Genomic DNA, 144,179 nt, shown 5'->3' on the forward strand with positions numbered 1-144,179 from the left:
CTCAAACAAATTTACAAGAAAAAAACAAACAACCCCATCAAAAAGTGGGCGAAGGACATGAACAGACACTTCTCAAAAGAAGACATTTATGCAGCCAAAAAACACATGAAAAAATGCTCACCATCACTGGCCATCAGAGAAATGCAAATCAAAACCACAATGAGATACCATCTCACACCAGTTAGAATGGCAATCATTAAAAAGTCAGGAAACAACAGGTGCTGGAGAGGATGTGGAGAAATAGGAACACTTTTACACTGTTGGTGGGACTGTAAACTAGTTCAACCCTTGTGGAAGTCAGTGTGGCGATTCCTCAGGGATCTAGAACTAGAAATTCCATTTGACCCAGCCATCCCATTACTGGGTATATACCCAAAGGACTATAAATCATGCTGCTATAAAGACACATGCACACGTATGTTTATTGCCGCATTATTCACAATAGCAAAGACTTGGAACCAACCCAAATGTCCAACAATGATAGACTGGATTAAGAAAATGTGGCACATATACACCATGGAATACTATGCAGCCATAAAAAATGATGAGTTCACGTCCTTTGTAGGGACATGGATGAAACTGGAAATCATCATTCTCAGTAAACTATCGCAAGAACAAAAAACCAAACACCGCATATTCTCACTCATAGGTGGGAATTGAACAATGAGAACACATGGACACAGGAAGGGGAACATCACACTTCGGGGGCTGTTGTGGGGTGGGGGGAGGGGGGAGGGATAGCATTGGGAGATATACCTAATGCTAGATGACAAGTTGGTGGGTGCAGCGCACCAGCATGGCACATGTATACATATGTAACTTACCTGCACATTGCGCACATGTACCATAAAACCTAAAGTATAATAATGATAATAATAATAATAATAAAAGAAAAAATAATAATAATAAAAAATATATATATATTAAAAAAAAAAAAAAAAAAGAGGTACCTGGCATATAATAATCACTTAACAAAATGTAGTAGAGATTTGGACATATTTCATAGATTTACAGATAATCATCATGAGGGTGAAACCATGTCCTATTTTGTTCTCCACTGTCTATTCAACACATAATAGATGCTCAATAAATATGTGTTGATTGGCAAAAAAAAAAAAAAAAAAAAAAAAATGAGAAAAGTCTTTTTTTTAATGGATTACTGCTTTGCAAGACTGCATACCTGAATAATATGGGATAATATGTGTAATTTCATATAATCAACACATCTGAATAATGAGAATAATATATTATCTACTTCACTTGGTTGTAACAAGGAGTGATTAAATAAATTAATAAATATAAAGAAATAAGAGCAAAAAAAAAAAGAAATTATAAAAGAAAAGACTGCTAGATTTAGATACATAAATTAAAAAAACCCTCTGCACTGATCAAGATATTATAAATTGGGCCAAAAACAAAGTTGAAAAACATTTTGGTATTTATGTCAGAAAAATATTTTACATTGTAAATATAGACAGTGCTTTTCTATGTAAACAGGGAATACTCAAACTTACCACAGCCCTTTGCCCATTCACAGACTATGATCACAATAATAATAATAATATTCATCATCACCAAACAATGCTAATGATACTAGCTAATACTTACTGAGCATTTCCTTGGACTTTATGTTTGTTTACTCACTTAACTTTTCCAACAAAATTTTGAGGGACAGCAGTGGGCTGAATGTTTATGTTCCCCCAAAATACATATGTTGAAGTTCTAGTCCTTAAGGTGATGGCTTACTAGGCAGGGACTTTGAGAGGTGATTTGGTCATGAGGGCTCTGAGATTAGTGCCCTTATAAAAGAGACCTCAGAAAGGTCCCCCATCCCTTCTGCCATGTGAGGTTGCAATGAGAAGACAGCAGTGGTCAATGAGGAAGCAGGCTTTTATCAGACACTGAATCTGCCAGCACTTTGATCTTGGACTTCCCAGCCTCCAGACTGTGAGAAATAAATCTCTGATGTTTATAAGCCACCCAGTTTATGGTATTTTGTTATAGCATCCAGAGCTGATTAAAGGAGGTTCTCTCATTTGTCCCATCTTACAATTGAGGAGATTAAGACAAAGAGAGGTCAGTATGTAATTTGCTCAGGGTTATGCAGCTAGCACATGGCAGAGCCAGAATTCAAAGGCTTTCTTCCTTCAAGAGGCAAGAACAAGAGATTTTAAAAGGATGTAATACAATTGGCCAATGAATGTCTAAAATAGTCAAACTTAAAAATAAACTAAAAAAAAAGAATATTAGTTGTCTTTTTTTAATGCCAGGATTCAAAGCACAATACCACACAAATAACTTTTGACCCACAAGAAATACATACATTATTTCTACTTAACACACACCGAGTATTATCATAATGGTTAGGAGAAAATGAATCAGAGCATTTTAGAGAGCTTTAGGACTGTCCAGCGAACAGCCCAGACGCAAGGCCCACCTGACCTCGGGGGCCTTTAGCCATCTCGTCGCTGTCCTCGGGGCCGATGGTCAGCGCACGCAGGACAGGAGGAAACTTCTGGATCACTCCCCGAAGACCCAGGGCGCCCCTAGAGACAGGGCCCTGGAACCCGGGACGGAGTGGAGGGAAGCAGAAACATTGCGAAGCGGGGGTGGCGGCAGCAGCGACGTGGGATCCTTTGCCCTCCGCCCCCTGGGCTGCGGGACCCAGTGACTTCGAGGAGGAGCGCGAGCGCAGCCGCGCGGGGCGCACCCGGATCCGCCTGGCGCGGGAGCCGCCCCCTTCCCGCCGCAGGCGGCGAGGGGCTGCGAGTCAAGTGCAGGACTCCGGAAGACAAGACCAACCTCGCGCCGCGGCGCAGCAGGACGCGGGCTCTGAGAAGCGCGTGGCTCCGGCGACAAGACCCCAAGCACCCTCGGCCGGTGGCCCGGGCCCGACCACCCCAGCTGCGCGTCGTTACTGGCCACAAGTTTGCCCTGGGCCAGCCAAGTTGGCGACTTGGAAGCTTCTCCCGGGCTCTGGAGGAGGGTCCCTGCTTCTTCCTACAGCCGTTCCGTGCATGGCCGGGCTGGGGGCGTCGCTCCACGTCTGGGGTTGGCTGATGCTCGGCAGCTGCCTCCTGGCCAGAGCCCAGGTAAGAGCCAGTGCTCCGCGACACCTGTTTTCGCGGAGCCTCCGGCGGGGACTCAGGTTTAGCGACACGGAGGCCAGGTGCGCGCGAGAGCTCATTCATGTTCACACGTCCACACACGCCCCGGCACGCACCGAGGCGTACCCGGCAGGTGCTGGCAGGCAATTAGTGGAGCTTCAAAGATCTGCTTTAGTGGAGTGATGTCCTGGGGCCGGCACTGTTTAGATCAGCATCCTGGCATCCGCAAAGTAAGGGGATATTTCCGAACAGCGGAGTCGTGGATCAAGAGTGTGAGGCTGGGAAGGTGAAGGAACTTTTCTTACTCTTAAATTCCGTGGTCCCCATTTAATTAATCGAAATGACTTTTGTCTGCTGGTAATTTACCATCGCTTTTGAGAATTTAAACTTACAGGATCGATTGTGACCACTCTCTGAAAGAATGATTGGCTGTCTGTGATACAGAATCACATACATTCAAGTTAGGAGACAGAATAAAAATACCAAAATACAGTTCATTTGTTAATGTTAAGAAGCGGTGGCTGTCACTTTTGTACTGCTAATATCATTTAGAGATTTTCTGGGCGATCTTTCACAATGAAGCCTCTTTAATGTGCAAGGCACAGTTCATACGCACTTTTTTTTTTTTTGAGTCAAATCAAATGTAGGGTTTACAGTCAGCTTTTCAGATGAGCTAGAGAGATGCGTGTAGTGGTGGATGTTATGCAGTTCAAGAGCCCTGTGAATTTAAACCGAATCAAGGTATTTCTCTCCGGTTCGGTAGGGGGTGCACCTAGACCGTCAAATGAAGGCCCAATTAAAAAATTATTTCACCGTGAGAATTTAAAGCAGTGATTTATGTATTGATACTGTCTAAACTTAATACTATGTTCTCGGCTTTCAGATGACTAGTTTAAATTTCAATTATTCTAAAAGTGCAGTTTTAAAAACCTATCTGTTAAAGTCATAACCAGAGACATTAAAACTTAAAGGGGATTTCTAGGCTAGGTGCCACGCTAAAAGTGGGCTTTACTTAACATGACCAAGATGTTTCATGTAGATTTATTTTGTTAATAAATAAATTTTGTTAATAAACTAAACAATTTGCGTGTCATACATTAACTAATAATATTAGCAATGGATAGCTGAAAGTAAGGTACACTTAAACCTGAAAAAATTCATCAAGTTACCAGAAGGAATATGAATGCATGGAAAAAAATTTGGTGATGAATTTCCATGATCTTTATAGAACTCTGGTAATCTCTACTATACTTCTTACATTTTTATCTCATAAGATATTTGGATAATATGCTTAAAAATGGCATCTTCTTGTATACAAGAGGCAACTGAACTCTAACCATTTATTTTATTTAGTGTTCTAGATTACTTTTTATAAGGAAATGGAGAGGTATTATTTAGTACAATAAGAAAAAAAAAGGCTTGGTGTGGTGGCTTATGCCTGTAATCCCAGAACTTTGGGAGACGGGAGGATCTCTTGAGCCCAGGAGTTCGGGGCTGCTCTGAGCTATGATCATGCCACTGCACTCCAGCCTGGCAACAAAGTGAGACCCTGTCTTGAAGGAAGGAAAGAAAGAAAAGAAAAGAAAGAAAGAGAAGAAAGGAAAGAGAGAGAGAGAGAGAGAGAGAGAAATAAATAATAAATAAATCACCATGGGATTGTGGGCAGAATATTTTCTTTTGCTTTCAATAAAACAATCAGGACACCGAATACTTTTTCTGTAACTTTAAACCAGGGTTTCCCAACCTTGGCATTGTTGACATTTTGGGACATATATAATAATTCTTTGTTTTGGTGAGGGTGGGTGTGTTGTCCTGTATATTGCAGGGTATTTAGCGCCACCCCGTCTCTTCTATCCACTAGATGCCAGTAGCACCCCTCCCCCTAACTGAGACAACCAAAAATGTCTCTAGATGTGGCTATACATACTTTGGAAGGCAAAATCACTCCTGGTTGAAAATCATTGCTTTACACGGATTTCCATTTATATCTATAGATTATGAATTGCATAAAAGGACAGTTTGTAGTATTATATTACGTTTGCCAAATTTTTGACATTTTAAACAAAATCTGGAGGTTAAATTCAAGTGATTTACATTGACAAACTGACACATTTTATGACCTTCAGTTTCTTCATCTTCAAAAGAGTCATATTGGTCTAAGATTCTTTTAATTCTATAAGTCTTGGTTTATTACTTTAGGTTACAGTCATTCTCTACTCTGAAATTCCATGAGTTAACCTGGAGTATAATAGAGACTAAATACATTCTGGGTATTATTTACTTCAAATATCAATTGCTGATATTATTAGCTGAAGTATGAGAGACAAGGTATTTATGAAAAATGAGCCTGGCTTTATTAATTTTTTTAGCATACCCAGTTAATGATGAATATATTGCTAGCTAACACAGATATTTCAAAAAAATTATAACATATTGATAGAAAACCAAAGGGAACTCACCCAGGCAGAATGAGCTTGTGTAGAGTAAATATTTAGTATTCAGTAAACATTGGATCACACCATAAAATAGATGATATAGACCAGTGCTCATCAATTGTTTTAAGGGTCTCTGTGGTTTCTGGTTGGTAAAGATATACTTTTGTCTCAATGCACAGTTCAAAACCCATGCATTCATACATCATTACAGAGCCCAGCAATGCATTTTCTATAGTCAGATTATCACATGGTAATGAGGACCACTATATAAACATGTTCAGTATTTTCTTTACTGTGTTAGTGGATCCTCCTGGTAAAAGACTGTGGGATGGAATTGGGGTGCCAGAGGTTTATTAGGGGAGGAGGTAATGCTTGTGAAAGTTGAAAGGGAGAGGGAGAAGGATTGGACAGGGGTAACCTCAGACTGGCAAGCAAATCTGACAAAATTTTGTCCAACTCAAAGGAGAACCCTGGGGGAAAGATTGCCCATCAGAGGAGTCCCATGCTGTGAAAAAATGACCAGGTCTTAGAATTCCTACTGTTGACCTTCCAGTATGAAGATTCAGAGCCTACTAGAAAATCAGAAATCTCTTTCTGGGTATGGAAAAATGGTAATCAGTAATGCTACTTGCCAAGTACCAAATACTGTGCTAAGTACTTGATTCTTTCATTTAATTATTACAGTAACTTTATGAGATGGGCACTGTAATTGTTCTCATTTTTATAAATGAGAAAATGGGGCTATCAGATGTTAGATAATATACTCAACTTACACAAGCAGCCATGATTTATACTCTGGCTTTTACCTCTGGGGCCCACCCCTCCTACTGGTACCCTCATTGTGGAGATCAGCTGGGCACTGCTTAGTGATATTATGTATACACATGTCCTCTGTCCCAGCAATCTTCGCCCCGAGTCTCTATCCCAGGGAATTTCTCACCCAGGTCTATAATGATCCTTGCAGTAATTCTGTGGTGTTAGAGAATTAGGGACAATCTGGGTGTTTATAATGGGGTATTGTGCAGCAATAAAAAGCAATGGCTTAAATGTGCACAAATCAGCATGGACAAGATCGTAAAAACAGGATAACATGTGACACAGAAACAATAGGATATACGATATGATATCATTTACATACATTAAAATATATGCACAAAAAACAGTAATATATATTTTATGAACATATTCAGATAAAAGATTGTGTGTGTGTGTGTGTGTGTGTCTCACATAAATGCTTGTATATGGGAGGTAGAGAAGTAGGAGTGGGGTATAGAGATAAACTGGGATAAATCAATAAATCAAGTAGGCCTACACTCTGCATCTCAATGCATGTGTTAATTGCAAATTGTGGTGATAATAAACAGAACTGTCAAAACTATTACTGGTGGAGTTAAGAATGAGGACAGCTGGGCGCAATGGCTCATGCCTGTAATCCCAGCACTTTGGGAGGCTGAGGCGGGCAGATCACTTGAGGTCAGGAGTTTGAGACCAGCCTGGCCGACATGGTGAAACACCGTCTCTACTAAAAATACAAAAATTAGCTGGGCATGGTGGCACACGCCTGTAGTTCCAGCTACTTGGGAGGTTCAGGTGGGAGGATCACTTGAACCCTGGAGGCAGAGGTTGCAGTGAGCTGAGATCATGCCAAGTCCTAGAATATAGGCAGATTCTCCAAAGTGGAAACTAGGGACTGTCTTTGGCAGAATGAAATGGAAACTCAACAGTTGATTATCTCTATACTGTGTTTATTGCCACAAACACTATTGTAGTTAAAGATAAGAGAATTGGTTTGTTCTCATTCTTTTCTGTTGACAACCAGGACTATTTCCATTTGTCTTCTAGTTATAAGGAAGTCTTAAATCCCTGACGAATGGGCTTCTTGGTGGCTGCATTAATTGTGAGTAGTCTCTTCAGCCCTGGTAGATCAGAAGCAGTGAGATGGAAGGGTCCCAGGTATGGCTCTTTCTTGCCAATGCACAGAGAGTAGGTTTCATATTCCCAGAACTTCTTCAATTCTTTGTGACAAAATAAAATATTTTCAACAGGCATTCATGCATCTCACTTATTTTCCTGTCTTGAACTTCAATTGGTTTTGTCATCTACTGGAACCCATCTTGTCCTTTCTTTCCCCTCTGTTTTGTTTTTTTCTCTTCTCTGGGTTATTCATTAAATTTTTAAACAGCCATGTGACTTTAGGCAGTTAATTTCATCTCTTGGTTGTCTCCACTGGCTCCACTGTAAAATAGGACTTACTCATAGAATAAGCATTATAGTGACATCTGCTTATAGAATGTGAGTCTTGAATTTAAAAATATACAAACAAAAAGCTTAAAGGTGCCTGATAACAAAAGATGTCAGCTCTTTCCTCTTCTTTTATTAGCAGATCAGTTAAGTTATTTTTAATGGAATGATTACTAGATTAAGATTATTTCTAAGCATTAGTGAGAACTCCTGAAGGCTTTTAAATGGGGTGTGTATGTGTGTGAGAATTTTGCGAGGCTATTTTCTCTTCCTTTTATTTCTTATGGCTTCTCCTTCAGAACCCATATTTTTTCTGATAGCAATTGAACATTTTCTTCATAACACTGATAGCTGTTATAATATTACATTTATTAATATAAGTACTTGATCAATATCTAACTTCCTCATTGCTTTTGCTCAAAATTTGTTTCCTTCTTGCTGATGGATATTACCACTTTACTTTTCCCAGTTGTTATTGTCTCCCAGGATCGCACAGCTGTGCTGCATGACAGATGTGTTGCCTAGAGGGAGTGACACTAGTTAGAAATGAATAGAACATTGGCCACTGTTGCTATTATGTGTAGATCTATAATTTGGCCTTCAGCCTGATTTTCTGTAATCTCAGATTCTCGTTGCCAATTGCTGGCAGGAAACAGTCTTCTTGATGATTTGTCATGTCCAAAAACAGGTCAACACTATTTCTAGAGTGATAATCATTGGCTGATTTCATTTCCCCATGAAATGAACTCCATCACTGAGTAGAGCTGCCATAGAATAGCCTTGAAAGGCAGAGGTAGTCCTGTGTGAGGACACTGTACTGGGAGATAGGACACCTGGCTGTAGTCCATGTTTTACTATAAATTAGCTGGGTGGCCACAGATAAGTGGCAAAATTCTGGGTCTCATTTTATCATGTCAGGAGTATAAGGTTTAGAGTTCCAGCATACCAGAGATTCATATTTTTTCAGGTTATCAACAGAGCTAGCTTTAAAAAGAGTGTTTTTACTATATACATATAACAGGGATCAAAAGCAGAAACTACCCACATTTCTATTTAGTCTTTGTCTATGTGCCTATTCAATTAATACATACTTTCAATTATGTCATAAATGAAATTTTATATATATTTTCACTTGACATTATACGATCCACTTTTTTTCCATTTTCCTATGACTGTTTTCCTGTCTGATGTACTCATTCTCTTTCTCTCTCACTACTGTCCCATCTCCTCTCAATCCCACTCAGATAATACTGTGTATCTTCCACCTCTTTCTCCATAATTTATTTGCTCATATAAAATATAAACACAGATGTAGTTATTTCATCTTTATTTGTTTAAAAAGTGACCACACACACACAGAATGTTTATAAACAATGTAAAAGACTGGCAATTTGAACTCATTAAATTATATTACAAATGACAGAGGGTCAGCACTTGAATCTTGAGAAAGTGGTCCTCCTTTCATCTTGGAGTATTATTATCATGGTATGTGCTCCCCATGTGGTGCCACTCTAGCAATTTCAGACACAGCTACATAGAAGTCATGATTACAGAAACTCCAAGAGCCAACCTTACCAGAGACAGCATTTGACACTATCAAGTGTCACTGATGTACAGAAAGAAAAATTTGGCTTTAAGGAATGAAAGTGTAAAAATGATTCAGTGCTCAGGAACTATAAAGTGAGTTACTTCAAAATGGAATTTGAGCTCTGTTATGATTTCAATAGTGCAAGAACTACACTTAATTATTCCTGCATTAACCATTATTTTTATATTTTTGAACATTTTTAACATATGGAATGTAAAATATTGACTAAATGGGACATGTATTATTTTTACATTCTTGAAGTTTTCTATGTGTTGCTGAAAACCATTTATTTATCTGTATTACCTAATTAGCCACCTTGAATAATGTCACAACTAAAAGTGTAAGGGTTGAAGAAGGAAGAAAGAAACACAAAAAGTGGCTCAACACTCAAAGACAGGTTTATTTTGGAGAATAAACCTGAGATGGGTTTCTGGCCAGTTTTGGTCAGGAGCATGCTCTCTTACAGACTAAGAGTATTTAAGGGTTCAGGGTGGGAGAGCTTATCACAGGCTTGGACTGCTTCTGAACCTCTTTGTCTTGCTTATCTGGGAGGGAAGGCTTTTGTGTTTGTTCCCATACATCTTCCTGCAGCTGCAGGCATGTCCCCCAAGTCTGCTTTTAGCTTCCCTATCTTAGTGCACCTAATGGGAAAGGAATATGCTTACTATGGCCCACTGTTTTACTGGGGCTCATTGTATGAGTGTGAAGTTTGGTGGTTACTCAAGAGACTTTCCCCCTCCTTCTGTGCCCGAGCTGTCTTATCTTTGTTTTACTGTCTGCTCTTTCTGGTTGCTTGTTTAGAAGAGAAGTGATTTCCTTGAAATGCTTGAGGTTAGAAAGGGAGCTAGAACTTAAAATGGTGGTGTTTGTCCAAGATGACAGTGCTCCTGCTCTGTTAAAAGCAACTAAAAGTGGAGGTAACATTCACTCCATAGCCCATTTAATATATCTGGTGACAATAGTAGTTAATGATATTTTTGTATTCAGTCTTGTCCATGTATAGATATAATATATCCTACATGGTTACATTCCTTATAGTATTCCCCCAAGTTCAATAAAAGCAATAACCATTGTACTATTTCTTTTTCTGATTATCTTTTGAGTCCTTTGTCAGCTAATGAGGATAGTGAATTTTTTTTCAGTTTTTTTTTCTATTAGAATATCTATTAGAATAAGTAATTTTGGGTTGATATATCCTCAGTTCTCAAACTTTATTCCAAAATTTTTATCCACTATAACAAAAATGGACGAACTATGGTCTGTTATCCAAATTCATTCCATCATCTGTTTTTCTATGCCTCATAAGCTAAGAATGATTTTTACATTTTTAAGTCATTGAATAAAAATCAGAAGAAGGATGGAGGTTAACATTAAGAGTGAAGTCATGTTGATAGCTTGCACTCTTGATAGGTGAGTGGCACTTTAGCTCTGTGGTCTTCCTTTTCAAAACATATTGGCCCAGTTCCATGATGAGAAAACCATAAAAAAAAAACCCCAACTGTGGGACAAAATGTCTGACTAGTGTTCCTCAAAACTATTAAGATAATTAAAAATGAGGAAAGCCTGAGAAACTATCACAACCTAGAAGAACCTAAGGAGACACGACAACTAAACGTGATGTGGTGTCTTGATGAGACCCCAGAACAGACAAAGGACATTAGGTAAAAACTAAGAAAATCTGAATAAAGTATCGACTTAGTGAATAACAATAGATCAATATTGATTCATTAATTATGACAAATATACCTACTAATATAAGATTTTAATAAGGGGAAACAGTGTTTATGGGAACTGTACTATCATATAACTAAATTTTTTTCTGTAAATCTAAAACTACTCTAACATTTAAAACATTTAAAAGGAGATTTTATTGTATTTTAAAAGGATAATATCTTGTAGATGTGAAGATTAAATAAAATTAAAATTTCAGTGTTCATAAAATTTTATTTGAACACAGCCACATTCATTCACCTACTACCGCTTCACATGGCTGTTTGGTGTGTTCTGAATTGCAGTGACTCAGTCATAACTTGACACATTTCAAGTGCTACATGTATTGCTCTACATTTTCACTTCACTTTTTTCACTACCAGGGAGAACCCATCATGTCAAAATAAGAAGAGAAAAATGGATTAAATATTCTTCTTCTAAAGGCACAGTGTATGTGGATTTTTCTTGCTATCAAATAAAATGGAAAAGCATTGTGTTTATTATTCAGTGACACCACAGCTGTGCTAATAGAATACAATATATGTTGACATTCCCAGATTAAGCAATCATTACAATATTCCCAGCTGATAGCACAGCATTCAGTCAGAAGAAATTAGAAAACTTAAGATGAGATATCTCATCACATAACTTCTTTTAAAAAATGAGGCTGCAATAAAAGTAAAGTTCAAAGTAAGGTTCTCATTTGTTAGCTAAGCGAGGAAAGCCATTTACCAATGGTGAACTAATAAATGGGTTAAATCATGTTTGATTGTAGCAGGCATGAAATGTGTCTAGAGAAAATAACTAGTTTAAAACTACTTACCTTTTGAAAAGAATAGAGTTGAGGATGTTGTAGCAACATCAATAATCAATTAAAAAACAAAGCAAATGATTTTAAGGGGTTTTCCTTGGCCCTTGATGAGTAATATCGGTAACAAATGTTACCGATATTAATCAGTTGTTTATTTGAGGAGTCAAGGCTGAGTTTGGTTTACTGAAGCGTTTGCCTTGAAAAATAGTCTGTGTGGGAGAACATTTTCAAAGAATTTGAGAAAATGACTAATTTAGTTCAACCTGAAATGGAGTGTGCTAAGATGTGTTAAAAATGATGGTGTTAAACCTTTGTGTGGAAGACCAATCAAAAGCTCATGAAAATATAAAGCATTTAAAATCAGTGGTTATTTATTGTATTATTTATCTGCAAGCACTTTGTAGGAAATATTTGAATATATCATGTGTTATTGAACCAATAATGTCAATGGCCAACTTTGTTCACCCTTACGAATTTAATTATCATCAGTTCTTTAAATTTTTGTCAGAAATAGAAGCCGCATTCTTTGACTTGCCCTACTATGGCTTAGCCATGATAAAGCTTACTGTGATTTTTCTGAGCTCAGGGCTAAAATGTTGAAATTAGGTGAACTACTTTTTCAAGCTATCTGCCGTTCTGTATGTGATGGTTAATACTGAGGGTCAACTTGATTGGATTGAAGTATACAAAGTATTGATCCTGTGTGTGTCTGTGAGGGTATTTCCCAAGGAGATTAACATTTGAGTCAGTGGGCTGGGACAGGCAGACCCACCCTTAAGCTGCGTGGTCACAATCAGCTGCCAGCATGGCTAGAATATAAACAGGTAGAAAAATGTGAAAAGAGAGACTGGCCTAGCCTCCCAGCCTACATCTTTCTCCCATGCTGGTTGCTTCCTGCCCTTGAACACTGGACTCCAAGTTCTTCAGTTTTGGAACTCGGACTGGCTCTCCTTGCTCTTCAGCCTGCAGATGGCCTATTGTGGAACCTTGTGATTGGTGAGTTAATACTTAATAAACTCCCTTTTATATATATATATCTATTCCATTAGTTCTGTCCCTCTAGAGAACCCTGACTAATGCAATGTACCTCTCAATGAAGATTGGAAAAGAAAGAAGGGATGAAGAAAAAAAGAGTTTAGTTTTAGGTCTAACAGGAGTCTCTTGATCTTTGGTACTTTTTTTTTTTCTTTTTTAGAAGGGGTTTATAATTCAGTAGTGATGGATGAATCTCGTATTAGTTTCAGGAAATTTGTTAAAGCTGCCAAAATGTCCTTCCTAGATTTCATTATTTATCTCTTGAAATGCATTAAGGATCCATTTTACATACATTGTAAAATTAGTCTTTTTTGCTATAATCCTGGAAGCCGAGTAACTAGGCTTGTGTATAAAGAAAGAAGAGAGAGAAAATTTCTATGCCAAAATTTGTAACTGGGGTGTAGCTAGATGTTTTTTCTCTTGGAGGCAATCTAGTTCATTTGCAAGAAATGGTGTTGAAAAGACATGGATTTATTTATTTGAAAAATTCCAGGTCTGTTTGTTACAATAAAGCTGGTCATAAAAACACAAGTACTTGTTAAGAGAGAAGTACTGATACAAGTACTTGTTAAGAGAAAAGTACTGACACAAGTACTTGTTAAGAGAGAAGTACTGTTCAAAGGTGGGAATCTTTTTTTTTTTTTTTTTTTTTGAGATGGTGTCTCACCCTCTCGCCCAGGCTGGAGTACAATGGCACAATCTCAGTTCACTGCAACCTCCTCCTGGGTTAAAGCGATTCTCCTGCCTCAGCCTCCCGAGTAGCTGGGATTACAGGCACATGCCACCATGCCCGGCTACAAAGGTGGGAATCTATGGTCTAACAGGAGGAGAACGTCGTTAGAATAAGCTGGATAAAATAAGAAAATCTACATAGAAAATCCAGGAGTAACTGTGCAAGTCAACCATATCTTGAGGGGAGAAAGAAAGGCAAAATATCACAGAAGTAGATCAGTCTTGCTTATCATTGCAAAACATGAAAAATCAATTTTAACTATGTTAAAATACAAATACCTTATGAGCAATTTTGGCTTTATTCTGTTGATTCTGTTATTTGCAGATGTTAGTGGTGCTTTTATAAGAAAGCCATGAGAATTTACTAGAAACTATTAAAACTAAAAAGAGTTCAGTAATGTCACCAAGAATGACATTAAAAATAGGAAATAAAACAGCTTTGTTATGTGTAAAAAAGCTACCACTTAGCATAATAAAAATATCCTATTAGTAATAGTGATCAAAAATAAAATAACTAGAAATGAATAGAAGAATTATGCTGAACCTATATGACAAAAAAAGCTTTACTAAGGCTTAACAATATAAACATTAAATAAATGAAGAAATATACCATATACTTATCAAAGGACGATAAAGGGAATATCTCATATTTTCAGGAGCCTATATAAGTTGTGAGGGACTACCTAATGCATGATTTCTTTTGCACTCAATTTTTTTTTTAAGGAGGAAGAATTTTAGCAAATTTTATTAGTGAGTATAAATGAAAAAATCAAAAGCAAAATAATAGCAAACCAACTCCAACAATGTATGAGAATGATAATATACCACAAATATCATTCCAGCAAATACAGAAAAAAAATTGATAAACTTTAACACCCATCCATGAAAGAAATTCTTAATAATATAAGCATAAAAGGGAATATTTACTTTGAAAAAAGGTACTTAGAAAATATTATCATAAACATTATACTAAATGAGATAGTTAGAAATATTCCACTTAAAGGGAGAAATAAGATAAAAAATTTCATAGTTTTCTGATTTATCTTTGTTTGAGTTTTGTTTTACAAAAGTGTATCTGTATATTTTCCCTCTTTTTTTGCACAAAAGGTAGCATTCAATTTATACTCTGCATTTTGTTTTTCTTACTTCACAATACATCCTGGAAATCATGTTAGTTCATAGAGTTTTCTCACTCTTTTTTATAGCTTCATAATAGCCTATTTTATAGAATTACCAAATGTGTGGGCATTTAGTTTGTTTCTATCTAATATTTTACATGTATAAATAATACTACACTGTATAGTCTTTATGTATTTTCATATTGTTGAAGCTATAACTTAAATGTAAATCCCTAAAAGTGAAGTCAATCCTTTGGGTATATACCCAGTAATGGGATTGCTGAGTCAAATGGTATTTCTAGTTCTAGATCCCTGAGGAATCGCCATACTGACTTCCACAATGGTTGAACTAGTTTACAGTCCCACCAACAGTGTAAAAGTGTTCCTATTTCTCTATATCCTCTCCAGCACCTGTTGTTTCCTGACTTTTTAATGATCGCCATTCTAACTGGTGTGAGATGGTATCTCATTGTGGTTTTGATTTGCATTTCTCCGATGGCAAGTGATGCTGAGCATTTTTTCATGTGTTTTTTTGCTGCATAAATGTCTTCTTTTGAGAAGTGTCTGTTCACATCCTTCGCCCACTTTTTGATGGGGTTGTTTGTTTTTTTCTTGTAAATTTGTTTGAGTTCATTGTAGTTTCTGGGTATTAGCCCTTTGTCAGATGAGTAGGTTGCAAAAATTTTCTACCATTCTGTAGGTTGCCTGTTCACTCTGATGGTAGTTTCTTTTGCTGTGCAGAAGCTCTTTAGTTTAATTAGATCCCATTTGTCAATTTTGGCTTTTGTTGCCATTGCTTTTGGTGTTTTAGACATGAAGTCCTTGCCCATGCCTATGTCGTAAATGGTATTGCCTAGGTTTTCTTCTAGGGTTTTTATGGTTTTAGGTCTAACATTTAAGTGTTTAATCCATCTTGAATTAATTTTTGTATAAGGTGTAAGGAAGGGATCCAGTTTCAGCTTTCTACATATGGCTAGCCAGTTTTCCCAGCACCATTTATTAAACAGAGAATCCTTTCCCCGTTGCCTGTTTTTAAAATCATGCTGCTATAAAGATACATGCACATGTATGTTTATTGCAGCACTATTCACAATAGCAAGGACTTGGAACCAACCCAAATGTCCAACAATGATAGACTGGATTAAGAAAATGTGGCACATATACACCATGGAATACTATACAGCCATAAAAAAGGATGAGTTCATGTTCTTTGTAGGGACATGGATGAAGCTGGAAACCATCGTTCTCAGCAAACTATCGCAAGGACAAAAAACCAAACACCACTCCCTCTCCCTCTCCCTCTCCCTCTCCCTCTCCCTCTCCCTCTCCCTCTCCCCTTTCTTCGGTCTCCCTCTCCTTCTTTTTTCGGTCTCCCGCTGTTACCGAAGCTGGACTGTACTGCCATGATCCGGCTCGCTGCAACCTCCCTGCCTCGGGCTCCGGTGACTCTCCTGCCTCGGCCTGCCGAGTGCCTGGGATTGCAGGCGCACGCCGCCACGCCTGAATGGTTTTTGTATTTTTGGTGGAGACGGGGTTTCGCCGTGTTGACCGGGCTGGTCTCCAGCTCCTGGCCTCGAGTGATCTGCCCGCCTCGGCCTCCCGAGGTGCTGGGATTGCAGACGGAGTCTCGCTAACTCAATGCTCAATGGTGCTCAGGCTGGAGTGCAGTGGTGTGATCTCGGCTTGCTGCAACCTCCACCTACCAGCCTCCTGCCTTGGCCTCTTAAAGTGCTAAGATTACAGCCTCTGCCCCGCCGCCACCCCGTCTAGAAAGTGAGGAGCATCTCTGCCTGGCCGCCCATCGTCTGGGATGTGAGGAACCCCTCTGCCCGGCCGCCCTATCTGGGAAGTGAGGAGCGCCTCTGCCCGGCCGCCCATCGTCTGGGATGTGAGGAGCGCCTCTGCCCGGCTGCCACCCCGTCTGGGAGGAAGGGAGGAGCGCCTCTGCCCGGCTGCCCCGTCTGGGAGATGAGGAGCACCTCTGCCCGGCCGCCCCGTCTGGGAGGTGAGGAGCGCCTCTGCCTGGCCACCCCTTCTGGGAGGTGAGGAGCGCCTCTGCCCGGCCGCCACCCCGTCTGGGAGGAAGTGAGGAGCGCCTCTGCCCGGCCGCCCCGTCTGGGAGGTGAGGAGTGCCTCTGCCCGGCCGCCACCCCGTCTGGGAGGAAGTGAGGAGCGCCTCTGCCCGGCTGCCCCGTCTGGGAGATGAGGAGCACCTCTGCCCGGCCGCCCCGTCTGGGAGGTGAGGAGCGCCTCTGCCTGGCCGCCACCCCGTCTGGGAGGAAGTGAGGAGGGCCTCTGCCCGGTTGCCCCATCGGGGAGGTGAGGAGCGCCTCTGCCTGGCCGCCACCCTGTCTGGGAAGTGAGGAGCGCCTCTGCCCGGCTGCCACCCCATATGGGAAGTGAGGAGCGCCTCTGCCCAGCCGCCCCTTCTGGGAGGTGAGGAGCGCCTCTGCCCGGCCGCCCCGTCTGGGAGGTGAGGAGCGCCTCTGCCCGGCCGCCCCGTCTGGGAGGTGAGGAGCGCCTCTGCCTGGCCGCCACCCCGTCTGGGAGGAAGTGAGGAGCACCTCTGCCCAGCTGCCCCATCTGGGAAGTGAGGAGCGCCTCTGCCTGGCTGCCACTCCCTATGGGAAGTGAGGAGCGCCTCTGCCCGGCCGCCCACTCTGGGAAGTGAGGAGCGCCTCTGCCTGGCCGCCCACTCTGGGAGGTGAGGAGCGCCTCTGCCTGGCCACTCCGTCTGGGAAGGGAGGAGCGCCTCTGCCCGGCCACCCCGTCTGGGAGGTGAGGAGCGCCTCTGCCCGGCCGCCACCCCGTCTGGGAGGAAGTGAGGAGCACCTCTGCCCGGCCGCCCCGTCTGGGAAGTGAGGAGCGCCTCTGCCCGGCCGCCACCCCATCTGGGAGGAAGTGAGGAGCGCCTCTGCCCGGCTGCCCCATCTGGGAAGTGAGGAGCGCCTCTGCCCGGCTGCCACCCCGTATGGGAAGTGAGGAGCGCCTCTGTCCGGCCGCCCCGTCTGGGAGGTGAGGAGTGCCTCTGCCCGGCCGTCACCCCGTCTGGGGGGAAGTGAGGAGCACCTCTGCCCGGCCGCCCCGTCTGGGAGATGAGGAGCACCTCTGCCCGGCCGCCCCGTCTGGGAGGTGAGGAGCGCCTCTGCCCAGCCGCCACCCCGTCTGGGAGGAAGTGAGGAGCACCTCTGCCCGGCCGCCCCCTCTGGGAAGTGAGGAGCGCCTCTGCCTGGCTGCCACCCCGTCTGGGGGGAAGTGAGGAGCGCCTCTGCCTGGCTGCCCCATCTGGGAAGGGAGGAGCGCCTCTGCCCAGCCGCCACACCGTCTGGGAAGTGAGGAGCACCTCTGCCTGGCCACCCCGTCTAGGAGGTGAGGAGCGCCTCTGCCCGGCCGCCCAGTCTGGGAAGTGAGGAGCGCCTCTGCCCGGCCGCCCAGTCTGGGAAGTGAGGAGCGCCTCTGCCCGGCCGCCCAGTCTGGGAAGTGAGGAGCGCCTCTGCCTGGCCGCCACCCCGTCTGGGAGGAAGTGAGGAGCACCTCTGCCCAGCTGCCCCATCTGGGAAGTGAGGAGCACCTCTGCCCGGCTGCCACCCTGTATGGGAAGTGAGGAGCGCCTCTGTCCGGCCGCCCCATCTGGGAGGTGAGGAGTGCCTCTGCCCGGCCGTCACCCCGTCTGGGGGGAAGTGAGGAGCACCTCTGCCCGGCCGCCCCGTCTGGGAGATGAGGAGCACCTCTGCCCGGCCGCCCCGTCTGGGTGGTGAGGAGTGCCTCTGCCCAGCCACCACCCCGTCTGGGAGGAAGTGAGGAGCACCTCTGCCCGGCCGCCCCCTCTGGGAAGTGAGGAGCGCCTCTGCCTGGCCGCCACCCCGTCTGGGAGGAAGTGAGGAGCGCCTCTGCCTGGCTGCCCCATCTGGGAAGGGAGGAGCGCCTCTGCCCAGCCGCCACACCGTCTGGGAAGTGAGGAGCGCCTCTGCCTGGCCACCCCGTCTAGGAGGTGAGGAGCGCCTCTGCCCGGCCGCCCAGTCTGGGAAGTGAGGAGCGCCTCTGCCCGGCCGCCCAGTCTGGGAGGTGAGGAGCGCCTCTGCCCGGCCGCCCTGTCTGGGAGGTGAGGAGCGCCTCTGCCCGGCCGCCACCCCGTCTGGGAGGAAGTGAGGAGCGTCTCTGCCCGGCCGCCCCATCTGGGAAGTGAGGAGCGCCTCTGCCTGGCCGCCCGGTCTGGGAAGTGAGGAGCGCCTCTGCCCGGTCGCCCCCTCTGGGAAGTGAGGAGCGCCTCTGCCCGGCCGCCCCGTCTGTGAGGTGAGGAGCGCCTCTGCCTGGCTGCCACCCGGTCTGGGAGGAAGTGAGGAGCGCCTCTGCCCGGGCGGCCCGGTCTGGGAAGCGAGGAGCGCCTCTGCCTGGGCGGCCCCGTCTGGGAAGCGAGGAGCGCCTCTGCCCGGCCGCCCCGTCTGGGAGGAGAGGAGCGCCTCTGCCCGGGCGGCCCCGTCTGGGAAGTGAGGAGCGCCTCTGCCCGGGTGGCCCCGTCTGGGAAGCGAGGAGCGCCTCTGCCCGGCCGCCCTGTCTGGGAGGTGTACCCAACAGCTCCGAAGAGACAGCGACCATCGGGAGCGGGCCATGAGGACGATGGCGGTTTTGTTGAAAGGAAGAGGGGGGGAAGTGTGGGGAAAGGAAGGAGAGATCAGATTGTTGCTGTGTCTGTGTAGAAAGGGGTGGGCATAGGAGATTCCATTTTGTTCTGACTAGGAGAAATTCTTCTGCCTTGGGATGCTGTTGATCTATGGCCTTTCCCCCAGCCCCATGCTCTCTGAAACATATGCTGTGTCAACTCAGGGTTAAATGGATTAAGGGCGGTGCAAGATGTACTTTGTTAAACAGATGCTTGAAGGCAGCATGCTCTTTAAGAGTCATCACCACTCCCTAATCTCAAGTACCCAGGGGCACAAACACTGCAGAAGGCCGCAGGGTCCTCTGCCTAGGAAAACCAGAGACCTTTGTTCATGTGTTTATCTCCTGACCTTCTCTCCACTATTATCCTATGACCCTCCCATATCCCCCTCTCCGAGAAACACCCAAGAATCATCAATAAATACTTCATAAATTAAAAAAAAAAAAAAAAAAAAAAAAAAAAACCAAACACCACATGTTCTCATTCATAGGTGGGAATTGAACAATGAGAACACATGGACACAGGAAGGGGAACATCACACTCTGGGGACTGTTGTGGGGTTGGGGGAGGGGGGAGGTATAGCATTAGGAGATATATCTAATGTTAAATGACGAGTTAATGGGTGCAGCACAGCAACATGGCACATGTATACATATGTAACAAACCTGCACGTTGTGCACATGTACCCTAAAACTTAAAGTATAATAATAAAAAAAAAAAGAAAAAAAAAGTGAAGTCAAAAGATAAATGTACATTTAGGACTTTTTCAATTTTGCCTATTTCTTCTCCATAGCAGTTGAAACATTTTACATTCCCACGAGCATTGTATGAGGCTTTTTTTTTCCACACATATTTGCCAACAGAATGTTGCACTCAATTTTTTTTTTTTTGCTAATGAAGTAGTCTTAATATATTTGACCTTACTTTAGCTCAAAATACTATATTGCACTTAATTTATAATTAACTTAAAATTTAATTGGTGTTTTTCATGGTTATAATCATTAAACTAAACAATTCCTTAAAAACTTTAGCAGATGAATTTTTAAAAATCTGTATTTTGAGATTGCATTACATTGCAATACATTGCATAGATTCACATGCAATGTAAGAAGTAATACAGATACTAAATACCTTTCATGTAGTTTCTCTCAATGGTAACATCTTTCATTACTATAGTACAATATTACAATCAGGAAATTAACATTGATATAATCCCTCTGCCTTATGCAGATTTCATTGGTTTTATACATACTTGTGTGTGTGCACGTGTATTTAGTTTATGCAGTTTTATCACACGTAAAGTTGCATATGATCACCACCACAGTGAAGATATACAATAGTTCCAGCACAGGAATCCTTCATAGCCACAACCACTTACTTCTCCCTTCCCCGAAACACCTGGCAACTGCTAATTGGTTTTTTGTCTCTGTAATCATTATATGACTCTTAAAAATTTAACTGCGCTTTGTTTCTAAGTATAATTGGAGCTCTACAAATATCTATAATAAATTCACATGTAGTTAATTAAAATATAAGAGAAAAGGATGAGTAATAGCTTTGAAGGATGACAGCTCAATGTGATCGCATTCTTAATGTTTTCATTTAACTGTGTATGAGCCACACCACAGATAGATACAAGTTTTTCTTAAATCATTTTCAATTTGCTTCTTGCATGAACAGGGTCATGGGAATTTTTAGAATTTGTAGCCAAATATGCAAAATCAACTGATCTTCAGATTTAGTTTGAATTAGAGTTCATTATATGAAAGGATTAAAAACTTAAGAAGCCAAGACATTTTCATATTGGGTGTGTGTGGGTCTGTGTGTGTGTAGTGTCTGTGTGAGTATGCATGCTTCCTTGTGTGTGTTTGTGTATATATTTATGATGTATATCTTATCTGTTTTTCTTTTTTTATGTTGAATTAAAAAAGGACTAAACAAAAATAGTTTCATGGTTCATAATTTAAATGTAGATCATTCAATAATATTTTTCTCAAAACTATAATGTTTATTATAACAGATTCCTTTATTTTAAAGCAATATTACAGACAATACATTCTAAATAATTAAAAACATGTTTTCATTGTTAAACCTCCTTTATAACATAAAAGCTTCAGCTACTCTCAAGGGAATCACACTCGTGAGAGTGACATTGGCATTTAAGAAAAGGAAAATAAAATAATTATAAGTTCATATGAACTTTTTTGAGGCCTGTGGGAAAACGTGGAGTAGAGAGTTCATAAAATTGATTTGTTACTTGGCCCATTCACACTGGAGTATATGAGAAACCTTGAATTCCAAGCAAAATTCCTTCTTATAGACCAGCTCAGTTTTCTCTCAGACTACGGAAAATAGAATGGCTAGCTGTATTAGAGTTCTTCAGGGAGCAGAACCAGTGGGATATATATACAAAGAGATTTATTATGAGGAAGTGATTTACAAAATATGGAGGCTGAGAAGTACTAGGATTTACTATAAGTAAGCTGAAGATCCAGGAAATCTAGTGGTATAATTCAGTCCAAGTCTGAAGGTCGGAGAACCAGGGGAGCTGATGGCATAAATCTCACTTTGAGGGCTAGAGAAGATGAGATGAAATCTTGCCAGGAAGGGAAAAAAAGGGTGCAAATTCCTTCTTCCTCTGCCTTTTGTTCAATTGAAACCTTCAACAAATTAGGTGAGGCCCAGTTACACTGCGGGAGGGCAATCTGCTTTGCTGAGTCTACTGATTCAAACGTTAATCTTGGATGAAAACAGACACACAGACACACCGGAAACAAATGTAATCTGGGCACCCATGGCCCACCGAAGTTGCTACATGAAATTAACCACCACACTAGCCTAGAAGGGAATTCATTTTTAAAAAACATATCCTTGTGATCCTTTCTGAATTCAAGTAAAACTTAATATATAAATGTTATAATAACTTTCCAAGAGAATATTATATTCGTTAAGTAGACTTCAGGAAAGATATATTTTTGTAAAATTGTAAAATAATCATATCTAAAACATTTTTATATACCGTTTTTTATGATCACCTGTGGTAGATTCTCATTTACTAGAATGAGGTAATATTTTGTGTTTTTTTTAAGTGAGAGAAGAATGCTTCTTTTTTAAAAAAATGATTTTTTTGGTGGTAATTGTAAATTCACATGCAGTTGGAAGAACTAATGAGAGAAAACATGTGTATCCTTTACCCAGTTTCCCCCCTTATCACTTGTAAGATAACATCTTATAAAACTACAGTAAAATATCACAACCAAGATAAAAACATTGATAACAGTCAAGATACAGAACATTTTCTTCCCAGAAGGATCCCTTCTGATGTTCTTTATAGCCAAACCCCCTTCCTTTGCACTTCCCACTCCTCAACTCCTGGCAACCACTATCTCTTTTTCATGTCTACAGTTTAATTTGTGTATTCTCCCTTTTTTTTCTTGGTTGGCTTTCTAGAAGCTTGTCAATATTATTGGTAATTTAAAATCACCAGCTCTTTGTTTCACTGACAGTCTGCATTGTTTTTCTGTTTCAATTTCATTGATTTCTCCTCTTATCTTTATGATGTCCTTCTTTCTACTTGCTTTGGTTTTATTTTGCTCTTCTTTTTCTAAGTTCTCGAGGTGGGAGATTATATTATTGATGACAAATTTTTCTTCTTTTCTAATGGATGTATTTAGTGCTATGCATTTCTCTTAGCACTGCTTTAGGTCTGTCCCACAAATTTTGATATGTTGTTTTTGTATTTTCATTCAGTTCAATGTACTTTTGATTTCCCTTGAGACTTTCTTTTTGACCCATGGATTGTTTAGAAGTGTGTTTAGTTTCTAAGTGTTTGGAGAGTTTCGTTATCTTTTTGTTATTGATTTCCAGTTTGATTCCATTGTGGTCTGAGAACATTGCGGTCTGAGAACTCTGTATGCTTGCAATTGTTTTAAAATTGTTGAGATTTGTTTTAAGATTCAGGATATGGTCTACCTTGGTATTTGTTCTGTATGTATTTGGAAAGAAAGTGTATTCTCCATTGCTGGGTGAAGTGTTCAGTAAATGTCTATTAGATCCTGTTGGTTGATGGCATTGTTGAGTTCTATATCCTTGCTGATTTTCTGTCTAGTTGTTCTATCAATTGTTGAGAAAGGGAGCTGAAGTTTCCAATTGTAATTGTGGATTTGTTTATCTCTTCTTTCAGTTCTATCAGTTTTTGCTTCACATATTTTGCAGCTCTGTTTTTTTGATGCATACACATTTTTGAGGGCCATGTTTTCTTGATGGAGTGACCCTTGCATTATTATATAATGTCCCTCTTTTAGTCTCTGGTAATTTTGTTTGCTCTACTTTATCTGGTACTAATATAATTGGGGAAGTAGGATTATCACCTTATTACTGCTCATAGAAGTAGAAGTTTTGGTTCCTCCGTCAGCTATCACTGACACCTATGGTGGGCTGCTCCGTGGTCCTGATGGGTGGGGGTATGAGTTCTGCTCCTCATGTGGCCTCCACTGACACCACAATGGGAGTAGCCTTGTTACTGTTGGGCTGACTCTCCACTAGGTCTTCTCTGACCCCCCTCCAGCAGAGGAGTAGAGGGATACTGTGTTACTGTCAGGAGGGGTGGAAGTCCAGGCTTCTCATATGCAGGTTGTGAAGAAAAGGTGGGGGTGTCCAGAAGCCTTGTTTCAGGCCAGTGAGAGGGAATGTTTTAGTTCTTTATTTTGCTCTTAAACCATTCTGGGAGGTTGTAGGGGTCCTTTGTCATTTTGGGTTGGGTTTGTGAGACAACATGTCAGGCAAGTGTTCTTGTATAAGTGGTTAGCTGTCCTTGTGTTGCTAGCTGTCTTTGTGTAAGCTGTCCATGTAGTAAACTGTGGTTTGGAAAAATTTCTTTCGATAGTTCCTGTTATCCAGCAAATCATGTGTGAGAGCCCTGCCTTCATGGGTCTGCCCTGTTCCACTTGCCAAGGCTTGACACAAGTTACTCTAGTTTAGATCTTACAACTTCCACATTTCTCTGAAAGCATCACTGATCGACTCTCCTGTGGGTTGGTTTTAATTGTCCCTTGGTGCTGAGATGCACCTGTCCTGGATTGTTGGTCTGGTCTCACATTGGGAAGAAGTGATTGGCGACTAGGAGTCAGTATCAAAACACTTTCAGCCACATTTGAGCAACAAGCCTGACCTGGAGAAAGTGGCTTTCAGGCTAAATCTTCCTGGAGTCCACTGTTAAGTTCAATTTTGTTGGTTCCATAAGTATTGGTTATCATTTGAAGCACTGGCCCAGCATTATTCTATCAGGAGTGTTGTTTCTGTAGAATTGGGGCCGGACACAGTTAGGTCCAAAGTTTAAAGGAAATAATACAAAGTAAAACCAACAGGAGCATAACGAATTTATTTTGTACAATGATTTTGAACCAAGAGGCCAAGCCTGAGGCCAAGAAACTAAGCAAATCAAAAGACCACTGGGAAACCGGGTGAGACCTGTTGTAGCCATTGAGATCAATGGACTAAATAAAAATTTCTAAAACTCTAACGAAAAAACTAATGGGTTCATGAAGCTGCAAATCAAGATCAAGCAGAACAAAATAATTACATAAGATTGAATACTTCTTAAAAATTATAACTTTTATGACTTTAAGGAGAGTACATCATTGTGAAGGCAATGATTTATGACTTGCAAATCACATGTAATGAGATGGAGTAAAAAGCTGAACCCTTGAGATATTGAGGTAGGAGGCAGGACTCAGAGACTGGACCAAATTGAGGACTAGCTAAAAGAGGGACATGGTGGAAGCAGCTTTCCATAAGACACATCCTCCAGTGTTCCATGCCAGTTTACCATTGCCATAGCAACACTGAAAGTTACTGCCCCTTTCCACAGCAATGACCCAATGACCCAGAAGTTACCACCCTTTTTAAAGAAATTGCTATATAATCTACCTCTTAATTTGCATATAAATGGGTATAAATATGACTGCAGAACTGCCTCTGAGCTGCTACTCTGGGCAGACTGCCTAGCCCTGTTCTGCAAGGAACAGTACCTCTGCTGCTGCTATATACTGTCACTTCAATAAAAGTTGCTGTCAAACACCACCAGCTTGTCTTTGAATTCTTCCCTGGGCAGAGCCAGGAACCCTCCCAGGCTAAGCCCCAGTTGTGGACTGCAGCCTTTTCTGTGGTGTTTTTCCAGGCTGTCTTTTTTCTTCCTTGGCTAGAGAGCAGGTTTCTCTTGAGACTTTTAAATTTTTCTGCCTGTGCCTATTGATTTCCAGAGTTTCCAGCTTCTTTTACTCCAAGTTGGGGATGTATGAGGCAGAAAGAAAACCCAGGGAATTTACCACCATGTTGTTTTCCAGGATCTGTAGCCTGCTCTGCTATCTTCTCTCTGCCTTTTAGAATACTGTTATATTCATTTTATGTGTAATGTGTAGGGCTTTTGTTTATATTTACTGAGAGGAATTGGGGAAAGCACATCAACTCCATCATGCTGGAAGTTCCAGAATACCTCTTAAATTAAGCTAACTTATGGATTTATGGTTACTTAAACATTGAATAAATGTGAATATTGGGTTAATTATGAAGATTTTCATATCTTGACATTAAAATTGGTATCTATATTTACAACTTTAGGGGCTTTTAATAAAGTACAAATTACCAAATAGGGCTTCTCCTAGCTATCAAATATGTGACAGATTGGAATTTAACATTTTATTTCAAATCATAAATGATCACTTGTCCAGGAAAAATTACTAACATCTATTTTTCTAAATGTAACATTTTGTTTTGGGTGCAATTGTTGCTTTTGGAAAACTAGACATTGAAAATGTAAACTGCTCTTCTGTTTGAAGTACACTATCATTTTAATGTCATTCTATGTTAAAGAGTGCTTGTATCTATAACAAAGGAATAAAAGAAAGCAATATAAAAAACAAGTACTTATTTGCTTTTACTGGAAATGACTGATTTGGTTTGGCTGTGTCCCCACCCGAAATCTCATCCTGAATTGTAATCCCCATAATCCCCACATATCAAGGGTGGAAGCAGGGGAGGTAATCAGATCATGGGGGCGGTTTCCCCCATGCTGTTCTGATAGTGAGTGAGTCTCGTGAGATCTTGTGGTTTTTTAAACGTCTGGCATTTCCTCTGCTTGCACTCACTTCGTCCTGCTGCCCAGTGAAGAAGGTGCCTCCTTCTCCTTTGCCTTCTGCCATGATTGTAATTTTCTTGAGGCTTTCCCAGCAATGTGGAACTGTGAGTCAATCAAATCTCTTTCCTTACCCAGTCTTGGGTATATCTTCATAGCAGTGTGAGAATGGACCAATACAATGACTAACGATCAATTTAACAGATTGTGATTTAGCACATTCTGATCATACTTGCTCCTGGCTAAACTGACAAGATGTTTTAGAACAAAATATCTTTAGAAGCTGTAGTTTATAAGATGCATAGGTTCCTGAAAAGGTTATCCCTATAAAAAGGCTGCATATACACAGAAAGAAATAAAAAAGAATATTTTCAAGTAAAAATGGTACAAGGGGTGATTTGAAATATTCACATTTGATAATTGAAGTCAAATTTCTCTGAATCAAATGTATAGTTCTGAAATTTGGTCACAATTTACACAATGTTTTCTAGGATTGAAGTAAAAGGAAGTAACGGTTTAACTGAAAAAACAGCCAGGAAAAAAACAAAACAAAACAGAACAAAACAAAAAACTTCAGGTGTGCCTGACTGTTTCTAGAGAATGAATGGGAAGGAGTCAATTTTTCCTGCCATGCCCACTCAGAGACTCATGTGTTTCCAGTTCATTCTCTCTTTTTGATATGTGAGATTTTAGGCTCACTTTCAGTGTATCTACTTATAACTCAGAATCTGTGTTGTATTATATTGATAGATAAATTCTGGTATGTATTTCAACCCCCAAAATTAGTTTTTGCTTATTCTCTCATTTCCTAAAAAAAATCGTTAAAGTAAATATGGGCATTGAGCTATGAATATAATCCAGAAATCTCCAAAACTATATATCTGACTATTCACTGAGATTCTCTTTGTGCTATAAATATCTTAGAAAATAATACCCAGCTAAGCATCTCCCAAAATGTGAAACAAATTAATGTTTGTTATTTTAAATCACAACAATATTTTGGGATGTTTTGTTACACAGCTATAGGTGATAAATACAGATGGTTTCTTCTTTAAGGTTCTGTTCCTCTGGAACCAACCACTTTTGGTACTAAATAAATTGTATCATGTTAGATGGAAGCATAATATTGCAGGAAATTATATTTTTTTGTATATTATTTTTATGTTTTGTAGTATATTATCTCTAATATAATTATTTTATTTTTAAATATTTTTTCTTAGTATAATATCTCTATTTTATTTTTTCATAGTCTATTATCTCTAATATAATTACCTAACTATATTAAAATTTTCTCACTTCTCCTGGTATGAGATTTTTTAAAAGGCTAATCAGGCAAAAGTAAAATTATTCTAAAATCTTACACATTGATGGATTTTGAATTTTGATTCAGATAAAGGACTATTTCAAATAGCTTGATATCAAAACTCATTTTCAATTAGATTAGAAGGTGAAATAATGAAAGCTTGTATCCTGGCTTGAAAAAACATGATGAAAATGTTTGTATTTTGTTCGTTTCTACAGCTGGATTCTGATGGCACCATTACTATAGAGGAGCAGATTGTCCTTGTGCTGAAAGCGAAAGTACAATGTGAACTCAACATTACAGCTCAACTCCAGGAAGGAGGTAAAGATGCCAAGACAATTGGCTCTCCTTGTGCCTCCTATCCGTTCTCATAAAGATTGCACATTTCCCTCCTTCTTTAGTGTTAGGGAGATCCTTGTCACTCAATCCACATTTCCATGTGGAGGGGTGTGCAGCAGAATAACAACACTCTTTTCATCTCTACCCTACATGCTTTTCCTTCCCTGTGGAAAAAGTGACTTGCCTGATAGTGAGTTTGAGAATAGCAATTGGGCATGTGTACATCAGCCTATCCCTTAGTCCTTTCTTCAGGGTTTGTCTGCCTGTAGAAAGCATGCATACTGATTTGCCCTTGACCATGCAGTAAGCTTGGAGGAGTAGGCTCTGTCCCTGTGGACATTGCCTCTATTATAAAATATGCAGTTCAAAATCTACTTCATACTTCTCTAAATGCCAACAAATAATTATGATTGATTTCTTAATTGTTTATGATCAGAGAATGTGGTCTGCATGATACTGAGTTTTAAAAATGTGTTGGGACGGCTGGGCGCGGTGGCTCACGCCTGTAATCCCAGCACTTTGGGAAGCCGAGGTGGGCGGATCACCTGAGGTCGGGAGCTCTAGACCAGTCTGGCCAACATTGTGAAACCCTATCTCTACTAAAAATGCAAAAATTAGCTGGGTGTGGTGGCGCATGCCTGTAATCCCAGCTACTCGGGAGGCTGAGGCAGGAGAATTGCTTGAACCCGGGAGTCGGAGGTTGCAGTGAGCTGAGATTGCGCCATTGAACTCCAGCCTGGGTGACAGAGCGACTCTGTCTCAAAAAAAAAAAAAAAAAAAAAGTGTTGAGACTTAATGTCTTATATTCTTGTCAATTTTGATAATTTTCCGTGTGATCTTCAAAGGTATTTATGCCCTCTAGTTTCTGAGTACAATGTTTTATAGTGTCCACTAGATTAAGCTTGTTAGTTGTGTGGTTCATATATTCTGCATCCATAATGACTTTTTAAATGTGCTTGACCTATTATTTTCTGAGATATATATATCTTAAAATATGCTATTATGATGATGAATTTTTCAACTTTTCATTGAAAAATTCATTGGATATTTTTACTTCATATATTTCGAAAATATGTTATGAGGTTATTTAAATTTAGAAATATTAGATTTCCTGGTGAATTAAACCTTTTGTAGATATGCAGTAGCCCTCTTTATCTCTAGGATACTTGTCCTTCATATTTAAAAAATATGTATAATTTAAAATTACTATAGTTAAAAAAATTTAACAACACTAGTTTCCTTCTTTCTTGGTTAGTATCTGCCTTGTATATCTTTTCCAATCCTTTAAAAATGTTTTAATTGTGATAAAATATACATAGCATTAAATTTACCATTAAAATTTTTTTCATTGTACTGCTCAGTAGTGTTAAGTATATTTGCATTGTTGTGCAATCAATCTCCAGAAATTTTCCATCTAAATTGACACTCTGTACCCATTAAATAACAACTCATATTTCTTCATTCTTTTATTAAACTTTTCTGTATATTTACATTTCAGGAGTATCTTTTAGAAACAGGACACATATAGAGTTTTTCTCATTATCCATTCTGATAATCTTTGTCTATTAACTGAAGAATTTAGCTCAATTATATTAATTGTAGTTACTAATATACAGTATTTGAGTTTAATTCTAAAATCTCATGTGGGCTTTCTATTTCACCAGCTCTTCCTCTGCCCTTCCACTTCCCCAGTTCCAACTCTCTTTTGGATTGATTGAGACCTTTTTCTCATTTTATTCCATCCCCTGCCACCCCCAACTAGTATGGAAGATATATATTATATTTAATTCTTTTAGTGGTTATCCTAGAAATTTTTCACATATATTTAATTTCAGAAAGTTTAAAGTTTATCATTTGCTTCCTTTTTCCAAATAATAAACAGTTTGAGATACTTTAACTGCTTCCAAATTATATGCTCTTTAATTCTACCTTAATTTTATGTTATTATAATTTTTCTTCTTTGAATAAAATGTCCTTTATTTATATATTTTTGAATCTTTATGTTAGAATATGTTTATAGTGATCTCAGTTTTTGTCTGTTGGAAAATGTCTTTATTTTGGTGTCAACCTTGAAAGATACTTTTTCTGGACATATGATCCTTGGTTAAAAATTGTTTACTTTTATCACCTAAAGATACTGTTTTGTTTTTTTTCTAGCTTCCATTGTTATTACTGACAAATCAATTCTCAGCCTTTGTTGGTGATTAGCTTTTTCTGTCTGGCTTTTTTTTTTTTTGAGACGGAGTCTCGCTCTGTCACCCAGGCTGGAGTGCAGTGGCACGATCTCTGCTCACTGCAAGCTCCGCCTCCCGGGTTCACACCATTCTCCTGCCTCAGCCTCCCGAGTAGCTGGGACTACAGGTGCCTGCCACCATGCCTGGCTAATTTTTTTGTATTTAATTTTTTGTTTGTTTGTTTTAGTAGAGACGGGGTTTCACTATGTTAGCCAGGATGGCCTCGATCTCCCGACCTCGTGATCTGCCCGCCTCTGCCTCCCAAAGTGCTGGGATTAAAGGCATGAGCCACCATGCCTGGCCCCTGTCTGGCTCTCTTTAAGAACTCTTTAACATTGATATTCTGCAGTTTCACTGTATCTAGGTATAGATTCATTGGATTTCCTGAATCTGAGCATCTGTATCTTTATTTGGTGATTGGAATGTTTTAGTTATTTTGCCTCTGAAATTTTGCTCTCCTTTATTCTCTCTCTTATCTCCCTCTGGAACTTTAAGAAGACAAATATGGGACCTACTCATACTACTCTTTGTGTGTCGATGTCTTATGTATTTTCCTTTTCTTTGTTTCTTTACTGCTATTTTGGTAATTTCTTCGAATATATTTTCCAGTTTGCCAGCTCTTTGTTCAGCTTTGTCTAACAACTGTTCAATCCATCCATTAGTAAATTTTGATTACATTTTTATTTTCTGAACTCTTCATATTCAATTTTGATAATCTCTTGCTTCTTCAATATTCTTTCAAATCTCTTCTTTTTTTCCTAGACATGCTTTATACGCTGCATATGATAATTGTAATATCTATAGACTGCTGGTCAATGCTGACCACCACACATGGTGGCTTATTTCCTTGTGTGTCTAATGATTTGTGATGAGCAACTCATGAGGTTCTTGTTTAAAGAAAATTTCTTTAGAGAAAATTTGTGTTTGCAATTGCAAGGTGCTTAGATGAATTATTGACCTAAGTCTAATTTAAACTAAATTTAGATCACACATAAATATGGGCTTGTGGTTAGAAACGTTTAGAGAAGAATTTCCCCTCCACTGTTTTCTATTCCAACTCCAAATGTAGCCAAGAATGACACAAACCAATCTCTTTCTGAAGGATGGTTTTATTTCTTGCCCACCCACTTAGTGGGAGAAGTGTCATCTTTTGGGGATACTGACTTTCTAGAGGGGTCTCCTGTTCAATTTCTCCACCCCATCAGGCCTCAGGCTCTTCTTTTGTTACCTGAACACCACCAACACTCTAAGCAAACAGGTCAATAGAAGCCTCTAAGGTAAACCCCAAATGTAGAGCTTGCTGCTTCTATATTTCTGGCCTACAATTTATTCCTTTACTTTACAGCCAGCTAAGCCATATTTAAAGAAAGAAGGCTTTTACATTAATATAGCCTTTGTAGGTATCTTGTACTAAGAGGAAGCTTTCTGAATGGCTAGTCTAATAGTGTCTGAAAAGGGAATCACTCATGCAACTTCTAAAGAATGCTGATCCTAATATCTTAGATATGGAAGTCTAGTAACAAAGAGATACATCATCATGAAAAAATTTGAAAGCATTATTATCTATGATGGCTGAGTAAGCTGTTTTCTATGAAATCTTATAAACTGTTGAGCTAGAAGATATTTCAGAGATCACCTATGCCAACATTGTCATCGCCAGTGTCCCTTTAACAGTCCAACAAATATTATTATGTGCCCAGAGTAAGCTCTGGAAAGTATGAATAAGTTTCTGTCTTTTCTCTGTGGGGTTAATGGCTTAATAGGGAAGGCAGGCATCTTTCAGGATGGTGTGTAATTTTAACAACAGAGGTATTTTAACAACTATAGAACCACTGAAGATGAATCTTAATTAATCAGGGAAGGCTTCCTGGAAGAATAATGATCTCATCTTAAAAGTAAAGAAGTAGGAATTAGATGTGATGAGGGGAAAGTAAGACTGTATTAGTCAAAGTTCTCCAGAGGAACAGAACTAATAGGATATACGTATATGTGAAAGGGAGTTTATTAGAAAGAATTGGCTCACATGATCACAGGGTGAAGTCCCATGATAGGCCATCTGCAAGCTGGGGAAGAAAGAAGACAATAGTGGCTCAGTTAACTCCAAGAGTCTCAAAAACAGGGAAGCCTTCAGTCCGTCGCCAAAGACCTGAGAGCCCCCAGCAAACCACTGGTGTAAGTCCAAGAGTCCAAAGGCTGAAGAACCTGGAGTCTGATGTCCAAGGGCAGGAGAAATGGATGGAAGCCTCCAGCACAGGGGAAAGATGAAAACTCAGCAAGCCAGCTTATCCCGCCTTCTTCCTCCTGCTTTGTTCTAGCCAGCTGGAGGGTGCCCACCCTCATTGAGGGTGGGTCTTTCTCTCCTAGTCCACTAACTCAAATGTCAGTCTCCTCTGGCACCACCCTCACAGACACACCAAGAAACAATACTTTGCCAACTATTTAGGCATCTTTCAATCCAATCAAGTTGACCCTAATATTAACCATCACAAAGACATTTCAAAAGAGGAAACAGGATGAGCCAAGATAAGCAAGTGTGCATCAGTCACACACCATATGAATTATACATAAAAGAATAAATTAACTGGTAGTAAACTTAGGTCACATCTAAAATTTGTGAAGATGTGGATGATGTGAAGCATGTAGATGAATAAATACTAAAAGAGAAAAAACACTTTCTTCGAGATCCTTATTTGCATGGAGATCTTTTTCTATGCAAATAAGACAGAATTAAATGTGGTCAAACTTTGGTTTACCTTTCAATTAAAATGTCTAATTATATATAGATGGACTCAAGTGCTCTTTACTTTAAAATTGTAGAACACTAGAATGACATTTTGAATTCACTAGCTAATTTAAGGAATTTTCATTTTTACATTCTTCTAAAATCAAGAGATGCATATCAAAATATTTAAGAGTGAGCTGTCAGACTGTCTATACTTTAAAAATCTGTAGCAAAAAATAGATTAACTATTGCAAAATATTAGCAGCTGTCAATTCTAGGTTATGAGTATATGATTTTGTTTTATTTATGAAAGATTTTTTAAATAAAAGAACATAAGAACATAAAAGTTTTCCTAATGTTTATGAAAGAGAGAAGAGGATATATAAATGCAAATATTCAGCTATAAAACTATTCAAGTACTTAAAAAACAAAGACCAAAATATTATTCATCCAAAATATTATTATTTCAAGTGTGGTCACATTTTCTTTGAAAAGAGAAAAATGTTCTCAAATTTTAGATTGTTCTGTGTAAATGTCATGGTTTGACAAGCTTCACTCATAATTAGTTTGTCCTGGCATGCAAAAATACAGAGTTATGATTAATGGTGCTAATTTATAAAGAGAGATGGGGAGCCATTAGTCAATTAATTAGGTCCTTGCCAAATAATGAAAGTATTTACTCACATTGGATGGCAATCTGATCAAGGAGAGAATGCTAGTTAAGATCTCTATTTTTGGCCAGGCACAGTGGCTCATGCCTGTAATCCTAACACTTTGGGAGGCCGAGGTGGGCGGATCACCTGAGGTCAGGAGTTCAAGACCAGCCTGACCAACATGGTGAAACCCCATCTCTACTAAAAATACAAAAATTAGCTGGGCGTGGTGGTGGGTGCCTGTAGTCCCAGCTACTCAGGAGGCTGAGACAGGAAAATTGCTTGAACTCGGGAGGCGGAGGTTGCAGTGAGCTGAGATGGTGCCACTAACTCCAGAGTGAGACTCTGTCTCAAAAAAAAAAAAAAAAAAAAAAAAAAAATCTCTATTTTCTATGTGAGATTCATGGCTTCTTCAATTTTTTCAACCTTTTGTGAACATTTACTATTCTTTTTGTCAAAGAGCAACCAAAAAAATAAGCATGATCTACAGAAATATTTTGGGAGCGTGTCAGTTTTCTAAAAATTGGGCAGCATGTGTGAGGCGGTATCTTGTAAGGAATGAGAAAACCGTCCCTTTTAGAGCATGAGGAAAAAAAATTTCCATAGCAGTTTTAAAACTATATAATTATAGAATAAGCTGGCCATTGGCTTTTGCTAGAAAATAGCACATGACATTGCAGCATACATTTTGGAGGGATATCTGGTTACTGAGAAATAAGAATGTGTGTCCAGGTCCAATTTATGTAATTACACAATAGATACTGGGCACATGTCGACTGGACAGTTCAGGTATATAAAGACATGTGACTTGTTAATGAATAGGTGAATTGAAAGATATCAAGATATACTGTTGAGGGCAAAGTTGTTGGGAGAGGTGGAGTCATTACATTCTGTATAAATGAAAAGGAAAACATACAAACAACAAAGCAGATAATGGTGGAAAGAGAGGCAGGTGGAGCTGTGCACCAGAAGCAGGAGCCAGTGGGATGGGCTCCTGCCTTGCCTGTGATATGTAAAGCTCAGGCTTTTATTATGTGAGCAAAGCAAGGCTTTTTCTAAGAAAAATGTTTTTGGAAAGACATTTTCTTTTCTTATTGCCTCGGCAATGCACAAAGCAAATCAAGTATTTGTTTCTGTGTGATATGGTGGATGCTAAGAAGTTAATTTCAGGTTCATAACTGAATTTATTTTTCTGTAGAGATCAGTGTTTCTGTAAGGTTCTGTTATGCTGACTGTTCAAAACTAAGCAAACAACTTGACAAAATGAACATTAGCTAGAACAAAAATCCTCAGCACAGTTAGTGTAACTGGTAACTAAAAAATTGAGAGAGCTATAATGGGTAGTACTTGTGGTGGCAGAATGATGGCCCTCCAAGGATGTCCATGCCCTAATACCTGCTGTTGTGCCTGTGTATGCTGTGTCACATGGCAGAAGAGACTTTGCAGATGGAATTAAGGTTATGGTCCTTAAAATGAGGGAGCTTATTCTGGATTGTCTGAGTGGGTTCCATGTGATCATATGGGCCCTTTAAAGTGGAAGAGGAAGGCAAAAGAATCAGAGTTGAAGCAGTAAATGAGAGAGGGGGAGAGATTAAACATGTGAGAAGGACTCAACCTGCCTTGCTGACTTTGAAGATGGTAGAAGGGGGCCATGAGCCAAGGAGAGCAAGCAGCTTCTGGAAGTTGGGAACAGCTCTCAGCTGACAGCTAACAGCAAGGAAATGGGGACCTTGGTTCTATGTCTGCAAGGAGCTGAATTCTCCCAACCACCCAAATGAACAAGGAGACAGATCCTCCCTCAGAGCCTCCAGAGAGGAATGCAGCCCTGCCCAGCCCTTGATTTTGGCTTCACAGGTCTACCAGGAGAGAAACAGCTGAGTCTAGCAGACTATTGACCTACAGAAATAGTGAAAAAACAAATTTCTGTTGTTTTAAGCTGTGAAGTTTGTGGTAATCTGTTACAGTAGCAATGGAAAACTAATACAGCAGTCATTGAAGGTATCTCTTTTTGAGAAGCTGGGGTATAATTTGGCTGACAGGCTGTCTTCTTGGAAGTTCAGTTCATCACTAATTGAAAGGAGTCCTGCAAGAGCACAGAGAATTGACACTGAGTATTTGTTAATCCTCCACCAAGTGCCAGGTGCATTCCCGGAATGTGGCTAAAGCTTGAGACAAAACAGGCAAAAATCTCAAGTTTCTTAAATCCTGTGACTTAGGAATATAATAATAAAATAACACCCAACATTGGAAGGTGATGAGAACTCTGGTGAAAAATACAGCCAGAAAAGGTATAAGGAAGATTTTGGGATGCAATTTTAGATAAGCGTGTTTACTCAGAAGTTGACATTTGAGTGAAAATATGAAGGAGGTAAGGGAATAAGTCTGTCTGGGTGAGAGGGCAGACCCTATAGGCACTTCAGGCATTATAAAAACTTATGTTTTGAGATGGGGAGCTGTTGGAGGATTTGGGGCTATTGTGTCAAAAATAAAGGAAAGAAAGTGTGAAGCAGGTTTACTGTGCACTAGTTACCAGCTTGTCTGAGTCCAGTGAGGCAGAATACCCAGCGCATGAGTTATATGAAACAGGTTTATTACTCACAGGTAGGCAGCAAGGAACAACAGAAGCCTAGGAGTCATTGGGAACTGGTGCCCCACAGTTCGGGAAAGCTGCATGGGCTGGATGGAATCTCAACTGCTCATGACCTGCGTGCACCACAGCAGAGGGACCCCATAAAACAGCCCAACCCTGGTTATATACCTCAGGGAACACAGAGTGCACTGGGCTAATGTCTGGAGACATCCTGTTTCTGGGAGGGCTTGGAACTGAGTCTGGACTGTTCCAGGCAGTTCCTCACCCCTTATCTCAGCATGTTGCATTCCCAGCACATTCTATAGTTATTCTTGAGAACTACAAGAAAAAGGGGCAGAGAGAATTGGGTTCATCCAATGCCACCCAGAGAACTGTCCTGCAGAAAGAAATGTTGGAATCAGGAGGGCCGGTCATAGACTGTTGCACTCATTCAGGTTGGAGATGAAGTAGCGTGGACTATCGTGGTGGCAGTAGATGTTGTGAGAAGTGATGAAGTTCTGGATTCATCTTGAGAAGAGTGGAGTTCATGAGAATGTTGTTTGAGATGAATGTTAGACTCAAGGAAAAGTACTGGTAAAAAGATAAACCTGAGTCTTGGGGCTTGCCAGTGAAGTGCGCTGCTTCAGGTGTTATGATCTTTAAAAACAGTTTTCAAGAATCTAGTGTAAAAATGTAGTTACAGCTATGGTGGTCAGAAAACCTTTACCACAGAAGTGGTTCACAATGATTTCCAATGTTTCTTATAAATTAATTGCTATAGCTACCATAACTAGTATGCTGGAATAATTTGAATATTTTTGATGTATGCAAAGCAAATGTTCCTATGAATGAGCCTTTGATGAAGTCACACAGATGAGTTTTGGGACATTTGCATCATATCTATTCTATCTAGTTTCAAAAACTACTAATTTGTTTTAATTTTGCTACAATGACCTAAAATTTTGTTTTTTGAATGCATTTGTTCTCTGGTTCCAACTACGTTTTTCTTTGTTTATTTGCTTTAATTTTTTTTTCTCATTAGAAGGTAATTGTTTCCCTGAATGGGATGGACTCATTTGTTGGCCCAGAGGAACAGTGGGGAAAATACTGGCTGTTCCATGCCCTCCTTATATTTATGACTTCAACCATAAAGGTATTGAATTTTTCTGAAATGATTAATTTAAAACAAACATTTACTTGTCCATTTTCTTGGTAATAGATTCTAAGGGAACTGAGCGATCTCAGCATCTTTCATGTCTTTACAGGAGTTGCTTTCCGACACTGTAACCCCAATGGAACATGGGATTTTATGCACAGTTTAAATAAAACATGGGCCAATTATTCAGACTGCCTTCGCTTTTTGCAGCCAGATATCAGCATAGGAAAGGTAACGGAATTTTTCTATTTGTGAATTCGTAAGGGAAAGCAGAATAATGTTTTAATGCAATTCTCAATTGCCAGCCATTATATATAAAAACCCTCTTATTCCACGACAAAAGGATCATAAAAGATAAAAGCAATGTTGCAATCTTTTCAGATGCATATCAATCATTCTGGTATTTTCTATAGCCTAGAGCTACCTGGCTGAGATACATACATCCATACTTATACCTGTGTGTGTGTTATGTTTATGATGTTAGATTACATTGTTTACATTGCATTATATTATGCTATATTATGAATAAAAGTCCCAATAGGTAGTTAGTAACATGATTCATGATTTCTTCTTAGTTACCTATGAATGGCTACATCTCATCTGTATATTCCAGAAGGACCTTTGCATTTTAGAGATGTATTTTCCACCTCATAAGATTTACCAATAGATGATCTCATTATCGTATAAAAGATTAGAGTTTTAGGATTAAAGGGGAGCAAGGGGCATCATATAAATCTTCTAGCACAATATATTAATTTCAGAGATGTGAGTCAACTGAGAACCAGAGATTAGGTGTTGGTCAAAGTGACATAACTCGGTGGCAAGAGGGTTTAAAGTAGAGCCCTTATGTCCTAATTTCACTTCAGTGCTGTTTCCAATATAGAAATCATATGTAAACTTTGGGATATTCTAGAGAGTTACTTTTAAGTTATAAAAGTTGGTTTAAAAGTCGTGTTTAAATTTATATCACTTAGGCCTCGTGAGTAAAAATGCATGATGATATATGCATATGATGCTAAGAGTTAATGTGATAAATTAGCTTTATGAAAACCCTGAGAATAGTCCATCATACATAACCTCTTCGAATTTTTGGCATATTTCTTTATGTCTGGTGATGTTTTGGGGAGGTAGGGCGGGAGAACAGCAGCAAGAGAAGTAGTGAGTTGGTTTCTTTGTTTGATTTTGCATTAATAGAACTTCCTGTCTTAATTTCTACCTTAATTAGTTCTTTAGGAATTGGCAGAAAGACTTTCAGTTGTCTGTTTAATTGTTGAAAAGCTTCTTAGATAAAATAAGTCAATGTGAGGAAATTGTTAGGTACTCTACAATGGAACTAGCATCAACATTCAGTTAAGCTAAAATGCTTCGAAAGAATTTCAGTCTCATTGATAGAAATAAACATTCACTGATACTTAGCGTACTCTGTGATTGTCTTCATTTTTGCATTACATGATGAGAAATGCAAACCTTTCAGAGCTGTTAATGACCATGAAATTAAATCATGGTTTTATTTATACTGAACTGTAATCTTATAACCATTTTCTGTGATTACTGTGTATTTTAAGAATAAAAATAACTAAAGATGGTTGATGTACTCAATATATATACTAGTTTATGTAAAATGATTTAAAAGTTAATAGAAAATTTGAAGAATTGTGTTAGTATAATTTAATCTCCTTAATTAAAAACACAAAGAATGTTTTCTATTGTTTGCAACCTTTAAGTAGTAATTTGGAAAAACCCAAAAAAACAAAATATGTCTAATAAGAAAACTAGATATCTCCTGAAGTTTTGACATACTGTAGGGCAAAACGATATTACTTATTTGTGAGATATAAATTATCAATAGTTAATAAAATTTTTTTATAAGGAAGGAAAAGCAAAAAACTAAAAAAGTGTACATTTAGAATAAATGCCACATTTTTATCAGGAAAACAAGACTAAGATATTTTTGAGCACTATTTTTTTTCTCTAAATTTTTATATAATTGGCTTGGCAAAATGAGGTAATTATTTTAGTTAAAAAAAGGGAAGGAATTCTAGTGATAAGTCACAAGATTATTAAATTTTTTAGAGTGTGATATTTAAAACAGTAGCATACCGTAGAAACTACCATATAATACATCTCCTATGCAAAGGCTACATGTACTTTTGGAAAGCCATTTAGCAGTATTTATTTAAAAACTTCAGAGGAATAATATTTTTTGATCTTATAAATTTACTTCTAAAATCGAGCATAAGGATTTAGAATGAGGGAACTGAATGGAAAAAAATGTTCATTGAACAAATAATTATTATAATGAATGTTTCAACGAGTTTAAATTTCTAATGAAGAACTGGTTAAATAAGCGCAAATATATGCATATAAATTTTATAAAGAGTTTGCAGCCTTGGGCAGTTATTTTGTCACACAAAAAATTCAGGAATAAACTTGTATATAAATTGAAAATGCAGATGCTTAAAATAATAGGCAATGCTTCACAGAAATCGAATGAAATGAAATTGATGAAGTACTAGCTGGGCATGGTGGCCTGTGTCTGTAGTTGCAGCTACTTGGGAGGCTGGGGCGGGAGTTCAAGATCAGCCTGGGCAACATAGGGAGATGCCATCTCTTAAAATAATAACAATAACAACTTCAAGGAATATGTGAAGTACATGAAGTACTAACAGTGTTTCTTTCTGATTGGTTAGAATTTGTAAGATTTTTTTCTCCTCTCTTTTATGTTTTACACGTTATTCAAATATTTTCCATGAGAAGTTTTACTATTTTATTAAGAGAAAATAATAAGTAGTAAATTTTTTTTTGAAAGAAACAAGAGGCAAAGTCTTCCTGCTTCCAGTCAGATTGTAGGCAGTTGCAACAATAAGTTGGTTTAGATGCAAAATTATTTTATTTTATTTTATTATTATTATTTTACTTTAAGTTTTAGGGTACATGTGCACAACGTGCAGGTTAGTTACCTATGTATACATGTGCCATGCTGGTGTGCTGCACCCATTAACTCGTCATTTAGCATTAGGTGTATCTCCTAAAGCTATCCCTCCCCCCTCCCCCCACCCCACAACAGTCCCCAGAGTGTGATGTTCCCCTTCCTGTGTCCATGTGTTCTCATTGATCAATTCCCACCTATAAGTGAGAATACGCGGTGTTTGGTTTTTTGTTCTTGCGATAGTTTACTGAGAATGATGATTTCCAATTTCATCCATGTCCCTACAAAGGACATGAACTCATCATTTTTTATGGCTGCATAGTATTCCATGGTGTATACGTGCCACATTTTCTTAATCCAGTCTATCATTGTTGGACATTTGGGTTGGTTCCAAGTATTAATAATTTGTAAAAATGAGTTGAGGATGCAAAGAAATCTAAATGAACTAAATTCCAGAAATGGGCAAGCCCTTCCTATGAGAGAAGAGACCCATGTCTGCATGTATCCCTAGGACCACAGTAGAAGGGGAGAAAACAGGCTACTGAAGGGGACAAAGAGAAGAGACAAGGTTTTATACCAATAGCACACAAGGGCTGGCATAAAGGCTTAGAATCCCAAGGAACCCTAAGTCTTAGTGAGCTATAATCCACCAGGCAATTCTTTGCTGTGACGTCTTCACCGAGTGCATGGGAGAAGTATGCCAAAGGCTGGGGCAGGCAGAGGGCTCAGAGAAATTCCTTGAGATGTGCACAGGGCTCTCACAGAGTGAAAGGCAGCAGTTGGCTGAAGGTATGGGTCAGGACAGAGGAGCTGAGAGGCATCCCTTGAGGCACGTGGGCCCTCGCTAACTGCATGACTGATGCAGCCCACAGGCCAGGAGAAGGGCAGGGAAGCTGAGACAAATCCCCTAGAGATGCATAGTTCCCACTGAGCGCAAGGCAGCAGCCAATCGCAAGACCAGGCCCCTGGAACTTCTGACTAACCACCTTCAAGTTGGGGTTCCCACGAACCCCTCTTTAGGCTCGATTAATTTGCTAGAGCAGCTCACAAAACTCAAAGAAACACTTACATTTACTATATATTATTAGAAAGGATATTTTAAAGGATACAAATAAACAGCCAGGTGAAGAGACATATAGGGTGAAGTCTGGAAGAGCCTGAAGTGCAGGAGCTTCTGTTTCGGTGGAGTTGGGGTGTTTCACCTTTCTGGTAAATGGATGAATTCTTGTTCACCTTCCTGCAAGCCTCCGTAAATTCAGCTGTCTAGCAGCTCTGTATATCCCATTTTCTTGGACCTTTTATGGAGGCTTCATTGGATTAGCCTGATTGAAACATGGAAAACCCTTGTTGAGTTTCCCTATTTAGTCTATTAGTATTAGATTACATCCTTTTTATCCAATCACATTTCTACACCATTGTCCAATCTTAAAAGATCCCATACTGTATAATTCTACTTATATGACATTTATGAAATGACAAAATTATAGAGACGGAAAACAGATTAATGGTTGCCAGGTGTTTGGCATGGTGGAGAGAAGGAGGTGTCACCATAAGGGACAGAACAAGGAGAACTTTGTGCTGGTGAAATCGTTCTGTACTTGATTACAGCAATGGTTACAAAAATGTACATATGATCAAATGACATAGAACTATAAATATGCATGTTACATCAATATTAAACTTCTGGTTTTTATATTTTAGTAAAATTACGTAAGATGTAAGCTTTGGAGAATACTGGGTGAAGGGAACCTGGGGCTTTTCTTACACTATTTTCTACTTCTTTTGAATCTATAATTATTTTAAAATAAAATAATCGAAAAGGAATGAACCATTTATACATGTAACAGTATCGATGAATATAAAAAACAGTATATTGATAAAAAAGTATGTACTGTAACATGTAATCCTAAGAAGTCTAAGAATAGTCAAGAAGTATATGAAGTATGTGAACAGAGAAAGCTAATTTGTGGTGACGGATATTGGAACAGTGATTTCCTGGGGGTGGATAGCGGGTGTTTTTTTTGACTAGCAAGGGGCACAAATGAACTTGGTTTGTCCAAACCTATCAAAATGCTCACTCCAGATCTCTACATTTTATTGCATGCAAATTACAGCTCAAAAAGTTAAAGAGAATTAGAAATAAGATTCCAAAAATGACATACTATTTCTTTGCCAGTTTATTGGTAAAATAGTCCCATATCATACATGAGCATCTCTTCCCTTGCAGCAAGAATTCTTTGAACGCCTCTATGTAATGTATACTGTTGGCTACTCCATCTCTTTTGGTTCCTTGGCTGTGGCTATTCTCATCATTGGTTACTTCAGGTGAGTGATGCCCATCACTTTCTCCATGAAGGGACACATTCTCTTTCCTATCCAGAGAAGACATAGCGGTCTCACAATATTTTCCAAATGTTTTCCTCAAATGCAAGTTTTTGAATTCAGCCTAATGTTATTATGTTATTTGACAATTAATTTTTCATGACAAATTCAGGGTTCTTTGTTTAAAAACTTAAAGTATCAAAGTAGTATGAAACCTTTAAGCCAATGAGTATGTATTGTAGTATATTTGTTGCAAAGTGAGACAGCATCGAATTGAATGAGTTCCCAAGTGATTTTGGTGCTATTGGACAAAAATTCATCTTAAATAATCTCCCAAATTATTGGATATCAGCACATAAATAAACAGTATTTATTGCTTTTGCTATGGTTTATTTTTTATCCACTTTAACATGTGTCCAATTCCATTCAACTTAATCTAAATCATTACAAAACTTTGAGCACCAATTCAGTTGGCCCTTCATATACTGGGATTTCACATCCCCAGATTCAACAGACTGTGGATGGAAAATACTCAGAAAAAAAAGTTTGGTTGTGTTCGTACTGAACATTTACATACTTATTTTTTGGGTTATTTTTCTCTAAACAATACAGTATAACATCTACTTACATAGCATTCACATTGTGTTTGGTATTATAAGTAATCTAAGGATGATTTAAAGTAACAAGATGATGTGCATAGGTTATGTGCAAATACTGCACTATATCATATAAAGGACTTGAGTATCTGCAGATTTTGGAATTTGTGTGGAGTCTCAAACCAGTCCCTGCTGGAGGGGAGCAGGCTGGTTGGTGGTGGCAGCAGTTGCCCTGGGTGTTTCCCCCATTTTTAATTTTATCCAAATTTAAATACTGAATATTTCTCTCCATAGACGGTTGCATTGCACTAGAAACTATATCCACATGCACTTATTTGTGTCTTTCATGCTGAGAGCTACAAGCATCTTTGTCAAAGACAGAGTAGTCCATGCTCACATAGGAGCAAAGGAGCTGGAGTCCCTAATAATGCAGGATGACCCACAAAATTCCATTGAAGCACCTTCTGTGGACAAATCACAGTATGTAAGTGTTTTCACCATTTTCTCTCATTATTTAATTTATATAACACTACAAATAAGTACAATTTTACAGTCCACTAAACATGTTAACTTGCTTTTACTTATCTCTGAACTAACTAAAATGGATTATCAATTTGTATAGTGATGTTTTCTCCCTCAATTCTGTCCTTTCATGTCTAATCAATCATTTTATTAAAAGTTCTTGGGTTTTTTCCTCAAGAATATTCTGGAATGGAAACTGCAAAACGCACAAGATTGGAATGGTATTTGGTGTAGGCACCACAGCAACTGTCATGGGGCTCACCACTTTTGAAAGTGAAAAACCCATCAGCAAAACCAGAAGCTTGCAATTTAAAAGCCCATGATATTTAGTCCCTTTATTGGATACTCAAAGACTTGTTCCAATATAAAATTTTATGTTACTTGATTCTGCTCTTGAATGTCCTGGTGGTAGTAAATAGATTGATCCAATAATTCACTCAATTAGATTGTTGAAGCAATATATCTGAAATTAGGTATAGTGGATTGTCTTGATGGTGTGAATTAATACCCTGTCTGGATCTGTGCCTTAGCCCTGTGACTTTATAGTCCCTGCTGATTCTGATTCTGGGCTGGCACTGTGGCTTGCTTTCCCCAACAGAAGGAAGTGGAAGCAACAGTGTACCAGTTGAGAGTAGACCTCTAATGAGTGAGCCTAGCTGAGACAAGCCTAGCCCAGATTAGCCGAACTACCCAGCCCATCCACAGATTTATAAGATACGTTAAATGTTTATTGTTGTAAGTCACTAACTTTGGGGACAGCTTGTTTTGCAGCAATAGCTGCATGAAAAGACCAAAATAAAATAAATTCAAGCTAGAAATATGGGTAACATTTTCTTCTTTATGCTTTTCTATATGTTCCTAATTTTCTGTGATGGTCGTGTATTATTTTTATAAAGTGAAATAATTGAGAAAAGGTGATTTTTTTTGGTAACTTCTTAAAGAAAAAACTTATTTTAAAAATAGAATCGAGTTCACAGTCTTGAAAAATGATGCATTAAAATAACTGTTTTGGCCTCTCAACAGTTTTGACTGTACTGTGTAAAGGAGACATATTAGCCTGAAAAAGAAACTGAAGACTTGTTTTTTAGTGGTCTAATGTTGGCATCCAGTACAACAAAGAGTTATAATATGATGCAATTCTGGTTTATTTGTAATAGATTGGGTGCAAGATTGCTGTTGTGATGTTTATTTACTTCCTGGCTACAAACTATTATTGGATCCTGGTGGAAGGTCTCTACCTGCATAATCTCATATTTGTGGCTTTCTTTTCGGACACCAAATACCTGTGGGGCTTCATCTTGATAGGCTGGGGTAAGGCATTTATATCTCTGTTCCCTTCAAACTGGATGATGCATTTGATGACATTCTGTCATGGCCATCATTAGCATCCCTACAGCCATTTTCCTGAAACAATCCCTCCCATTCTTATTTTTTATCTCCCTTTCTTTTATTGTTCTATTCTTAGACAAAAATAATTAAGATCCAGTCTATAATTCTCCCAGTGGTGACGAACTTTTGAAGTTATTTGTGGCTAGTGTTCTTAGGCCAGATTCTTGAGAGGATTCTTTGGAGGAAATATAAGAGAACTCATTGTAAGCCATACACATGTACAACTAAATGTCAGTATTCTGCTTTATCAATAATTTCATCTTAAAATTTTTTATTTTTGAATTTCTAAGCTATAATGATATATTTTTGGTTTGTATTTCTAGGTCATATGATGAGAATGCCAGAAATGAATTTGCAGGACCATCCTGACTGTATTTAACAAATACAAATTACAAACTAATTATGTGGACTTACCATGTGTTTTAGAAGGAAATTATTCAAATTACTTTTGGCATAAGTAATTAAAAAAGTATTCAGTTCTCATTTCAAAAATGATTTAGCAGTACAAGGGGGATTACTGGATTAGACACTGACTCAACATGACATGGAGAAAAGAAATTGTTTGCTTGTTAAAAATTAAGGGAAATTAAAACTCATATGTGGTGAAAATTGAGAAGAGGTTGGAGATTAACAGTTGCAGATCTCAATTGCTATTTTAATATTCAAATTAGGAGGTGCTCAGCATAGGAAAAAAATTCACTAAGTAGCTCACGACTAAATTTGAAGGTTTTTTTCCCCTCCAAAATAAGAATATGCCTTTGCCTGTTTTGCCTTAACTTTTTTTCTTAACAACTGAAATGTGAAGTAAAGAATGCTGAACTTTCTGCTAGTTAATTAATAACCTTTAAGAAGACAATCAATTTACTGTTAAACTTATTTATTATGAAATAATCACAATTAGAGTTGTATTTCTGTAGACAGCTCATCTGTTTTAAGGCTCTTTCTTATCTTTGACTAGCAGTTACTGAAAATAAAAAAGATAATATTTTGCTTTTTTAGGATCCTTTGGAAATTTTCTTGACAATTTGTGGTAGTTTGCCTTTCTTCAAATCAAAATTATATCTGTGAACCCACATAATTATTAGGAGTTGGAAAAGGTGTTGATAGAAAATTCAATAATGAATGTAGACATTTGTTTATTTGGGTTATATTTTATTTTTCAAATTTCTTCATCATTGCTCACATTCTTAATAAACTCTTTTTTTCTCTTTATTTATGTCTTGATAGCTACCTGGTGCAAGCCTCCTTATTAACTCTTTATTTGGGCTTTATCACTCAGTCTATCTCTCCTTACAGTTAGGAGTTTGTCCCACTGAATCTCAGAAAACATAAATCTTTCTATGAAAAAGAGAATGTAAAGAAAAGCTAAGGTGCTAGTGAGCTTCTATGCGAGTATGGTTTCTTACCTTCCTTTACAGCTTTTATTAATTTGTCCACAAAAGTTTAGGCATAGAAATGACAACTACAATAGAAAACTTCATTTCATGAAATAGTTTGAGAACACACATGAAAACCAGTCGACTTTTCATGAAAACTGTCTGTGAAAGCATTTTACATGCCATATTTTGCTCACTTCATTAGCCACAAGTCAAAAGAGTAATAAGTATTCTTTATGGAATTATGGTTCTACAGCTAGTCTGTCTTCTGACTCTCTCTTTGCAGTTCCATTCTTTAAAAATATACTCTAGTCTAGGGCATATATAATGAAAATAATAGTAGTATTCTTTTAAGATTCTCTCTCTGCTCCTAAAACACAGCTATCATTGAATGAAGTACATATCAAAACCTGTTTGATTTATGGATTGTCTTTCTCTTATCTCAACACTGAGAGACTGATTTAAAAACATTATTTATATATCTGACTCATTTTTCCAAATTCATTTCCTAAATGATCAAAAACATTATATATGCTTTGCAGGATACTTTGCTAGAATAATTGAGAGTGAGTCCAATTTTATACTTACTTCCAATGATGTGATTTACTGGCTTCATTAGAGCAGAGAACTTGCTTAAATTCCTTTGTTACGCATTTGGACCCAAATGTTTATAACTTTAAGCTCTTTTCAGCTAGATAAATTCTCAGAACTCTGTTAGTCACATCGTAGTAATGTGTGGAGTTACACTTATATTGATTGTGATGATCCTTTTCTTTTTAAATGTTTTATTATTTTATTTCTTATTATTTGTTAGAGATGTGGTCTTGTTATGTTGCCCAGGCTGGTCTTGAACCCCTGGCCTCAAGCAATCCTCCTGCCTCAGCCTCTCAAAGTGCTGGGATTACAGGTGTGAGCAACCGTGCGCAATCTGATTGTGATGATTCTTAAAAATAAATTGGAAGGAGGCTGGGCGCGGTGGCTCACGCCTGTAATCCCAGCACTTTGGGAGGCCGAGGCGGGCGGATCACGAGGTCACGAGATTGAGACCATCCTGGCTAACACGGTGAAACCGTGTATCTACTAAAAATACAAAAAATTACCTGGATGTGGTAGCGGGCGCCTGTAGTCCCAGCTACTCAGGAGGCTGAGGCAGGAGAATGGCGTGAACCCAGGAGGTGGAGCTGGCAGTGAGCCAAGATCGCACCACTGCACTCTAGCCTGGGTGGCAGAGCAAGACTCTATCTCAAAGGAAAAAAAAAAAATTAAATAAATAAATAAATACATTGGAAGGAAAGGAAATGACAATCTGAAGAAGAATAGGTGTCATATATGACCTTTACTAAATTAAGGACAAATATTTAAAATAACTGTTTTTACATTTTTTTATTATGAAACAAGATGTATAGAGAATAAAGGTGAACACTAGTGATAACTTTCTTTTCTTTCAACCAAGCACATTGTTATTTTCCCCATCCTTATCTCAGTTTTCCCATAAATAAGGTGCTTTATTCTTAGTTCCATTTTATTTCAACTACACATTTTCCTCTATTTTAATTCTGTATGTAAAAGGTATCTCTTGTTTTTTATTGTTACTAAATATGGTAATTTACTTCTATATTAGCAGCCATCCTTAATTTTCAACTGTCAGGTGAAACACCAGTATGTACATATCATCATATAAAAGCACCTATCCTAGTAATACCATCTTACGTAGAGTATTTTCAAATAATATGTTCCCTGAAAATACTCAGGAGATGGTCCCACACTCCCATTTTATTCCCTTTGTAAAATATCTTACTCCAGCAAACAATTTTTGATCATCCACTTGGCAGTAAGTGTTTAAACACAGAGACATGTGTTAAAGTCTCCCACACAAGATGCATGCACTCTGACACTTTAGGTTATTTTGTTTGTTCGTTTTCTTGTTGTGATCATATGTATCATATTCAACATTTTTAATTTATAGTTATTTTAAAGTTAATTTAAAGTTTTGTCTTCACAAAACTTATTTATTTTGTATTGACATGTCTTATGAAAATAACTCCACTTTGGGAGGCCGAGGCAGGTGGATCACTAGGTCAGGAGATCGAGGCCATCCTGGCTAACGTGGTGAAACCCCATTTCTACTGAAAATACAAGAAAATTAGCCAGGTGTGGCAGTGTGCGCCTCTAGTACCAGCTGCTGGGGAGGCTGAGGCAGGAGAATGGTGTGAACCCGGGAGGCGGAGCTTGCCGTGAGCTGGGATCACGCCACTGCACTCCAGCCTGGGTGACAGAGCAAGAATCCATCTCAAAAAAAAAAAAAAAAAAGAAAATAACTCAACTTTCAGTAAATGCACATATTGGATAACATTTAAATTTATATTAAATTTACTTAATTTAACATTTAAATTTAAAACAACATTTACGTGTCAAGTATTTTTGCCTTTATTTCTGTGTTCTAAATTATGTAACAATTCATATTAAGACTGGTGATCAAAAATCCTTAAAGGATCCCAAAGTAGTTTTCTGTTCTTTATTCTTCCATGGTAGTCTCTATGCTAGTCTTATCCATAAGATTCTCTAAGAAGATGAGAAAAGCAATTCCATGAAGACATAGTGCCGTGTATGATATTTGATATAATTATCATCTAAAACATAATGCCAACTCAACCACCATTAATAAATATTGTATAGAACAGCATTCGGGAAGTACCTGATCAGAAGAATGTAAAGGAAGCAGAAGATGCAGATAGAGGAATGATAAAATGTGAAAATTGATGAAAGACAGGCAGACACTTTTTGAAGACAATCAAGATAGAACAGCTGAGGGATCTATGTCAGGCCATATGGTAGGATCTATGCCAGGCTGTGTGGTGGATTTATATCTAATCATCCTACCAGAAGCAGCTGTCCCCTCCCCAGTACATAGTATCACTTTTATTTATTCTTCATAGCACCAATTCATAACCAAAAGCAACTGAAGTTGCTTTGTTAATTTTGACTGTTTCTCCAGAATGTAAGTTTTAGAAAACGGGGATATTGTTTATTTGTTCATTATTTATATCATTTAGAACAATCTTTGACACATAAATAGATACTTAATAAATGATTAATAGAGAAATGTGATAGATAGATATATAGATAGATAGACAGAATATGCAAACTGAACCTAAGAAATAACCAGAATTAGGTAGGTCTATTTTGACAAAAAATTCCTAGAACACAGAATTTGAGCAGATTAAAAAAAGAATACTATAGAAACAAGAAATAAAATTGGAATACAGAATCATAAAATTCAGTAGTGATATAGGCAGGCTGAACTTAAGTTATATGGTCACCAAGGAGACCAAAGACATTATTGTGCATATCATCATTTTCATCTTTTTCTGAAAATTTTCTTTTTCTAAGCCTATTTCTTTGTTCACTTTGTTGCTAAGAAAGAATATAAAAAAATTACAAATTTTTTTAAGGGTAAAGAATTTAAAATTATGCTTGATAAAAAATGTTCTTGGCTAAACCAAAATTTTGTTTTCCCCTTTTGTAAGGTGCTTCCTAGATTCTAAAATGTTTTCCTTATGGTTTCTGTATATCCTTTATTTAAACCTCTTTCATAAAGGCCACATAATGAAAAGTCATCTCTTAAGTCTTTCAGTCCCCTACTGCAGTATTCCATAAAAGTTACGGTTCATGATTTTTTTTGTGTGTGTGATGTCAGAGTTTAATCAAATACAACATGAGCTGGACAGTGAACTTTTACTGGGGGGCAAAAGAAAGTCGGTATAATGGATTTGATGTTGCAAGCCCGGAAGGTGTTTAGCACTTACGAAGGACAAATATCTCACGCTCAAATCGTCAGACGAATATAGTGGTCACCCTTTTCTATTAATGCATGAAAATGCTTCTGTCTTGTGCCAATATGAACTAAAAGAAGAGACTAAACTGGTTAAAACTTCCTGATTTTTATAACTTGCCTCTGTATGCCTTCCACTTTTAGGATGAAAAAATTCTAAGTTTTTAAAACAACAGCATCCCTCAGCTTTTCAGGAGTCCCTGTTGTTGCTTCACTCTTTGAGAGCATATGATGGTCAGCATGACAAGAGTCAAAGTCAAATGCCAACCATTGCTTACTTCCAACCCTAGGAACTTCACTCTTCTCCAAATATGACTTTTCCCTACACCCCTCAAATGAAAATTAGGCCAGTTTTTATCTTCAGACTAGAGGAACAAATAACATCAATATTCTTGCTAATTTCTCAAACTGACATGATTAAAAATTAAGTGGACTTTTCTTGTTCACATATCAGAAATTTTCATGTCTATTTTTCTCTCTGAACTGCTAATAGTATATTCTTATGTATGGTGAATTTGAGGAAAAAAAACCCCTTAATCTTAAAATAAATCTAGTCTCTGAATCATTTTCTGATTGCAGGGTTTCCAGCAGCATTTGTTGCAGCATGGGCTGTGGCACGAGCAACCCTGGCTGATGCGAGGTGAGTGAAAAGGCAGAGGAAAAGAGAGAACCTCAGATGTTCTTAAGACTCAGGCTTCCTGCTCAGAATTCACACTCGCTACTGTTCTTGATGCCATTGCTCTTTAGGGATGCCACAAGGAAAATTACCTTGATGCATTGGTAGCTTCCAACACATTACCAGCAAACTGTCTATTTTGTAGTCTCTATGCTAGTCTTATCCATAAGATTCTCTAAGAAGATGAGAAAAGCAATTCCATGAAGACATAGTGCCGTGTATGATATTTGATATAATTATCATCTAAAACATAATGCCAACTCAACCACCATTAATAAATATTGTATAGAACAGCATTCGGGAAGTACCTGATCAGAAGAATGTAAAGGAAGTAAAGGTCATAGAGCAGAAACACTCGCAGACTAGATGAAGGTGCCTGACCTCCATAGATTATGAAATAAATTTGAAATATAGTGTGAGAAGCAAGTGGAGAGATGGATAAGAGAATCCACTTAGGATTTAGTGCAAGCAGGATGAAGAACCACACTACCTGATTCCTAGGATAGGCAGCGTTCATACTCTCTCTCTGTCTCTGCCACATCAACTTTTCCTGAGGTTGGTGTGGTTATGAGGACCTGGGATAAGGTGGCACGAAGGGGAACTACAGACAGAATCTGGTGCCCTGGGCCAGTGACACATACTCCCTCATAGAGATGGAGGGGCAAGTACACTGGCCACAGTTGTAGCTTCCGAATTAGCCTGCAGAGAAGTTCTGGATTTTATTTGTGGCCCTTGGGAAAAGGACATGTGGGAAGGAGTTCCATCAATCAGTGGCTGAAGATGCCCTCAAAAATATTAAGAACTTCCTGCGTATCAGGGATTGTTTGTGGCTCTTGTATATTTAGTATATTATGAATGTTTAGAGCCCAGTTGCCTCATGTGTCTTTAGTACCTGTGTTTAACACACGTGTGGTCTACTAACTCATCCTTATCTATATTTAATGCAAACTGTGGGTTTCATCCATCCCATTTGTTATCATATCTTCTATAGCAGAATTAAATATTTTAAAATAATAAACACACATTAGAAGTGGAATTTATCTCTAACTGTGAGTCATTAAGTTCTTCCAGGTAGCATGGAGCTAATTTAATGTATCATTTTAAAGTACAGGGCAACAATGCTGTAAATCTTTTAAAATGGATCATTTTAAGGATACATTTTAATGTATCATGGTACATCTAATACATTTAAATAACTATTTAAGTGTAAAGGGTACATTTGCATTAAATAGTAAACAATCCTTTCTTTATGTTTTGACAGACCTGAGTTCAAATCTTGATTTAACTGCTTTGCTAGGTTAGGTACCAACGAACCCAAAACACATGATCTCTTTGTGTATCAGTTTCTCATGTATAAAGCGGAGATAATAATATATAAATGACATTAATACATTATTGTGAACACTTAGAATAGTACCTGGCACTAAATGGGAGTGTGCTGATACGGAGCTCAGGTACAGGTGTCTTATAGGCTTGCTCTGCTACTTCTTGGTTCTGGAACAGCAGATGTACAACCTAACCTCTCTGAGCCTCCGTTTTCTCAGCTGTCAAAGCAGTTAAAATGAATACTACTCTTTACAGAGTTGTTCTTGTAAGAATAAATGAGATAATGTATGTAAAATACCTAATGCAAAGTTTGGAATATACTGGTAGTAAGTGCTAAATACTTGTTAACAAGTATTATTCTTTTGCTTCATTAATTTGTATTCACAGGTAATGTCTAAAGAATTAAAAAATAGCATTTTTGTATATTGTTATTTCATTAGAAAGCCAAACTCATCCTTCCATTAATCCTAGCTTATAATATTTTGATTTTTATCCTGTCAAGTCAATGGAACCCTGATTCGGCTGAAGCTAGAGCTTATAAATTAGGCTGTAGAAAAGATGAGGGATGGAGGCCTTATAGACCCTCATAGGCCAGATTAGGATGTTTGGTGTTCGTTCAGTGATAATGACAGCAAATTTGCATTTTGTAAAGATAATTACCAGAACATCGGGTAATAATACCCGATGTTGGAGGAAAGTAATAATGAAAACAGTTGCTGGCATTTCTGAGTGCTGACCACATTCCAGGTACTTCATAATTTTGCAAATATTAAGTAAATTAAAACTCATTATCAACTCTATGAAACTGAGGTCAGAGAAGTTGTGCCCAAGGTTGCACAGCCATGAATGGTAGGAAAGTACTTTGATCTCAGATATTCAGGCTCTAGAGGCATTCAGAAAATACTTATAGGCAGATGAGATGTTTCTATTGAGATAAGTGGAATTTTTATTATATGTGGAGGAGTAGAGTTGAAGAGGGATTCTTTTTACAGTATCACTGATAGCTTCTCACTCTTCAGTTGATTTAACACATCTGGTAATCAAGAGTACACTGTGGAAAATGTCCAGCGTACACTAGACAGTTTTTCTCTTATCTTCACTATGTCTAGCCTTTTGTCTTTTTACCTCAGAGAGGTAAAACTTCTAGTTCTTTCTGTTCTCTAAATCAGAAATAGGTTATCACCTACCATGAACTTTTCAACAATTCCCATCTTTTGTTGACATATGAGCTCATGCCTGTGTATTTGTATTGCATGTATACATGCAGTGTTGTCTCCTGGCATATGTTTTTCTCATTCACATGATAAAATTAAATATATCTGCATTTCATGTATTAAATGATAAAATTAAATATATCTGCATTTCATGGTGAAAACCATAACTACAAATGCTCTACCTTGTTAGTGTGTTTGAAATCTACTATTCCACCATATAAATCTTCCTTATCAAATTCCTGCAGCATTTAGTATGCATATTATACAATTATTCCTTTCTTATCTATCATCTTATTTCTCTAAATGTGCAAGTTTAATTGTCTCATTTTTCCAACAAACCATCGATTCCAAATGGGCATAAATGAAATTCCCTGTTTTACAGTAGATAACTCTTCAATGCATGCTGATCAATTCTTGTGGATTCGGCTGACCATTTTTTCTCTCTTTGCTCAGTATCTATTGAGCAATGATAAAGTTTGAGTTAATGCAAGTTGTGAGTTATAAGGAGATATGGTTTTTCTTCCATTCATGACTTGCAGCAGTTATTCTCAGCCTCAGTCTTCCATCCGTAAGATGAGAATAATATTCTTGGCCATGACTAATGCTGGGAGTTTGTAGGGGACAGATCTGAGAATTAGATGAGAGGCCGTTATGAAAGGGCTTTGCAAACTCCAAATTTTAGACAACCAATAAATGTTACCTTCATTGTGGGTAAAGAACCAGTAACTTTTAAGGCCTGATCATTATATATAAATTGAAAAATATCTTGACTGCCCATCTCCTATCCTTTCTTATAAGTGTCTGATAGCTTGTAAGTCGCCCTTTACTTCCATCTGACCCAAGTGCCTCCGGGTTTGACTACAGGGAGGCTGCCTGGTAGAGGCTTTCAGTTGGCTCAAATGGACTTTGGCCAGAGCCCCCCAGTTGTCTGTGTTTCTCTTGAGGGGCTGTATGATGAATGAACATGAAAAAATGCTTTTTTTTTGGTATTATTTCTATTTAAATAATGATGAGAAAGACAAGGAAAAAGTAGAAAAGCATTCAGGTAACTGCGCTTTGCTCTCATGGTCAAGCTTATTGCTAAGGACTGAATTATGTCTCCCAAAATTCACATGTTAAAGCCCTAACCCCCAATGTGACTCTATTTGGAGATAGGGTCTATAAGGACCTAATTAGGGTTAAGGAGGTCATGAGAGTGGAGCCTTGTTATGAAAGGATTAGTGTCCTTATAAGAAGAGATGCCAGAGAGGCTGGCTCTCCTTCTCTCTCTGTGCACACAAAGAAGAGGTCATGTGAGCACACAGCGAGATGGAGGCTACTTACAAGCCAAGAAGAGAGGTATCACCAGAAAAGGAGCATGCTGGCACCCTGATCTTGAACTTCTAGTCTCCAGACTGAGAAAATAAATGTCTATTGTTTAAGCCATCCAGCCTGTGGTATTTTGCTATGGCACCAGCCTGTGGTATTTTGCTATCACACGTCAAGCAGATTAACACACTTATGATAAAGAAAAGGTAATTTAAAGAGAGGCAGCTTTAACCTATATATGCAGTAATGCCAAACATTCTTTTATGTTAATAGAGAACAGTTTAATATCCACAGATTGTGTACGCTTTGTGATAGCAGTTTTTGTTATCTCCTGGGAACTTTTCTTTATTTAAGCCAATATATTGTTTTGAGTTACTAGATATTTCCTTCAGGAATTATTTTGTCTGCTATGCACTGAAAAAAAAATCACATACTGTGAATACCTAAACTCTATAAAGAACCTGTCACTCACTGTTCCTGAAAATTAGAACTGTACAGAGTCATTGTCTTTAGGTGCAGCCTTCCTCCTACTTGCTTCAAAGCTCCCCATTCATCAGCTTCCCTCAGTTCTAAAACTTGTTGGCTTTGCATTTTTCCTTACTTTGATCCCTTTATGCTATTTGAATTTGTTAACAATTGAGGGTTAATGTTATCTAATTGACATCATTATTGCTATATATACACAGTGAGATTGGAAATCTCAAAGAAAACTTGCAATACCTGCTATTTGATTTACATGGGAGGGAAGTTGCATCAGTAAAGAGGTACTAATTAATGCTATCATGATCATATTCTGAGATGTGTAACTATATGACCTAGATTCAGGATTTTAGAGATGATAGGACTTAAGGCATTTTCTGGTTCAATCATCCCATATTAGAGATAAGGAAAATGTGATCCAGAGATATCATGACACCTTCTCAAAGCTCACCACTAGACTGAAGCAGAATTTTGACTCATTCATTCAATTAATTACATCATGTGACCACTGTGCAAAATATTTCACTTTCTTCCTAACTTATCAGGGTAAAATCTTGAATTCTACGGTGCCCAATTCTGGGATAATTGGATGAAGGGTCATTTTATATTTAATTTTGCCTATAAACATAAACTGTGTTGCCACTTATCTGAGATGATTTCAAAATTGCCTGATTCAACTTCACATAAAATTCAGCTTTTCTATAGATAAAGTTTTTGTGGGTTTTCTTGGGTGTTATCTGACCTATATAGTGCCATGTGACAACACTCTGGAGAGAGAGCAGATTTTAAATATCTTCAAAGGATGAATGGGGTTCATATTCATGTCTCACATTTGAGACTCACTGTTTTCTAATCTGGCCTTTCAAAGCGAAACCTCTGATTTTCTCTGCATCTTGGCTATTTAGAGATAAGCATGTCAGATCCAGTTTTAAAAGATACCTTAAACTCTATTGATATACAAAAGAAGTCTCTTTCAGATTTAAAATTCTATTAGGTGTTATTTGGGCTGGGCAAGGTGGCTAATGCCTGTAATCCCAGTGCTTTGGGAGGCCAAAGCAGGCTGATCTCTTTGAGGCCAGGGGTTCAAGACCAGCATGGCAACATGGTGAAACTCCATCTCTACTAAAAATGCAAAAAAAATTAGCTGGGTGTGGTGGTGCATGCCTGTAATTCCAAATACTTGGGAGGTTGAGGCAGGAGAATCACTTGAATTGGGGAAGCAGAGGCTACAGTGAGCCAAGATCACGCCACTGCACTCCAGCCTAGGTGACAGAGGGAGACTGTCCCAAAAAAAAAAAAAAAAGTGTTATTTTACTAAGGTCAGCTAAGATAATCGAGTAGGTTGGGCAAATTAAATTAAAAAGTGAGCAATTTTGTTCTCTTTCTTTTTACTTACAAAAGCAAAAACACCTTACAAGGTAATCTTATTATCTTCTCTTTGCCTCATTCGAAGGAGATAAGAGATGCCAATGAGAGAAGAAACCAATAACTTTTGGGGTCAGCTTCTCTCGCTTCTTCTACTCTTACTGATTGTAAGTTGTGGAGAGAAGGTAGTACTCAGCCAATTCAATTCTCTGGATCCCTCAGGCAGAACAACACACCTGTTTTCAACCCTGACTGTAGGAAGTTCCACTTTCTAGTCAGACCTTTGTATCTCATGCTTCACCATCCAGAACTGCATTTCCTAGAAGGTTAAAGTTTATTTAAAAAAATTTGAACAGAGAGTACTTTCTGGGACATGTTAACAAAGAAAGTGTGAATGGGAACATTGAAGAATTAACTAAAAACAAGCATTAACACCATTTTCTTTAAAAAGTTTGAAATCTCAGTTTTCTTTCCTATATCACAGGGCAAATTTGAAACGTTGACACTGAAAACCATCAAAGACAAGTGTTTCATGTTTTTAGAGGTAGCTGGTTTTGACCTACTTCCAAATGCAAGCATTTTATAGAGCCTGAATTGTATAATTGAATCCCAATGTGTTAGGAGACACCATGGTGAAATGCCATTAAAGCAAAGAAGGAAGACTGTGAAGATATTATCAAATGTCAAAAACTGAAAAGAAAATTTATGGAATCCGAAAGCCTGGTAGCTTAGATCTTGGCTAAGTGAATCAATGTTCAATTTACAGTCACATGATATATGCCACCTTCCTTATGGTAGAAAGCTTTTTTAGGGTAGTGTGATTCTGCATAACTCAGTAACATTGTCTTTTATCTTTCTTGTCTGATTAAATAATGTGAAAAACAGATACATGTAAATAATGCCAGAAAATATTCAATAACATGCAAGTGTAAGATTTTTGTGTCTTAAATTTCCATGTTATTCAAACTTCAAGACCATTGAATATGTGCATTTCATTTTGGTTGGACCAGAATTACACTTTAGTGTAGGGTTCTGGTTGATTTGGCTGTGGTATATTCTCCCAGTGGAATGCGGAGCTGCTGAGCTCTATTGGTACAGATATGCAAAGAAATAAAAAATACGCTTTTAAAAGGAAAAAGCAAATTGCAGAATAGTGCATACATGACATTTTTGTATGATAGAGGAAAGTAAGAATATAACCTTTGTATTTGTTTGCATATGCATAAAGAAACATGGGAAGCATACACAATAAGGTAATAAAAGATGTTATCTGTAAGGAGGCGGGTAGGGGCAGAGGCAGACAGGAGCATGGGGAGGACTGAGACATCTCAATGGTTGTCTTTTTATATAGTTTGATTTTTAAAATGAGAACATATTGCCTATATGTAAAAGTTAAACTTTAAAAAAATGTAGTTCTTAGTGTGTGCTGAAAATGTTTTACCCTTAAGGAAAAGTCAAAGTGGTATTTTATTATCTATAGCTTGCTCATTAATAAAAAGTAACTTCGTGATAAGTTTATTATCTAGAATTAAAAAATTATCATTATATCCCACAAATTTCTTTATATTATTTACCATTGCCACAATCAATATTGGGTTTCATGAAAAGAGAAAGAAACTTAAGACTTTCATTTATGTGTCTTTAGTTAAAAAAGACTGTTTCAAGTGTTATATTAAAGTGCCAAGTGGTACTAGTTTCTTATCATTTCTGTGCTATTTATCCCAGTGTAAGATCTTTACTAGTACAAACCAGATTGGGTGAGCATGAGTAAAACTTAATTTGAATTCAATTGATGTCGATTCAATCCAATAGATATTTATTGACTACCTACATACTGTTTTAGGACTTGCAATACATCAGAACAGAAAAACAACAGTGATCTCTGCCCATGTAGAACTTAAACTCAAGTTAGGGTGGAAGGGAAGCACCAAATATAAAAAATAGGCAAATTATATAATTTTTAAATTAAGTACTGTTAAAAACAAACTTTTAAAAATTAAGATAAGCTTATGGATCTTATACAAATAGAAATAGAAATAGATCTTATACAAATAGAAAATGAGCACCTGTCAAAGATTTTTTAAAAAATTTTTATTTTAGGTTTGGGGGTACATGTGAAAGTTTGTTCCATAGATAAACATGTGTCACAGAGGTTTGTTGTACATAATGTTACATCACCCAGGTATTAAGCCCAGTACCCAATAGTTATCTTTTCTGCTCTTCTCCCTCCTCCTACCTTCCCCCTTCAAGTAGACCCCAGTGTCTGTTGTTTCCTTCTTTGTCTGCACAAATTCTTATCATTTAGCTTCCACTTATAAGTGAGAACATGTGGTATTTGGTTTTCTGTTCCTGTGTTAGTTTGCTAAGGATGATAGCCTCCAGCTCCATCCATGTTCCTGCAAAAGACATGATCTTGATGATCTTGTTTTTTTTTTTTTTTTTGTGGTTGCATAATTTTCCATGGTATACATGTACCACATTTTCTTTATTCCATCTGTCATTGATGGGCATTGAGATTGATTCCATGTCTTTGCTATTGTGAACAGTGCTGTGATGAATATTTGCATACATGTGTCTTTACGGTAGAATGCTTTATATTCCTCTGGATATATGCCCAGTAATGGGATTGCTGGGTTGAATGGTAGTTCTTCTTTTAGCTCTTTGAGGAATCGCCATACTGCTTTCCACAGTGGTTGAACTAATTTACACTCCCACCATCAGCGTACAAGGGTTCCCTTTTCTCTCTAACCTCACCAGCATCTGTTATTTCTTGACTTTTTAGTAGTAGCCATTCTAACTGGTGTGAGATGATACCTCATTTTGGTTTAATTTCATTTCTCTAGATATTTTAACCTCATTAATTAATGAGGGAACTACTAAGATGTTATGATTGGTTCCAAGGAGAAATCTAAAGAACCACATTTACATTCAGTACAATAAATACCAAAAATTTACAAATAAATGCAAAAACTACTCAATATTTACAGGATACTAATCAATTACATTCCACTGAACATCACAGCTAATTTTCATTTCTATGGACAAGAATAGTTTGCATTCATTTTCTATTCCATTTATATGGATAAGAATAACTTGCATTATTGTAAGGATTCTACAATTTTTGAAGTAAAATAGAATTGCTGTAATGTCTGTGAGAGAGAACTTTCTTTATCAATGAGTTTAAATGATCATGGCTCATTCCAATAATAGTAAAAGTGAAGTATCAATTGTATGACATTTAAAAGACTATTACCTTTTGTGGCTCTGGAAACATGGTTGACTCTTGTCACTATAAAAGTAATTCACTAATATTTATAATTCTCTACTCATCTTCAAGGGGTAGCTAATAATATGAAAATCAATACCCGTTACACTTTTTCCCCCCACTGGCTTGGGTGTTTTAAGATAAGATTTCTTTGTCTATTTGTTTCTTAATTGGAAGTGTGGGGTTGGAGTTTTTGGTAAAACTTAAAATTCTACTTAATACTACCCATTTGCTTTGCCAATTTATTCATGACAGCTTTTTTTCAATGTCTCAGGTGCTGGGAACTTAGTGCTGGAGACATCAAGTGGATTTATCAAGCACCAATCTTAGCAGCTATTGGGGTAAGTTTAAAAGTTAGTTAAAAAAGAGATGAAAAATTAACCTGCTGCTAAAACCCAGAGACAGTGTGTCTGTCACTGCATTCCACAATAGATTTGAGAAACTCACATGTACAGCAACATCTATTGGGAAAGTCTGGGACAGAGATCAGACCGTTATTGTGACTGACACTGAGATCCATGCAGAAAGCCTTCCTTTAATCAGCTAGCACTTGGGGTCAATTCTGAGACTTCAAAATATCTATGAGCATTTATAAGTTTAGGAAGTTGGAAGGCCCTATGTCTCCTTTTCATCCATTATATTATTTTACCACTTTAACATTCTGATCACCTGGTAGTAGGTCAGTGTGGCAGGGAGGGAAATGTGGAATAGCAGGAAAACAGAGAAATTACTGAGAGAGAAGAATGGTAATATGATGTATAAAGTATTCCCTAAAGCTTTTATTTGGCATGCTTCCCCCAAGGAGTTAAGTACATCCTATACCAAGAAATATCCTACATAATTCTATCTAATAGGTATTAGATAGAATATTAGAATTGAAAGTAATGGCAAAAAACACAATTACTTTTTCACTAACCTAATAATAGGGAGAAAGACCACAATGCATGTTGCACTGGACCTTATCTGCCTATAATATTTCCAATGCACATTGCATCTGTGTTGCAAAGGAAAACAAAATCACACACTTCTTTGTATCTAATAAAACTTATCAAAATGTTTACTCTTGATCTTCTTTGAAGACTTTAAGGCATCAGCTTCTTTTGGCTTGTTAAAGAAATTATACCAACCTTGTGTTTTCCTGGTGTTCATGTATGTAACACATATTACAAGCATTTTAAAAAAATAATTACTATCTTGATAATAAATGTTAAATTAGAAAACAATGTAGCAACTTGATTATTAACTAATTTTGATGTTTTTCTTTGTTTCCCAGTTTCATATTCCTCTTGTTTTCTTTTGGACAATGTGTCACCTACTTTGTCAGAAGGGCAGCTGTTAATTAATTGAGGTATTGTAACCTCATCCAAAGAATCAGATAAAAGCTTATTTACCTCATAGGAAAAATGCATAAAGAAAATAGGAGAGATCAAAAGGAATCTTCAGTTTAGAAGCCCATTGAAATAAATGTTTAGAGAGGGAAATAAAATACAGAACACGTTTAGAGAAGCTATTTTGTATCCTTGCTAAACCATCCTATTAACAAATTGGTCCCAATTCCATATATCCTAGGAGAAGCTCAAAAATCGATTATGGATGAATGCATGGCTTAAATGTATAAACACCTGTAATTTTAATTTTTAATGTAAATGAAATGCTGCTATATTAATTTAGTGATAAAAAATCCTAGATCTGTAACTATATCCCTGAGAGACATCAGTGAACTTAAAGATAAAAATTAACTCCTCAGATTTCCCTTTCACTCATTGGTATTTAATCCTTATTTATACTTTCAAGCCTTTTATTTTCCTCCTTTCTAGTTCCTCCTCTGTGTGTTTGCTTCTCCATATCTTACTATTATCTTTTTAATGGAACAATCTATATCTTATTACTTTTTCTTTGCCTTCAGTGTCTTGTACTGAAACTGACCAATAAGAGTTAATTAATGCTCTTAATTTTACCCACATTTTAATGTAATGATTATGTAATGATTAAGTTTGATTTTACATTTGATGAAAAGGAAGGACCTATTGAAATCCAAGAGATCCTTGTAAAATTATCAGGAATTGAAGCAAAGGACAGTGGAGAAAAGGAAATCCTAGGGCATTTTCTATGGAAATGACTGATTTTTATCCAAAGCTTTATAGTTTGTTTACAGATCTAAGTCACTCACATCATCAACGTGGATGAAAAATTTATTTTCTGAGATTTGTAACTTGCAATGTGAAACAGTAAAGCTAGGTGATTAAAGGGCTTCTGAAGATTCGCCGTTGGTGAAGGAGAAATAGAAGTGATGGCACACTCAATAAACTTTGAAGAAAATTAATGTAGAAGGCCATTTTCATCTTCTTGAGCTAAAATTATGACAGTTCTAAGCTAAGAATTCTGAAGTACTTTTCCTACATTATGAAGTTGATTTAATCTCAAAAATCACAGCTGAGACTCAAGAATATCTTTCTGTTCACTAAGAGTTACCTTTTTGTTTCATTATTATAATTTAGTGTTCTCACAATTCCCTTGAAGGTTCTTAACTTACTCACAATCTACTAGTGTATCTGAAAGTTTTCATAAAATGTCAAGAACTGGATTTGAAATAAATAATTTACTTATTTTAATCAATAATTTAGAGAAGGCTGAGTTATGAAAGAGAAAAACTAAAAAAGCAAGTGGAAAACTAAAGGAAAGAAAAAATAGAATTATAATGAAAAGCTCCAAGGTATAGTTTTCAATTCAGAAGAGGGGAATATCTCAAGAGACAAGAAGATACACCTCAAGAATATAGAGCTCCTAGGAGAGAGATTTGGCCCTCCTGGGAATAAGAATGTGGAAGGCCTGTGTGGATAATTGTGTGATGTGTAACACCAGGTAGTTAGATTGCCAGTGGCACCGGTTCAGAGGATCAACTTGAAGCACACACAGAAATCCTGGAAATCCAGGAGCTTGGATTATACATAGTGAACCCAAGTTGATATGTTTTAAAACCTGGATTCCAAGGACAGTGATTATTTCACTTAGAATGCCAAAGACCAGAGCTCTGTAAGCATGATTAACATTCAGGAAAAAAACTAATTTAATATCTGCATTGGAAGTAAATAATAAACACAAAATCATGAGCAAAGGTGGTAGTAATTAATGGGGGAAATTTATTCATCATAGGTTGGCAAGTGGTACGAGAGCATTCCAATGGTCTGTGCCGAGGTTGAGTGTGGGTGTGGAATAGTGTCAAGAGCTGAGGCTGCAAAGGAGGCTGGGCCAGACCCTGAAGGGGCTTCTAAGCCTCACTAAAGAATTGACACCTAATCTTGCAAGGGATGACAACCAAAGGTTTAGACATTAGAGAGTGAAGGAATCAGGTTTTTCATTTGGAAAGATCTCAAGGCTTCGTTGAAGCTGGCAGTGGGTAACCACTGTGGGTGTCTGCTGGGTGGGGGTTTAAGCCACGGTGATATGAAGTGGAAAGGACATGGGGCTGAGAGAGTTAGGGCATGGAATTCTGAGCACTGTCCCTTCACACTTGGCATACATATTTTCCTCATTTCCATGACCTGGTCCCTTCTTCCTCCCCCATCTCATGTCACCTCATCTCCCTCCTGCTGCCTCAGCTCCACACAATGGCTTTCTTTAGTTCCCTGAACATGCTACACTGTTCCCACCTCAGGGCCTTTGCCTGTGCTGTTCTGTATGCCTACCGTACTGTTCCCTCTGCTTGTCCATTCTTCCTTCAGGTCCCAGCTTACGGACAACCTCTTCAGACATCCCTTTTCTGACCACTTGACAGTGTCACAGTGATTGCAGCATAGGCTCTGGGTGAGACTGCCTTTGTTAGCATCCCAGGTCAGCCCTTTTGTTGAGTGTGCAGGTTGAAATTTTATGGTACAGGCTGGCCTTGGGCAAGTTACTTAAACTCACAATCCCCTTTTGCCATCTAAAAGATGGGAATAATAGTATAGATTATGAGAGTTAATCATTGGGCTGCATTAGGAACAGTGGCTGGCACATAGCGCTATAAGCATTAGCTATTATCATTTTTACTTTTCACGTGTTAATAACTTGCCCACAATCCAGGTAGAGTTCTCCTACTACCTGCAACACATTAACTTGAAAAATGTCTCCATAAAGTCATAAAAATAATGGTTTCTGGACAGCAATAAGGCTAACACATTGTACCCTGTAAATCAGTAAGTGGCCGTTCAGATCTGAGGGGACTCCCAGGGATGATCTGGCTTCCCAGACTCCATGGTCCCCTAGGATGACACCATGATTGCTTCTCTGTTTGTGCATAGGCACTTCTGATTACAGAATGTCCACTCTCCTTGTATCCCGTGAAACCTGGCATACCATTGGTGTGACTATTTTTTAAAAGGCTATAACGTTATCTACCCAAAATGGTATAATTATTAACTCTTGTTGGTAGGAGTAGAGCTTATTTTTACCCTTTTGTTAAACATTTTAGTATTCTCCATTTTAGGGGTATCAGAAGGCTTTACTTTATATTCGAGAAATCGATATTTACATTTTTAAAAAGTTATTAAGCTCTCACTTTTGTAATTTTCCAGGTAAACCATCCCATGATTCACCTTCTATTCAAACACAATAAAACATGAGGTGAGAAAAGTATAACATAATGTTATTTTCACTTTCTCTTTCTTCCTATGTGAGGTCCTGTTATTAAATGCAATAAATATTTGATTAAAAAGAAACCTCTTCCTAAGTACATTCTATGATCCTCCCCGTGACTTGCTGGCAAACCAGGCAGACAGTAAGTCAGCACCCCTGTGGTGAACCTGCCGGGCACCCGAGGTCTCTTCTCTCCAGGTCTGCGTGAAGATGTAAAGACGGGGAAAGCTCTGCCACACCAGTGCATGATTTGTCTGTCCAGCCCGTTTGAGATGCACATGGACACAGTATGAAGGACCAAGGAGATCTGCCCTTTCTTGGGAGTGATGCCAAATGTGTCACAGTAGTTACAGCATAGATTCTGGGCCAGGCTGTCTTTGGTAGCATCCCAGGCCTGCCCTTCTGTCGAATGTGCAGGCTGAAATTTTACTGGGCAGGCTAGGCTTGGGCAAGTTTTAAAAACTCAGGGTCCACTTTTGCCATCTATAAAATGAGAATAGACTGGGCATGGTGGCTCATGCCTGTAATCCCAGTGCTTTGGTAGACATAGGCAGGAGGCTCGCTTGAGGCCAGGGGTTCAAGACCAGCCTGGGCAACAAAACAAAACCCCTAATTCTTTTTCCCATAATGACTGTACCTACTCACACTCATACTAACAGGGTACACATTTTTTTTTTCCTCTCCACATCCTAGCTAATGTTTATCTCTTGTCTTTTTGAACTACCAATGGCCATTAAGCCATTCTTTGTTTGTTTTTTTGAGACAGGATCTCACTCTGTCACCCAGGCTGGAGTGCAGTGGTGCAATCATGGCTCACTGTAGCCTTGATCTCCTGGATTCAAGCGATCCTCCTGCCTCAGCCTCCTGAGTAACTAGGACTACAGGCATGTGCCACCATGCCCAGCTAATTTTTGTATTTTTTGTAGAGATGTGATTTCGCCATGTTGCCCAGGCTGGTCTCAAACTCCTGGGTTCAAGCAATCCACTCGCCTCTGCCTCCCATAGTGCTGGGATTACAGGTGGGAGCCACCATGCCCAGCCACATGAAGCCATTCTAACAGGCATGAGGTGATAGCTTGTGGTTTTGATTTGGATTTCCCTGATAATTAGTGATGATGATCACTTTTCACATATTTGTTGGCTATTTGTAAGTTGTTTTTTTTTTTTTTTTTTTTTTGTGATGGAGTCTCACTCTGTCACCCAGGCTGGAGTGCAGTGGCGCGATCTCAGCTCACTGCAACCTCTGCCTCCTGGGTTCAAGCGATTCTCCTGTCTCAGACTCCCGAGTAGCTGAGACTACAGGCATGTGCCACCATGCCCAGCTAATTTTTTTATTTTTAGTAGAGACGGGATTTCGCCGCGTTGGCCAGGCTGGTCTCAAACTCCTGACCTCAGTGATCCGCCCGCCTCGGCTTCCCTAAGTGCTGGAATTATAGGTATGAGCCACCGCAGGGCCAACTCCTTTTTTTTTTTTTTTTAAATATTTTAATGCATTTTGGTAGCAAACTGACAGGAACAGCGCAAAAACAACATTAAAAACATGTACTTGCATGTAGAATTATTCAGAAAAGTATAGTGAATGGATGGAATTTACTGTATGATAAAAGTGCTACAAACACCAGTTAATTGCTGTCAAGAAATTTGTTTTTTTAAAAATCCAAATGCTGGCATTGTTCAGAAAAATGCAACAGGTCTACTTATAACTGCTATAAAGGTGAACTGCTGAAACTTGTTCAGCTGAAACATTTGGTGTGCATTAATACTTTGTTTCCATGCATTTATATTACAAATTCACACAAAAACGGAAATGGAAAAACTGCCAATACCTGATTTCTATTCCCTATTTTTTCACTCGCAGTCATTTACTTAGGTGCCTTTTGACTCCATGGGGGCAGCAGCAGGGGGAATCTAAAGCTCAGAAATACCAATAAGAGGAAGAAGAGCTTTTTATTTTTTTCTTTGAGAATGAAATGTTTCCCATCATAGTGGATTGTCAAGCAAGTTCTCCATGGATGCAGCATGGATGTCTTTTGGCATAATTGTTACACATTTGGTCTGGATTGCACACAGCTCGGTGTCTCCAGAAAGGCCAACCTGATAGATCTCACTTGTTTCCTGCAAAGCTCCAGCAACTGTGCTCTGGATGTACTGATCTGCTTTGAAGTCCTTAGCAGTTTCTTGCACCAGAAGCTAGGAGGAAAGTTTATGGATTAGGCATTCAGTGGACTTCTGATAACATCTAATTTCACCAGGTGCCTTGGTATCCAGCCTGTTAACAGTGAAGTTTCTTCACCCCTCCAGTAGATGGCACACTGACCTTTGTAGTTTTTTTGTAGGTTGCTTTGAGGGCAATCTGCATAGCATAGAGACCTTCTAACTCACCCCACTTGGGCTTGGAGAGCTAGAGCTCTATGTCTTCTTTTGAAAAACGTCTATTTAGCTCCTTTGCCCGTTTTTAAATTGGGTTGTTTCTTGGTATTCAGTTGTCTGAGTTCCTTATATAATTTGGATATTAGTCCCTTATTGAATACATCAATTTTTATTGAATACATTAAATACATAAATATTGCAAATATTTTCTACCATTTCACAGGTTGCCTTTTCACTCTATTGATTGTTTCCCTTGCTGTGCAGAGGCCTTTTAGTTTAATGCAATCCTGCTTGTTAATTTTTGTTTTTCTTGCCTGGCTTTTGGTACTTATTTCTAAGTATTTTATTCTTTTTGTTGTTATTGTAAATTGATTTTGTTCTTAATTTTTTTTTTGATAGTTCATTGTTTGTACAATTTGTTCAACATTTCAGCCGAATTCTTCTTATCAGCTAGCTTTTGGCATCTACCCTAGGGAAGCAAGTGCTTACATTCCATCCTCCTTGGAGACGTCAGACTTTCCTTAAATTTCGGGTTAATTGGTCATCCTGTAATTTTGTTCTCTGATGCATTTTAAAAAGTTAAAAAAATTTTTTGTCAGATTATCCAGCATTTGTTTGTTATAATGGTGGGAGCAAGTTTTCTTTTCTTTTCTTTTTTTTTCCCCCTAGCTTTCTACTATTGGGGAAATATAATTTAATACAAAAATCTTCTCCTAACCTAAAAATCTTCTCCACAAAGGTGATACAGAAGAAAAACACTTTTAGTATTAAGTTATTCAACCAGAATGTGGTGTGCATTACACGCAATCTGCTAAGAGATTGCAAAGAGAAAGAAATGTCATTCCTTTTTGTAGCCAAGCAGTTACAACTCACTATATACACGTTTTCAAGAGACACAATAACTAGTTCTCAAGTAAGAGGGACTTGACAATACTATATGCTACACATGATTCATCCTAACTTTACCTGGTAATTGGGGTGACCACCTGTTGTGGCTAAGTAGCTTTATTGGAGGAAAAACAAGCTTGTCATTTCTTTATGTCAGGAGGAAGTTTTGCAACTCCAAGATAGGTGCCTACAGAAGTTAAGCTTCTATCCTACAAAAACCGAGAGACAGAGATGCTATCTCTCTTGATGTTAGCATTTCAAAAAGATGGTTCCTAGGTCCTTGCAAAAGACATTCCTGGGCCATAAAGCTGACCAAAGGCCTATCTAATCTTCAAAAGGATTTATAAACATTTCAAAGAGATGAGAAAGTACATACAAGTTTTCTAAGGTAAATGCTCTAAGAAAAAGGAAGAAAGTGAAATCTCTTCCCGCATTTTCAACAGGGAGAATGAAGCCTCTTATTTTTAAATTTGTATTTGGCCTCACACCGTCTCCTATGCAGCAGCTGACATCTCTAGGCTAATCTGATAATGAAATGGTCTTGCAGTGATTTCCAGCAAAACTCTCCTAAGTATTTTCCTCCTAGGATTTCAGGCTCACATTCTTAGGGACCATGAAGCCTACATCCCTCATTTTACTTTAGAACCTGTCTGTAAAGGGAGAAATAAGCCCAGAACTTAACCTCCGTGTGTTCAGAGTGTGGTGCTCCTTCTTCTGAGTTGTTCTGTGTGGTGAAGCCAGGAAGGATGAAGCTAGTAATAACAACAACAAACACGATATAGTTCTTACAATGTGCTGGGCAGTGTTTTAAGCGTTTTATATACATCAATATATCTAATCCGACCAATAACTCTAAATAAGGAAACTGCCCAAGAATACCCAATATTAAGTGATGGAGCCAGGTTCTGACTTCAGGATCAATGTCCCTGCCCAATGAACTCCATGCACTTATAATAAAATCTAACATCTCTGATAATCCAGCAAAGATGCCTCACTTGTGCTTGTGCCTCTTTACATGCCACACCCTGGCTATGTTGCTTTCCAGTCAATTGCTTGACCTTGTCCGCCTGTTTTTCTCAGGGCTGTTCTACATGCCCCACTGCACTTTTAGGTTAGAATGTGCTTCCTTCTGTGCCTCATTTGAAATACTACTTTTTCTTTGTGACCTTGATGCCCTCCAATCTAAATTAGATTACCAATTATAATCTACAGGGCCCAGAAAGGCTTTTTCTTTTCAACATCACAGTATATCATGTCTTTCATTGTTGAATGTCCATCTTGTCCACCGAACTGCAAGGTTTATGTAAACAAGAACCATTTCTTTTCTAAACTTACAATACCTAGTGCTTAGCTAGTTTCCTGGCACAGAATGACCACTCAATAAATACTTGTTGGAAAAACAAAACATGCATATAAAATGGATATCATGGGGAACTGGCAAGAGGAAAGAGGCAAAGTAAGAGCACAAAGCAAGTAAAATTAAAGAACTTGTGAGTTCATTTTATGCAATCTTTTCAATTTCTGGAGGAGAAAACTACAGCTCACGCAGATACAGGTCACACAACTAGTATGATGAAACAGACCTTAACATGCATTTTGTGGCCATGTTCTTTTCACTTGCTTTCTAAAACCTGTCAGACTGTGTCTTGAATTTATGGGAAAAATCTTTCCATTTATATAGCTATGTGCATAGTTTTAAAAATAGGTTAACTTTAGGATATAAAGTTGTTTTTTAGTCATGCATTGTATGTGGCATGGTTTTAAGTAAATATATGCATCATATATGCTAACAAAGAAACTATTTGCCCAAAATTTAAAATCCAAATTAGATCCCTTACTTAATTCTGTCTTTGGCTATTATAATACTGTAGATTCTATTAATTTGATGTTTGTATATCTAGGAGTAAAATTAGATGAATTATGGTCAGAATTTGTAAGCAATATATCAGGTAAACTAAATTTAAGAGAGTAAAGGAATTTGTTAAGTATGAGCAGTCAGGAGAAGTCATGTCAAGATAACTGATTTTTAGAGATAACCATAGACTGCAGTATAAGTTTGGAAGGAATCACTTAATTTTGGAATTGTAGGATCTATAATTATAGCATTGTTGTTTTCTGTTTTGTTCAAGTGTGTTAAAATTATATTTAAGAGAACTAGAGTCATTGGAAAATACTAAATTTTGTTCTGAAAATTAATGTCCCCAAATGTAATCATTTATCAGACACCTGTGTCATCTTGATGTTGATTTGAGGATGATTTTTAAATTCTTCCCTGTAAGATCAAAATATAAGAGAAATATTTCCTAATTAACAACAGAGCGTGATGCTTTGTTTTGGTTCTGGGCCTCCTGAAGCATCATGAGAAGGCGTAGGGATGCTCAGCCTGAAGAGCAGGAGATGCTGCAGGCAGGACAGATGGCCTGGAAGAAGTGGGAAAGGTGAGATTGGTTGATTCAGTACATTCTGACCAAGCTGGGGCACTGAGACACGAGCACCTGCATTTGCACTGATGTCAACCAAGAGGCACTGTAACAGCTGAAACAAAATAAAACCAGAGACATAAAAATACAGATTGGGAAACTGAGCAGACTTACTCTTGGGTACTTATGAGAGGGCCTTGAAAATGCCAGTATTATGGTGTGGAGAGTAATATGGTACTAGCAGAAACCTGAGATCTTGAATTTACAGGTTAGGGAAAAGAGAAGGAGGAACTGTGGTATTTGTCTTTGTGTAAGTATTTCCTTCATGCTGTGTTACTCTCCCCATTCACCCATCCTTTCATCCAGCATCCATTGATAGGTGATCAAACTGTCGTTCTAGGCTCTGCTCAAATTTTATCTTTACCAAAATGTTTTAATATGTTTTGGCTGTGTCCCCACCCAAATCTCATCTTGAATTCCCATGTGTTGTGGGAGGGATCTGTGGGAGGTAATTGAATCATGGGGGCAGGTCTTTCTTGTGCTGTTCTCGTGATAGTGAATGTTTTATGAGATCTGATGATTATATGAGGGGGAGTTTCCCTGCACAAGCTCTCTTCTCTTGTCTGCCGCCATGTGAAAAGTGCTCTTTCATCTTCTGTTATGATTGTGAGACATCCCTAGCCACATGGAACTGTAAGTCCATTAAACCTTTTTTTTTCTTTTCAGTCTTGGGTATGTCTTTATCAGCAGCATGTAAATGGACTAATACAGTCTTCCTTTGTCTCTTAACAAAGTTAATCTCCTATATTTTATTAATTATCTGATGAATAAATATTTGAGTCTGTTTTTGTTTCAAGCGTATTTCAGAGTCTTTTTTTTGCATTAATCCTCAAATAACTTTTAAGTAGGTATTTTTATTATTCCCAGTTTGGGTTCAAGAAAGGTTATATAACTTGCCTGAGGTTATACATTTAGAAAATGCTGAAGCCAAGGTCAAACCCAGGCAATGCCATGCCGGAGCCCACAGTTTTTGCTCTTTCTTGCCATAGGATTTAAGCTAGAGCAGTGTTTCCTTATGTAAAGGCACATACCCTGGTGCATGAGAGGACTTAGGTGGTATATGCAAGGTCATTAAGCAATATTGAATCATATATGAATATTGGTCCCTTTCCAACCCTTCTGAACACATCAAGGAGAAAGTTTTATTTTGGTCTTGGTCTTGAACAACACTCACATGTGTGGTGTCTTTCTTTGGGGGTAGGGGAAGGTAGGACAGGCAACCCAATCTAGATAACATTTCATAAGGCTTTTTGTTTCCATCATATGCACTTCACAGTTGTCTCTTATTTATAAAAGCTTCTACTGGTTCTTTATTTATGTTTAATGGTATGAAATGTGAATTTTAATAATTTAATGAAAGTTGATTGAAGAAAGATATGAAGTAGGCAATGGTAGATAAATAATATCAATATGGCAAAATCATGATGATGGAACCCTAAATGACTTATTTGGAGAACACTGGACTGGACAAATTCCTTTAACAATGAAACCTGAAATTACACAAAAGTCCTGGCCAGTGTAAGCAGTGGGTGTTCACATGGTTGTGGGAGGCTAGTTATGTTTCATGTGATCAGACACTTTAGAAGTGTACCATATTGCATTTTACTTGCTAGCTCTGTCTTCCCTGTGTGCTCCTCATGGGGAGGGATGATCTATTCTTTTATTTTCCTAGAGTGCCTGACCTTTATTGGTGCCTAGGAAATATTGGCTGAATGAAAATATAAATATATATTTAATGATATTACTTATAGTGGATCATAAGATTATTTGATAAGCATGCCACATGTAGGTACCTTACAATCATTTAAAATATAGTTTTCTTCATAGTTAACTGACATAAATATATCCATATTATTGTTTCAATTTTATGACTGGCAATACCGGCACACGGAGAAATATTTGACTTAGAATTATAGGGTTTTGGAGCTGAGGGTATCTTAGATTTTGTTGAGTCTCACTAACTTTACTAGTCTACAAGCAGTCAAACTCACATCCAAGGTCATACAGGTCATTAATGGAGGAGGTGCAACTCATAATAGTTTTTATTATAGGGTTGGTAGTTGTATGAACAAGTGTATGAATCCTGTGTGAACTCTTACCAGTTGCTGACTTTACTATGATTTAGCCCTGTTTAAAATGAAGTTTTCTAAAAAGGAAATTGGATATTCTAATATCTACTTCATAGGGTTATTAGGAGGACTATGTAAGATTATTAAAGGGCTTAGTGTAACCTATGAAAAGCATTCAGTAAATAGCAGCCTATAATACAGGTAGTAATGCTAGTAATACTACTACTAGTGGTAGCATGGTAATAGTAGAGGTGTAGTAACAGAAATGGTGGTTCATGTAGTAGTGATATAAGCTTTCTGACACCATCATGAAGTTCAGAATAGGGAAGAGACAGCACCAAACTCTGTCTGGAGGGCTTAATAAAGGAAACACCAAGAAGGTGAGATTTGAACTAAAAGTATGAAGGAAGAGTAGAAATCACTTACCTAAATCACTTAATAGGTAAAGCATAGAGAAGGGTTTTCCTGGCATAGAGATTAGCCCATGCCAAGTGGGCATGTTATGTTTTCTATGGCTAGAAGGAACAATGCATCTGCAGAATATGCAGGAGATCAGACTGTGAAGTTTGATGGGAGTGGACTCACATGTCATGCTAAAACACGTTGGAATTTTCCTCAAAATTGTGATGAGACATCAAAATATTTTAAGCAGGTTAGTAAGTGGGTCAGATTTGGGTTTTAAAAAGAAAACTCTAGAGGTATTATGATGGATGGATAAGACGAACTAGCTTGGAGACGCAAATGTCTAAGAGAGACATTATTCACCTTTAAGTGCATTGTCCTATTTGATTGATTCTGACATCTGTATGAGAGACCGTACTATTGATGCAACCTTCCAAGAAAGAGACACGAATTAAAGAGTTTTATTAAAGTGGTAACAACCGTAAATAACTGTCAGCTGCTGATGTGAGTAATGGAGGGAGATCAGTGCTGCAGCAGCTGGTGAGCTTGGGCAGCGAGCGTGATGGCAATCCATGGTTTTTGCTATTTGATGAGAGTTAGTCCCACATATTCCATTCATTTAAATATATTTCTTTGGAGATGCTGTAAAGTCTCAAAATATTTTCCTTTATAATGAGTTGATTCATCTTAGCTGAGTTAAAATGTGAATGTGCAATAAGGAGAACTTTTTTTTTAAAGAACCAAGAAAAGGTAAATATTGTCATAAAATGTAAACGTATAACTAATTTAATGACATATCTTTTATATTTGAATAATAGAAATTTCTTCCAGGGTCACCTTTCCTATAGTACATACATCTAAGCTATGCTTATGGAATAGGAGTAATAAAAGAGAAAATCCTAAACTCAGTGTTTAAAGCAACCCTTAACTGGCATTAAAAAAACAAACCATAAAACCTATTAGGGAATTAGGGTCTGTCACTAATTGAGACATTAGAATTCATATGCTTATTTTTTGCAGTAGTTCAGGCAGTAGATCCTTTTCTGGCAACTCCATAAAAATAATTCATAGAATCAAAGAATGTTCAAGTTGGGAAGCATTTTGGGGATATCTTGTCCAATGTTTATCTGACAACATTATTGCAGAGATTTTGACCTTTAAATAACCCTCCAGAGAACTAATGTAACTGACACCTTGTGGTTTGCATTAGAGATGTTGATGGGTATTAGGAATATATGGGGCAGTGGTGATTATTTCTTTTTCAGGTCACTTTTTATTGGCATATATTTACTTACTTTTAGATGTTTGTTTCATCATGCCTCACATCATCATTGTGTATCCAAGCTAAGAACTAATCTTTCTGGTCAATAAACAGTTTGTGGTGTTTATCATGGGTTTGCTCATTGTATCAGTAATGATCAAATTTGAATATTGAATGACATTGAATGACTAAGCAAGTAGGTGACTTCTGAGGAAGCTGCATACTACATAGAGTGCATTAAATATTGAGTTAAATTTTTTTTTAAATAAATGTTTTGTTTTGCATACCTGTCATAGGGTGTCTTAGGGAGCTCTGGCAGAAGAAATAAGATGGTATTTCTAATAAAGGCCTTTAGGAAATATTTTAGGTGATAAGTTTTAAAAATATTATATCTAGTGCACTTTTCAAAATATGAAAAGAAAGGGACAAACAAGGTACATGATTCTCAGCTGCTCTTGGGTGAGTGATTCATTTTCTCCCAGTTGCAGGGAGAGGTGCAGTCACCAAAAACAAGGGTTGACTGGGAAGGAAGGAATTTTAAGAAAAATGGATAAAATTTAATCTCTGATCATTGACACAATTATAAATACCAAATTGATTTTTCCCCAGAGAAAAATCTCCCCTTCAGAACTCCTTTTCTTTTCTAAATCAGTTAGAAATATAACTTTAAATGAAATTAAAGCTCTAACATTTGCCATAGAAACTGTCTCCAAGTTATAAATTGAATTCCAACTGATTAGAAATGAACTATATATTTTGCCTTTATATTTGTGATACAGATAACCAAATTATAGTATTTGATAGAGATCAGGGAGTTTATTATCTGTTATGTAAAAGTACAGCATTTAGTACCAATATGCAAATAAGCAAAGCAAAAAAATTCTTGTGTTTGTGATATTGAAAAATAAGGCAATACATGAGGTGAGCAGATACGATGTATTTAGAGTGTCTCTGAGGGAAACTAACGCATAGCATCTCTCTTGGCTTCCCTGATTCTAAACATGTTAAGATATAAAGCAAGGGAGTGAGGAAGAACCTTATTGCTGCAGGAGGCTGGGGTGGATGATGTGACCCTAGGTCTGTTAGACAAGTGGGTCTATTGAAGAACCCCATAATTAGTCAGGATCTTCCCACCTGGGCACAGGATGCTGAGGGGTAGGCTCCTATCCCTGGAGACACTGCAGAGAGTCTGCTCACTGCAAGTTACTTTTCTATGCCTAGATTTTGACTTCTTTCTATGATTACATCTTTTGCGAGTTATGCCTAGAAGTGAAAATTCTACATTGAAGGGGGATGTGCTGATTTACCTCAGTGTAAGTAGTGTTTACAGTGTGCATATCTCATTCACCTATTTATTCACTCTCGTTGGACAAATCTTGATTAAACACCAAGAACATTGCGGGCCCTGTGTGAGGCAATGGAGAGGAGAGAGTAGAAGAGAAGATAGACACTAATTTCTTCTCCCACAGCTAAAGCTTAGTGAGTGAGACTAACATTTAAACATGAAAAATGCTTCTGAGAATAAGTGACATTCAGCCTGAACCCTGAGAACTGACCTAGGAAGGGCGAGTGAGTGGAGAGAGTAAAGGATCCAGGCAAAGAAAACTCCAGGAACCAAGTCTTGGAGACAGGACAGACTGAGCAGCCAGCGCTTCCATGGCTGAAATGTTTTCTTTGTTTTAGTTCACCTGTGGTTCACTCTGAACAAATCTTTACATTTATTTAAATCATTAATTGCAGACTACATATTGGGTACAGTGTACACTGCTCAGCTGATGGGTGCACTAGAATCTCAGGAATCACCACTAAAGAACTTAGCAATGTAGCAAAAAACCCCCTCTACTCCAAAACTATTGGAATTAAAAAAATGAATCTTTAATCATAAAATAATTTGATTTCTATATTTGCATTATTTTAAAACCATATTTACAAAAAATTCTTTCTATGTGTTATTGGCTTTAATGTTTATTAAAGGTCATGTTATTCTAAGCCTTCTCTCTTTTTTAAAATTTCTTTGCTTTGTTTTGTCTGTAGTTTGCTTCAAGCAAAATTTTTCCTACAGGAAGTTTACATGAAATATGCAAGAACCTTTTAATGATTTTTTTTCTTAGAATTATGTCTTAATTTAAAAAAATTACTACTACTACTACTACTAGTACTACTACTACTAAAATCTCACCAGAAACTTCCTCTTTGTCTTATTCTCTTTTATTTCTTTTGCCTGGTATAAAATGTCACCTTCCCATTTGCAGACTCAAGTCTTCCTTTAGTGCAAGATTTTTCTTCTGTTATGTTTTTATTGATTTATTCTATTTGTTGTTATCTTTTCTTCAGAAAAAGAAGTAATCTGCCACTTCCTCCAGAGGCATCTTATACCTCATATACCTCCTCACACCAGTCTTTGTTCTTCTTCTTTTCTTTTTTTAGTGGCTTAAAAGAACATGCATTTGTTCTCTTACAGTTCTGGAAGTCAGAAGACCTAAAATCAAGGTGTCGGCAGGACTGCCTTCCTTCTGCAGGTGTTGGGGGGAATCCTTATCTTTTTCACCTTCTAGAGGCCACTGGCATTCCATGACTCTTGGTCCCTTCCTCCATCATCAAAGCCAAAAGTGTAGCAATTTCCACTCTTATATCCCTGGCCACGTCCTCACTCGAACGCCCTTTCTCAAACTCTCAAGTCTTTGTTTTTTTCCCTCCCTTTGGGAGGATTCTTCAAGTGTCTCCTAAATTGCGGAATTCATTTTCTTGCTTTGTCAGATCTACTGTTTTTTGTTCTAATATTGATTTTAAAACTTGGTTATATTTTAGATTCCTTATAATCTTTTGTTAATCCATCCTGCTCTTAAATTTCTGTCTCCATCTCAGTCTACTATTAACTCAACTCTATTTTATGGACACTATAGTGCAGTGGTTAAGGGTGTACAGTGTGGATCTAGGCCGCATGGGCTGCATTAAGGCCCTGCCACTTGCTAGCTGTGTGGCTGGGCAAAATATGTGGAATCTGTGCCTCAGGTTCCTCATCTGTGAAATGGGGACAAGAAAATGCCTGTCTCATAGAGCTGCTGTGAGACTAAGAGTCAATTCATTTACCATAGTTAGTAGTCAATAACTTAGTTTCTAATTAACCCATAGTCTATATTTTTCTAAATTATTCAGAATAATTATTTAGAATTTCATCCAGCTGTTCTCGCATGTATCAGTATGTGTGTATATATATCATGTGTGTGTTTTGTTACTTATCTTTTGAGGCATCAAGTTTTACTTGGTCTTAATATTTTAAAATTCTTAATTCTTTCCATAATCAATTTGGTTGGCCTTGAACGTATCTTCTCAGTTATTAAATGGATGGACTGATCGGCATGTATTTCCTTTAGTCAATTTTTCTGGGGGTAAGGGGTGCAGATTTATTTAGTGTAGTGTACTAAAGGACGGAGTGCTTGGTCCTGGGCCTTTTAATAAGGTGAAGCTTAAGGTTGGCTCATCAGAAGCCATCTATACTTCTTCCTTTTCTGGGATAAGGTGTGACAAATGGCAATCCAGCTGGTATTGCCCCACAGCTCTTCCAGCTTCAGCTCCTGGCACTTAGTCCTTCACCCAGCAGTTCCATGCATCACTCCCCAATATCTTCACCTCAGCTACATCGTATTGACGGTGGCTGTTGTCTTAGAGAGACAGGAATTAATGGGGCATGAAATAAATCTTGTCATTCAGAAAGCACGTGCTTCTTTCTCAGTGACCTGAGCAGTACTCAAGTAGCTTTTCACCTTCTTATTAAAACAAAATCTGTCTGTGAGCTGTGAGTTGTAGTGGGTGAAGATGGAAATCCTCAACTCTCATGTTTTGCATCTTTTTGTCCTCCTGAACAGAAGTTATCAGATGGTGGTTAAGGATTCACAATACAGACTCACATAGACCTGGTTCAAATTCTAGCCGATTGGTGGATATTCCAGGTTAAAGCAGTTAATCTCTTTGAGCTAAAGTTTCTTCATCCATAACAAATGGATGTAAAAAAATAAAAGTGTCTCCTCCATGTTCATGCAAGGTTTTAAATTAGAAAATGTTCAATAAATGGCAGCTATTATCGGCCTGGAAACATCCCTTTCCTTTCATCAGCTCACAGCACAACTTTGTTTTGAAACCCCATGTGTGGGGCTCAAGACCTAGCCCTCAGTTCTTGTAGAAAGTTGTGATTGTTGAGAGGTGCTCACAGGGTTGTCAGTGGTCGGATAGCAAAGAGTTTAGTGGGGTGTTCAGGGCTGATACAGACAGTCAGCTGAATTTGGGACTGAGGCACACAAATCCTCTGATAACCAAAATTCTCTAACTTCTCGAAATGATTGAGGACTGTGCCAGACAAGTTATCCCCAGGACTGCAGGACTTGATGGCTTTCTCTTCTGCCCCTGCTCTGGCAGGGACAAGTGCCTACTGTTGGCAATCTACATTTCCATTATTCCTAAGCACTAGCACTTTCTGGAAAGCAGACATCTCCCTGAATGGAGGGACCCAGAGTTACAGGCCTCCATCCCCTTATGACCCCAGACCTGGAGACGTGTTCTTCATCTTCATCTAGAATGTCTTCGCTGATCCTTGAGGTCCTCAGACAGAAAGGGGCTTATTCCTTCAACACTCCCCTCCCTCCCCTTTTAAAAGCCAGAACTTGATTATCTCTAGTGGTATTCACACTTATAACATTTAAAAAATCAATCTCATTGACTACACTGGGAGCTTTTTCTTATAGCATCTTACTTCCCTTTAAAAAAAAACACCTCATATCACCTTCACCCAGTGCTTTTCATACATCATAGACAGAGTGAATCCCCAAAATAGCTCTATTATTCCTCTCTCTAAAGTAGAGACATAGCTGGGAATTCATTTTAAAGAGGACAGTTGATTACATTTATATAATAACTATTACCCTTTGTCCTGCCAGTTTGCCAAAGGGCTTCATCTAAACTTCAGTTTAGAAAGTTCCTGTGGATCCCGGCAGATCATCCTCTGGTATTTTCAGTGTTGTTGAGACTTTATGTTTCTTTGTGTTTTCATGAGGGTGAATCAAGAATCACTAGCATTCCAGTATCTGATCTCAGGTTCCCCTGTTCACATTTATGAAATGGGTAATTTTTCTCATTTGAATGGAAAAAATTTCAATTTATGTAAATGTTTATAAAAATCTTGAAGACTAACAATAATTCTTTGTAATCTTACCTTCTTTTTCAGCTGAATTTTATTCTGTTTCTGAATACGGTTAGAGTTCTAGCTACCAAAATCTGGGAGACCAATGCAGTTGGGCATGACACAAGGAAGCAATACAGGTAATTTCAGGACAGGCATCCATCAGAGGAAATATTTTGATTACTATTTCTTTCCTTTTTTTTTTTTTTTGAGACAGAGTCTCGCTCTGTTGCCCAGGCTGGAGTGCAATGGCACAATCTTGGCTCACTGCCACCTCCGCCTCCCGGGTTCAAGCAATTCTCATGCCTCAGCCTCCTGAATAGCTGGGATTACAGGTGTGCACCATCATGCCCAGTTAATCTTTGTATTTTTAGTAGAGATGAGGTTTTGCCCTGTTGGCCAGGCTGGTCTCAAACTCCTGACCTCAGGTGATCCGCCTGCCTTGGCCTCCCAAAGTGCTGGGGTTACAGGTATGAGCCACTGTGTCCTGCCTTTGGTTACTATTTCAAGTAAAGAACAGATATAAATTGATTTGAAATATCTTTAAGAGATTAAATTTATGAATGTATATTTATTGTGTGATTTATCAGAAAAGCATATATATTAAGAAAACATAAGTAACCCCAAAAGCTACCCCTTGTGCTTAAATTCTAAGTATATTTTAAAATCTGTTTTTATCAGATTGGGATGTTCCCATCAACTATATATGAACTCCTAGAAAATATCTTGATGATCTTGGCAGACAATTTTATTTGCATTCTACAAATATGTCTTAACTGAAAAGATCAAGTGGATTTGCTGTATCGTTTCTAATCTTTACATCAAATTGTCTCTCACTAAATATGCAAATGTATTGATTGAGAGAGGTCCGTTCTTCAGCCTTTCATGAAGAAAAGGACAAATCGAGTGTTTGTGATTATTATCAAACTATCTTAAGGTTGTGTGCATTTTGCATAATGATCATTTTGGAAATTTTGAATATTAGTGGCATCTATCCAACTGGACACATACATCTAGTAATCAGGTAGATGTGGATTTGGCTTTATAATCTCCAGTTAACTATTTATTTCTGTCTCAGATTGTTATGAAATGCTATCTCAGACACAGAGAGGAAAAACATCATAGTCAGCATTTTGATCTTCTCTCACAAATCTTCCATAAGTCCTCGTTAATTTAGTCCTCTCCACCATGTAGGTAGTTATTGCGGGATCTGGCCAGCAGCCCGCAATGCAACGGGGCTCTCTCTTTGTTCCCAGGCGGATCAGCAGGTCGAGAAGTAATAGACACACACAAGATAGTGAAAGCTGGGTCCAGGGAGGTCACCGCCTTCTGGTCCTGCAGTGCCAACAATGCGCTGGATACACTAGCATTTATTATTAAGTTTAGTGAGGGTGGGGGTAGGTTAGTGAGGGATTTAGGGTCATTTGATTATGAGGTGAGATGGTCACATGGGGATGAAGCAATTCTTTAACATCACATCTGTATGTAGAAGTATAGTATACAATGATAAGAATTTACAATATAGTGTGTGCATCAGCAATTTCTAACAGAGCCTTAAAACGGAAACACAGTCTTTCCATAACCTATGATTAGCAAGATATTAATCAGCAGTAACAGTTGCAGCAAAAGCTGGTTACAAACAATCCATAGAAACAGGACATGAAGCTAGACAACCGGTTAGACCAGAAATTCTCAGAAGGGAGTATCCCTTAACCCCAAAGAGGCCTAGAAGAATCATGGCAAGATGAGGGCATTTATAGCCCTATCTTATCCATATGGACTGGCGCCCCCCATGCGTCCGTTTATAGGCTCTCCACAAGGGTCTCATTCCATTCCCAGAGCTATGAACATCTGCTTTTCTGGGATAGGAATCTTGGTGATGTGAAACCTCCCTGACTGCACGTCCATTCATAGGCTATCTGCAGGGGGAAGCATTCATAGGCTATCACGTGCCATTGGCTCATTCTGGCAGTCCAACCTGGCATTGTCTTTACACAATCCTGCATGCAACTTTGTATTTACAATAATCAGGAGCATTTCATCTTTTATTCCGTAGCAGTAGTTTCAGGGGGTCTCCCTACAGGTAGTATTTACTGTTGAGCTGCAAAGACTACAGGTATGACCTGCAGGATTCACAGTGTCCTATGCCCATAGGATGCACAGTATTAACAAATCAGCAGCTGCTAGTGCCAGTTATTTTTAATATGCTGTCAGTGGTAGTATTATACATTGTGCATGAGTTTATGGTGAAAGGTCTATGCTATACTAATATAGCTTGTCTCTCACGTTGCATCCCATCTGAGAAGACATAGGCCAAAGGATAGAATAATAAAAAATGTAAATAACTTTTCACTCTTCTTCATAAAGTGGAAGAGTGTAGTGGTGTTTAGAAGCTACTTATTTCTCTAGTTCTGAACAAAGCTGCTTATTTCTGTAGTTCTGAATGACATAAACTAACACTTTTAGTAAAGTGTTGCCCAAAGTACATGAGAAATTTTGGAGGGAACAAAGGGTGGCCTATCTTTAAAAATGGATAGAATAGGCAATATTTTGAATTAATTCATGGAGGATTATTTCCCAGAACAATTGAAGAGAATAATTTATCAAGGATTGAAATAATCAACTACTCAGAATTCAGAATAACTTTGAAATCATCTGGTGCCCAGAATATTTCAAGTATGAAATTGTTAATTAGAACGGTTTAGACTAATAGAAGTCAGAAAAAGTAGTTTTCAGCCAAATACATTTTTTTAATGGCTGAAACATATTTAATATCCTTAATTATGTCCAAAGTTAAGTCACAGATAAAAATGTAGTGAAGATTGACTCTTTTTTCTGAGAAAAATATGGGAACCTACTTGACACCAATTTGAGAATTCAATTCCATATTCTGTTTCTGAGGCCTTAGATTTCCAAGTTTAAATAGCATCTCACTTTTTAAATAGGCTTAGGAAAATTAAATCTGTGTCCCTGTCTCAGTGACATTCCTACGATGAGGGTTAATTGAGTATTTAAATTTATATCAGCTAATTTTTGTACCTTTAAACTTATCTTCCATTCTGTTATCACCTTTGTCTAACAAATGTTCAAATATTCTTGCTAAAATAAAACAATACAAAATTTCCAAATGGTGGCATCTAAAACAGTTACAGAGCATGTTTCCATGCATACTACTATGAAAAACAGAAAACACCTTTCAGAGCTGAGATAATCTCTCCAGGTGAATGTGTGCTCACACACAAGTAAGAAAGACTTCTGAAAAGTACATAAAATCCCTTAGTTGGCATGGTGGTTTAAAATGGAAATGAATTAATGAATCAGTTCTTAAAATAACTTTTTATCTTGAGATAATTGTAGATTCACATACAGTTGCAAAAATAATACAGGGAGATCCCATATATCCTTTAACCAGTTTCCCTCAAAGGTGGCATAGTGTATAACTGCAGTTTACAATCATTTACCCTAAAGCAAAATTGTGTGAATAAAATTCAATCATCTATTAGATTTAATAACATGGATACTACATTTTTTTCCTTTTAAATTACAACTCAATTACTTCATAAAGTAAGAAGAGGTTGCCAGGCCTGGAAAAACAGATACGAAAAAATGCAAGATTCAGTGAAAAAGAATACTTGAATGTTTTGACTAATTTCACTTCCCATTTAATGTTAGACAAAACTCATATTTAATGTTTATTATTTTTGTAATAAATCCAACCAGTATTTATTACATAGCATGAGAGTAAAGAGGAGAGGTTTTAGGGCCGCATCCATCACTCACTGCGTCACATTGAATGGATACTTTCTGTCTGTGAGCCTCTATCCTCTCCTGGCAATGGGATAATAATAGCTCTCTCCCATGGTTGTTAGAATAAAATGAAGCAACCAGCATGGGATGTAACAGGAGCATGGTGCTTAATGGCCAGTAGCGTCATTTGCTGAGTGCCCTCCTTGAACCCCCAATTTAGGTGGGGATGGGTAGAGACAGAGAGAGTGGGAGAGAGAGATATTATGATTGATTTAATTAAATAAAATGGGGAAAGTGCCAACAGAGATGCCCGTACAAAGTGCTGTGTATACAGAAAAGAGGGAGGGATTAATTCAAGGCCACGGGGATCAATCAAGAAAGGCTTAAGAGCAATAGTAGCTTTTTAAAGCTAAATTGATTCTTAAAAGAAAATCAGAGATTTTCTAGAGCTGCTCACCTGGAGAGACATCACCTAGGGAGAGAGAGCACAGAATTAGGAATCTATTTTCTAAACAGGACACTAAGTCCCAAAACCACCTGACTTCTTTGTATTCCTCTCATGGCTTTGCCCTTGGACACAGAGCACACCATGTTTCCAGCAAACCAGAAGACCGCTATCAGTTGGTACATCCCTGAATCATCTTATTAGACAGCTGTGCATTTTCAGAGAGCCAGGGTATAAAAACGTACAATGTGCATGGGTGACCATATGGACGCTGAAAAAAATCAGTGCCCAGATTGCTACATGATTTGAATAGAGAGTAAAAGTCCATTTTAAGTGAACAGCCAGACCCATGACCCATGTACACATTTGCCTGGCATATGCAAACTAGCAAAGCTCATCAATATTCACAGGGCTATAATTAGTTACATTCCACTGGAAAGAATTTGTATTTCTATGGGCAGGAATTATTTGCATTACTGTGGTAGGCATATTTCTATATTGGCCCCCAAGATTCCTACCTGTGGGTGTATAAGCCTTGTAAAATCCTGCTTCCCCAATACCCTTTGCCTTGAGTGTGGGTAAGACCTATGATAGGGTAGCCTTTCCATTGGTTAGTTTACTTTATATGACAAAGATGTTAGGATAGTCATTCCTGTGATTATGATGTGTTATATAAGATTCCATCCTGTGAGCTTGGAGAGAGATTCTCCTGCTGACTTTGAGGAATCAACCTGACATGTTGTGAGGGCCTATAGCTAGAACCTGAGAAAAGCCTGCGGGTATTGAGTGACCGCTGATTGACAGCCAACAAATAGCCCCGCAACTGCAAGAATCTGAGATTTTTCAAGCAACCTGAATGAACTTAGAAGTGAACCCTGAGGCCCAGATAAGAATGCAGTCAACACTTTAATTTCAGCCTTGAGAGACTGTGGGCCAGGGGTCCAGGGTATGTGCCTGGACTCCTAGCCTGTAGAAACTGAGAGAGAACAAATGAGTATTGTTTTAAACCACAAAATTCATACTAGTTTGTTATACAATAGAAAATGAATATAATTACTACCTGTTTTTAATAAACTAACTTCTATCTCCATGGAGTTATAAAAGAGCTTAGTCCTAGAAAAATAGGGAGAAAACCCAGATGGCTGAGCCTGCAGGACACCCACTACATTTTGGTTGCCTAAAGCAACTTTTCCTTATTCTGCATTGAACCAAACTGTCCCCAATGTTTACATTTGTGATAATTTCACAATGTGCTACACTGGTGTATTTTTTGTTTTAACTTAATTTTGGGCTCTTAGTCATACACAGTAGGAAAAATCAGTAGCTTGATTTTGAGAACGGTCTCTGGGAGGATTTACCCTTTCATCTTAAAGGAGGAAATATAATTTTTGTTTCAGAGTGATGTTAGACAAGACTTTCAAAGTTTTGCAAGTGAGTTAATTCTGTCCCCTTTTATCTGATTAGGCTGAACTAAAATGCCATGAAGGCACTCAGTGTCCTGCCCACATAGGCAGTGATGGAAAGAGGGCACTCACCATCAGGATTCAGGAGACCAAGCACATCCCAGGGAGCCCTGACAGTTGAAAGGACTAGTTAGGTCAGAGGAATCCACTGTTTATCAGGGATCTTGCCTTGGATGGAACAGATTTAAGGTAGAATCTTCATATAGAATAGGCTGTAGGTAACTCAAAGTATGAGGTGTGAGGACCAGGAGCAGCATAGGAGAAAGCCCATAGGCTGCAGGGAAGCTCTGAATGTGAGGATGAGTGGGTGGAGCAGATGGTTCAGGCACTAGTGAGAGATAAGACAGGCAGAGGACAATGAGGTGGAGGAAATGTACAACTCCACCTACATCTACATTAGGCATTTCAATATGATTTCAACATGATTTTATGGGACATTTTAGCTCCTATTGTCAAGAGGGTTTTGATAGAAAAGTGTATGTACATGGAAGATGATTCCCAGTAAAGCCTGAGAATATTATAGCTCATATGGACTTCTAGGCCCTATTTCCTCATTTTGGAGACAAAACTAAATCACAATCACCCAGGTAGTTAATATCAAGTATGGAACCTGAATCAAGATCTCTGTAGCCTTAGTCTAGTGTGATCTGTATTCACTCACACAGCTTATTTCCAAGAAGAAAAACAGATAAATAAAGCAGCTGGAGGAAAGACTAGTGAGAAAGGAAGAGGGTCAATTGTTTGAGATTATTAGAGTGTAAATAATTCACAGAGAAAGGGAGATATTTGCAATAAGTATGAAAGAAGAAGCCAGATTTGGCAATTTCTTGGATAAAAAGTATAACCTCACCCATCCCAGGAAAACCTCCCAGAAAATAGTATGCTTGAGGGTGCTAGCTATCTATTGCTGCAAAAGGAATGACCACAAACCTAGTGGCTTAAAACAACTCCCTTGCTATTTCCCAGTTTCTGTAGGTCAGGAATCTGGGTATGGATCCCCTGCTTCAGGATCTCTTACCAGGCTGCAATTGATTTGTCAGCTGGGGCTGTGGTCTTATCTTAAGGTTGGACTGGGGAAGAATCTACTTCTAAGTTCATGTGATTGTTGGTAGGATTCAGTTACTTGCTGGCTGTTGCCCAGATGCCACCTTTCCTTGCCAAATGGACCTCTCAGTATAGCAGTTCACAACATGGTGGCTTGCTTCATTGAACCGAGCAAGAGAGCCAGTCTCCTAGTGAGATGAAAGTTACAGCCTTATGCAATGTAATCTCAGAAGTGGGATGCTGTCGTCTTTGCCATAATCTACTGGTTAGACACAAGTCTCAGGTCTTGCCTACACTTAGAAGGAAAGGATAAAACAGGGGCATAAATAGCAGGAGGGGCGATCATGGAGGCCCACTTAGAATAACCATCATATTGGAAAGCCTGGGATTCTTCCAAATACTTAAGAAAATTTGTAGAAAGAGGCAGTTAAGGAGAATGACGAAACTATATCAAACTACTTAGTTTGCCAAAAAAACAGACAAAATAGACCTATAGGCACTTTGAGACAGGGTATTTGGCAGAGAATATTCAGAGAAGGCAAGATGAACTGACCACATATGGCTCATAGAGAAAAATAAAATGTCTCCCAAAATAAGCATCATCAGTGAAAAATGGAGATACAAATGTAAGAAGAAAAAAGGGAGTAATTGATTTTAAAGTGAACAAAATAAGCTAAACTACTATGAAAGTAAAGGCAGTTAATCTGGATGGAAGTAACACTTCTTTAAGTCTCAAATACAGAAGTTAAAGGAAACTTAGGACAGAAAAAAGGCATTTTACAACTTTATGTAAATAGATTCCTTTAAGCAAGAAGAGTGGAAATAAGACTGGAGAGATTTAGGGGCTAGCAATTATAGGGAGTGAGAATAAACTACCTGATTTAGTATGTAAGTGACAGAAAGAGGAGGGAAGGGAAAAAACTAGCAGAAGCAGTGGGATCCAAAGAGATAGAGAAAGGTCAGCCCAAGCCTGGGCAACATGGCAAGACCCCATCTCTACAAAAAAATTAAAAAAATAATTGGGCATGGTGGCAAGCACCTGTAGTCACAGCTACTTAGGAGGCTGAGACAGGAGGATTGCTTGAGCTCAGGAGGTCGACGCTGCAGTAAGCTGTGATCACGCCACTGTACGCCAGCCTTGGAGACAGATAGAGTGAAACCCTGTCTCAAGAAAAGATAAAAAGAAAGGGTCAGCCCCACCCCCATTAGCTCTGCTAAGTATTTTTTTTCCCTCCAGCACGCTGTCTCTACTGAAAGGCACTCTGGTTAATGTATGAAAAGGCTTGCTGTTCTCCTTTAGGAAACTGGCCAAATCGACACTGGTCCTGGTCCTGGTCTTTGGAGTGCATTACATCGTGTTCGTATGCCTGCCTCACTCCTTCACTGGGCTCGGGTGGGAGATCCGCATGCACTGTGAGCTCTTCTTCAACTCCTTTCAGGTAAAGGGTGCTGCCTAGTCATCTGATTCTTGTAATTTACAGTTTTTTTTTTTTTTTTGGTCGCTTACAACCTTTTTCTCTGCCCTCTCTCTGACTTTGATGCACCTGTCTCGGGAGTCGGGGTGGCAGAAAGTTCAATATTCTATAGTGCCTGTGCTTTTCTGTCCTATAGAGGTCTGGTTAATCCTCTGCTCATAGCAGGAGCAGTTCTGGAGCTGTTCCTCACACAAAAAAGCCTGGACAGAGAGACAAGGAAACATCTTGTTGTAAAATATGTAACACCTATAAGAATGAGGACCTCTGCTTGTGTGTATGGAAGATAAATAAAAGTAAAAGAAGGTGAAGGCAGGAAAGAGCAAAAAGGAGTGGGGAGGGGAGACAAAACTGAGGAAGAGGTTGCTGGCACACATTTTATCTCATTTGAAGCTGTAATTACCATCATCTCTCACATGGATTACTCTTTGTCCTGCTTACTCATTTGCTAGTCCACATTATGATAGTCTGGAGAATATTAAGAATATACATTTGATCATGTCATATACTTGCCAGAAATACTCAAAGATTTCCAGTTGCAGTCAGACTAAAACTCACATACCATTGTTTGGCATACACAGCCCTGCATGTCGTGGAGCCTGTCCGCCTCTCACCCTGTATCACACCAGCCTCCAGCTCACTAAGTTAGGGCACAATATTGCTTCCATACGTTCTGTTGCTTAAGTTCACCTCTGCCTCCAGGGCTCACACTTGTATTCCTTTTGCCTGGACTGCTTTTTCCCCAAATATTTACACAGCTGGCTACTTGTTCTTGTCACTCTAACACACTTGAATATCACTCTCAGAGATACTTTGTTGAGTTCCTCATCTAATATATCCACTACATTACTCTTTTTAAAATCGCTCATTTCTTTTCTTGCATAACCCTTATCATTTTGCATTTTTCTCATGTGCTATTTGTTTATATTTTATCCATGTCTCTTCCTTTCTAGAACAGGGAACTTGTCTATTTTGTTTACATTGTTTATCCCTGCTCCTGTCATGCTGAACAGCTACCACACTGCATAAGCTCAATAAATATTTTTGAATGAACGAAATAAAAGGTTTCTTTGTATTCTTACCATATAATACTTTATGTTTGTAGTTTTCAGCATTTACAGCTTATAACTTCCTCTTACCAAGCAGAGGATAGGTATTATGTGATTCATGGGTCACAACATAAATGAAACTAATAGGATAGAAGCCTATTCCTTGTGTATCTTGGAGTGCTTTATTTAGTGACTTATTTGGTTCAGCTGACACCAAGGAAAGACGTCAAACAAATTTAATGTAAACATAAGGATTTGGAAACACTAGGAGAGAATAATTTGTATATAATTCTCTGAAGGAATCATAAAAAACAATTTTTGGACATACACATTTTGGCACAAGATGCTTTAGTGCTGTGAGTTTCGTGACTTGGCAGTGGGCTAACTTTCTCTTTTGTCTGCAGGGTTTCTTTGTGTCTATCATCTACTGCTACTGCAATGGAGAGGTAGGTTTGTAGGAACCTTGGACAGGTCTCACTTCAGCTTGTAAATGGCCATCACAATGTATGCTGAATCTCTTTAGAATTTCCAGGATTTCCAGGATGGAATGGGTGAGGAGAAGGAAGCTATTTTAATCATAAATTATTTTGGAAAAGAAAGAATTAGTGTAAATAACCTAAAGTCTTCCTCTTCTAGCACTTTTAAATGTGAACTCATCTGTACACTCTGATATTAAGAAGCAACTTGTTGGAATACAAACAGACACTTGGATGGACAGTGAATGTCATATTCCAGTTAATACTTAAACTTCTATTCCATTTCAAGTTCTGTACAAAACTGAAATAAAAATTTCCCTGGAACAAATTCATTCAAATATTTTGATGTTTTTTGAACTATAAGACGATGATGGGACAATTTCAGTTCATTTAGGAGTTGGCTGGAGAGAAGTAACTACACTAGATAATAATACATTTTACCTTGTAACTTTTAATATGCCCTGCTGTTGGATGAGCTGCCATGTTTCTTCTCTCAAATTTTAAGCTTGCTGCAGGCCCCAGAAGTGCATGGATACTTTTATTGCGGTAGACCAGCTGATGCTTCTGACCATGTTTAGGGTTTGGACATTGTGGCATGCTAGTCCAGTGCTTGCGGAAAGAGCTTAAATTAATTTCCTGACTTACTTTTGTATTGTTCTTATCTTATTTTGCAGGAGGGGTAAGTAGGTCAGTTTAAGAGTTAAAGAAAGAGGAAAGAAACCCAAAAAGCGCTCAACAGTCAAAGATGGGTTTATTTTGGAGAATAAACCTGGGAGGGGCTTCTGGCCAAGTTAGGTCAGAGAGCCTTCTCTCTTACAGACTAAGAGTTTTTAAGGGTTCAGGGCGGGAGAGCTTGTCACAGGCTTGGACTGCTTCTATGTCTCTTTGTCTTGCTTATCTGGGAGGCAGAATTTTTGTGTCTTTTCCCATACATCTTCCTGCAGCTGCAGGCACAGCCCCTCCTACCCCCTGCCCCGCAAGTCTGCTTCTAGCTTCGGTATCTTGGTGCACCTAAAGGGAAAGGAATGTGCTTATTAGGACCCACTGTTTTACTGGGGTCCATTGTAGACCGTGAAGTTTGGTGGTTACCCAAGAGACTTTCTCCACTTCCTCTGTGCCCGAGCTGTCTTATCAGTGTTTTACTGTCTGCTCTTTCTGGCTGCTTGTTGTTAGAAGGGAAGTGATTTCCTCAAAATGCATGAGGTTAGAAAGGGAGCTGGACTTAAAGTGGTGGCGTTTGTCTAAGATGGTGGTGCTTCTGCTCTGTCAGTCAGGTGTTGATTTTTTTTTTTTGCCAAGATGAACAGATAGAAGTTTGTTGTTTCAGGTGAAATCAGCATACCAGGTTTCCACTGCTTCCCATGGAACTTCCAAATAAACTCTCTTTTGAAAAGTGGCAATTGAAGTAGAAATGAATCTTCAGTAGTAGGAATGGAAATAAGAGCCCCACCCCATTAAGAATGCATTTGCAGTGCCTGCTTTTCTATCCACAAGCCTTCTTTTCTCTCTCTGACTCCTTTAGGCTGCCGATGCAGATTGATAGCATGACAGTTACATTTCAAACTGAGTACCTTCTACGCCATTCCTCAGCCTCAGCTGGTGCCAAAGACATCAGCAATTTAAGTGGTGAAAACAGATTTTATTCAGTAGCTACTGACAGTAGAGGAAAGAGCTGAGCCCAATTCCACTTCACACAGAAGTGATTTGGGCATTTTAAAGGGAGAATGAGGGAGGTGGAGTATAAGGGCTCAGTAGAACCAAAGAAGTGAAAAAATATTTGGTCAGTATAAACACGTTTAGGCCAGCTGTGCTAGCAAGCAGGCAGTTATTTAAGATAGAATTCTATCTTCCCACAGAGACTGGGAGACAAAAGGCCTTATCCCTCTTGATTTTTGTATTTTGAAGGGATGGCTCTCAGGTCCTTGAGAGAGATGCTTCTGAGTTAGAAGAGCTGCATATTTACAGCTGTGAACCCTTTTTAGTAAATGCCCTAAGAAAGAGGAGTCATGGGCCTATCATCAGGTGTGTGCTGGCTAGAGCAAATAGTAAATTCTCCTGGCAGCACTGAGCTTTCTCAGGCAGGCACTATCAATGGCTGAGATCATCCTAGGGATGCCACCTTGTGCTACTAGAACCATGCTTGAGTTTGGGCAGGTCTCAGTGCAGGGGTTCCAATGGGCTTGTCACGTGCCAAGTGAGAGTTCTGAAGTTCTCACTGGCACTGTTTATCTTGAGTTTCTCTTCCAACTCAGAATCTCCTTTTTTTTCCTCTCCCATATGTCAGATATTTCTATTGGCTGCATTTAAACTTCTGTTTAAATTCTGATCTTGGACAAGTCCCATTACGTCTCTCTAAGCTTCAATTTGCTCACCTCCAAAACTATCACCTATCTCAAAGGTTTTTTGAGGTTGAGAGAAAATACACAGATAAAGTCCCTGGCACGTAGAGGAACCTCAATCAATGATTATTGCGGTCATTGAAATAAAGGCAAACATCCTTGTAACAAGGCTGCAGGGTCTCCTTTAGGATTTCTCATGCACGACATGTTTCTTGTGGCTTAGGTTCAGGCAGAGGTGAAGAAGATGTGGAGTCGGTGGAATCTCTCCGTGGACTGGAAAAGGACACCGCCATGTGGCAGCCGCAGATGTGGCTCAGTGCTCACCACCGTGACGCACAGCACCAGCAGTCAGTCACAGGTGGCGGCTAGCACGCGCATGGTGCTTATCTCTGGCAAAGCTGCCAAGATCGCCAGCAGACAGCCTGACAGCCACATCACTTTACCTGGCTATGTCTGGAGTAACTCAGAGCAGGACTGCCTGCCACACTCTTTCCACGAGGAGACCAAGGAAGTTAGTGGGAGGCAGGGAGATGATATTCTAATGGAGAAGTCTTCCAGGCCTATGGAGTCTAACCCAGACGCTGAAGGATGCCAAGGAGAAACTGAGGATGTTCTCTGAATGGATATTTGTGGCTGACTTTCATGGGCTAGTCCAATGGCTGGTTGTATGAGAGAGTTTGGCTAATATTCCTATGCTTGTGTTCAAAGGCTGAAAATTCAGTTAAGGTGTTACTTAATAAAAGTTTTTAGGCTCCATAAATTGGCTCCTGTAAATACTAACGACATGAAAAGGCAAGTGTCAATGGTGTAGTTTATTACCTTCTATTGGCATCAAGTTTTCCTCTAAATTAATGTATAGTATTTGCTCTGTGATTGTTCATTTTTTTCTGCTACTTTTGGGTAGAAAAAAGATTCAATTGCTTGGCTGTAGCTTTCTCTCATATATATCACCCTAAATATAATGAAGATCATTTAGTGTGTATCATTTTCCTTTTAGAAACTAGTATTCTCTTATTTCTTACTTTAATGTACTTCCATCATTGCATTTATTTTGCCTGTGCATAGGAGCAATTAGGATCTAAATGGGAAGATAAAAGATCTAAGAACAAGTACTTGCTGGAAAATTAGTTGGCTGGACATTGATAAAATAATGCATTTGTAACAATTACACGTGTTTCTGGGAACAAGGAAAATTTCTCAAAAAAGAATATTTCACACATCCCTTCTTTTGAATATCCTCTTTGTGACCAGCCAGACCTCAGGTCTTCACTCTTTCTTCTTTGTAAACCATGACATGTAGAAAGATTTCCTCAGTTAGTGAGCTTGTGTCTGCAAATTGATTTTGTTTGTAATGTATTTTGATAGCAAATCACACTGCATCTATATATTTTTCTTGTTTGAGCTATTACTACATTGTACATGGCACGTGGGATCAATTAAAAATTTGTTTTAAAAATACATTTTGGATCACTTTTTAAAATTTTTCTTTCAACGTCTCACTTTATTTTTGAGAAACACCAAACTTCCCTTCTCCAAATGTATACATTATCAACATTTAGCTTTTGTACTTTACTCAACTTGAAATTTCAGTATGTTGCAGTTTTGAAAACATGTATTGAGGGCATATTATGTATCAGCAGGCATGCTGCTAGGTTCTTACAAGCATTCATTTATTTAATTCTCACTATAGTTTATGGAGTAAGTCTTATTACTGTCACCCCTTTTACAGATGACAATGTGACTCATGGAGGTGGACTTAACTTGCCCAAAGTCACACAGCTGGTCATTGACAGCTCTATTGACTTTAAGTCCCATGTTCTTAATCATTATGTTGTATTGTCACCAGTATATATGTAGCCTATTAACCCATCAAAAATTCAATGGGCGCGGTGGCTCACGCCTGTAATCCCAGCACTTTGGGAGGCTGAGGTGGGTGGATCACCAGGTCAAGAGATCAAGACCATCCTGGCTAACACGGTGAAACCCTGTCTCTACTAAAAAAACAAAAAATTAGCCGGGTATGGTGGCACATGCCTATAGTCCCAGCTACTTGGGAGGCTGAGGCAGGAGAATCACTTGAACCCAGGAGGCAGAGGTTGCAATAAGCTGAGATTGTGCCACTGCACTCCAGCCTGGGCAACAGTGCGAGACTCTGTCTCAAAAAAAAAAAAAAAATCAATGAATTCTGAATAGAGAGTGCTTTGGAGTCTTGCACTGTAGTATGTTTTAGCCTCTGATCCTCATAACATTTCCACTCAAATGGAGAAGACATACACCTAGGAAATAAAAAAAATCAAAGAACAATATGTTTCCAGATAAAATGATATGGATCAGGCTGATCTATGTCATTTTGCTGAATGACTTAACCAGTAGGCAAGTAGTTTCATGATGAATAAGGTGCTCCAATATCGATAAACCCTCTTGAAAAATATTACACTTCCCTTCCATGCTTTTTCTTTCCTTCCTCTTCTGTGCCATAGCAGAGGCCATTTCCACCCTTCCTGTTTACGAAGGTGCCATTGTGCATATGTAATTCACCTGATTCAATTCTATATTGTTAGTTCCCCAGGGTACCTCCCTGTTAGGAGAGAACCATCATGAGCTGAGTCAGAGATTAAGTTCTATTGCTAATTTTATGCAAGGCTTTATAAAATCACTTACCTTCCCATATAGTTCAATTTTTCCATCTTTAAAATGAATACAATATCTGTCTAGCTCAGAGCGATGTTCTGTGTTAAGGCAAAATAACATGTTGAAAGCACTTTGTAATATAAAATTTCCATACAAATACTTGGTTTAGGTTCTTATTTTAAGTTAAATCTCATTTTACCCCTTTATATTATAAAAGCTCTCATTAGTCACTGCAGTATTATAGAATTACTAGAATAGATATATTTTGATAATATAGAAAGTACAGAGTTCTCACTTTTCAAGCCAACTCCAAATTCTAAGGCTACACCACTATTCCTTTTCTTCTATTTTCTTGCTGCCTTTGAAGACAGAATATTTCTTTACATGAACAAGTATAATAAAGCCCTCAGAGTTACCAAGATTTTTCTTAAAGCTTATTTATTTGTTAATTCAACAAACATTTACTTAGAGCCTATTATGGAACAGATACTATGTTAAGTGCTGACCCTCAGAAAAGAACAAGGCATAATCTATTTTCTCAAGGAACAATCTATTTTCTCAAGGAACAAAGAACTTAGTTGCTAGGGCTCTTAATCTTTCTCTCAAAGATGAGGTTTTGCTATGCTGCCCAGGCTGGTTTCAAACTCCTGAGCTCAAGGGATTTCCACCTCAGCCTCCCACGTAGCTGGGACTACAGGCGCACTACACTGTGCCTGGCTTAATCTTACCTTGTGCACACGTATTTTTCCTTCTAGATTTTGATAATGTCTGCATCCAATTAGACTGTACAGACAATAAGTTATGCCAGTCTGTTGATTTTTCTTGTAAAATATTGGACGGTTATTGAGGATTGGCTGATCTAGATCCAAAGGTGCAAACTACTGTCTCATGAGCTAAATTTAGTTCATACTTATATTTTATTTGCTCTGCCAAGGGGTTTGAAAATACATTATTTACTTGCCAACATTTAAAATTTCAGCTATTTCTCATAAATTACACTTCATGACTTATAAAAATACCCGAGGATTTGATGAGACAACCATGAGCTGGTATTGACTGATGGCTAGCTATTCAGACAGGTCAAGAGCTCCACTATGGCCAGGTGGGCACTGGGCAGTATTTTGTGACTGTCAGAATAAAATGTAACTGTAGCTGCCTGGGCTCTGGACACATTTGTTCTGTGTCCTCTGATCTAGATGATGCACTTATATATAATGAAGCAATCATTTTCTAAAATATTGTTGAGGAATGATATCTATACAGTTTATCATTTTTACTAATGAAATCAAGCAACCAAATATCCTTAGGTATAATGGAATTTAATTGTAGCTTGACATATCAACAGTTACTCTGTTTAAATGAGCCTATTAAGAGGGAAACCCATTATAATTTCTGTATTCATAATGTAGATACCAACCACACTATTCAAAGATTCTTTTTTTAATCCCTAGATTCAATACTTTAGCTTTTTATTTTCTTGTCAATTGTATTTTTTTTTAATATGGATGAAGCTGGAAACCATCATTCTCAGCAAACTATCACAAGGACAAAAAACCAAACACCGCATGTTCTCACTCATAGTTGGGAAATGAACAATGAGAACACTTGGACACAGGAAGGGGAACATCACACACTGGGGCCTGTTGTGGGGTTGGGGAAGCGGGGAGGGATAGCATTAGGAGATACACCTAATGTAAATGACGAGTTAATGGGTGCGGCACACCAACATGGCACATGTATACATATGTAACAAACCTGCACATTGTGCACATGTACCCTAAAACTTAAAGTATAATAATAAAAAAAAAGATTCACTTTCTAAATCATCACTGAGGTACTTATCTGTGGAAGACATTGTCATCTTTTCTAAAGAGTTTAAAACATCTTATGGGTTGGATAGCAGTTTTCTTCTCTCTTTAGACTTGCTCTGCCTATTCAAGTCTCAGGCCCTCTCCCTAAGACACACAGGGAATCAATTGTTCAGTAAATCTTTTACCTGTGCATCCAGAGAAGTGCTAGGCTAAAAAATTGGCTTCCCTATGGTTGTTTAGGAATGAAATAGAAAAACAATTAATGTAACTTGCTTTATTTTAGAAACTGAGCATAGTATTTTGGGTATATTTTATCATATAATGATTATAACACACAATGGTGTCATTATCCCCATTTGGAAAATGTAGAAACAATTAGGCTAGATGACTTGTTGCAGATTAAAGTGTCCGAGTCGGGATTTGAACCCAGTTCTGTTTGACTCCAAGGCCCCTGATCATTCTCCCACCTGTGTGGTCTTTACTTTCTTTATGAAGTGTAGTAATAAGCCAAATCATTAAGAAAATAAGTAAGTATTCATTTAAACTATTTTGATGATATACTAATAATTATGGGAATGTGCAAATCAATAATTACATAATTATAGTTTTAGATATAAACATTCTTATCTCCCAGTATTTTGTGACTATAAGAATAAAAAGTAACCATTAAATCTAAATTCTCCTTTCAACCGCATCCAAAATGTATAACTAGATATAAAACTCTAAATTCTGTTCTTAAACTGTGTCATAAGACCATGGAAATTTGCCCACGTATTGTTGTAAAAATAACTTTGAACAACTTTATCTTTAAATTACTCATCTGTATCACATTTAAAGACAGCTTTTATGTAGGTTTCCATTTATTCACTATTATAATAACTATCCAAGGCAATGGAATATCTATAAATGGTGCAGAAGCCAGGGAAAATGGGCTAACATTCTTATCCCTTACTGACTCTTATTTTAATACTATTAATATTTAAATTCCATTCCTGTTTAGACACCTAATCTCTATTAAAACTACATTTTATTTTGGGAGCTTATATGGTTTATTTGATTAATGATTTAAATGGTGAAATACAAAAACAAGATTAGTACATAAAAGTGTCATTTGCACACATTTTTTCCCATCTCTGGGACATACAGTAGATTCTTGCTGACTGAAGATACTTCCAGCATTTGCCCTGCTTGACCTCCCCAGAGCATGGCAACAGAAATCTGTGCCTCAGAAAAATGCCAACCTGAGCAGGGAAAAGTCAGGCACCCCCAGTTCAGCTTAATTTCAGGGGCACTGGAGGCACTCTTTTCCAGCTTCATTCCAATTGGCTGGCAAGGCATCTAACATTTTCAAAGGCAGAGTAACTTGGAAAGAATGCCTTATAAATCATAAGAAGCCCTTAAAATCTGCACGTACCTCAAAAACTGCAATGCCTGATTTAATCTTGTTGGATCTAGTTTTGGGGTCTGATTACGAGCAGAATAAAGCGAGAAGGTTTTCACAGCTTTTTTTTTTGCCCACGTAAAATGACTTCTTAACATAGGACTATTTAAACAAGTGGTATTTCCCTTAAAAAAAGTCTTATTTTATTCTGGTTTAATAATGAAAAACACACACACACGAAACAAAAAACCCAGACAAACTTAGATTGAGGGACAGCTGGTCATACTTATATTGAGGATGCTTGATTAGTACTCCTGAAGACTGTCAGGGTCAGGAAAAAAGGGGATAGATGGCTGGGCATGGTGGCTCACACCTGTAATCCCAGCACTTTGGGAGGCCAAGGTGGGCAGATCACGAGGTTAGGAGTTCAAGACCAGCCTGACCAACATAATGAAACCCCATCTCTACTAAAAATACAAAAATTAGCTGGGCGTGGTAGCGGGCACCTGTAATCCCAGCTACTCAGGAGGCTGAGGCAGGAGAATTGCTTGAACCCGGGAGGTGGAGGTTGCAGTGAGCCGAGATCTCACCACTGCACTCCAGCCTGGGTGACAGAGCGAGACGCCATCAGAAAAAAAAAAAAAAAAAAGGAAAGAAAAGGATGGATTCAGAAGCTGCCATAGGTCGGAGGAGACTGGTGACACATGACAACTAAATGTTAGATTTAGTACATTTGTTACTTTAGGTGGGTGATGGGACAGAAAGCAGAGATTAATGTTAAAACTGGTATACCCAAATAAAGCCTGGAGTTTAATTGTTAGCAATGTGCCAAATGTATAATGGTAATGTAAAATGTTAACCATGAAGGAAACTAGGGTCAGGTATATAAAAAAATCTGTATTATTTTTGCAACTTTTCTATGAATCTAAAACTATTCCAAAATAAGAAGTTTATTTTTAAAAATCTCACTTTAGCAGTTTAGGAATAAATTTAGTAAATAATCATGAACACTATAGTCCAACTCCACTTGAGTTTTTCCATATCAAATATTTGATATGATTGGGCTGACATATCACAAAAATCACATACCAACATTCTTTAGTTTATAAATATATACAATATCTATTCTACATTTGAGAATAACTAAAAATTACTGAATGTTTTTATCTGAAGAGGTTAAATACTTATTTTTAGCTGTTCCCATACCAAGCCTTCTGCCTCTTTCAAATTCAGTAACTACACTATAAATTTTCCAGTTTTAATTTGTCTGCATGATGTTATATCTTAGATGAATTTAGCAATGTTTTATTTAAATGTAAGGGTTTTGAGGCCCTTGAGGAAAAATGATAAACTCTGAAAGTGTAGTCTGTGGCCTTAGCTTTAGGACTCTTCCCTTCATCACAGTTATTTTTGGTAAAGCTTCATTGCCACCTCCCACCTTCCAGATCTTTTGAATGCCATTTTTATTCTAGCTGAATTTCTATTACACTGAAAAGTAGTTGGTAAAATTTCATATTTAGAGTTCAGCTCCTATAATTTTATTGTATTGGTTGTAATATTTGTAATATCATCAAGCATATCACAAGCACCTCTGCGGATTTCCTGTTTGACAATTGCTCTTTTGTGAAGTTATCAGTTTCTATCATGCAATCTATTTTACATGATTTTCTTTGTAAATAAAAGTTACAATAATTCCATTGTCCTCTCATTATAATTTTCATACACATATACATTTATTGATTAGAGTTAGAGACAAGTAAGGTGGAGAATTTATTCTTTGTAGAGTGTTAGGCTGTATGTTTATAATTTTTGAAACTGCCAACTGAGCAACAGGGGTATGTCAACTTATTCTTTTGTTTAATCAACACCTATTGAACTCTGACTAAAAACTGCAAGTTTAAGACACAGAAATAACAGACTGCTCTCTGATTTATAAATTCAACTGCTCTCAAGAAGCTCACAGTTGAATTTATTTATTTATTTAAATTTAAAAAAATTTCAGTAGCTTTAGGGATACAAGTGGTTTTTGGTTACATGGATGCATTGTATAATGGTGAAATCTAGGCTTTTAGTGTACCCATTACCCAAATAGTGTACATCAGTGGTCCCCAACCTTTTTGGCACCAGGGAACGGTTTTGTGGAAGACATTTTTTTCCACTGACTGGAGTCAGGGGTGGGGGGATGGCTTCAGGATGATTCAAGCACATTACATTTATTCACTTCAGTCTATTATTATTACATCGTAATATATAGTGAAATAATTATACAACTCACCATAATGTAGAATCACGGAAGCCCTGAGCTTTTTTTCCTGCAACTAGATGGTCCCATCTGGGGTTAATGGGAAACAGTGACAGATGATTTTCATAATGAGCGTACAACCTAGATCCCTTGAATGCACAGTTCATAGTAGGGTTTGCACTCCCATGAATTCTAATGCTGCCGCTGCTCTGTCAGGAGGTGGAGCTCAGGCAGTAATGTGAGCCATGGGGAGTGGCTGTAAATACAGATGAAACTTTGCTTGCTTGCCAGCCGCTCATCTCCTGCTGTGAGGCCCAGTTCCTAACAGGCCATGAACCGGTACTAGTCCGCTTGGGGTTTGGGGACCCCCAGTGTACATTGTACCCAATAGGTAGTTTATCCTCTCCCAAGCCCCTCCTTCCCTCCCCCTTTCTGAGTCTCCAGTGTTCATTATATTACTCTGTATGCCTTTGCATACACATAGCTTAGCTCCCACTTATAAGTGAGAACATTATTTGGTTTTCCATTCCTGAGTTACTTCATTCAGGACAATAGCCTCCAGTTCATTCAAGTTGCTGCAAAAGACATTATTTCATTCTTTTTTATGGCTGAGTGTATTCCATGGCGGGTATGTATACCACGCTTTTTAACCATTCATAGGTCGATGGGCATTTAGATTGATTCCATACCTTTGCAATGCTCACAGTTGAATTTAAAAATTGTTATGAGAGAAGACAGTTATGAGGGTGCAAAGGAGGGGAACTTGGTTTAGATATGGCGTAAAAAGAAGACTTCCTGGGGGAGGTAAAGTGGAATCTCTAAAAGAGATAAGAAATGAGCAGGCAGAGGAGTGAGGAAGACGTTCCAGGCAGTTGAAATTTAGATGGGAAGCTACAAAAGTTTTGGAGAATTTAGTACATTTGGGGAACTGCAAAGGTTTCATGACGAAGTGTGATCTGGGAAGGCGGAGACATAAACAACAAGGCTGGAGAGGCAGGGGAGAAGAAGATCGGGAAGGGCTTTTATCCCCTACTATGCCAGTAAAAGTGGTGAGGAATCCCTGACAGGTCTAAGTAACAGTTTTTTAAAAAAAAATTTAAAGACTTCATTTTTTTAGAACAGTTTCAGGTTTGCAGCAACTTTGAGAGGAAGGTGTAGAGATAGCCCATACATCCCTGTCCCCACACATGCATGGCCTCTCAGTATCAATATCCTCCACCAGAGTGGTACATTTTTAAAAATAGATGTTTTTACATTAAGTCATCATTATCATCCAAAGTCCACAGTTTACATTAGGGTTCACTCTTGGTATTGTACATTCTATGGGGTTGGACAAATGTGTAATGATATATTCCACCACTGCAGTATCATACAGAGCATGGTTTATTGGTATCTCAGTGTTATTTTAATTTGCATTTCCCTAGCAACATATGATGTGGAGCATGTTTTCACATGCTTATTTGCCATTTGTATACTTTTTGGTGAGGTTTCTGTTAAGGTCTTTGGCCCATTATTTAATTGGGATGTTTATTTTCTTATTGTTGAGTTTTAAGAGTTCTTGGTATATCTTGGATAAAAGCCCTTTATCAGATGCGTCTGTTGCAAATATTTTCTCTCAGTCTGTGATTTAGCTTTTCATTCTGTAGACAATTTCTTTCATAGAGTAAAAATTTTCAATTTTATTGAAGTCCAGCTTATCAATTATTTCTTTTATTGACCATGTGTTTGTTTCTATATCTAAAAAGTTATCACCATACCCAAGGTTGTCAAGGTTTTCTTTTATGTTATGTTCTGGGAGCTTTACAGTTCTGCATTTTACATTTAGGCCTGTGAATTATTTTGAGTCAATTTTTATGAAGGGTGTAACATCTATGTCTGATTCTTTTTGTTTTTTCTTGCATGTGAATGTCCAGTTGTTCCAGCACCATTTGTTGAAAAGGCTATATTTTCTCCACTGTATTGCCTTTGCTTATTTGTCAAAAATCAGTCGACTTTATTTATGTCAGTCTATTTCTGGGTTCTGTTTCCTGTTCTATCGATCTATTTATTTTTTCACCAATACCACACTGTCCTGATTACTATAGTTTTTTAGTAAGTCTTGAAGCAGGATACTGCGGGTTTCCAGCTTTGTTCTTCTCCTTCAATTGTCATGTTGACTATTATGGGTCTTTTGCTTCTTTTTATAAACTTTGGAATGAATTTGTCAATATCTATAAAAAACTTGCTTGAATTTTAATAGGGAATTCATTGAGTCTATAGATCAATTTTGGAAGAACTGACATGTTGACAATATTGAGCTTTCCTATCCTGACAATGGAGTATCTCTCTACTTATTTAGTGTTTCTTTGATTTCCTTCATCAGATTTTGTAGTTTTTCTCATAGAGATTTTGCACATATTTTGTTGGATTTATGCCTAAGTATTTTATTTTTGGGGGGATGCTTATGTAAATGTTATTGTGTTTTAAATTTCAAATTCCACTTATTTATTGTTGGCATATAGAAATGCAATTGACTTTTACCTTGTACCCCACAACCTTACTATAACCACTTATTAGTTGCAGATTTTTTGGGTCAATTCTTTAAGATTTTCTACATAGACAATCATGTTATCTGTGGACAAAGATAGTTTTATTAATTCTTTCCAATTGATATACATTTTATTTCTTTTTAATGTCTTAATTCATTACTTAAGACTTCCAATATGATGTTGAAGAGCAGCAGTGAGAGGGTCATTGTTCCTTACCTTGACCAATCTTAGTGGGAAAACTTCAAGTTTCTCACCACTAAGTACAATATCACTATAGGTTTTTTTGGTATATTTTTAAAAAATCAAGTTAAGGAAGTTCTTCTCTATTTCTACTTTACTGAGAGTTCCTTATTTTGAAATCGGTATTGAATTTTGTGTTTGAATTTTCTGCATCTATTGATATAATCACGTGCATTTTCTTTTTTAGCCTGTTGATGTGACGGATTACATTAACTGATTTTTGAATATTAAACCAGCCTTAAATACCTGGGATAAATCTCATTCATTTGTGACTTACAATTCTTTTTATATATTGTTGGATTTGATTTGCCACTATTTTGTTGGGAATTTTTGCATAAATGTTCATGAGACATATTGATCTGTAGTTTTCTTTTCTTATAATGTCTTTGTCTGGTTTTGGTATTTGGGTTATGACAGCCTCATAAAATGAGTTGGGAAATATTTCTTCTGCTTTTATCTACTGAAAGAGACTGTAGAGAATTGGCATAATTTCTTCTTTAACTGTTTGGTATAATTCACCAGTGAACCTGTCTGGGCTGTGTCCTTTCTGTTTTGGAAAGTTATTCATTATTGATTCAATTTTTTAAATAGATTATAGGCCTATTCAGATAGTCTGTTTCTTCTTGTGTGAGTTTGGGCAGATTGTGTCTGTCAAGGAATTGGTGCATTTTATCTAGGTTATCAAATTTGTGGGCATAGAGTTGTTACTTTATTATCTTTTTGATGTGCATGAGACCTATACTGATGTTCCCTCTTTCATTTCTGATATTGGTAATTTGTTTTCTTAGCCTGGCTAGAGGCTCATAGACTTTATTGATCTTTTTAAAGAATTAGCTTTTGGTTTCACTGATTTTCTCTATTGAGTTCCTATTTTCTTTTTTAAAACTATTATTTATTTATTTTAAGTTGCAGAGTACATGTGCAGGATGTTCAGGTTTGTTACATAGGTAAACGTGTGCCATAGTAATTTGCTACACAGATCAGCCAATTACCTAGGTAGTAAGCCCCGCATGCATTAGCTATTTTTCCTGATGCTCTCCCTCTCCCTCACACCCCTGACAGACCCCAGTGTGTGTTGTCCCCTCCCTGTGTCTATGTGTTCACATTGTTCAGCTCCCACTTATAAGTAAGAACATGAGGTGTTTGGTTTTCTGTTGCTGCATTAGTTTGCTGAGGATAATGGCTTCCAGCTCCATCCAGGTCTCTGCAAAGGATGTGATCTCATTCATTTTTATGGCTGCATAGTATTCCATGGGGTATATGTAGCAGATTTTATTTATCCAGTCTATCATTGATGGGCATTTGAGTTGATTCCACATCTTTGCTATTGTGAATAGTGCTGCAATGAACATACGCGTGCATGTATCTTTATCTTAGGATGATTTATATTCCTTTCAATATATACTCAGTAATGGAATTGCTGGGTCAAATGGTATTTCTGGTTCTAGGCCTTTGAGGAATTGCCACAATATCCTCCACAATGGTTGAACTAATTTACGTTCCCACCAACAGTGTAAAAGCATTCCTATTTCTCTACAGCCTCACCAGCAACTTTTCTTGACTTTTTAATAATTTCTTGACTTTTAATAATCGCCATTCTGACTGGGATGAAATGGTACCTCATTGTGGTTTTGATTTGCATTTCTCTAATGACCAGTGATGTTGAGCTTTTTTTTTTTATGTTTGTTAGCCACATAAATGTCTTATTTTGAGAAGTGCCTATTCATGTCCTTTGCCCACTTTTTAATGGGGTTGTTTGTTTTTTCTTGTAAATTTGTTTAAGTTCCTTGTATATTCTGGATATTAGACTTTTTTTTTTTTGAGCCAGGGTCTTGCTCTGTCACCCAGGCTGGAGTGCAGTGGTGCGATCTCAGCTCACTGCAACCTCTGCTTCCTGGGTTCAAGCAATTCTTCTGCCTCAGCCTCCCAAGTGGCTGGGATTACAGGCACCTGTCACCATACCCGGCTAATTTTTGTAGTTTTAGTAGATACAGGGTTTCACCATGTTGGCCAGGCTGGTCTCGAACTCCTGACCTCAGGAGATCCACCTGCCTTGGCCTCCCAAAGTGTTGGGATTATAGGTGTGAGCCACCGCCAGATGGATAGATTGCAAAAATTTTCTCCAATTCTATATGTTGCCTGTTTGCTCTGATGATAGTTTCTTTGCTGTGCAGAAGCTCTTTAGTTTAATTAGATTCCATTTGTCAATTTTTGCTTTTGTTGCACTTGCTTTTGATGTTTTTTTTTTCTCAAATAAAATCTTTGTCCTTGACTATGTCCTCAGTGGTATTGCCTAGATTTTCTTTTAGAGTTTTTATAGCTTTGGGTTTTACATTTAAGTCTTTAATCCACCTCAAGTTAATTTTTGTATAAGGTGTAAGGAAGGGGTCCAGTTTCAATTTTCTGCATATGGCTAGCCAGTTCTCCCAGCACCATTTATTAAACAGGGAATACTTTCCCCATTGCTTGTTTTTGTCAGATTGATTTCCTATTTTCAATTGCTTTGATTTCTGCTCTAATTTTTATTATTTATTTTCTTTTTTTTTTTACATTAAATAGATGTTAAAATTTATTTTTTCTTTTACCTTTTATTTTAGGCTCAGGGGTGGGTACATGTGCAAGTTTGTTACATGCGTAAATTGTATTTTGCTGAGGTTTGCTGTGCAAATGATCCAGTCACCCAGGTAGTGAGCATGGTACCTGATAGGTAGTTTTTCAGCCCATTTTCCACTCCCTCTCTCCCTCATCAAGGAGTCCCAGTGTGTATTATTCCCATCTTTGTGTCCACGTGTATTCAATGCTTAGCTCTTGCTCTCTCACTTGTAAGTGAGAACGTGTGGTATTTGGTTTTCTGTTTCTGCATTAATTCACTTATGATAATGGCCTGTAGCTGCATCCATGTTGCTGCAAAGGACATTATTTCATTCCTTTCTATGCCTACATAGTATTCCATGGCACATATTTACCACGTTTTAAAAATCCAGTCCAACATTGATGGACATCTAGGTTGAGTCCATATCTTTGCTATTATGAATAGTGTTGTGATGAACATATGAGTGCATGTGTCTTTTTGGTAGAACAATTTATTTTTCTTTGGATATATATCCAGTAGTGGAATTGCAGGTTTGAATGGTAGTTCTGTTTTAAGTTATTTGAGAAATCTCTACATTGTTTTCCACAGAAGCTGAAGTAATTTACATTCCCACCAACAGTGTATAATTGTTTCCTTTTTCCGCAATCTTGCCAACATCTATTGTTTTTTGACTTTTTCATAGTAGCCATTCTGACTGGCATGAAATGGTATCTAATTGTGGTTTTGATTTATATTTCTTTAATAATTAGTGGTGATGAGTGTTTTTTCATATGTTTGTTGGGTGCGTGTATGTCTTCTTTTGAAAAATGTCTGTTCATGTCCTTTGCTCATTTTAAAATAGGGTTATTTGTTTTTGCTTGTTGAATTGTTTAAGTTCCTTGTAGATTCTGGATATTAGACCTTTGTTGGATGCATAGTTTCAATATTTTCTCCCATTCTGTAGGTTGTCTGTTTACTCTGTTGATAGCTTCTTTTGCTGTGCAGAAGGTCTTTAGTTTAATTAGACCCCACTTGTCAGTTTTTTTGTTGTTGTTGCAATTTTTTTGGGGGAGTTAGTAATAAAATCTTTGCTAAAGCCAACATCCAGACTGGTATCTCCTAGGTATTCTTCTGGGGTTTTTATAGTTTGAGGTCTTAAATTTAATCCATCTTGAGTTTTTTTTTTAATATGGTGAAAAGTAGGGGTTCAGTTTTAATTTTCTGCATATGGCTAGATGGTTATCCCAGAACCATTTACTGAATAGGGACACCTTTCCCCATTGCTTGTTCTTGTCAACTTTGTTGAAGATCAGGTGGTTTATGTATGCAGCTTTATTTCTGGGTTCTGCATCTTGTTCCATTGGTCTATGTGTCTGTTTTTGTTCTAGTACCTTGCTGTTTTGATTACTGCAGCCTTGTAGCATATTTTGAAATCAGGTAGTATGATGCTTCTCACTTTGTTCTTTTTGCTTAGGATTGCTTTGGTGATAATCCACAATCAGTGCACAAAGATAAGTAGCATTTTTATGCACCAATGACATCTAAGCTGAGAGCCAAATCAGGAACACAATCCCATTTATGATAGCTACATAAAGAATAAAACACCTAGGAATACAGCTAAGCAAGAAGGTGAAAGATCTCTACAACAGGAATTATAAAACACTGCTGAAAGAAATCAGAGGCTGCACAAACAAATGTAAAAACATTCCATGCTCATGGATAGGAGGAATCAATATTGTTAAAATGACCATACTGCCCAAAGCAATTTATATATTCAATGCTATTCTTATCAAACTACCAATCTTATTTCTTTTCTTCTGGTTATTTTGGATTTAATTCACTCTTCTTTTTGTAGTTTCCTGAAATGGAAGCTTAGATGGTAGATTATAGATCTTTATTCTTTCCTAATATAGGCACTTGATGCTATAAGTCTCCTTCTATGTGCTGCTCTTGCTGCATTTCACAAATTTTGATAAATCGTGCTTTCATTCTTATTTAGTTCAAAATACTTTTTAATTTCTTTTGAGATTTCTTCTTAACCCATGTGTTATTTAGAAGTGTATTGCTTTTAATCCTCACGTATTTGGGGATTTTCTAGTTATATTTCTGCCATTGATTTTTAGTTTAATTTTATTATGGTCTGAGAGCAGATGTTGCATGATTTCTATTATTTTACATTTGTGAAGGTGTATTTTATGACCCAAAATGTTGGTCTCTCTTGTGGAATATTCCATGTGAGGTTGAGAGGAATGTATATTCTGCTATGGTTGGATGAAGTAATCTACACTTGTCAATTATATCTAGTTGATTGATGGTGTTGTGGAATTCAACCACATCTTTACTGATTTTCTGCCTGCTGGATCTATTCATTTGTAATGGAGGGGTGTTGATGTTGTCAGCCATAATAGTGAATTAGTCTATTTCTTCTTGCAAGTTTATTAGTTTTAGCTTCACATATTTTAGTGCTCAGTTGTTAGGCACATACATGTTAAGGATTGTTTTGTGTTCTTGGAGAATTGACCTCTTTATTATTATGTAATTGTCCCTTTTTATCCCTGATCACTTTTTTGCTTAGAAGGTTGCTTTGTCTGAAATTAATATAGCTACTCCCACTTTCTTTTGATTAATGCAGAATTCTAGGTTGGTGGGTTTTTTCTTCTTAACGCTAAATATTTTCCTGCATTCTCCTCTTGCTTTCATCTGAGGAAATGTTTGACCTAATTCTTATCTTTGCTCCACTAGAGGTAAAATGGTTTCTCCCTGCCAGCTTCTTTCAGGACTTTTCTTTTATCTTTGATTTTCTATAGTTTGAAAATGTTATGCCTAGGTGTAGAGATTTCTTTTTTTCTTAGAATTTATCTTGCTTTGTGTTTTATGAACTTCCTGGATCTGGGGTTTGGTGTCTGATTTTAATTTTGGAAAAATTCCCAGTAATTATTGTTTCAAATATTTCTTCTCTTTCTATTTTTCTGCTCCTTCTGGTATCCCCATTATGTGTATTTTACAGATTTTGTAGTTATCCCACAGTTCTTGAACATTGTGTTCTCTTTTTCCCCCATATTTTGTTCTCTTTCTTTTCAGTTTTAAAGTTTCCTATCACTATATCCTCAAGCTCAGAGATTCCTTCTTTATCTAGTATACAAATGAGCCCATCAAAGACATTCTTTATTTCTATTACAGTGTTTTTGATCTCTAGCATTTCTTTTGGTTCTTTCTTAGGATATCCATCTCTGTGCTTACACGGTCCACCTGTTCTTCCATGCTGTCTACTTTTTCCATTAGAGCCCAAAGCATATTAATCATTTTTGTTTTACATTCCCTGTCTAATAATTCCAACATTCCTGTCACACACATAATACATGTGAATTGTGGCCAAACTGCACCTGTGCTGCTTCTGGCCAGTAGACCACTCAAGTAAAGAGAACAGCTGCAACACTAACAAGAACTGTGCCTTTACTAGGCTCTGCTCACCTTCTCCAGATGTTTTTTTAAAATTTAATCATACATTTGCATGATGTCATTTATGACTAAATTCCTAGCCTAGCCTGATTATCTATTATCAGACAAATTTGCCAGTTGAGGTTCTGCTATCTGGTCTTATCAGATAGTAGGCCTATTTAGTACAAAAACCATGATTCAGAAAGTCAATTAATTTATTAATTTTAGAAGAAATAGCTCTACTAAAACATCATTTGGAATTACTAGCACTCACCATGTGTGATCTATTTGGAAATATTGCTTGCTTTTGAAACAACACAATTCTTACTTTTCCACAAAATATCTGTGACTGCAACTGTCTGGGTAAATTAGTTTGTAATACTAGTTAACACATACAGAGAATATTCTAATTATACATATTTCTTGAGTATATATATGTATACGCACATATACATACATACACAATTCTTATGACAACTTTATGAGATAAATACTATTATCCCTATTTAACAGATGAGGTAATTGAGGCAGAGAGCAATAAAGTAGCTTTTGCAGAAAATACTTTCTTAATCAATAAAGAAAAACTCTACTTTTTAATGAAAACTGGGCTATTAGAGCTCTTTGAGTTAAAGTAGCCGAGGATGAGAGCTAAAGGAAAGGTGAGGACACTACCTCTGAAGGGAGATTCTATATCGTGGCTCCAGCAAATCCCTAGCCCCAGCAGTGAACCACCCTGTCTGCTGAGCAGCCTATTTCTCTAGAGCTCTGCTGGCTATACCACTGAGACTTTCCTAAGCATTATCTAATAGGCTCAAAGAAAAGAGTCACAGTTTACTAATTTAAGGCTGTTAAAGGGAGGAATGAGCCTTGATAGAGGTGCTGCTCTCCTGTGTTTGGAGGCATTCATGTTTTTTGGCCGCATAATTGTCTTCTTTTGAGAAGTGTCTCTTCATATCCTTTGCCCACTTTTTGATGGGTTTTTTTTCTTGTAAATTTGTTTAAGTTCTTTGTAGATTCTGGATATTAGCCCTTTGTCAGATGGATAGATTGAAAAAATTTTCTCCCATTCTGTAAGTTGCCTGTTCACTCTGTTGATAGTTTCTTTTGCTGTGCAGAAACTCTTTATTTAATCAGATCCCGTTTGTCAAGTTTGGCTTCTGTTGCCTTTGCTTTTGATGTTTTAGTCATGAAGTCTTTGCCCATGCCTATGTCCTGAACGGCATTGCCTAGGTTTTCTTCTAGGGTTTTTATGGTTTTAGGTCTTATGTTTAAGTCATTCTTCCATCTTGAGTTAATTTTTGTATAAGGTGGAAGGAAGAGGTCCAGTTTCAGTTTTCTGCATATGGCTTGGCAGTTTTCCCAAAAACTTTCATTAAATAGGGAATCCTTTCCCCATTGTTTGTTTTTGTCAAGTTTGTCAAAGATCAGATGATTGTAGATGTGTGGCACCACTTCTGAGACCTCTTTTCTGTTCCTTTGGTCTATATATCTGTTTTGGTACCAGTACCATGCTGTTTTGGTTACTGTAGATTTGTAGTATATTTTGAAGTCAGGTAGTGTGATGCCTCCAGCTTTGTTCTTTTTGCTTAGGATTGTCTTGTCTATACAGGCTCTTTTTTGGTTCCATATGAAATTTAAAGTATTTTTTTTCTAACTCTGTGAAGAAAGTCATTGGTAGCTTGATGGGGATAGCACTGAATCTATAAATTACTTTGGGCAGTATGGCCATTTTCACGATATTCATTCTCCCTATCTATGAACATGGGATGTTTTTCCATTTGTTTGTGTCCTCTCTTATTTTGTTGAGCAGTGGTTTGTAGTTCTCTTTGAAGAGGTCCTTCACATCCCTTGTAAGTTGTATTCCTAGGTATTTTATTCTCTTTATAGCAATTGTGAATGGGAGTTCACTCATGACTTGGCTCTCTGTTTGTCTATTATTGGTGTATAGTAATGCTTGTGATTTTTGCACATTGATTTTGTATCCTGAGCCTTTGCTGAAGTTGCTTATCAGCTTAAGGAGTTTTTGGGCTGAGACGATGGGGTTTCTAAATATACGATCACGTTATCTGCAAAGAGAGACAATTTAACTTCCTCTCTTCCTATTTGAATACGCTTTATTTCTTTCTCTTGCCTGATTGCCCTGGCCAGAACTTCCAGTACTATGTTGAATAGGAATGATGAGAGAGGGCATTCTTGTTTTGTGCTGGTTTTCAAAAGGAATGCTTCCAGCTTCTGCCCATTCAGTATGATACTGGCTGTGGGTTTGTCATAAATAGCTCTTACTATTTTGAGATATGTTCCATCAATACCTAGTTTATTGAGAGTTTTTAGCATGAAGGGCTATTGAATTTTGTTGAAGGCCTTTTCTGCATTTATTGAGACAATCATATGGTTTTTTCCATTGGTTCTATTTATGTTATGAATTACATTTGTTGATTTGCGTATGTTGAACCAGCCTTGCATCCTAGGGATGAAGCCCACTTGATCGTGGTGGATAAGCTTTTTGATGTGCTGCTGGATTTGGTTTGCCAGTATTTTATTGAGGATTTTCGCGTCAGTGTTCATCAGGGATATTGGCCTGAAATTGTCTTTTTTTGTTGGGTCTCTGCCAGGTTTTGGTATCAGGGTGATGCTGGCCTCATAAAATGAGTTTGGGAGGAGTTCCTCTTTTTCTATTGTTTGGAATAGTTTCAGAAAGAATGGTACCAACTCCTCTTTGTACCTCTGGGAGAATCTGGCTGTGAATCCATCTGGTCCTGGGCTTTTTTTGGTTGGTAGGCTATTAACTACTGCCTCAATTTCACAACTTGTTATTGGTCTATTAAGGGATTCAACCTCTTCCTGGTTTAGTCTTAGGAGGGCATATGTGTACAGGAATTTACCCATTTCTTCTAGATTTTCTAGTTATTTGCATAGTGATGTTTTTAGTATCCTCTGATGGTAGTTTGTATTTCTGTGGGATCAGTGGTGACATCCCCTTTATCATTTTTTATTGTGTCTATTTGACTTTTTGCTTTTTTATTCTTTATTAGTCTGGCTTGTGGTCTATCTCTTTTGTTAATCTTTTCAAAAACCACCTCCTGGATTTATTCATTTCTTGAAGGGTTTTTTTGTGTGTCTATCTCCTTCAGTTCTGCTCTGATCTTAGTTATTTCTTGTCTTTTGCTAGCTTTTGTATTTGTTTGCTTTTGCTTCTCTAGTTCTTTTAATTGTGATGTTAGGATGTCAATTTTAGACTTTTCCTGCATTCTCCTGTGGGCATTTAGCACTATAAATTTCCCTCTAAACACTGCTTTAGCTGTGTCCCAGAGATTCTGGTACATTGTGTCTTTATTCTCACTGGCTTCAAAGAACTTATTTAATTCTGTCTTAATTTCGTTATTTATTCAGTAGTCATTCAGGTGCAGGATGTTCAGTTTCCACATAGTTGTGCAGTTTTGAGTGAGTTTCTTAATCCTGAGTTTTAATTTGATTGCACTGTGTTCTGAGATACTGTTATTATTTCAGTTCTTTTCCATTTGCTGAGGAATGATGTACTTCCAATCATGTGGTTGATTTTAGAATAAGTGTAATGTAGTGTTGAGAAGAATGTATATTCTGTTGATTTGGGGTGGAGAGTTCTGTAGATGTCTATTAGGTCTGCTTGGTCCATAGCTGAGTTCAAATCCTGAATATCCTTGTTAATTTTCTGTCTCATTGATCTGTGTAATATTGACAGTGGGGTGTTAAAGTCTCCCACTATTATTGTGTGGGAGTCTAAGTTTCTTTGTAGGTCTCTAAGAACTTGCTTTATGAATCTGGGTGCTCCTGTATTGGGCACATATATATTTAGCATAGTCAGCTCTTCTCATTGCATTGATCCCTTTACCATTATGCAATGCCTTTCTTAGTCTTTTTTGATCTTTGTTGGTTTAAAGTCTGTTTTATCAGATACTAGGATTGCAACCCCTGCTTTTTTTTTTCTTTTTTTACTTTCCATTTGCTTGGTGAATATTTATCCATTCCTTTATTTTGAGCCTATGTGCGTCTTTGCATGTGTGATGGGTCTCCTGAATACAGCCCACCAATGGGTCTTGGCTCTTTATCCAATTTGTGAGTCTGTGTCTTTTACACTTAAGGTTAATATTGTTATGTGTGAATTTGATCCTGTCATTATGATGCCAGCTGATTATTTTGCCCGTGAGTTGATGCAGTTTCTTCATAGTGTTGGTGGTCTTTACAATTTGGTATGTTATTTCAGTGGCTGGTACCGGTTTTTCCTTTCTGTATTTAGTGCTTCCTTCAGGAGCTCTTGTAAGGCAGGCCTGGTGGTGACAAAATCTCTCACCATTTGCTTGTCTGTAAAGGATTTTATTTTTCCTTCGCTTATGAAGCTTAGTTTGGCTGGATGTGAAATTCTGGGTTGGAAATTCTTTTCTTTAGGAATGTTGAATATTGGCCCCCAATCTCTTGTAGGGTTTCTGCAGAGAGATCCACCGTTGGTCTGATGGGTTTCCATTTGTGGGTAACCTGATCTTTCTCTCTGGCTGCCCTTAACATTTTTTCCTTCATTTTAACCTTGGCAAATCTGATGAGTATGTGTCCTGGGGTTGCTTTTCTCAAGGAATATCTTAATGGTGTTCTCTGTATTTGCTGAGTTTGAATGTTGGCCTGTGTTTCTAGGTTGGGGAACTTCTCCTGGATAATATCCTGAAGGGTGTTTTCCAACTTGGTTCAATTCTCCCCGTCACTTTCAGGTACACCAATCAAACATATGTTTGGTCTTTTCACATAGTCCCATATTTCTTGGAGGCTTTGTTCATTTCTTTTTACTCTTTTTTCTCTAAACTTCTCTTCTTGCTTCATTTCATTCATTTGATCTTCAATCACTTATATCCTTTCTTCTGCTTGATCAGTTCCGCTATTGATACTTGTGTATGCTTCACGAAGTTCTCGTGCTGTGTTTTTCAGCTTCATCAGGTCATTTATGTTCTTCTCTAAACTGGTTATTCTAGTTAGCAATTCGTCTCACCGTTTTTCAAGGTTCTTATCTTCCTTGCATTGGGTTAGAACTTGCTTCTTTAGCTTGGAGGAGTTTGTTATTACCTATCTTCTGAAGCCTTCTTCTTTCAATTCGTCAAACTCATTCTCCGTCCAGTTTTGTTCCCTTGCTGGTGATCCTTTGCAGGAGAAGAGTTGTTCTGATTTTTGGAATTTTCGGCCTTTTTGCGCTGGTTTTTCCTCATCTTTGTGGATTTATCTACCTTTGTTCTTTGATGTTGGTGACCTTTGGATGGGCTTTTTGTGTGGACTTCCTTTTTGTTGATGTTGGTGCTATTCCTTTCTGTTTGTTAGTTTTCCTTCTAACAGTCAGGGCCCTCTGCTGCAGGTCTGCTGAAGTTGGCTGGAGGTCCACTTCAGACCCTGTTTGCCTGGGTATCACCAGCCGAGGCTGCAGAACAGCAAAGATTGCTGCCTGTTCCTTCCTCTGGAAGCTTTGTCCCAGAGGGGCACCTGCCAGATGCCAGCTGGAGCTCTCCTGTATGAAGTGTCTGTCAACCCCTGCTAGGGAGTGTCTCCCAGTCAGGAGGCATGGCGGTCAGGGACCCACTTGAAGAGGCAGTCTGTCCCTTAGCAGAGCTTGAGTGCTATGCTAGGAGATATGCTGCTGTCTTCAGAGCTGGCAGGCAGGAACATTTAAGTTTGCTGAACCTTTGCCCACAGCTGTACCTTCCTTCAGGTACTCTGTCTCAGGGAGATGGGAATTTTATCTATAACCCCCCGACTGGGGCTGCTGCCTTTCTTTCAGAGGTGCCCTGCCCAGAGAGGAGGAATCTAGAAAGGCAGTCTGGCTACAGTGGCTTTGCTGGGCTGCGGTGGGCTCTGTCCAGTTTGAACTTCCTGGTGGCTTTGTTTACACTGTGAGGGGAAAACCGCCTACTCAAGCCTCAGTAATGGCAAATGCCCCTCCCCTGACCACGCTCGAGTGTCCCAAGTCGACTTCAGACTGCTGTGCTGGCATTGAGAATTTCAAGCCAGTGGATCTTAGCTTATTGGGCTTTGTCGGGGAGGCATCTGCTGAGCTAGACCACTTGGCTCCCTGGCTTCAGCCCCCTTTCCAGGGGAGCGAATGGTTCTGTCTCACTGGCATTCCAAGCACCACTGGAGTATGAAAAAAAAAAAACTCCTGCAGTTAGCTTGGTGTCTGCCCAAATAGCCGCCCAGTTTTTGTGCTTGAAACCCAGGGCCTTGCTGGTGTAGGCACCTGAGGGAATCTCTTGGTCTGCAGGATGCAAAGACCATGGGAAAAGCATAGTTTCTGGGCTGGAATGCACCGTTCCTCATGGCACAGTTTCTCATGGCTTCCCTTGGCTAGGGGAGGGAGTTCCCTGACCCCTTGTGCTTCCCGGGTGAGGCGATGCCCCACCCTGCTTTGGCTCACCTTCTTTGGGCTGCACCCCCTGTCTAACCAGTTCCAATGAGATGAGCCAGGTGCCTCAGTTGGAAATGCAGAAATTACCCACCTTCTGCACTGATCTTGCTGGGAGCTGCAGACCAGAGCTGTTCCTATTTGGCCATCTTGCCAGCCCCTGGTATATTATCATTTTTATATCTTGCTCTTAAGGATGTTTGCATCTAAATTCTTGAGGATTAGAGTCTTCTTATAAAGTCTTTTTTTGAATTGCTTATTTTATTTTTTCATCCAGCTTTCATTTCTTTTTAAAAACATTTTTTGACACATATTTGTACACACTTATAGGGTACATAGGGATGTTGCAATACATATAATGTACAGTGATCAGATGTAATTAACATGTCTGTCATCTCAAACACTTATTATTTCTTTGTGTTGGAAATATTCAATATCCTTCTTCTAGCTATTTGAAAATACATACTATTGTTAACTATAGTCATTCTACAGTGCTATGGAACACTAGAACTTATTCCTCCTATCTAGCTGTAATTTTGTGTCCTTCAGCAAACCTCTGACCATCCCTCCCTTTCTCCTACTCTTCCCTGCCTCTAGTAGCCTCTGTTCTACTTTTTGCTTCTACAAGATTAACTTTTTTTGGCTTCCATATATAACAGAACATGTGTTTAACTTTCTATTCCTGGCTGATTTCACTTAACAATGTCCTCCAGTTCCATCCATATTGTTGCAAATGACAGGAGTTTTGGGGCTGAATAGTATTCCATTGTGTATATATATATATCATATTTTCTTTATCCATTCATCTCTTGTGATATCTGTCTAGTTTTGGTATCATGGCAATATTGGTCTCATAAAACAAGTTAGGAAGTCTTTTTTCTCTGCTTTTGATGTAATTTGTGTAGGTTTGGTATTTCTTCCTTACATGTTTAGCCTCTGTATATAGAGTTCTCTTAGTGAAAATGCTTTAAATTTTGAAGTCAGTTATTTAAAAATTTGATATGGGTTTCTTTGGCTTTTTTACTTCTTTTTGATTCAGTTTTGATTATTTGTGTCTGTCAAAGTGTTTCTTAATCTAAGATGGCAAATTTACTAGTGTAATGTTATTCACAATATTTTCTTAGTTATTTTTGTTTGTTTGTTTTAGATGGAGTCTCTCTCTTTCACTCAGACTGGAGTGCATTGGCACAATCTCAGGTCACTGCAATCTCTACCTCCTGGGTTCAAGTGATTCTCCTGCCTCAGCCTTCAAGTAGCTGAGACTACAGACATGCGCCACCATGCCTGGCTAATTCTTGTATTTTTAGTAGAGACAGGGTTTCACTATGTTGGCCAGGCAGGTCTTAAACTTCTGACCTCAGGTGATCCACAGGCTTCAGCCTCCCAAAGTGCTGGGATTACAGGCATGAGCCAACACACACTGCCCCTAATTATCTTTTTAATGTCTGTAGTTACGTTCTTTTTTTCATTCTTTATATTGCTAATTTTTTATTTTTTATTCAGTCCAGCTAAAGGTTTATGAAAATTTTCAACCCTTTCAAAGAATCAGCTTTTAATTTCCTTGATTTTCTTATTGTTTGACCATTTTTCATTTCGTTGATTTCTATTCTCATCTTTATTATTTTATTCTTTCTATTTTGTGCTTATTTGCTCCTATTTTTATAGCTTTATAAAGTGGAAACTTAAATCATTCATTTTAGAACTTTCTCTTTTTCAAAATTAAGCATTTAAATTAAGCATCTACCCCTTCATCACTACCTTTGCCAGCCTTTGGTAATCATTATTCTTCTTTCTATCTTTATGAGTTTAATTAGAGAAGTTGGTTAATGGGTACAAAAATATAGTTAGATTGAAGGAATAAGATCTAGGGTTTGGTATCACAATAGGGTGACTATATCTAAAAATAATTTATTGTATATTTCAAAATAACTAACACAGTGGAATTGTAATGTTCCTAACAAAAAGAAATGATAAATCCTTGAGGTCATGGATATACCAGTTACCCTGATTTGATCATTACATATTGTATACTTATATCAAAATATCACATGCCCCTGTAAATATGTACAACTATTATATCCACAATAATTATAAAAATAAATTTTTTAAAGATAAGCATTTAAAATTACAAAGTTTTAAAGCACTGCTTATTAGCATTGCAGATATTTTGATACATCATGTTTCATTTTTATTCTTTTCAAAATATTTTCTAATTTCCCTTGTGATTTCTCTTGGACAAAAGTGTACCGTTCAACAATGTTCACTATGCAGGTCACGGGTACGATAAAAGCCCAGTCTTCACTACTATGTAATAAATGCATGTAAGAGACCTGGACTTGTATCCCCTAAATATATCTTTTAAAAGTGCACTGTTTAATTTCCAAATACTTGGGGGACTTTTCAGATATGTTTCTGGTGTTTGTTTCCAGTTTAATTTTATTGTGATCAGTGAACATATTTTGAACTACTTCCATTGTTTTAAATTTATTGAGACTTGTTTTATGGAACATTATTATATGGTATATCTTTGCTCATATTCCACATCCACTTGAAGAGAATGTATATTCTGCTGTTGTTAAAGAGTTAATTATAGTTAATATAGAGTTATATCAGCATTTGTATGGTTAGAGCTACAATATTGTAATATTAGTCATTGAAGCACCCGTTATTAGTACTGTCAGTGAGAGTTTTGTGTGTCTTACATAAGATGCTTTTAACCTTAAGATACACCCATCCCTTATTCAATAATCCATGTAATTATCAGCTGGAAATGATTAAGGAAGCAGGTGTAGTAAAATTTTTTGAAAGGCAGTAAGTCACACTCAATTTGCACCCAAATCCAACACATCTGCTGAGAATGGTTTAGTTCTTAATTAAAATTTGATTTTGAATGAAAATAGCTTTTCCTGTCAGCCAGAGAAAAGCCATGGTCATATGCTTAGAAAGAGTTGGAGTGGCCTTTATCTTAGGTATCCACAGGAGAAACTACCTCAGGTGGTACATACACTAATATAAACCACAGAAAAAATTAAAATCAAATCTAGAACCAAATTCTGGGAGAGGGGAGATTGACAGTGATATGAGATAATTTTCTGAGGACATGAAAATGTTTTATTTCATCATAAAGGTATAGGTTACACAGTAGCATACATTTGTTAAAATTGTACATATAAGGCCTGGCACAGTAGCTCACGCCTGTAATCCTATTACTTTGGGAGGCTGAGGTGTGTGGATTTCTTGAGCTCAAGAGTTTGAGACCAGCCTGGGCAACATGTCGAAACCCTGTCTCTATAAAAATACAAAAAAATTAGCCAGGCATGGTGGCACATGCCTGTAGTTCCAGTTACTCAGGAGGCTGAGGCACAAAATCACTTGATCCCAGGAGGCAGAGGTTGCAGTGAGCTGAGACAGCACCACTGCACTCCAGCCTGGGCAACAGAGTGAGACTCTGTCTCAAAAAAAAAATGTACATATGAGATTCCTTTAAAAGATATTTCACTGTTTAAAGCAAACAATAATACATTGTGAGATTTATGACATATAGAATTTTACTTTAGAAAAGTAAAAATGATTTGAAAGTGTACAATTAAAAAACTTGTGGTTTTTTTTTTGTTTTGTTTTGTTTTTTTGAGACGGAGTCTCTGTCTGTCGCCCAGGCTGGAGTGCAGTGGCACGATCTTGGCTCACTGCAAGCTCCACCTCCTGGGTTCACGCCATCCTCCTGCCTCAGCCTCCCGAGTAGCTGGGACTACAGGTGCCCACCACCATGCCAGGCTAATATTTTTTGAATTTTTAGTAGAGACGGCGTTTCACCGTGTTAGCCAGGATGGTTTCAATCTCCTGACCTCGTGATCCTCCCACCTTGGCCTCCCAAAGTGCTGGGATTATAGGCGTGAGCCACTTTTTGTTTTGTTTTGTTTTTTTGGAGACAGAGTGTCCCTCTGTCGCTGAGGCTAGAGTGCAGTGGTGCGATCTTGGCTCACTCTAACCTCCACCTCCCAAGTTCAAGAGATTCTTGTGCCTCAGCCTCCCACGTAGCTGGGATTATAGGTGCTGCTCCACCATATCTGGCTAATTTTTGTATTTTTAGTAGAGATGGGGGTTTTGCCATGTTGGTCAGGCTGGTCTCAAACTCCTGGCTTCAAGATATCTGCCCGCCTCAGCCTGCCAGACTTAGTGTGCATATTAAGTATCTGGGATGTTCAATATTTAATTACCATATTGCACAATAAAGATTCTGATTTATTAGGTCTGGGGTGAAACCTAGGAACTGGTTCGCTTAACCGTTCCAGGTGCTTCCTATAAGGATAGTTCAGTGGCTTACACTTGAGAAATAGTGAGCAGAAATAATTCTAAAGGGGACAAGGGAGAGATAGGTTTCTGGTAGTTGGGAAGGGCTTTTTGAAAGAAGTAGGAGGTAGAGTAAGCATTGTCAAATAGGAAACTTCTGCTAAAGTTAAATAAACAGTGGGGAGCTGCATGAATTTTGTAGAGAAACATTCATTGCCTTAAAGTCCTGAGATGTAAGGATCCATCCATTTTGTAAACTTCAATTCTATCATTATTTGGTGTATAGAAAGTTTAAAAAACAAACACAACCAACCGACTTCTGAGCCATGTGTAACCATGGTAACATTTTTACAACCACAATTCTCTTGAAGAGAAAGTAGTGAAAATGGCTAAGTAAACAATAAAGCATATTCTTTAAACATCCTAATGAAAACTAGTTGAAGAGAGGAAATGAATATAGTGAGACTTGGAATTGCAACTCAAGAAAATATTTTACAACATGATCTATACTAATCTCTCACACAACCTTTTCTCAGAGATTACAGGCAAGATAAGGCAGGTTTTTTTTTCTTTTTGTGAAGACACTCACCTACGGTGATTAGTAAGTTAGAAGGTCTCTTAAGCTACATTAAAGTGAAGACTTGAATGTTGTCCTAATGCATTTAGAATTTGAAGATGAACAAAGGTATGTGCAAATTATTTATAATTCACACTGAAGTAGGTATATCATGTATTAAAACTGAATGGTGATTTCAGTATCAGGAACTTGGTGATTAAGAGGTTTTGAGACATGTCAAGGAACATCATTTTACTCTTCATATCTAGTGAGGTCTCATATTCAAAGTCCATGTACTTGTTATGAATTATATAAAAGAACACGTAATCATTATAGTAATGGAAGGAGGCCATGACCCTAAATTAGTAAGCGCTAAAGTCAGACAGAAAGGAAACAGGCATAAACCATTTCCTTCTTCCTCATTTTTGTTGTGTTTGTATGCATGTGTGCATGTGTGTATAGGTATAGATGTGTGTGTAAGCATTTTTATATGTTTTTATGCATTTGTGAATGAAATTGGTAGAAGTTACGGATATAGATAATGAAGTTGTACATTATTTATCAAATTTAATGTCAATGAAATAGGCAGGGTAAATATGTAGTGATTTAATTGAAAATTGAACCAAAAGCCTAATTAATGCAGAAATACATTCACTTTAATTAAAGAGCTGTCACAACCAGTCAGAATATTTTCATAATAACAGTGAATAGTTTTTAAAATTTCTTCATAGATTTAATAATCTCAAGCACCTGGAGCATGTTATAATGATCTTATATTGGGAAATGATATATCCTCATCAGATAAATGCGCGTAATGTTAAATTAATATCTTTTGAAGATGCTGTTAAATGTAAAAAAATTAAAATTAAAGCAGGATACTGGAATACATGTACATATTCACAAACAGTGACATTAAGGATCTACAAAAAATAGTCATTTTTCCCTGAATCAGAGCAATGAATCAGAATGATAAGGATGTAATGAGGACTGGTAAGTTACTCCTCTTTGTGTTGTCCCTTCATTCAAGAATATGATCAAACCTTGGTAAAATGAAGTGCCTGAGATGAATGAGGAATAAAATATAAAATAAAATATATTTAAATGTTAAAGATGTGACTAATGAGTGCCTATTTCAGAGAGTCCCGAAATTGAATAACCTATCAGTATTGAAGTGGAAGACAATATTTTCATCTTGCATTAATCAGTTCCACTGAATTCTTACTGGGTTCAGAGTTCTACACTAGACATAAAAACACAAGGCTTAATGGAGTTGTTGCTGAGATAGAAAATATTGCCTCCCTTTCCATCAATATTTATAATAATACCATTGGATCCTATCTATAAAGCAAATCAATTGTGTAAATAAATAGTACTAGTTATTGAGAAAAGGTCTTATACTAGCTAGCTGCTTAGTGCTTTGTATGTATTTTCACTGTAAACCTACTTTACCGTAATAGAATTCATGCCCACAATGTAAACAGGGAGGATTTAAATTTTATTATCCATAAGGTATTGATAAATAATGTTCATATTGATGATTAATTTGCTATAATTGCAAATTGTTCAACTGGAATTAAACTAGGCAATGAAGGAACTCTTCTCATTTAAATGGAATCTACACAGGGCCGAAAGCCACAGGACTTGTCCTACTCCAGCTCTGGAGCAAGCCAGCCAGGTGGCCTCCATAAGGTTGCAAGGTATTCCATTTTAAAACAAGTGAGCCCACATTCAAACTTTTCATCCGAAATATTTATGTCTGAAATATTTTATCTGGATAATACTTAATCTTTTCATTTGGAAAACAATTTGAGAACATAACAAACTTAGCAGCGTATTTTCTAGTTAAGTTTTAGTGTCATGTTATGACATATGGGAGACTTCTGACTTCCTGCCTGGATATTCACTAACAGTTACTGGATGAGAAACTGCTGGAAAAAATAAAAAGAGTCCTTCAGGAGCTCAGAGGGGCAGTTTTTTTGCAGTATAGTCTGGTATGCCTCTGGGCGGCAACCAAGGACATTGCCTCTGCCAGGCAGTAAGTGACTGCACAATCTTACTGGAGGTTTTAAATATTTATTTGCCCTGATATAGCCATTTGCCTAGTTTTTAGATTGACCCACCGCTCCATAGATGAGTAATAATTGAACACTTTGTCAAATATAGTTGGTTGTCTTAAATCAGAATTTATAAAACACAGTTAATTAGAACATTTCTTGATAAAAAAGATCAGTGATAATGTTATGGGATCTTTGGGGTTCTGGCTGGAAACCTCTGTGGCTGGTGGTGCCTTTGCCCAAGTTTTGCTCAGGCCTGCTGGGCTCATTTCACCTACTCAGCCTGGCAGGCTGAGCTTGGCTCATGCTACCGGCCTGGTTCCCATGCCCGCGAAGGGTGGGTCAGGTGTGGAACAGCGAGGGGTGTGTGAGTGAGCATGTGGCCTGGCCACTGCACACAGACATGCTGGCTGCTGCAGTGGGGTGGGCAGCTCCAGGTGCCAGCATGGGTGCCAGCTCTGCGAGGCTGTGGCTGGACCAGGTGCCCCACATACAGCTTTCATGACTGGCACTGGGGAACACGGTGGCACCTGGAAGCTTGGAGAGGCCAGGAACCCCAGGGCCCCAAAGAGGGAGTCACAGCCCTGGCTTGGGGAGGTCCCAAGTCTGGGCCCCCCAAAGGGCTGCAACTCTTCTTTCCTTCTCTTTGCCCATAACATGGCAAGCAAGGGGCATCTCTCAGCCCTGTTTGTGTTACAGCTCTTTCAGCCTTGCCATTTGGTGTTTCCTGAGTTCTTGTCCTGTGACCAGGAAGAATGAGGTATGCAGACAAGTGGAGGGTGGGCCAGATGGGCATTAGAACAGCTCAGTGGAAGCCCACAGGGGTCAGCTCCTTTCCTCAGCCAGGGTGTCCCATCATAAGTTCACCTCCCAGCAGAGAGGGTAGCTCCTCTCTGTAGCTGTTCATTCCAGTGTCTGCAGCTCTCAGCAGAGAGGAGGCTCTGGAGTGGGTAGCTCCTCTTTGAAGCTAGTCATCCTGACATTTGCTGCTCTCAGCAGAGAGAAGGCCCTGGAGTGGGTACCTCCTTTCTGCAGCTGGTCATCCCCACATCTGCTGAGCTCTGGCTGAGTCCAGGGCTTTTATGGGAGGAAGTGCATGCTGATTGGTTCATGGGCAACCATGGGCAGGCCAGAAAAGGCATCACAAGGTTGATGGTGCCTGGCCTAAAGTTGGGGCCTCACCAGAGACCCGCCCTTTTCTGCCCAGGAGTCTGTCTGCCTCTGGCTGCCATTCATGGCACCCAGGCTGTTTGTGCCAAAGAGCACCTGCAGGCCAGTGCTGAGTTTCCCTCCATCCCCCTTGGCTTCCCGCCCATGCTCATCTATGGCCGAAGTCTGGAGGGAGCTGAGGTGACAGAGGGCTGGTGTGTCAGCACTGCCCTGAGTGTGTGCATACCCTGCCGGTCTGTGACAGCACCTGGGCTCAGTCCCAACTTTGCTCCAAGATCTGAGCAGGTGCTGACATCAGGGAAAAGCAAGGCAGAGGGAGCAGGCATTTCTTTTCTTTTCTTTCTTTCTTTTTTTTTATTTGAGACAGAGTCTCGCTCTGTCACCCAGGCTAGAGTGCAGTGGCATGACATTTCTGAGCCGGTGAGGGCAGGGAGGGCCTTCCCAGGCCCCAAGAGTTCAGGGATGCCTGGGTTCGAAGCTGCAATTTGGGCAGCTGCAGTTGTGTAGGGGGCGGGGCTCCTACCTGCTCCATGGAGTGGGAGGCCCGGGTCTGCAGCCATGACTTGCGTGGCTGCAGCTGTCCCTGGGAGGGCGGGGCTCCTACCTGCTCCACGGAGCAGGAGACCTGGGTCCGCAGCCATGACTTGGGCAGCTGTGGCTGCACCTGGGGAACTCCCGCCCCAGCAACTCATAAGGGGCAGGCCTCCCACTTGTCACCGGCTCCACAGAGTGTGCAGCCCTGGCTGTGCCTCCCTGTTGCAGCTGGCATGAGGGCAGCGGCCACTCCAGACTGGCTGCTGCTGCCATCAATAAGCTTTAGAGTATGAATGTCACGTTATTAGCACATATAACGAATGTTATTAGCACATATAATGAATACTTTTTCTGTTGAAGCAATGAATCTCTTCTTTTGATATCAATATGTAGAAAAAACAATTTCCTTTTGAAAATTTACTGACACCACTTCATAGAACATGGGGCCATCAAAATTCCATTTTGAAGCCAAGGGATAATGTTCGATATTAGGTTCAAGGGAGTGAGGATAAGCTTGGTTTCCCTTTGTCTTTGACTGTTGTCAATTTGAATATAATAGTATTTTGTAGATGGATTAATAAGATCGAGGTAGAGGTGTCTGCATGTATGCTTGTGTGTATGTGTTAATAAAAGTGTTCTGTATGTATTATCAATAAGCCATATTGATTTTGGTGTTACTCTTTTAAATACTATTTTATTATAAAAATGAAGGAAGTCTAAATATATCTTTCATCTCTCAAAAGCCTCACATTTTAAAATGAAGTAGATATTTATTAGAAAATGTTTGCTAAATCGAGGAAGGAAGAGATTTTAAAGTAGGAAAAAAGTGGAAAGCCTCTCAGGAAAAGAGTGCACGTGGATGAAGGCTTTTAATGCTCCTTTTTCTAAGCATATGTCAAGATTTTGATTTTTTTCTTCTTCTGAACTAGGTATAGAACTCTTAGGGATGATTCTGTTCATTATATCACTCTCAGCAGAAATCACATTACAAAGAGGAAATTGTGATATTATGAAGACTGAAAATATCTATGTTTTAGTATAAATCTCCTGCAATATTTTATCATGTTGCTAAATGCACTTTCCCTAACAAGCAAAATTGTTCCATAACTTCATTTATAGGTTATATTTTTTTTCCATGGGTTATTTTGTTTCTGTGCACTTTTCTCCTCTTCAATATCTCTTTACACAGATGCAACACATTGCTTTCCATTTCTGTGAAAGTTAGTGAAACTTGACAGCACATGTTGCAGTCGGTCATTTCACTCTTTCAAGCAGACACTTCACTCAAAGGGAAGGAATTATGCAAAAGTTGCCCCCAACTAACACGACAAAGTGAGCAAATAAAAGGCCTCCAATTTTGCTGTTAAAAACACAATTTGTCCTGCTAACAAGAATTTTTAATGGTTACTCAGAACTACAGGTGTAGAAAACATTCTTTTATTTTGTATAACTAGTAATTCCTCTGTTTCAGCTGGCCTGCCTCAGGCTGCTCTCAGGGTGTTCCTAGAACCACTAGGGTGTCCCTAAGGCACTTTCACACAGTTTACAAGGTTCTCTTTTATCCAACTATGTATCTGGGTGAGGACAGATTTTCTTCATATACTTCCACCAAAAACAACACATCACAACAAATTGGATACTAAATTTATAAGAATCCAACTGTCTTTTGTTAAGCACAACATGAAATAGCTTTTTCCAAAATGTAAGACAACTAGTTTTCTTTTAAAAATATGGTCACTTTAATACAATGTTTGTATTATGTATATTGTACATAATATATACTATTTTTATTGTATAATGATTTATAAATAAATACTATTTTATTGTATAATGATTTATAAGTAAATATTTCTAGATGCCACAGTATTAATTTCAAATCTGGTAAGTATTGATGGATATAACTGACACAGACTAAACATTCCTTTGGGTTCCTGATTTTTAAGAGTATAAAAGGTAAAATCAGAGTGTAAAATCTGAAACCAAAAAGTTTCAGATTTAATGTTTTAGAGCATGCCGTCTACCAACTAAAGCAGAAGAAAACTAATTTTTTTTCCTTAAAATAAGAATTTGAGGAAATATATTTTTGGGTTTATTGTCTCAAGCATATATTTCAAGGTAGTTTTCATGGCATTGGTGTGAAAGTCTAAGAATATCATTCTAAAAAACAAATGAAAATATTTAGAATGCAAAGTATTTATTTTTTTTCTAGTTGTGTGACTCAAACTTCTATATGAATTAACAATGACATTTCCAAACAAATAGTTCCCTTGGTGTTATGTGAATTAGAGAGTGAAAGGTCATGAGTATAGGCACACCTCATTTTATTGCTCTTCACTTTATTATGCTTCACATATATTGTGTTTTTCTTACAAATCGAAGATTTGTGGTAATCCTGCATTGAGCAAGTCTATCAGCACCATTTTTCCAACAGTATGTGCTCACTTCATGTCTCTTGTCGTATTTTGGTAATTCTCCCAATATTTCAAACTTTTTCATCATTATTACATCTTTCATAATAATTTGTGATCAATTATCTTTGATGTTAGCATTGCAATTGTTTTGGGGTGCTATGAACTGCATGCTTAGAAGACAGTCAACTTAATCAACAAATATGCATGTTCTCACTGCTCCACTGACTAGCCATTCCCCTATCTCTCTCCCTCTCCTCTGGCCTCCCCTTTTCCTGAGGCATGACAATATTGACAATAGGTCAATCAATAACCCTACAATGGCCTCTCAAGTGTTCAAGTAAAAGGAAGAGTTGCACATCTCTCACTTTAAATCAAAAGCAAGAAACAAGTAAGCTTAGTGAAAAAGGCATGCTGAAAGCCAAGATAGGCTGAAAGCTAGGCCTCTTGTACCAGTTAGCCAAGTTGTAAGTGCAAAAGAAAAGTTCTTAAAGGAAATTAAATTGCTACTCCAGTGAACACCCAAATGATAATAAAGTGAAACAGTTTTATTGCTGATATTGGGAAAGTTTTAGTGGTCTGGATAAAAGATGAAACCAGCCACAGCATTCACTTAAGCCAAAGCCTAATCCAGAGCAAGGCCCTAACTCTCTTTAATTCAACGAAGGCTGAGAGAGGTAAAGAAGCTGCTGAAAAAAGTTTGAAGCCAGCAGAGTTGTTGGTTCATGAGGTTAAAGGAAAGAAGCCACATCCATAACACAAAAGTTAAAGGTGAAGCAGCCAGCGCTGATGGAGAAGCTGCAGCAAATTACCTGGAAGAACTAGCTAAGATCATTGATGCAGGTGGCTACATTAAATAACAAATTTTCAGCGTAGATGAAACAGTCTTGTGCTGTAAGAAGATGCCATCTAGGATTTCACAGATACAGAGAAATTAATGAGTGATTTCAAAGCTTCAAAAAACAGGCTGAGTCTCTTGTTAGGGGCTAATGTAGCTGGTTACTTTAAGTTGAAGCCAGTGGACATTTGCTATTCCAAAAACCCTAAGATCCTAAAGAATTGTGCTAAATCTACTCTGCCTGTGCTCTATAAATGGAATAACAAAGCCTGGATGACAGTACATCTTTTGGCAGTATGGTTTACTGAATATTTTCAGCCCGCGGTTGAAACCTCCTGCCCAAAAGATGTCTTTTGGACTATTACTGCTCATTGATAATGCACCTAGTCACTCAAGAGTACATCTGATGGAGACGTACAAGAAGATGAATGTTGTTTTCATGCCTGCTACATCCGTTCTGTAGCCCAAGGATCAAGGAGTAAGTTTTGACTTTCAAGTCTTAATTCATATATATATATGTATTTTGTAAGGCTATAGATGCCATAAACAGAGATTATTTTGATAGATCTGGGTAAATTCAAAACCTTCTAGAAAGCACTCACCTTTCTACATGCATTAAGAACTTTAATGATTCATAGGAGGAAGTCACATATCAACATTAACAGGAGTTTGGAAGAAGTTTATTCCTACCCTCATGGATGACCTTGAGGGGTTCAAGACTTCAGTGGAGGATGTAACTGAAGATGGAATGGAAATAGCAAGAGAACTATAATTAGAAGGGGAGCCTAAATACGTGACTGAATTGCAGCAATCTCATGATAAAAAACTGGAATGTATAAGGAGTTGCTTCTTGTGGATCAGCAAAGAAAGTGATTTCTTGAGAAACTAACTGCTGGTAAAGATGTTGTGAACATTGTTACAGTGACAGCAAAGGATTTAGAATATTACATAAACTTAGTTGTCAAAACAGTTGCAGGGTTTGAAAGGGTTGACTCCAGTTTTGAAAGAGATTCTACTGTGAGTAAAATTCTATCAAACAACCTTGCCTGCTCCAGAGAAATCTTTTGTGAAAGGAAGATTCAATGCATGCAGCAGATTTCATTGTTGTCTCATTTTAAGAAATTGCCACAACCACCCCAATCTTTAGCAACTACCCCCAATCGATCAGCAACCATTAACATTGAGACAAGACCCTCCACTAGCAAAAAGATTATGAATCATTGAGGGCTCAGATAATTGTTAGCATTTTTTAGCAATGAAGTATTTTTAAAATCAGGCATGTACATTTTTTATACATAGTATTATATACCTAATAGATTACAGTATAGTGTAAATGTAACTTTTATATGCACTGGGAAACCAGAAAATTCATGTGACTCACTTGTTGCAATATTCACTTTATTTTGGTGGTCTGGAATCAAATCTGCAATATCTCCAAATCTGTAATATCTCCAAGAATATGCTTGTATTCTAAATTATGACCAAAAAATTATTTTGATACTTGCTTTCATTTTTATACCACTTTTATTCCCCATTTGCTGTTGCTATTTGTTATTTATTTACTGCATTTAGGCATCCAAATTCTTTTTTGAATCAAGTTATCTTCCTTTTATTTATTTCATGCTAGTCTGGATTATTTTCTTCCAAAAATTATAAATACCCTATAGAAAGAGTTATGTTTAAATTTGTTGCCCCTCACTTATATACTGTTGATGAGAATGTAAATTAGCCCATCCACTATAGAGAGTGGTTTGGAGATTTCTTAAAGAACTAAAAGTTGAACTAACACTTGACCCTGCAATCTCATCACTAGGTATACACCCAGTGGAAAATAAATCATTCTACCAAAAGAACACATGCACCCCTATTCACAATAGCAAAACCATGGAATAAACACAAGGGCCCATCAATGGTGGATTGAATAAAGGACATGCGGTACATATACACTGTGTGTATTAGTTCGTTCTCACACTGCTAATAAAGACATGTCTGAGACTGGGTAACTTGTAAAGGAAAGAGATTTAATTGACTCACAGTTAAGCATGGCTGAGAATGCCTCACAGTCATGACAGAAGACGAAGGAGGAGCAAAGGCACATCTTACATGGTGGCAGGCAAGAGAGCATGTGCAGGGGAACTACCCTTTATAAAACCATCAGATCTTGTGAGAATTATTCACTATCAGAAGAACAGCATGGGAAAAACCCACACCTGTGATTTAATTACCTCACGACAGGTCCCTCCCATGACACATGGGGATTATGGGAGCTACAATTCAAGATGAGATTTGGGTGGGGACAAAGCTAAACCACAGCATTTCACCCCTGGCCCCTCCTAAATCTCATGCCCTCGTACTTCAAAACAAAGCATGCCTTCCCAACAGTCCTCCAAAGTCTTACCTCACTTCAGCATTAATTCAAAAGTCCACAGTCCAAAGTCTCATCTGAGACAAGGCAAGTCCCTTCTGTCTATGAGCCTGTAAAATCAAAAACAAGTTAATTACTTCCTACCTACAATGGGGGTATAGGCTTTGGGTAAATACAGCCATTCCAAATGGGAGAAATTAGCCAAAACAAAGGGGGCTACAGAGCCCATGCAAGTCTGAAATCCAGCAGGGCAGTCAAATTTTAAAGCTCCGAACTAATCTCCTTTGACTCCAGGTCTCACATACAGGTCACACTGATGCAAGAGGTGGGTTCCCATGGTCTTGGGCAGCTCCACCCCAGTGGCTTTGCAGGGTAAAGCCTCCTTCCCGGCTACTTTCATGGGTTGGTGTTGAGTTTCTGCACCTTTTCCAGGTGTACTGTGCAAGCCGTTGGTGGATCTATCATTCTGGGGTGTGGAAGATGGTGGCCCTTTTCTCACAGCTCCACTAGGCAGTGGGGATCCTGTGTGGGGGCTCTGACCCCACATTTCCCTCCCATACTGCCCTAGCAGAGATTCTCCACAAGGGCTCCACCCCTGCAGCACACATCTGCCTAGACATCCAGGTGTTTCCATACATCCTTTGAAATCTAGGCAGAGGTTCCAAAACTTCAATTTTTGACTTCTGTGCACCCGCAGGCCCAACACCATGTGGAAGCTGCCAAAGGCTGGGGCTTGCACCCTCTGAAGCCATGGCTGGAGCTGTACCTTGGCCCCTTTTAGCTACAGCTGGAGTGGCTGGGATGCAGGGCACCAAGGCCGTATGCTTCACAGAGCAGAGAGGTCCTGGGCCAAGCCCATGAAAGCATTTTTTTCCTCCTGGGACTATGGGCAGGCAGGCCGGTGATTGCAGGGGTTGCCTCAAAGTTCTCTGACATGCCCTGGAGATGTTTTCCCCATTGTCTGGGTGATTAGCATTTGGCACCTCGTTATTTATGCAAATTTTATGCAGCTGGCTTGAATTTCTCCCCATAAAATGGGTTTTTCTTTTCTATAACATTGTCTGGCTGCAAATTTTCCAAACTTTTATGCTCTGCTTCCCTTTTAAACATAAGTTCCAATTTCACATTCTCTCTCTCAAGTTCAAAGTTCCACAGATCTCTAGGGCAGGGGAAAAATGCTGCCAGTCTATTTGCATAGCAAGAGTGACCTTTACTCCAGTTCCCAACAAGTTCCTCATCTCCATCTGAGACCACCTCAGCCTGGATCTTATTGTCCATATCACTATCAGCATTTTGGTCAATTCATTCAACAAGTCTTTAGGAAATTCTAAACTTTCCCACATTTTCCTATCTTCTTCTGAGTCCTCTAAACTGTTCCAACCTTTGTTACCCAGTTCCAAAGTTGCTTCCATAATTTCAGTTATCTTTATAGCAGCACCCCACTCTACTGGTACCAATTTACTGTATTAGTCTATTCTCATGCTGCTAATATAGACATAACCAACACCGGGTAATTTGTAAAGGAAAGAGGTTTAATTGACTTACTGCTAAGCATGGCTGGGGAGGCCTTTCAATCATGGCAGAAGGCAAAGGAAGAGCAAAGGTATTTGTCTTATATGGCAGCAGGCAAGAGACTGTGTGCAGGGGAACTACCCTTTATAAAACCATCAGATCTCATGAGACTTATTCACTATCATGAGAACAGCAAGGGAAAAATCTGCCCCCATGATTTAATTACCTCCCACTGGGTCGCTCTCACAACACGTGGGAATTATGCAAACTACAAATTCACGATGAGATTTGGGTGGGGACACAGCCAAACCATATCACTGTGGAATACTATGTATCCATAAAAATGAATGAAATCATGTCCTTTGCAGCATCATGGATGCAGCTGGAGGCAATTATCCTAAACAAATTAATGCAGGAACAAAAAACCAAATACCATATGTTCTCACATGTAAGTGGGAGCTAAACATTAGGTCCACGTGGACATAAAGATGGAAACAACAGATACTGGGGTCTACAAAAGGAGAGAGAGAGGAGGCCACCGTGGTGGCTCACGCCTGTAATCCCAGCACTTTGGGAGGCCCAGGTGGGTGGATCACGACGTCAGGAGATTGAGACCATCCTGGCTAACACGGTGAAACCCCGTCTCTACTAAAAAATGCAAAAAATTAGCCAGGTGTGGTGGTGGGCACCTGTAGTCCCAGCTACTCAGGAGGTTGAGGCAGGAGAATGGCATGAGCCCAAGAGGCGGAGGTTGCAGTGAGCCAAGATTGCGCCACAGCACTCCAGCCTGGGTAACAGAGTGCGACTCTGTCTCAGAAAAAAAAAAAAAAAAAAATAGAGGAAGGAGAGAAGAAGGCGGGCAAAGGTTGAAAAACTACCTATTGGGTACTATGCTCACTACCTGGGCAGCAAGTTCAGCCATACCCCAAACCTTAGCATCATGAGAAATACTTTTGTAACAAACCTGCACATGTACCCCTTGATTCTAAAATAAAAGTTGAAAAGGAAAAAAAAAATGGTCCCTAAAATACAAAATATGGTATAGTAGGTACAAAAAAACCCTTATTAAATGAATTAGAAGGTGTTATAAAACTTGGTATAATTAATATTACATCTAGTAAATCTAATTGTTTCTTTTGGGTGAAGTTGCAAAAACAATGATAAGACTTATGGGACTAAATTGTTTCTATAGTCCTCTTACTCTTTATACTTAATGAAAATATGTCTTCTCAGAATTGAGTTTTTAAAAATTGTTTTCCCCAAATCAAAGGTTACAATTTAAACATCTTTTTGTGTGTTTTGCTTACTGTGTTCCCACTTTCTCAAGACATAGGAAAAATACACAATATCTTTGTGAAATATTTATTTCATGAACTTTACATAAAATTGCTATGATACAAAGAGATGGATAACTCATTTAAATCAGAGAGTTAGAAAAATGGTTCTTTGTTTAAAATGTCAGTAAAATCAGCCACATCTAGACCTCCAAATTCATCCCCACTTTAAAGTCACTTTAAAGTGATTTTAGTAAGTTTGGGTGAAACTTATTTTAGGTTTAAGAACAGCTGGGGTTTTTTTGTCCCTTTCAGAAGTCACTTCCAAACCAATTCAACAGTAGGTGTAGCCTACAAAGCAGTAAGTGTAAAATGGTCAGGAATGAATTAGCAAACATAGGGAAAGCTGGTCTAACAGTCTGACAGAGAGGCTATTATGGCATCTACAGCTCTGCCTAATGGAAGAGCTTTTGAAAACTGAATTAAAGCTGAAAACTGCCACATACACCAGAAGTATATGTTTCAAAAAACAAAGCCAGCAGTCAGAAGGGGCAGAGAGGGAAAGAGTGAGAGAGTGAGAGCAAGAGTGAGTGAGCAAGTGAGAGAGAGAGAGAGAGAGAGAGAGAGAGAATAAGCTTTAGGAATGCACAAAGAAAAATGTCATTCCTATTATGCAAATTAGAACTTGAAGCAGTGTCATAAGCAAAAACTGAGATTTTTCTGTCATTAATAAATTCCCTAATAAAACCTGCAATGATCAACTGTGTGGATGATCAAAGAACATCAAAGATTATAGAAGAAGACCAGCAAAATTATATAATCGTAAAAAAGAGTATTAAGACAAATTCTTCAGCCAGGTAATCCTTAATGATGCAGGATTTGAAGTCAATATCACTTGCAAGTATCGGTATCTAGTTAACTATATTGTACACAAATTAAATATTGTATTTAGCAAATTATTATCCTGTATCAGTGTTTCTCAGCCTGTTTTTTTTAAAAATTATCAGCCCCATATAGAGAAAAAATTTAATTTAAATTTACCTTTTACCTAATGAGATCATTGAATACTAAAGAATAATGTTTTGCTGGGTAAGTTACAAACCCAGCAAGATTTGCTGCCCTGTCCCCACCAAAAGAACTGATCTTACTTCCCTGTGAGGCAATATTGCTCTAGTTGAGAAGGCATGTTCTAGTTGAATTCAATCTTTCTCATTTTTTAATATCAACCATTTCAAAATCTTTCCAATTACAGGTAAAAAAAAAAAATGAGAACATTGGCCAGGCGCGGTGGCTCACCCCTGTAATCCCAGCACTTTGGGAGGCCGAGGTACGTGAATCACGAGGTCAGGAGATCAAGACCATCCTAGCTAACACAGTGAAACCCCATCTCTACTAAAAATACAAAAACAGAATTTGCTGGGTGTGGTGGCGGTCGCCTGTAATCCCAGCTACTCGGGAAGCTGAGGCAGGAGAATGGCGTGAACCCGGGAGGTGGAGCTTTCAGTGAACCGAGATCGCGTCACTGCACTCCAGCCTGGGCGACACAGCGAGACTCCGTCTCAAAAAAAAAAAAAAAAAAGAGAGAACATCAGTGGGAAAATTACTTACCTTTTATAAACCTATTTTATCCTTTGTTAAGTGGGATTAATTGCCTTATCTCTCTCCTTTTTGATGGAAGCTGAGCCACGTGTAGGTATGTCTGGAAGAAAACCCAGTGACAGGGAAGTGGGCCTCTTCCCATAATGTTGGGGGCTAGGAGGAGTCCACAAACATTCCAAGAGAGAAATATTGAAGGTACATTGTCTAGACGGGGAACAGAATAAAGATCAGGAACTCAAATCCAAGGGATCATTTGAGATGTGAAGCCAGATACCACAAATTTTGATTTTAGAGATGTTTACATGGAGGTTGGAGGTTCTTCAAGACTTTCACAGACCATGTATTTTAACACACATTTGTAGTCAGCCCTTTTTTTAGGTCTTGTATCTTCTTTTACTTTTTCCTAATTAACTGAAGTCCATACTTTATTTGGATTTCCTTAGTTCTAGCATTGTTCCTTTTTAAAAACCTTTTATTTTAAGTTCAGGGGTGCATGTGCAGGTTTGATACATAGGTAAACTTGTGTCATGGGGGTTTGTACAGATTATTTCATCAGCCAGGTATTAAGCCTCATACCCTTAGTAATTTTTTCTGATTTTCTCCCTTCTCTCACCTTCTACCCTCTGATAGGTCCCAGTCGTATTGTTCTCCTGTATGTGTCCATGTGTTCTCATCATTTAGCTCCCACTTGTAAAACATGCAGTATTTGGTTTTCTGTTCCTGTGTTAGCTGAGGATAATGGCCACCAAATCCATCCATGTATCTGCAAAAGACATAATCTCATTTTTTTTTATTGGCTGCATTGTATTCCAAGGTGTATATGTGCCATATTTTCTTTATTCAGTCTATCATTATTGGGCATTTAGGTTGATTCCATGTCTTTGCTATTACGAATAAATGTTGCAATGAACATACACATGCATGTGTCTTAAAGTCATATTTTTTGTTGTGCTTCCTCTTGCACCTCCCTTTTAGATATAGATGTTACGACTCTTCTCAGTTTTTCTCCTTCCATCTTTTCCTCATTCTTGAGGTCTGAGGTAGAGGGTGCAGAAACATTGCTGGTCCACAGTAAAATTCACATTGAAAATCTGCTCTGGAGGATGTGATTCTCAAAATTTTTAAAGCTATGCTTGTGAAGTGTTGGGTTGGGTGTGTTTCTAAATGTTCTTTGCCATCTGAGATCTGGTTGTGATCTCTGAGATTTGGTTTCAATCTTCTTAGTAACAGAAGAATTCATCCTTCCCCATGCGAGAATCATTTCTTATGAAACTCATCAACATTCTGTGTCAAAGAAAATGTAAGTAGTTGCAATAATGTTTTGTGATCAGCTAGGAACAAACCTCTATCCCTACACTGTTACAGAGCCTAACCAGCTTGCTGCCACATGCGCTAGAAGCCAATACTATGACACCAGGATTTTTGGGAAAAATAAAGACTTTTATTGAAAGCTGGCCAACAAGCAGACAGGAATCCAGCTCAAATTTATTCCCTGTGCTGTCTTTAAGGCAGTAATTTGATTAGGCAAGATTTAGGTGGTGGAATCTGAGATTAATAAGTGATTGGTGGAAGGAAAGGGAGGTCTGGAAAATCCTTGGGCATGCTCTGTTATTTCTTCACACTACCTCACGGATAACGTGTGCAAATTTGGGGAGGAGTTAGTATGAAACATGCAGTGCAAATTCGGGTTGTGACGTCAGCAAGCTGGTTCTGTGCGGAATCTAGTTGGCCATACTGATTGCAACCAATTTTAGCTAGTTGTGTTATCTTACAAGCAGACACAGTCCAGTGTTTTTGCAAGTTTTTTCTTTTCTTATCTATCAACCTGCAGACTCAAGAATTTCTGTTAGTCGTTGGTGTGTTTAACTCTTTGGGGCATAGTTTCAATACTATTCCTAAATATTAGGTTAATGCAAAAGTAACTGTGGTTTTTGCCTTACTTTTAACTACAAAAACTGCAGTTACCTTTGCACCAACTTAATACAGTCAATGACCTCACGTAAGAAGCAGAGGTAAATTTTCTAGTCTGTTAACTCTGCAATTAATGGAAAACTAATGGAAAACATTTTGAACAGTTTATTCCTCCAGGTAAATGTCTAACACTATTAATTGTTTCTGGATTATTAGTCAGGGTTCTCCAGAGGGATAAAACTAATAGGGCATATATATATATATGAAGGGGAGTTTATTGAGGAGAGCTGACTCACACGATTACAAGGTGAAGTCCCATGATATGCTGTCTGCAAGCTGAGGAAGAAGGAAGCCAATAGTGGTTCAGTCAGAGTTCAAAAGCCTCAAAAGCAGGGAAGCTGATAGTATAGCCTTCAGTCTGTGACTGAAGGCCTGAGAGCTCCTGGAAAACCACTGGTGTAAGTCCAAGAGTCCAGAAGCTGAAGAACCTAGAGTCTGATGACCAAGGGCAAGAAGCATCCAGCACGGGACAAAGAAGAAAGCCAGAAGACTCAGCAAGCCAGCTCATCTCACTTTCTTCTGCCTGCTTTGTTGTAGCTGAGCTGGCAGCCAATTGGATGGTGCACATTCACATTGAGGGTGAGTCTTCCTCTCCCAGTCCACTGACTCAAATGTTGATTCCTTTGGCAACACCCTCACAGACATACCTAGAAACAATACCAGCTATCTAGGCATCCTTCAATCCAATAAAGTTGACACCTAATATTAGCCATCACACTGATGATCAGATTTTCAAAAACATGTTGTATTAGAAATTTGGCTGTATTTCTATGACTATTCTTTTATGAAAACTGTCTCACCAAGATATTGTAACACATCTCCATGGACAATTTCTTACAATGCCCACATATAGTGACAGTTTATTTCTTTATGTTTATTTTTCCATTCATTAATTTTTTGAAGAGAAAGATTAAATTTAATACAAACTCACTAGTTCAATTCAAGTAGAGGTGATTGTTCAGAAGAAAAGTTGGAAAAAGATGAGTGTTTTAGAGAATATGGAACCAATATGAGAAGGAGCTCAGTCAAAAACTCTGACTCTATTTCTGACTGGAAGACAAAATGGTGGTCAAGACTGTCTCTGCTTCTCCCTTTTCTCTCTCCGGTTTGGTAGGACTATTTCCGGATTTTATCCGTTATCATCTAGGTAAAGTTTAAATTCCCCAGAAAAGCTTCTTTTATAGGGTCAGGGGAGAAATGGTGAAGCCCATCTCAATGTGGAATTAAAGACGTATGAGTCATCTCAGAACTTCAAATCCTACATTTAATATGGAGACTGTATATCCCAAAAACAATGTTTAGAGGCATCGGTAGAGTAGCTATCTAGATATAAGAACTGGGAGAAGTAACACAGAGGGAAGTAGAAACGAAGCAAGCTTGGTAGGAAGCAAGAAATTCCCAACACATAAATACTTTGGGCAGTGTAAGAAGTATCTTTATTCAATCATTAGATCTGCCTGAGATGGGTCAACTTCAAAGAAATGTGGGAAACTTATTTCTCTCTGATGTGGAGGAATTACTTATATTTAACAGAGTCCCAGAGTTTTGTTTTATTGCACTTATAGTTCATTTGAAACACTTTCCTATGTACTTTTAGAATTAGAGTGGCATCTGCCTGAGAATAATTAAGTGTGCCGGCATTATAATACTACTGCTGAAGCAATGATTTTGAACGTTTTAGTTCATTTCACCTTAGTATTCAGTGAAAATGAATGACTAGAAAATGGTAAAAGATGGCTGTGTTAATACTAATGATTAATTGCATAGGTTTCATAATCATAACACTGTTGAAGCAAAGATGGGAGACATGAAGGCTGTGAAAACAGCAACCCTTTTACTGTGTTACTTTTACATGAATAATTGTGTATTCAACCATAAAATAAAAAGGAACAAACTTTAAAACTATGACTCTGGGTAACAATGCAAACATAGGATTCCTGTGTCATACGTTATACTAGAATAAAGCCAAAACTGATCAAATAATTATTTAAAAAGTTAAAGCAGGTGGAGAATTTTTTTATTATTCAAAGTAAAAAAGGCCTTTCTAACTGATATAAAAGCCAGAACAACTCAAAGTAAAGGTTAATTATCTCTATTACAAAAAAATCTGCACTGCATGATCGATGATGAAGCAAAAAGTGAATATTGGCAACTCATACTAAAGACAAGTAATTCTTATAATTAATTTTATATATTTCTGAATATGCAAAAAAATCCAAAGCACTTCAAGAAAGAATCAAGTAAAAAATAAAGCTATAATAGGAAAATGGCAAAGGAGCCATCATTTCTACTTAAAGTTAGAGGTAAAAACAAATACATGCAACAGTAATATATATTTCGTCTTCTTGTTTGTTTAAATAAATAAAAATAGTCTATTTTGATAGAAAAGAAGCTAAAACTGTGATGACTAAACCCTAATTTTCAGCGTGTTTGCCTAGAGATTCAGAATCCTAAAACTTCTCCGTCAGTTGCTGACACCATAGGTATATTATAAGGTAGATTACTTATCAAAAAACTATGTGTCAAAATTCAGGGAGACTGCAAATATCTATGGTAGAGATGAAAGTGTTCTGATTAGGAATAAATAATGTATTTCCAGACAATTATTAAATGTCATATAAGCAATAGAAAGGCAACTCAAGATACCAATTTCTTTGATACAGATTAAAAACATTTTTTTTTTGTTTAAAATGATGGGAATAAATCACAAACATATAGATAGCTTCCATTTGACCAGGATGTAGCAGTTAAATGTTTCCAGATGTCACATGTAAAAGATGGATTACTAATATAAAATTTAAAACCCTATCAGTAAGAATCATATACATACCTTTTCAATTTAGTTTGTATTATTCTTCAGGTTATACCAGTCCTAGCTGTCTGAAGTTTATGGGAAAAGCAATGAATCACATAATGCAAACATGAAAGAGATCTAGGAATTATCTAGCTGCTTTTTATTAATATTGCATATGCTATTTAATGCGAATTTCAAGTCAAAACTTTATAAACATCTTTTACATGCATCATATTTATCCTCACATTAACTGAAAGGTAGGTACACTCAGCAATACCATTACTACATTACAGGTGAGGAAACTGACCACAGAAGTAAAAAACCTGTAGCAGAGGCTGTCAGTTGCCTGCCTACGTCTCCTCTGGAGTCCCCACTCCTGTGCACAGTAATCACATGGCTTCCAGCTGGAGGCACCTGCGATTGTTTGCTTACAGGCTTTTTCTGGCTGCTGGGAGTGCTGGGGAGTAAACTCACCCCAGGAGCAGGACTTAAGCAAAGACAGAAGCTGGTGAACACATACCCCAGCTTCTTTGCCTGCCTAGTAGAATAAACTCCAAGGTGTGTTCTACACAGTCTACCAAAATTCCTCAGCAGGATTGACCCCATTTGCCCAGGGGAGTAACCTGCTTAATAATGCCCCCTCTGTTGTCCTCCTTCCCTTCCCTATCACACTTCCCCACACCCCTAGAAGTGCTTCCTGGGATCCCCTCTAATAAACAATTTGCCTGCAAATACTTTTCTCAGGGTTTGATTCTGGGGGAACCCAATTTAAGGCAACAACCCATCTAAGAACATACATTTTGTGTGCAGCTGAGCCAGGAATAAAATCTCCAGGTCTCTTGATTGCCAATCTAGAGGGAATTTTTTTGTATTACCTTTAGTTTTTCTCCCAAACAAAATATATTTTGAAAAACTAAGACACTGTTGCTTTTTACAAACATAAGTATTTACCAGTAATTAAAATACCAAAATGCTGGACCTTTTTGGCATTTAATTTAATCTTATGTTTTTATCATCTCAAAGACTTTAAATCTAAATCTTTCTCTCTACCATTGACCTCTGTTACTCATAAAGTACCTCACTATCTTACATGTTGTTTACATTAGATAAAATTGCAATTACTCACTGACTTTAATTACATGCTTTACAATGATGATAATTTAAAAACCCTGTTAGTTAATTTTGTGTTGATCAAACACAATTTCTGTTAGACCACTACCAAATGTGATGTAGAATGTTTTCCTTTGATTTATGTTGCTGTTTTTGTCACTAATTGTTTTCATGTTATGTGCAATCGAAATTTATAAAATTGGAAAAGGAAAGTTTTAACTGGCTGCATCCCCCAAGGAGAGAGGAAAGGTGTAACTTTTTCCTGGTGGACCTTGAGACATGTTTACATGATACTTTGAGTAGTGCTGAAACTTATATTTCATTATTTTGTATTTCTTAAATTGTTTTGCATGTCAATATGACATGTTAATTGTCAAAGAAAATTCATATGAAACGTCAGCTTACCCAATATCCAATTTTATAATAATTAACTGGATACAGGCAAGCATTGGGCATTGATGAAATGTTCATTTCCTAGAGGAGCCTGAAACCATAAGACTCAGTGCCCCCAGTGTCCTCTTTTTTCTGCTTTACCTGTTTCGATTTTAGAATTCTTGAGAAATGTATACAGAAACATTGTTCCCAGAAAGAGGTACTCTGCTTTGGAGCACCTCCATTTTATACTTCACTAATCACACAGCTTACATGGCTACCACATTCTCCAACCAGACAGACTCCATGAATCCAAAAATTGTAGGTTTACGTACATGAAACAATCTAGGTGTCTAAGACATTTTATAGATTGGGACTTTCTACTAGTAAACATCATAAGCTTTTTATAAAAGGGGTTGGTCAAGGTTATTCATTTACACTGGAGTTGGGATACAGCAGAGAGGAAATACTTACGGGCCAATTTTGAAATCAACAATGCTATTATCTCCATCAGTGGATTTTTAGAAATTACTTTTTTGGATACATTTGATTTTCTTTTATTATTTATACTTCCTTACAAAGCAGAGATGTAGCTATTACTTATTATCTAGGAAAGTAAGCCAGGCTGCATATCCCAAGACATTGATATCCATTTTACCTCTTAAGTGTTTGATACCTACATGACCAGTGAGTTTCTATGCCAAAGGCAATGATTTTCTCATTGATCAATTCACTATATGATTCAAAATTTGAGTCAAAGTTCTCTGTGCTTTGTTTCCTTCAGGGAAGAAAAAAAAGAAAGGAAAATGCATCATTCTAAGAGCCCAGGGAAAGTTTCACACTGTGTAACATAGATTCTTGAAGACAAGGGCTTCGGAATCTTTGTGTTTTTGAGTAACATAAATAGTTCAAATCTAGACTAATGATTTATTGACCCAATATTTATAAACATGAATAGACAAGGTCATAGAAAGGCATAAGGACAGAACGCACTCAAGGAGTATGTTTAGCCTGTTTAGCAAGAGCAACTACAAAGTCATATGGCAACTGGAGTGAATATGAGACAGTGGGTATGAAGAGTTGGGGTCATCATTGCAATATACCAGTGTCCTCATGATGATTTTCTCTTATTCAGCACTTATTATTTATACTTACAAGTAAATAATTATATTTTTGTTCCTTTTTATCTTTCATGTATGATAAAAACATCTTTTTTATAATATCTAGCTAGTTTTTGGAAGGGTTAGTCGTTTCTAAAAGAAGCAAAGTTCTTTTCCTCTGAATATTTAAACGGTTAAAATATCATTTAAATAAATGTTTATATAATGGCCTGAAGCTGCTACATCCTTCTGTTCAAGTCTGGAATTGGCTCAGAACCTACATAACACTAAGTTCATAGACTTAGATCATCAGTGACCCCAGAGGGATAGGATGGTGCCTGTAAAAGTACATAGATTAAGAAAAGGAAAATCTACTTCAGAAGGGGTGATTCACTAATGTGGGTAGTCATATTCCATGGTTGTAGAGGCTGGGAAAAAGAGTGAGAATGTAAATTTTTAAAAAGAGAATTTAAAAAACTGTGAAAGATGAGATTTTATCCTACTTGCAAGTTAACAAGGTAGCCTGCCAGTTTCATGGCTGCTATCATAAACAGGAGCTTCTTGAGGCAGAGACAAAGGACTTTATTATTATGATATCAAAATATTTGCATCAGTTCCCCTTGCCTCCAAGCCCCAAGCCCCAAGCTCCATAGGGGTGATGTGTATGAGCCCAGATGAAAGCCTGTATACCAGGAGGTTGCATCACAGGAGGAGAACCCTGAGCCTAAGCTCACATCTTTTTTTTTCTTTGAGATGGAGTTTCACTCTTGTTGCCCAGGCTGGAGTGCAATGGGGTGATCTTGGCTCGCTGCAACCTCTGCCTCCCGGATTCAAGCGATTCTCCTGCCTTAGCCTCCCGAGTAGCTGGGATCACAGGCATGGGCCACCACACTCGGCTAATTTTTTTTTTTTTTTTTTGTATTTAGTAGATATGGGATGTTACCATGTTAGTCAGGCTGGTCTCGAACTCCTGACCCCAGGGGATCCACCCACCTCAGCCTCCCAAAGTGCTGGAATTACAGGCGTGCACCACTGAGCCTGGCCCAGCTCAAATCTTTTATAACAAACAGTAGGCATATCAGCCCTGTGGTCCAGATGGAGACATTATCTTATCTTCCAAGGCTGTTTGCCATGCAGAATCTTTGAAAAGATATCCTAGAACAAAATGTCAGTGCCTCTGCTTGTAAGCTGTGCAGAAACCGAAGAGATCCTATAAAAAAGTTGTCTACTAACAGGAAAGAAACCTCAGGAGAGTGACTGGGGAGAAGTCTCTCTGATAAATGGAGGAGTAGTTCTATTTTTGCTCAAAGTAAAGGTCAGTCCAAGGTCTTGTGATGGTTAATTGTATATTTCAACTTGACTGGCTATGGGGTGCCTGTATATTTGGTCAAACATTATTCTAGGTGTTTCTGTGAGGGTGTTTTGGGTGAGATTAATGGTTTAATCAGAGAGATTGGAGTAAAGCTGATTGTCCTCTCTAATGTGAGTGGGCCTCATCCAATCAATTGAAGTCTCGAATAGCGAAAAGAAGCTGACCTTTCCACAGAGTAAGAGATAATTCTTCCTTCCTTCAGACGAACTGAAACATTGGCGCTTCCTCAATTTTAAGCCTCCTAACCTTCAGACTGGAGCTACATCACTGGCTTTCCTGCACTTCCTACTTATTAACTCACCCTGCAGAGCTTGGGACTTAGCTTCCATAATCAAGTGACCCAACTCCTTATAATTCCTTATAATAAGTCTCTTCAGATGTGTGGGGTGTGTGTGTGTGTGTGTGTGTGTGTGTGTGTGTGTATTTCTCTGAAGAACCCTAATTCAGGGCTTAATAATAGGTAACTAGGAGTAGAAAACTTTTATTAAGGGCATACTGTATGTCAGTCTCTGTTCAAAGTTTTCAAATTTAACTTTCTAAATTCACCAACAACCCCATGAAATAGGTATCATCATTATTTTTGTTTTACTGATTAGAAAATATGAGGAACAGAGAGGTCAGTAATCCTTCCCTATAACACACAGCCAGAAGAATACAAACCAGTCTAAATTCATAAAATGTGCTATTAAACACTATACCATACTGTCTTTCAACACAAGGTAATATGCAGTTATGCATCAACTGACAACAATATATTCTGAGAAATGCATCATTAGGCAATCATCCTTGTGTGAATATCATAGAGCATACTCACACAAAACTAGATGTTATAGCATACTGCATACCTAGATTGTATGGTATAGCCTATTGCTCCTAGGCTATAAACCTGTACAGCCTGTTCCTCTACTGAATACTGTAGGCAATTATAACACAATGGTAGGTATTTGTCTGTCTAAACATAAACATAGAAATGGCACAGTAAAAATATATTATAATCTTATGGGACCACCGTCATACATGCAGTAGGCAGGATTCATGTCTGCCATTGTGCTATTTGTTTTCTATATGTCTTATATCTTCGTTGTTCCAATGTTTCTCTATTTTTGCCTTTTTCGGTATTATACAGAGGATTTATATTTCATTGAGTCCCCTTGTTGTTTCTTTTACTATATATATTTTTAGTTATTTCCTAGGTGATTGCTATGGTGGTTATAATTAAAATCCCAACTTAAAACAATCTAGCTCAGTTTAACATCAACTTTATTTCAATAATATATAAAATGTTTGCTCAAATATAGCTCAATTTCCTCCTCACTTGTGCTACTAATTTTATACCCACTATATCTTTAACATTTAGGCTTATAAACTAGTATTTATAATTGCCTTCTTCTGTTGTGTTTTAAATTTAACATATTTTTATATTTAACAAATTTTAAATGTACAATACAGTAATGTTAATTATATGTATAATATTATACAGCAAATCTCTAAAACTCATTCATTATGCATAAATGAAACCTTATATCTTTAAATAGCAACTTCCAATTTTCCCTCTCCACCAGCCACTGTCAACCACCATTCTACTCTCTGCTTCTACAAGTTTAACTATTTTAGGTTTCACATATGTGAGATCATACAGTATTTATCTTTCTGTAAATGGCTTATTTCCCTTAGCATAATGTCCTCTAGGTCCATCCATGTTGTCACATAATGCAGGATTTCTCTATTTTTTAAGGCTGAGTAATATTTCATTGTATGTACAGATTCTTTCCTTCCTTCCTTCCTCCCCTCCCTCCCTCCCTCTTTCTTTCTCCCTTTCTTTTCTTTCTTCCTTTCTTTCTTTCTTTCTTTCTTTCTTTCTTTCTTTCTTTCTTTCTTTCTTTCTTTCTTTCTTTCTTTCTTTCCTTCTTTCTTTCTTTTTCTGCCTTTCCTCCTCTCTTCTCCTTTCTTTCTTTCCTTTCTTCTTTCCTAGATAGAGTCTTGCTCTGTCACCAGGCTGGAGTACAGTAGCGCAATCTCGGCTCACTGCATTCTCCACCTCCCGGGTTCAAGTCATTCTCCTGCCTCAGCCTCCCGAGTAGCTGGAATTACAGGCACCCACCACCACACCCAACTAATTTTTGTATTTTTAGTAGAGACAGGGTTTCACCATGTTGGCCAGGAGATGGTCT

The 144,179-nt window shown here is 38.1% G+C and overlaps 1 protein-coding gene across 5 annotated transcripts; it reads left to right on the forward strand.

Annotated features, from left to right (window-relative positions):
• The first annotated feature begins 2,676 nt into the window (after nt 1-2,676).
• PTH2R (parathyroid hormone 2 receptor) lies at nt 2,677-92,895 on the forward strand. Of its 5 annotated transcripts, none has more exons than XM_054478418.1 (13): nt 2,677-3,092; nt 28,091-28,193; nt 37,432-37,542; nt 37,655-37,776; nt 42,702-42,799; nt 43,687-43,876; nt 45,072-45,225; nt 51,091-51,151; nt 60,420-60,486; nt 79,448-79,542; nt 87,402-87,540; nt 89,027-89,068; nt 91,661-92,885. In XM_054478418.1, the coding sequence occupies exons 1-13, from the start codon at nt 3,018-3,020 to the stop codon at nt 92,054-92,056; spliced, it is 1,653 nt and encodes a 550-aa protein (XP_054334393.1). In that variant the 5' UTR covers nt 2,677-3,017; the 3' UTR covers nt 92,057-92,885. The 5 variants fall into 5 exon arrangements, with proteins under 5 accessions (XP_054334393.1, XP_054334395.1, XP_054334396.1 ...); XM_054478422.2 differs by lacking the exon at nt 2,677-3,092 and adding an exon at nt 12,224-12,888 and having other exon boundaries at nt 91,661-92,895; XM_054478419.2 differs by lacking the exon at nt 2,677-3,092 and adding an exon at nt 26,574-26,676.
• Nucleotides 92,896-144,179: the final 51,284 nt, after the last annotated feature.

The sequence above is a fragment of the Pongo pygmaeus genome, chromosome 11 (genome assembly GCF_028885625.2).
Source record: "Pongo pygmaeus isolate AG05252 chromosome 11, NHGRI_mPonPyg2-v2.0_pri, whole genome shotgun sequence".
NCBI classification, from domain to species: domain Eukaryota; kingdom Metazoa; phylum Chordata; class Mammalia; order Primates; family Hominidae; genus Pongo; species Pongo pygmaeus.

What these genes read in the sequence shown, in the direction of transcription:
- PTH2R (XM_054478418.1), top strand. Translation starts at nt 3,018, where the DNA reads ATGGCCGGGCTGGGGGCGTCGCTCCACGTCTGGGGTTGGCTGATGCTC. An exon ending in CAGATATCAGCATAGGAAAG is followed by an intron (nt 37,777 to 42,701) that starts GTAACGGAATTT and finishes CTTCCCTTGCAG; the next exon opens with CAAGAATTCTTTGAACGCCT. An exon ending in CTGTGGACAAATCACAGTAT is followed by an intron (nt 43,877 to 45,071) that starts GTAAGTGTTTTC and finishes TATTTGTAATAG; the next exon opens with ATTGGGTGCAAGATTGCTGT.